At 33.9% G+C, this 144,179-nt stretch overlaps 1 protein-coding gene and 2 long non-coding RNA genes across 3 annotated transcripts in view; 2 read left to right on the forward strand and 1 right to left on the reverse strand.

Annotated features, from left to right (window-relative positions):
* Nucleotides 1-226: 226 nt before the first annotated feature.
* On the forward strand, nt 227-63,680 carry LOC114343721 (F-box only protein 21). The gene is made up of 9 exons (XM_028294560.2): nt 227-519; nt 32,464-32,592; nt 46,370-46,513; nt 50,575-50,839; nt 53,432-53,721; nt 57,352-57,573; nt 57,646-57,798; nt 59,573-59,862; nt 63,243-63,680. Exons 1-9 carry the CDS (start codon nt 368-370, stop codon nt 63,425-63,427), a joined length of 1,830 nt encoding a protein of 609 aa, XP_028150361.1. The 5' UTR covers nt 227-367; the 3' UTR covers nt 63,428-63,680.
* A 49,219-nt stretch (nt 63,681-112,899) lies between these two features.
* LOC126881001 (uncharacterized) lies at nt 112,900-115,743 on the reverse strand. The gene is made up of 2 exons (XR_007696705.1): nt 115,547-115,743; nt 112,900-115,279 (listed from the first exon to the last, which is right to left on the reverse strand). It is a non-coding gene; the product is annotated as an uncharacterized LOC126881001 (long non-coding RNA).
* Nucleotides 115,744-140,829: 25,086 nt separating this feature from the next.
* The window catches only part of LOC126880994 (uncharacterized), a 13,297-nt gene continuing 9,947 nt past the window's right edge, over nt 140,830-144,179 (forward strand). Inside the window, exon 1 of the long non-coding RNA XR_007696702.1 lies at nt 140,830-141,278. This is a non-coding gene — a long non-coding RNA (uncharacterized LOC126880994). The remainder of the gene's footprint in view (nt 141,279-144,179) is intronic.

Raw genomic sequence — 144,179 nt, forward strand, 5'->3', positions numbered from 1 at the left:
GTGAATATAGGCACGGAAGAGGAGGACAACTGTAGCAGCTTTACTATGCGTAAGAGTGAAACAGCACTAATCCAAATAAAAAAGATGGTGTCGTCACTTTGCTCTGAATGACACTCTCTCTATGCTAATATATAACTCTATGTGAAAAGCCTGAAAAGCACTATGAACCACAGAACACGAAAATAGGTAACGAAAATCCCTGTCACTGTCACGCTGTACGCTGTCGTCTGTCATATCAAGGTGTTTTCTCAAAGCAAAAGCAAACTTCGGCAACTGTCAAAGTTTATTTTATTTAACTAAAAATTTAATTCATATTGCGTTTATTTTATTATGGCAGTGTACTGAATTCTCAAAGTTCAACAAAATAATGGAGAAATTACCAGTAGAGGTTATTGAAAATATTCTCACTTTCCAGAAAATATCTATTGAAGATGTGGTACATTTTTCTCTAACTTGCCATTATTTTCATAATATTGTAACAAACAACAACAAAATCTGGAAAACTAAGCTGTTTCAGAAGTAAGTACTTATTATTATTTTATGTACATATTTTAAAACTTAAATTATTTTTGTAATATTGGCATTTTAAAAAAAACTTGCATTCAATATTGTATAATAAAGATGGCTTGATGTGAAAAAATTATCATTGGACCGGCATTTTGCAAAATAAAAATATTACCTTTTACTTGTCTTTCAAACGATCTAAATTCATCTTATTAAATAGTCTGTAGTTGTCTGGTTTTATGATTACCAGAGCACATTTTGATACATATCACTTCCAGAATGTCAATTAAGTAAGAGAGATATTTTCCTAATTATATTTAAGTACTATATTTAATAGTATATTATCCTAATCTATTTCAACTACTAATCAAAAAGTAATTTAGTTTTTGGTTATTGTTTTCCTCCTCAATGGTTTCTGGTAATTTTTTATTTTGTTTATCCAAATATGTAATTGACAATTCAAAATAGTTGACAATTTATGAATTATAGGTTCTTCTTCTTACTCTCTTTCGTGGCTTGCATACTTGTGCATCTGCCAGTACATTTGATTATATTGCAGCTCGTCTTGCTCTAAGCAATGCTGCAACACTGAAATGAAAACCTAAAAATGTTGCCTTGATTTACCAAGTAACCAGGGGAATATTGGGGGGATGTAAGTACGGGTTGAAGTATTTTAAATTCATAATTCATTTTGTTAATATTTAAATGAATAATCACTGCCTCTAGTTGTTCATGAGTAAGATGTTGCAATATATTTTGAACATTGGAATTCTTTGGTACTCCTAATTTTGTAAGTTCGGTTCTCAGATTAAACTGCTTGGATACTCTTATTGGACACTGTAGAAGAATATGATCTAGATCCTCAATTTTTCCGCGTTCACAGTAAGGATGTTCTTTTATTTTTAATCTATATAGATGTGAGCTTGTGCAACAATGACCTGTTCTCATTCTTATTATATTTGTCAAATGCCTTCTATCTATGTATGGGAATTTGTGAAACCAGGGTTTTTCTGGAAATGTTACTTGTATTTCTGAATACCATTTTCCTTTGATTTGTACTTTTGACTTCCAATAATGATTGTGTTCATTTTTTATATTATCTTTTAGAATTGGCCAAAGTTCTGTATAGTTTATTTTTATCTCCTGAGGAATCTTAAGACACCTGCCAATGTTTGCCAAATTATCCACATGTTCATTGCCCTCTATTCCTGAGTGACCTGGAATCAACCATAGTTTATAGTTTCTGCCGATACAATTGGCCTCGATAATTAATTTTTTTGTTTCTAGTGCAATATAATCATTTTTTGAATTAATACCTGTTTGACTTAATTTTTGTATAACACTTTTAGAATCACTAAAGACAATACAATCAGTAATGCCCTTATTTAAGCACACAGTTATACTCTTATTAATTGCTACTATTTCTGCTGTACATATATTCATAATTGAAGGTAACTTTATCAATGTTAGGAATATACACTCCATAACCAGTTTGTATTTGTTGATCAATTTCGCATTTTGATGCATCAAGTTGGATTTATAGTTCGACGTAGTGTAGACGTAGACATAATGTAGATGCACTGGAAAAGTTCAACACTGAACTTTGTGTACTCTTGTTTATAAATGAACGTAAGCGCATGACGGGACGTAAGAGAAACATAACTGAACGGAAGAGATGACCAACTTTCATCTTTTACAGTGCATTTCTTCCGTCTGGCCAATCATAAGGAAGAATTTTGTTCTGTCACTCAAAGTGGACCCGCCCCCTCATTCCTTTTGTAAAGTTGTTTGTCAACATATTCGAATTAATAAAAATATACCATAGTGTAGTTTCAATATTTCAGATAAATATGCTCCTAAAAACTGTTGTTTTACAAGTAAATATCAACAATTAATTATTAAAGTTTTAACAAATAAGCTGAATTAGTACAAGGAATTTGAAGATCATCTTTCTTTTTTGGAAAAACAACTTGTTTGTGTGTAAATAGCAATAACTGCAATGCAAAGTTTGTACCTTTAGTTTTTCTTTTTTAAACAAAAACTTGAAGCAATTCAGACAAATTGATAGTGATAGATAAGTAATTACCATATACCAGTGAAGTGACTTACTATCTTTATTAAAGGGTTTATTTTTGACATTTGTTGAATATTCAAATATGGGCAAATGCTTGTTATGCAAGAAAGATGCTGCAGAGGATAAGACTTCTTTCAAGTGTGATGGATATAAGAGGGCTCTACATATTAATTGTGCCAGTATAACAGCTACAGAAGTAAGATGTCTTCAATTGGCAGCAGATACTAGGAAATTAAAATATTTCTGTGAGGATTGTGAGCAAGGTTTACTGTTAGTACCAATTTTGAAGTCTATGGTTGAAGATCTAAAGATTGAGGTAGAGAAACTTAAGTGTGCCAATGAAAAATCCTTACACGAAAAGGATAATCAGATTTGTGATCTAAGGAAGACTATTGATGAACTGAAATGCAACTCCAATGCGCCAGGTTTGCCATTTGAGGAAATGTTCATAGAAATAAATGATAGAATTGTAAAATCTAACAATATTATGTTATTCAATGTTCCCGAATTGAATTCTGAGAATATTGAAGATAGGATAAAACAAGACAAAGCCCAAGTCGAGGAAATTATGAAACAAATGGGAAAAGATGAAGCGTTGGAGCATTTAGTGAAGGTTGTTCGAGTAGGAAAGAACACGGGTAGTAAGTCTCGTCCACTTAGAGCTATTTTTTCCAATAATGATGGTGTTGTTAAGGACATTTTAAGGAATAAGAAAAGACTACAGAACTCAACAATCAAAATAAATAGTGGTCAAACAAATATGCAAAGGGATATGTTCAGTAAAGCTTGGAAATAATTAAAAGACAGACAAAATAAAGGCGAAAAAGACATTGCCATAAAATACAGAAATGGTGTACCAAAAATTGAATCATTCAAGAAAGAAGGAAAAAACTAATCTCATCCCCATTACAAGTTTATTGTCAGAACGTCGGAGGACTTCGTACAAAAATTCAAGATCTGATTAGTTCTATTTTATGTTCTGATTATGACATTTTTATATTTGTTGAAAGTTGGTTACACGAGGATATTTTAGATAGTGAAATTAAAATACCTTCATATAGAACTTTTAGATGTGATCGTGATAATAGTTATAAGTCAAGAGGAGGAGGTATTTTGATTGTTGTTAAAGACTACATTAAGGTAACTGTGCTGAAACCCTTGTACAAATCTATTGAACAACTTTTTCTTTTATGCTCATTTGGTAAAGACAATTTTATAATTGGAGGTGTATATATTCCACTAAAATCCGTAGAACAAATATATGAACAACACTGTTTATCAGTCGAAGATATACCCCAAAGGTATAATCATCATAAGACATATATATTCGGAGACTTCAACCTTCCGGAAGCTTCATGGGATAACAATGAATCAGGTGTCTTGGTGAATTGTCCTCAAGGTTCACATGCATTGTACTTAGCTGAGGTTTATGGGTACTTGAATTTTTTCCAGATGATTAATATTCCAAATGAAAGAAATGTGTTTTTAGACTTAATATTTACAAATGTTTGTGATTTACAAGTAGCAAAAGCTTTAGATCCGATTTTTAAAAATAGTTATCATCACATAAGTTACACTTACAATATTAGTTTGTGTGAACATCGAGGTAAGTCATTAGAATATACTGAATTTTATCATGATTTTGTAAACGCAGACCATGAAGGTCTCGATAACTATCTTTCAATGATACCTTGGGAAGACCATTTGAATTTGTCAAATGTTGATTATGCTTTAACAGAATTTTACAGCATACTTAATATGTCACTATCATTGTTTGTACCGGTGAAAAAATTTAGAACTTCTAGTTATCCAAAATGGTTTGATGCCAACTTGCGTTATTTAGTCGTACAGAAAAAAATTGCTCATAAAAATTATTTAGCTTCCTGTAATCAAGAGGATTATGTGATTTTTTCAGAACTTAGGAGATTGTGTAAGGATCTATCAAATCAATGTTATAACACTTATCTGAATCAAGTAAATCATAATTTATGCAGTAATCCTAAGTACTTTTGGCAGTTTGTAAACAGTAAGAGAGCATCAAATGATTTACCAAACAGTATGTACTATGGTAATGCTATAGCAACAAACGGACAACAGATTGCAAACTGTTTCCGTCAATTTTTTTCAACAGTTTATTCGCCACAATCAAATATTAATAACTTGGAAGTAAAGGGAAACAACAATCTTTTTATACCTAATTTTTCAATATCAGTGAAAGATATTTTCAGCAACATTTTATCCCTACCCAATAAGTTAAGCAGTGGTCCAGATGGTATTCCCGATTACTTTCTAAAGAACTGTATATATTCACTAACTAATCCTTTATATCTTCTTTTTGAGTCATCATTAAAGACATCAGTTTTCCCAACTTTATGGAAGCACTCTTATATCTGCCCAATTTTTGAATCAGGTAATAAACAAGACATAACAAATTATCGAAGCGTTTGTAAACAGTCCTCTATACCAAAATTTTTTGATAGACTATTGCATGATCAATTAAAATTTTATTGTAAAGAGATGTCTATTAAGCCAGATCATCCATTTCATAAGTCCATATTTGGAATAGTTTCATATTTTTTTGCTAATTTTTTGCTAATTTATTACCACAAAAACAAATTTTTTGCTCCACCCCTAACCGAGAAACAATGGTTGATGTAGCTTAATTATATGTCACATCATCGATAGCCATATCTCGCGAACCTAAAGAGCTAGAAAATCGTACGACGCGGCATATTTTTTTGCTAATTTATTGCTGTCGATCTGCATATGCAACATACCACAAAACCACCCCTGCTTCCCTTACAGCTAAACAACACCCCCAAAAAACAACGAAAAATCTTGAAAAATGATTTTTGTGATATAGTTGACGGTTGATATTTAATTGCTAATTTTTTGCTGTCATTAGCCGTAAAAAACAAATTTTTTGCTCCACCCCTAACCGAGAAACAATGGTTGATGTAGCTTAATATTATGTCACATCATCGATAGCCATATCTCGCGAACCTAAAGAGCTAGAAAATCGTACGACGCGGCATATTTTTTTGCTAATTTATTGCTGTCGATCTGCATATGCAACATACCCCAAAACCACCCCTGCTTCCCTTACAGCTAAACAACACCCCAAAAAAACAACGAAAAATCTTGAAAAATGATTTTTGTGATATAGTTGACGGTTGATATTTAATTGCTAATTTTTTGCTGTCATTAGCCGTAAAAAACAAATTTTTTGCTCCACCCCTAACCGAGAAACAATGGTTGATGTAGCTTAATATTATGTCACATCATCGATAGCCATATCTCGCGAACCTAAAGAGCTAGAAAATCGTACGACGCGGCATATTTTTTTGCTAATTTATTGCGGTCGATCTGCATATGCAACATACCCCAAAACCACCCTGCTTCCCTTACAGCTAAACAACACCCCCAAAAAACAACGAAAAATCTTGAAAAATGATTTTTGTGATATAGTTGACGGTTGATATTTAATTGCTAATTTTTTGCTGTCATTAGCCGTAAAAAACAAATTTTTTGCTCCACCCCTAACCGAGAAACAATGGTTGATGTAGCTTAATATTATGTCACATCATCGATAGCCATATCTCGCGAACCTAAAGAGCTAGAAAATCATACGACGCGGCATATTTTTTTGCTAATTTATTGCTGTCGATCTGCATATGCAACATACCCCAAAACCACCCCTGCTTCCCTTACAGCTAAACAACACCCCCAAAAAACAACGAAAAATCTTGAAAAATGATTTTTGTGATATAGTTGACGGTTGATATTTAATTGCTAATTTTTTGCTGTCATTAGCCGTAAAAAACAAATTTTTTGCTCCACCCCTAACCGAGAAACAATGGTTGATGTAGCTTAATATTATGTCACATCATCGATAGCCATATCTCGCGAACCTAAAGAGCTAGAAAATCGTACGACGCGGCATATTTTTTTGCTAATTTATTGCGGTCGATCTGCATATGCAACATACCCCAAAACCACCCTGCTTCCCTTACAGCTAAACAACACCCCCAAAAAACAACGAAAAATCCTAAAAAATGATTCTCATGATATGGTTGACAGTTGATGTTCAATAACAAATTTTTTTCTATGATAAGTTCTATCGATCCAAAGCTTATTTTAAATGTTTTTTAATGATACTTTGCACGTATTATAAAAATTGAGTTATCCATCGCATTTTTTCGGTATGTCAAAAAAAAAGTGTTTCATTTTTTGTTTATTACATTTTCTGTTATATGTATCTCGAAAACTGCTCGATGGATTTTAATGATCCTCATCTCTTTTTATTTTGTTAAACGTGCAAAAATATGAATTTTTCATTTTACCATATCAATGTATATCGAACCATATCTCCGAGATTTATCGATCGATTTTTGACTATTATTAAATATAAGTCACTTCGATACCACTCCGGCTACACTCATAAAAAAAGTAGCTTAGAAAAAGCGTTCTTGAACGAAGAAAGGCTGTTTTCTAGAGCCAAGAGTAAAATAAATTACAACCAAGAATTTTTTTTCAATACATTCTTATGAAGAATAAGTTCTTGGCTATAGTTTATTTTACTCTTTGCTGTAGAAAACAGCCTTTCTTCGTTCAAGAACGCTTTTTCTAAGATCGGTAACTACTTTTTTTATGAGTGTAGCCGGAGTGGTATCGAAGTGACTTATATTTAATAATAGTCAAAAATCGATCGATAAATCTCGGAGATATGGTTTGATATACATTGATATGGTAAAATGAAAAATTCATATTTTTGCACGTTTAACAAAATAAAAAGAGATGAGGATCATTAAAATCCATCGAGCAGTTTTCGAGATATAACAGAAAATGTAATAAACAAAAAATGAAACACTTTTTTTTTGACATACCGAAAAAATACGATGGATAACTCAATTTTTATAATACGTGCATAAGTATCATTAAAAAACATTTAAAATAAGCTTTGGATCGATAGAACTTATCATAGAAAAAAATTTGTTATTGAACATCAACTGTCAACCATATCATGAGAATCATTTTTTAGGATTTTTCGTTGTTTTTTGGGGGTGTTGTTTAGCTGTAAGGGAAGCAGGGGTGGTTTTGGGGTATGTTGCATATGCAGATCGACCGCAATAAATTAGCAAAAAAATATGCCGCGTCGTACGATTTTCTAGCTCTTTAGGTTCGCGAGATATGGCTATCGATGATGTGACATAATATTAAGCTACATCAACCATTGTTTCTCGGTTAGGGGTGGAGCAAAAAATTTGTTTTTTACGGCTAATGACAGCAAAAAATTAGCAATTAAATATCAACCGTCAACTATATCACAAAAATAATTTTTCAAGATTTTTCGTTGTTTTTTGGGGGTGTTGTTTAGCTGTAAGGGAAGCAGGGGTGGTTTTGGTGTATGTTGCATATGCAGATCGACAGCAATAAATTAGCAAAAAAATATGCCGCGTCGTACGATTTTCTAGCTCTTTAGGTTCGCGAGATATGGCTATCGATGATGTGACATAATATTAAGCTACATAAACCATTGTTTCTCGGTTAGGGGTGGAGCAAAAAATTTGTTTTTTACGGCTAATGACAGCAAAAAATTAGCAATTAAATATCAACCGTCAACTATATCACAAAAATCATTTTTCAAGATTTTTCGTTGTTTTTTGGGGGGTGTTGTTTAGCTGTAAGGGAAGCAGGGGTGGTTTTGGGGTATGTTGCATATGCAGATCGACAGCAATAAATTAGCAAAAAAATATGCCGCGTCGTACCATTTTCTAGCTCTTTAGGTTCGCGAGATATGGCTATCGATGATGTGACATAATATTAAGCTACATCAACCATTGTTTCTCGGTTAGGGGTGGAGCAAAAAATTTGTTTTTGTGGTAATAAATTAGCAAAAAAGTAGCAAAAAAATATGAAACTATTCCAAATATGGACTTATGAAATGGATGATCTGGCTTAATAGACATTGTAAAGAGCGTCTAATACACAATCAACATGGATTTTCTCAGAATAAATCAACGGTAACAAATTTAGTACTCTTTGAACAAAACAATATTAAACGCGTTGGAGAATAAAAGTCAGATGGATACTATTTATACTGACTTCTCCAAGGCATTTGACAGAGTAGATCATAACATCTTATTGGGAAAATTAAATGCTTTTGGCTTCAGTCATCAATCCTTACAATGGTTCAATAGCTTTTCATTCAAATATAATTCATGTGACATCAGGAGTACCCCAAGGAGCTCACTGTTCACCTTTGTTATTTAATATATTTGTGAACGATATATCAGAATGTTTTAGAAATTGCGATTTCCTGATGTTTGCAGATGATTTGAAATTATTTAAATCCGTAGATTCAAATGTTGATGTAACATTAATTCAAGAAGATTTAGACCAGTTGAGTATTTGGTGTGAGAGTAATATTTTGCATTTAAATGTTGCTAAATGCTGTTATATAAGCTTTTTTAGAGGTAATAAAAAATATGATACTTCTTACACAATTAATGAAAATGAATTGTCTTATGTTAAAACAATAAAAGACTTAGGAGTCACATTTGATGAGCAGTTGCGTTTTGTGCAACATATAAATAGTGTAACAGTAAATGCATCAAAATCTTTGGGCTTTATCATTCGCAACTGTCTGAGACTATCTGTAGGGGCTTTAAGAACGGTATATTATGCTTTGGTTGTATCTAAAGTGGAATATGCATCTATTGTATAGTCTCCACAATACCAAGCTCATTCTACTACGTTGGAGAGATTGCAGAATAAATTTTTGAGATATTGTGGATACAAATTAAACATACGCATTACTAATCATGATTATTAGTCGAGGAAATGAAGCTGAAAAAATGGCAAAACCTCGCAATTTTTTCGTCCAGCATCGATTTGTACAAAAATTTGGGATTAGGCTCATTACACCCTCTAGTTCATTTTCTATATTGAGCCGTTGTACGCTTTTGGTTTTGTAAGGGTGAAAACTACCCCTAGTTGTAAAAAATTATAAAATAACATTTTAAACTTTAATATTGTCAACCTTTGGTTCTTATTACTCTACTCTACTATCATAATATTTCAACCCTTAAAACCACCCTTGTTGGAGCTATATATAAAAAATTTACTTATCTTAAAAGAATAACTTCGGCTTGCATCGATTTACACAAAAATTTGAGATTAGGATCCCCTGTACTTTATATTCTATATCATGCTTAAGGGCGTTGATTATTTTTAGGGGTGTAAACAACCCCTTGTTGTCAAAAATTATTAAAAATATTGTATACTTTAATATGGGTAAAATTTGGTTTTGATTGGTTAAATAATGATTGTTTTATACTTTAGGATATAATATCATAATATTTCAACCCTTAAAAACCACCCTTAATAACTTACAGTTTTTATAAGTAGATATTTTAATAGGTCTATACGGAAAAAAAAGTAGAATTAAAGAATTACAAAAACATTTATTTACACAAAAATACGAATTTACAAATATGTACAAATACAAATAGTTTTTTAGTCATCTTCCAGTATACGAACCGGTTCTGTGGTATTATACATGCATTGAAAATTATCCATAAGCGGACTATCCGAATTTTTCGAAAAAAGAAAATTCGTTTTATAAACATAGCTCCTTCATTTTTGGCGGTGAAAAGATTTTTCAAAAATGACTTTGTAGGATTTTTGAAGAGTAATAAGAATGTGTAAACTAAATTCCGTAAGATCCCTCAGTTTTTAATTAGGGTGGGTTTATAGGGCTCGAATAAGGGGGTGTTTGCTCGTAAATAGAGGTTTTAAACAGCTATATCTCGCTAACTGTTCACTGTAATGAAAATCTATGCACAAGGGAATTTTAGTTGTTAAATCATTTTTTTCGTATCCAGTATTTTCGGAGATATTTTGAAGTAAAAGGTGAAAAATGGGAAATTCCAAAAAATTAATTTTTCTTTAAACTCCAATTTTTCTAAAATTAAAATTAGGCCTTTTAAATAGGTCAAACTTCTTAAGTGCATTGATAAAACAAACATAAAAGGAATTACAGAAAGGTGAAGACCAATTTTTAATCAGGAGGGTAGTTAGGGGGTTGTTTTCACTGATTTTTTCATAGAGAAAAGCAGGTACCGAACTTTTTTTGATCATAAGTCGCTTACTTTACAGACTAGAAACTTTTTATTATTTTTTTTGAAAGACCTAACTGTATACTTGAAAAAATATTATTTAAGCTTTTCTCTAAAAATGCAAAGTTTTTCCGTTATTTTACTTTGAATATTTCAAATTATGCATTTGACGAAAAAAGCTAACTTTAACGTGCCGTATCTCGGTTTTTATTGGTCTTAGCGATATTACAGAAAAATAATTTGGTTTGTGTTACTAAAAGATACAATTTTGATATCTACTGTTTTTTTTTGATTAAATGCATATTTTTCGAGGTATTCTCAAAAAACCCTCTCAAAAAGTCGATTTTTTCATCGAAAAACTGTTACTTTCAAGCGCGATTAACTCGAAAAATATTAGTTTTACGAAGAAAATGTAAAAAACATTTTTTTCTTACAATCACTTTTTACATCGACTTACATAGTTAAAATGTAATAAAAAAATTCCCGCCCCGAGATGGGGTGGCAACCACCCCCAAGGTTTTAGCGTACAGCGGCATAATATAGAAAATGATCCTTGGACTATTCCCTACCTTCTTTGAAAATTTCAAGTAAATCCATGCTGGACGAAAAAATTGCGAGCCAAAATGCTTCATTTCCTCGACTATATACCTATATTTTAAAAACACTCAACATGAATTTATTAAAAACTCGACGAGATAACTCTGATTTGGTATTTGTGTTTAAATTAATAAATGGTTTAATTTGTTGTTCTGAACTTCTCCAATCTATTAATTTATATGTTCCCTCCAGAAGTCTCAGACATGTTGATTTGTTTTATATACCTTTTCATCGAACAAACTATGGTATGCATTCGCCCATTGAGCGAACACTAAAAATTATAAACGAGAATAACTTGCAAATGTTTGGTGTCTCCTTGGCTGCTTTTAAGAATCGGATTAAAAGAGCTTGACAGGTACTTTTTGTTTATTTGAACTGATTTGTGTAATAGATGTAATATGTGTAATGGATAACTATTAATATTTCGTTTTTGTTTAATATGTAATTAAGATTTATTTTACTCTAGTTTAGTAGATATTACAGAGATTGATTTTATACTGTATGTGTTGTAATGGGGGTAATCCCGTATATAAATAAATAAATAAATATGAGTTGTTTATTAGCCTGTTAATTCGGGGTTATCCACACATAATATACGATAATTAAATCCAATGAACATTTTAAAGACCAGGAAATGAAACAAAATAGTTGGAAATTCCACGGCACCAAGGAGCAGACCTTCGTTTATTTCCTAATCCATTGTAACACACAAAATGGATAAATATTATAATAAATAAATAGTAGAAATAAATAAACACAAAATGTTGTTTACGGTTCGTATAATTTTTAAGCTATGTTGTTGAATTAAGCCACTGTTTCTACTCATGCGCAAAAATTCCGCTGCGTTAATTTATAAATTGACAAAATATTTTCTTACGTGTGCAGTCCGTTTCCTACGTCTACGTTGCGTCTACGTCTACGCTACGTCAAACTATAAATCCAACTTCAGTGTCAACAAATGTATATTTTCCGCAAATCGCCAGGAAATTTTGACATTCCTGTCAAAATTTCTTGAAGAAAAAGTCAGGACTTCCTTACTGTAAGGAAATGTCATTTCCTTACTGTAAGGAAATGATATTTCCGTACAGTTGTTAGTGTTCTACATAAATGATAGAAAACACATTGCTATTAAAACCTTGTAAATTACCTTAATCATTAAATTTTCTTTATCTGGAGCTTCCTGGATAAATTTTTCAATTTCTTCCTTCGTTAAAATCTTAGATTTCTTTGCCCTATAACCTTGAGCTTGCCGTTTCAATAAAGAACGAAGTTTTGAGTATGTAGATATATCTACATTGTGTTTAAGTGCAAGGGTTGACTTCAGCATTGAATAATTGGCCCATAATGTTGAAGATTTCATCTTTAAACAAAGGTCTAGGAAGTATGCCATTACAACATTTTCTGAGAAAGAACTCGTATTTTTACTCATGCGATAATCCATAAAACGTCTGTATGCATTTTCGTACTTTTCTCTTGATTTCTTTGGCAATAATTCTAATGAAGCAGTATTCACTGCCTCAATCAGCTCTGGAGGAGTCCCAGGAATGGAAATTTCATCATCACTTATCATTTTACTTTCGAGAACACCAGCAATTAAATTTATAAGCGTCAAGTTTGACAATTCAACCTCAATACGTTTCCATAGTAACCCAAGTAATTTTATTAGGAATTTCAAAGCACCATTTATTTGGGAATAAAATTATCGCGTTTTTTTTAAATCAATCAATATCTGTCGAATTTTAAACGATTTGCGGAAAAATAGTATGTTTACCTCGTAGGAAAAGCCACATTCCTGGACTCTGTGTTGCTAAGTCTCGGCTTGCGCCTCGACTTGGCAATCTTCACAGTCGTCCAGGAATGTTAAGCTTTTCCTACCCGGTAAACAATGTACTATTTCTAGAAAACTTCTCAGTTACTATTTTAAATATTGTATTTTGATTACTGCCTATGTTATTAATATTTAATTGAATTGTAGGGACTCGTCCATATAAGGTGTCATAATTTTGTATGAAATCAGCTATCACATCTGTTTTATGGACTATTTTTTTATGTGGTTTTAGATAATCTAACGCTTCTACTAAATATGGACGCTCTTTCTGTCTCCAGTAACCAAAATTGTAACTACATGCCTGGTTTACTTCATGTGTTAATTCCAACAGTGGGTGATTTTGGTTGCTGTATATTTTTGACATGAATTTTGTTGCTAGCCATCTCCTCCTAAATTCCAGGGTCATCTCTCCTGTTTCTACTAACAGAGCTGTACTGGGGGTTGATATCATGCATCCTAGAATTAGCCTTAATGCTTGATATTGTATAGTGTCAAGTTTTTGTAGAGTTTGCTTGCTTGATGGCTTTAAAAATATACTACCAAAGTCAAGATGTGATCTTACCAGTCCATAATAGGCTATAAGCAATGTTGCAGGATCTCCACCCCACCAAACTCTACAGAAGGATCTCATTACATTAATTCCTTTACTAGCTTTACTTTTAATGTTTTCAATATGTGGATTCCAATTTAAATTTTCTGTGAGGGTTACACCTAAATATTCTATTTGTTGTTTCATACAAGTATGGGATAATCTGATGATTGAGAATGATATCTGGATATATACATATGCTATTAGTTTTTGCGAACCATTTTTGTTTACTGAAATTGAGAAATTGTGTGTATTAAACCAGTTTTGTATGTCAGCTAGGACTAAATTTGTAGATATTGTTCCTTGAGTATGGTTATAATGTTTACTTAGTAAGACTAGATCGTCTGCATATGATAGTAGAATACATTTGTCTGGAATTATGTCATAAATGGTACTGATGTAGATGTTGAAAAGTAAGGGACTGAGAGGTGATCCCTGAGGTAACCCTTGTGTAGTGTAGCCTGGTCCTACAAGGTTTTCTTCATTGTTTTTAACATATATTTTCCTATTGTGGAGAAGATTGAATATGATATTAATGAGCTCAAGTGGAAGGTTTAACTCTAACATTTTTTTATATAAGAGATATATATGTTGACATGGTCATAAGCAGCCTTTATGTCTAGGAAAACTCCAAGTACATATTTGTTTTCTCTTAGGGCTGCCTGAATGTAGGTTGTAAGAAAAGCAATATTATTCTGAATTCCCATTCCTTTTCTAAATCCTGATTGAAAAAAGTTAAAATGTTTTTGTGTGTTTAACTATCCACTCTAATCTATTTTTTATAATATGTTCCATTACCTTTCCTATGCATGATGAAAGGGCTATTGCTCTGTAGCTGTCTACTAGTTCTGGATTTCTGGTTGGTTTGAGAAATAGTAGTATGATTTGTGTCTTCCAGCTCTCTGGGATGGTCTTACCTTTTAGTGTATCATTATATATGTTAAGTAAGGTTTTTTGTGCTGATTCTGTAGGTACTTTATCATTGAATATGTGATTTTGTCATTACCAGGTGCTGTGTCTTTCTTGTATTTAATACAATGTTGAAATTCGCTCATCTATAGTGGGTTGAATGTATGGTTATTAATTGCTAGTTGAAATCTGGGTCTATATGACAAGCTGATAGATTTTCTAAGATGGTTTCACAAATTCGTTTATTGGGAAGCTTTTTACTGTGTGAATATTGTGGATTATAAAATCTTTTAATTGATGTCCAAACATAACTCATATCCGAGTTTCTATTCAGTGTTCCACAAAATTGTCTAAATTTATTTGTCTTTTTTTGTTTTAGATACACTTTTGTTTCTGCTATTGTTTTTTTGGCGTATATATAGTTGTCCATTGTGAACTCTGATTTTAACTTCAGTATAGCGTTTTTCTTTCCTTGATTTTTTGAGAGCATTCCTGGTCCCACCATATACACCCTATTTTGTTCTTTTTCCTACCGTTTTTAGGTGTTGCATATATTGCTACATTTTCCATTGTTTGTACTAAACCATTATAATCAAGGTATTCTATATTTGGTGTCAAGTTTATTATTTCATAATATTCCTTCCAATTAGCTTTTTTGAAGTTCCTTTCACCAATACTTTCATTAGCATTTTGTATGGAGTTTTGTATTGTTAATGTCGAGGGAAAGTGGTCGCTGGATCCTGGGTCGGGTATCACAGCCCATTTGCATTTATGAGCAATTGTATCAGAGCTTATTGTCAGATCTACTGCACTGCGCCTCTGTCCTGGACAGGTTAGCCTTGTTGGGGTTCCGTCATTATGTATGAACATATTCTTCTAATTTTTTTGTGTCAGTTTATTTGTGGGATGTGAATAAATATTAACAATATTATAATTTTGTATTTTGGTTATTATTAATCTGAGTTTATTTGTTTCAACTTTTTTCCCAAAATGTAATATTTCATATTTAATCTTTTTTTTATTCAGGGTAGCTATGCTTGTACCTTCCGTCACATCATTTCTGATGATATTATAAGATTTGATGTTACATTTGTGAATAGGTTTCAAGAATGTTTCGTTTAATAGAATAATATCTGGGTCATCCTCTCTGATAAGTGATATTAGGTTACTATAGTTTGAGTTTACACTTCGAATGTTCCATTGCAAGATTTTTAGGTTTGTGTTGTTCATTTTGTTTTATTTATTTAGTTATCAATATAGTTATTAATATAGAGAATTTGTTTTATTTAATTTATCTTGTATTATTAGATATATATTTAAATTAATTGTTGTTATATAAAACAGTTAATTATTAGGCATTGTGTAATAAAATAATCATTGTTTTATTTATTCAATACCTACAATTTTGGGTCATCCAAATCCGTCGTTGATTTGGACAACTCAAAATATGCATTTATCAAATTTCTAAATTGGCATTTTACTTCAGTTGGAGTATTTAAGAAGAGTTTATAACATTCATCAACTGTGATCTGTTTTGAGGATTTTGTGGATTGTATAATATTATCATCTTTATCTGTATTGCTACAAGAGCTTTTATGCTGATTTTGTAACTGAGGTCTATAATTTGATTGTTCCTGTCTTCCATTCGGTGCTATTAGCGATTTGTCGTGAGAGATTTTGACAAAATTTGGTTTTTTTGTTGGAGGATGTGTATTATCGGTGGCTATATTAGAGACTGTTCTTTTTGATTTCCTTAAGTTACTATTGTTGGGTATTGAGGCTCTTTGATGAATTTGTATATAATTGTCTGATTGTTGTGATTTGGTTTGGAGTGAAGGGAATTCTGTCTGAAGAAAACGATATGTTTCTTCATTATTCTCTGATGAAGAGGTTGGTAGGTATGTTTTCGGATGTAGGAGGTTGGCTTCATAATGATTTATGTTCTGATACACCATGGTTTTTTTTATATTAGATTGCCTTTCATATTCTGGACAACATTTGCTTGTTGCCTCATGATCTCCAGATTTGCAAAAGAAACATAATGTTTTACAGGCTATTTGTGCGTTTTCCTCTAAATCATGTCCACTGCCACAATTATGGCATTTTTTGTTACTCTTACATTAATTTTTTGTACGGTAGATAACAAAGTTTAATATTTCTGGGCATTATTATACCCTGAAATGTAATTAATACTGTCCCTATTGGGATATATTCAAATGTACCATCATCTTTAACTTTTTTTCTGTTAAATCTTTTAACGTCTATCGCCCATATTCTTTATGTTTTCTTCTGAAAATTGAGGGTTTATGTTCATGGCTGAAGCTTTACGTGTGACAGAATTTCGCGGTATGTATATTTTGTACTTATCTTTTAAATTATTATTCATCATCATTCTCTTTGCCTTATCCCTATGCGGGGTCGGCTTCCCTAATTGCATTTCTCCACACAGTTCTATCTTGGGTCATATCAATGTTAATCCCCTTTACCAACATGTCCTGCCTTATCGTCTCCCCCCAGGTCTTCTTTGGCCTTCCTCTCCTACTCCTTCCAGGAATCTGCACTTCAGCTATTCTTCGTATTGGGTGATTAACGTCTCGACGTTGAACATGACCAAATCATCTTAACCTAGGCTCTCTCATTTTGGCATCAATTGGTGCCACACCTAGACTTCCCCTAATATACTCATTTCTAATTTTATCCTTCTTTGTCACTTCCACTCATCTATCTAAGCATTCTCATTTCCGCCACATGCATTCGTTGTTCCTCTTTCTTTTTCACTGCCCAACATTCAGTTCCGTACATCATAGCCGGTCTTATGGCTGTTTTGTAGAATTTTCCCTTCAGCTTCATTGGAATTTTTCTGTCACACAACACACCACTCGCTTCTTTCCATTTCATCCAGCCCTAATTCTACTGCATGCATCTCCATCTATTTCTCCATTACTCTATAATACCGATCCCAGGTAATTAAAACTATTGTTTTTAACAATCAGTTCACCATCCAAAGATACCATTTTATTTCTCGTAACCAGTGGCGGCTCGTGATTTTTACAATAGGGGAGGCTATACCTAACTGTAAAATATCTAGACAAATTTGCACTAGCAAAAAAATGCGCCAAAAAATGTAATTTAAGGCTCCATCTTTTGACCATTTTTTATTTACATTTCATAATATCATCCTAATTCATAATTTCATGATATCATCATTTTAAAAATAGTTAGTCTAATAGTAAAAGTTTAATACCAAAGTTTGTGTCGTTTATTTGTTAACAATTCCATCTATTTGTAAATAGATACCTATGCATATCAAAATAAATACAGATTTGAAGTTTTGCTGTCCATACATAATGAAGCTTCAAATTTTTTAAGATACTCAACTGAATTTTTTAAATTCTAAACGCGGCCTACTGCGAATTCAAAAACACGATAAATTACCGATATTTTGCTTTGAGTTAGAGATATCGGAAAAAGTTATTTGAGCAAGTTGTTCCAAATATTATTATAACCCCACATACCAAATTTCATAACAAAATTCGCACTTTTAGATTTTTCATTATTTTTAGTCAGGACCCTAAAATTCGTTGTCCCGAGACGCACCCAACCACCCAACGGAGCTGAGAAGCTACTCTGCCTCCCTTGGTATATCTCCAAGCAGCGTGTGATGGCGCCGTAGATGCCACTGTTAGGAGACCGGGTCTCCTTAAACGCCTGCTGCGCTGCACGGAGCATTAGCAACGGAGAATGCTGGGCTTCTCGGCTCCGTTCGTGCATCTCGGGATAACCCAGGGTCCTGCCTACAATAATATGTAATAAAACTGAGACGCGATCATGCGTTCTAATGCTAATGCTCCGTACGTATGGATAATTAGTGATAATATGGAATTTACACGTTGTATAATAGTGAGAGTAATTGTTGTTTTCGCGATTCATGATAAAAAAAACAGTATAGAGTGTGTAAAAAATTTATGGGGAGGCTGAGCCTCCCTTGCCTCCTCTGATGAGCCGCCACTGGTCGTAACTCCATCTTTAAATGAACATTCTAAATACTCTGTTTTTGTCCTACTAAGTTTTAAACCTTTTTCCTCCAGAGTTTGCCTCCACTGTTCCAGTTTTTGTTCTAAGTCTCTTTCACTATTTCCTACTAACACGATATCATTAGCATACATTAAGCACCATGGAATGTTACCCTGTAGTTTCGCTGTTATCTGGTCCAAAACTAATGAGAATAAATACGGACTAAGCACAGAGCCTTGGTGCAATCGTACTTTCACATGAAATGTATCAGTCTCTCCTACACCTGTCCGAACACTAGTCGTTACTCCCTCATACATATCCCTCACAATCTTTACATATTCACCAGGGACTCCTTTCTTATTGAGTGCCCACCACAGAATCTCTCGAGGAACTCTATCATATGCTTTCTCAAGATCAATGAATACCATATGAGCGTTTGTTTCTTTACTCCTGTATTTTTCCATCAACTGCCTTATAATGAAAATTGCATCTGTTCATGATCTGCCCTGCATAAAGCCAAATTGATTCTCGGATATTTCGGTCTCTTCACGTATCCGTCTATCAATTACTCTTTCCCATATTTTCATGGTGTGGCTAAGCAGTTTTATAGCCCTGTAGTTTGTACATTGTTGTATATCTCCCTTGTTTTTGTAAACAGGTACCAGTATACTGCTTCTCCATTCGTCTGGCATTTGTCCAACTTCCATAATTCTATTAAATAGGCCTGCTAGCCACCTTGTTCCTGTCTCTCCCAATGCTCTCCATACTTCCCCGGGAATATCATCTGGTCCTACCGCTTTTCCTTTCTTTATTTTTTGAAGCGCTTGAGCCACTTCCTCGTTTGTTATTTTGGTGACCATTGCTGCTACTGTCTCCGTTGACTCTACAGGCTGTCTGTCAAATTCTTCATTTAATAAGCTGTCAAAGTACTTTCTCCATCTCTTTTTGACATCCCTTTCGTGAACTAGTATTTTATTATTTTCATCTCGATCTCGGATACATCTAATCTGATTAAAATCTTTTGCTTTCTTTGCTCTCTGTTTGGCTATTTTATATATCTTCGTTTCGCCTTCCCTGGTATCAAGTTGATCGTATAGGTTTGAATACGCTTCTGCTTTGGATTTTGCTACTGCTACTTTCGCTTCCTTTTTCGCCACCATATAGTTTTGAAGATCTGTGTCGGATCTGGTTTCTTGCCACTTTTTATATAATTTTCTCTTTTATTTTTCCTTGTACTTCGTTTGACCACCACCAAGTCTCTTTATCCTCAAACTTTTTTCCTGACGTTTTCCCAAGTATTTCAACAGCAGTCTCTTTAATACTACTGGCCATTTTTCTCCAAATTGTATTAGGGCTTCTTTTCATGTTCCAACATATTTTTTCTACTATTCTTCTCCTGAATAGACCTTCTTTCTCATCTTTTAGCATCCACCACATGATTTTTTGTGGTCCTCTCCGATATTTTTGTTTAGTTTCGCTTTTTACTTCGATGTCCAGAACAAGCAGCTTATATTGTTGGCTTACTGTCCCACTAACTATTACCTTGCAGTCCTTGCATTCACGTATGTCTTCTTTCCTTATCATGAAGTAGTCTATTTGGGATTGATGTTGTCCACTTTTGTAGGTAATAAGTTGAGTTTCTCTCTTTTTAAAGAATGTGTTTACAATCACCATATCCAATGCTGTTGCTAATTCAAGCATGCCATCTCCAGCTTCATTTCTAGTTCCAAAGCCTAATCCCCCATGTATTGCTTCGTATCCTGCCTTGGCTTGGCCCACATGTGCATTGAAATCACCTCCTAGTATAACTTTCGCCTCTGACGGAATATCACTCAGGACGTCTCCTAATTGGTCATAGAAAGCTCTTCTTTCTTTTAAATTATTATTATTGACAAAATTGTTTGCCGATTTAGCCGATTGAAAATATACACCTAATTTATTTTTCCCTTTTTCTTTAACTTCTAAAATGTCTTTTATTTGCAGTTGAAAAATATCTTTAGCTATTTTTAAATGATTATATCGCCCTACTAAATGTCCTTTTTCGATTCCCTCAATAAAAACTACAAAAGGTCCTATTGACTTGGCATTATAGATTAAATTGTCTAAAGGGTTGTTGCTTTTATTATTCTCTTTCTCTTTTTGATCTGTGTTTTAGTACCATTATTAGTGCTCATTTCAACATCATTAAATAGAATTTTTAATTTTTCAAGATCAGGCGGAGGATCTCCGCTTGATTCTTCGTTCATTTTAATCTAATTTTAAATCTTACCACTAAGTATAAAGAATAAAAATTAACCACTGAAGAATATAGATATTAAAAAACTGCAATAGGTTTTAAACAAAGATAATATAGTTCTCACCAGAAAATTAAACGTCAAACACAACAAACACCACAAAAGATATTCGCTGCGAAAAGAAGCCGAGGCTAGTCAACCCATAGGACCTCGACTTCTTATCAGCAATATCTTAAAAATTAACAAAAAGTAATAACTGTTTTCTATTTAAATGGGGTTTTATAAGGGTTTTTAGCAAAAAGTAAAACTGACTATTCGCTATTTGACAACCTCCTAACCTGAATTATAGGTTTGTTCTAGCATCAGTTTCAAACGGTTTGAAACCATCAGCGAATAGTGGACCAGCGCGAGTAGAGGGGATAGCACTGGTGACTGTATTACGTTCTCTCACTGACCAACTGTTTGCTGACGGTTTCTGACTAGTTTGACTGTTTGCTAGAACAAACCTAATATTAGTTTAAAATATTCAAAAATAATAGTTATTTTCGTAACAAGTGCAGAAAGTCAGTCTTTTCCGCACGCGACTGCAGTTTGCCGAACGACGCGAAGTGGGAGTTCGGCAAGCAGTCGAGTGCGGAAAAGACACTTTCTGCAAGAGCTAGGAACAATATTTTTTCTACGAGTCTTTAAAAAATTACCAAATCTTAATCAATTAATTTAATTAATATGAAAATACATACACAGATTAATTCTTTGACAAGGTTGTCAAAACCAAACTTTCAATATAATTAGTTAGCATGACGACGATCTTGGTTTCCATGACGATGATTCAAAACGACTGTTATTGTCTACCGATTTGACTTTCGAATATTATGTCAAAATAATTTTATTTCATCGAATTGTCGCGTTAATTTCATTAAAACAGGAATACAATAAGATATATTTGAAATAAATTAGTAAATAATATCTAAATATTAGTTTATTGCATGTATTATAATTACTTTAAGGCCATATTAACATATCTAAATTAACACGCGTGCGGAAAAGTAAAAACCGCGTGCGGAAAAGTAACACGCGTGCGGAAAAGTGAAACTTTCTAAACTAAAATGCGTGCGCGAAAGTAGACATTTTTGCACGCTCGTAGATAAAAGATATTTTAATCTTGCAATTGACAAATTAATTACAATTGCCCTCTACAGTCACTGTACTACAGTTCATCCCAAACCTTTTTTTCAGTGCGTCATAGATTATCGAATTCTCTCTAACGCATAAAAGTTGGAAGTGACAGAAAAAAATGTACCTCCGTTATTATTATATATTTAAAGAATTTGGAAAATTATGTATTTGTTGACAGGTATTTGCATATTAAAACTACCATATACTTATAGATGTACCTATAATTTGTTGGCGATTACAATACTCTAAATAGGTAACCAATTAATGATGTGAATAAAGATAATTGGACACACAAGTGAACGATTGTGACAGTACTTGCACAATATCAAGGGGTAAAATGACAATTGTAATTTCTATAGTATTTTCCAGCGATGTAAATATAAATATTTTATGGCATTGCATTGGTATATTCACAAATTGTATAATGAAATTTGATTTTATAGGTATTTATTTATTTTAGGTACATTAAAATATTTTTAATATTAATATTCTGGCAAATATTTGTATAAATATTAATGTTTATATAAAACATCTTCTTCTTCTTCTTGTGGTGCTTTCTCCTTTAGTGGAGGTTAGTGACTACACTGGCAAATCTGTCTCTGTCCAATGCGGCTCTAAACAGAGCTGTTAAATCAAGGCCGGTCCAGTCTCTGATATTTCTAAGCCTTGAAATCTGCGCCTAACGGGACCACATTTTCCTTCAATCTTACCCTGGATGATCAGTTGCGCGAGGCGGTATTTTTTGTTTCTCATTATGTGTCCCAGGTAGCTAACTTTTCTGACTTTGATGATTTTTAGCAGCTCCCTATCTGTACTTATTCTCCTCAGAATATCTTCGTTGGTGGTGTGGGTTGTCCAAGGTATTTTCAAGATTCTTCTATAAAGCCAGAGTTCAAAGGCTTCTAACTTGTTCATCAGTGTTATGTTGAGTGTCCAGGCTTCCGTTCCGTACAAAAGTATTGACCACACATAGCAATGCAGAAAACGACATCTAAGGCTAATGTTAATGCTACTGTTACAAAGTAAGCTTTTCATTTTGATAAACCCTTGTCGGGCTACCTCTATTCTCGCTCTTACTTCTTGTTTATAATCAAGTTGATTATTGAACCAGCAACCAAGATATTTGTATTGCTTTACATATTCAAGCTGTTGGTGGTTCACATATATTGCAAGGGGTGAATTTTTGTTCCTTGATATTTTCATAACTTTGGTTTTCGCAGTATTGATCTTCAACTCCATTTTTTCACAACTCTCATTAACCCTATTTAGCAGTATCTGAAGACTATGGTCCGAATCAGTCATTAATACCGTGCCATCCGCATAGCGGATGTTATTTACTCTTTGCCTGTTTATCCTGATTCCTTCGCAAATATTACCTCAGAGTAGATGTTAAACAGTATCAGTGATAGCACACAACCCTGTCTGACACCTTGTTGTTACAACCCTGTCAGTTGGCCTTGACATGTTACCATTGGTCTTTATGATTGCTTTATGATTCCAATAAATAGCTTCTATAATTTTAGAATCTCTTTTGTCGACTTCAATGTCGTTTAATCTCTCTATCAAGGTCATGTGCTGCACCCGGTCTAACGCTTTTTCAAAATCTATAAAACAGACAAAAAGGTCTACTTGTTGATCTTTGCATCTTTATGACAGAGTTTGAAGACAGAATATTGCTTCTCGTGTCCCCATACCTTTCCTGAAGCCAAATTGTTCTTGACCGGTGATCTCGTCACATCTTCTATACAGGGCGATTCATTAAGAATGTCCAGTCTCTGAATTGTAGATTCTAGACCTTAGAAATATTAAGATTTAACCCAAATCACTTATATAAAATGTGCCTCGTTCCTGAGTTACAGGGTGTTCTATTTAAAAATTTAATAACCATTTTTATCCAGTACTTTAAAACTATTTAACATATCCTTGTCATACTTTGCAGAAAGTGTTGTTGCCGTACACCCTACTAAATTATGATAAACAAACGTTTCTGGCTGCTACCAGAGGCGTACGACAGGGGACAGTGCATGGTTTACCCTTCCCAAATTCTACGCCACTGGCGAAATTGCTATTTTAGCACAATATTTCGATTTTCCAACACCTTCTATGTAAATAATATACTCTTCATTCGTAACGTTAAGGTCATTAATTTTTGAGATATTTGAAGTTGAAAATGAAACTTTACAGTTATTTTGATTAATGTATTGTGCCCCTTCATTTTTAACTTCAAATATCTCGAAAACTAATGATTTTATCAATACGAATGAAGAGTATATTATTTGCATAGAAAGTATTGGAGACTCTAAAAATTATGCTGAAATGACAATTCCATCAGTGGCGTAGAATTTGGGAAGGTTCAAGCATTTATTTTCCCGTGTACGCCTCTGGTAATAGCCAGAATCGTTTATTTAACATAAATTAGTAAGGTGTACAGTACCTACACTTTTTGGCAAGTATGATACGGCAATTTCAAATACTTTTAAAGTATTGGGTACAAATAATTTTTAAATTTTTAATTCAAACATCCCTATTACATAAATATTAACTATTTGTATCCAGTATTTTAAAAGTATTTGATATATCCTTATCATACTTAGCAGATAGTGTAGATACTGTACAACCTACTAAAATATGTTAAATAAAACTTTCTGGCTAGTACCAGAGGTGTACGACAGGGGAAAGTGAATGGTTGACCCTTCCCACATTATGGTTGACGCCAATGGCGGAATTACTATTTTATTGCAATTTTTCGATTCTCCAATACTTTCTATGCAAATAATACACTCTTCATCCGTACTGATAAAATCATTAGTTTTCGAGATATTTAAAGTTAAAAATGAAGGAGCACAATACATTAATCAAAATAGCTATGCCGTTTCATTTTCAACTTCAAATATCTCGAAAACTAATGACTTTAACGTTACGAATGAAGAGTATATTACTGACACAGGAAGTATTGGAAAATCGAAATATTGTGCTAAAATAGCAATTTCGCCAGTGGCGTAGAATTTGGGAAGGGTCAACCATTCACTTTCCCCTGTCATACGCCTCTGGTAGTGGCCAGAAAAGTTTATTTATCATAATTTAGTAGGATGTACAGTACCTATATTTTTTGCCAAGTATGACAAGGATATGTCAAATAGTTTTAAAGCCCTGGGTAAAAATAGTTATTAAATTTTTAAATAAAACACCCTGTAACTCAGTAACGAGCCACATTTAATTTACATGATTTGGGTTAAATCTTAATATTTTGAGGTCTAGAATCTACATCTCAAATATTGGACATTCTTAATGAATCACCCTGTATATTCTGTTCTGTATAATTCGTAAGAAAAGCTTCAGAATGTTATTGAGTAGACTTATAAGGCGAAAGTCCTGGCATAATTTGGCGTTCTTCTTTTTGGGCAGTGGTATGAAGACGGATTCAAGCCATCTTTTAGGGATCGTTCCTGTACTGTAAATATTATTAAATAGTCCAAGAAGAAGGTCCAAGTTTTCCTCGTTAATTAATTTCAATAGCTCAGCTGGTATTTCATTTTTTCCTACAGATTTGTGGTTTTTTAGTTGACATAGAGCATATTCCAGTTCTGACTTCAGCATTGGAGGACCTTCGTTATTTTCTTTATTTAATGTAGGAGGTTCTCTGATGTCATAGAAGAGTTCCTTTATATAATCTTCCCACATGTTTATTTGTTCTTCAGGGCTTGAAATCAGTTTGCCTTCTGCATTGATTAGATTATTTGGTCTTTGTGAGTATGTCGTGCCTGTGAATTCCTTGAGTTTCTTATGAAGATGGAAGTCATCATGTATTTTATATAAGTCTTCGATCTCTTCACATTGTTTTGTTATCCATTTTTCTTTTGCGGTTTTTATTTTTTGGTTTAATGGTTCTATTTATTGCTTTATATATTGCTTTGTGCTGTTTGCATTTTCTTCTTTCATCCATTAAGTCTAATATTTCCTCTGTCATCCATCTTTGCTTCCGTGGTCGTTGTTCTGTGATCGTTTCAGTTGTCGTTGCAAGAGCTTTTCTGATTTCCTCCCAGTTCTGTTCTATATCTTGTGTTCTCTCTTCTTTGTTGGTAATTTCTTTAAGTTTGGTGTTCAGCTGCTCTTCTGTTTTCTTTTTGGTTTGTTCATCTTTGAGTTGTTCTGATATGCGTCTAATAGTTTTCTTTTGTGGTGGTTTACATATTTTTAATCGTATTTTTATGTCCGCCACTACTGGGTTATGATCGGAACCAATGTCAGCACTAGGGAAAGTATTAATAAAAAAACGTAACTATCTTTTAAACTACCCTGTATAACGTTACAAAACGTCATATTTTAAGAAAGAAGACATCGAGGAGAATCCTAAAATGTACAAATGTACAGGGTGTCCAAAATATTTTCATTAAATAGATCACTCTTCAAAACCCCTTCATTCCAATTTTCATGATTCTGTTGCCTTTAGTTCTCGAGATATTTTTAATAGACCGTTTATCTGCCTCATCCTATATACTGTAAAAATTTCAGAAAAAAATATTAAAATGGAACAGAGTTGTAGCGAGGTAAACGCAAAAAAAACGTGATTTTATTTTTAGGGTAAAATTGCTATTTTGACAATGTTTTCCCACATAAAATTAAAAATAAACCTCATTTTCGTTTTCAGCACCATCAAAAACATAAAGTATGACTAAAATTAGCCATTCACCTCACCGTGGTCAGTAACTCGAGAAATAAGCTTTTTTTTGGGGGTGTGCCGCTCGTCTAACATACTTATTCAAGTATAAAATATAATCCTTTTTCTACTTATCACTTACGACTTATCTCTTCCTTGTGAGCCACTTTCTGGCAAATTTGCTTATTCATATTTTGATTAGCTCATTTTTCAATATATATCACGCTCCAGCGCAGTAAACAAAATAAGTTCCAACAAAAAAAAAAATGATTGTTCATCACATCGTCCTTCCCATTATTCCGACAGAAATTATGATCGTCCAGTGACTGTTTCGTGACGATTATTTCAGTAATCGGATAAATGCAAGTACTATAGTTGGACTAACCTGCGCACTAGGATCGCTTTTTACATTAAAAATAAATTGATTTTTTTTTGGCCGGCTTTTAAAAAAAATGTGTATTAACACGTTTTTTGCCGATAACGCGCTGGCGCTACATGACTTAGCCGCTACACTGGCGGCTCGTGCTTTTTACAACAGGGGAGGCTATACCTAACTGTAAAATATGTGCCAAGAAATGTAATATTTTTTGACCATTTTTAATTTACATTTCATATATCATCATAATTAAAATTTCATAATATCATATCATTTTAAAAATAGTAGTACATAGTTAGTCTAATTGTCGGAAAAAGTTGTTTAAACAAGTTGTTCTAAATATTATTCTAGCCCCACATACCAAATTTCATAACAAAATTCGCATTTTTAGTTTTTTCATTATTTGTAGTCAGGACCCTAAAATTGGTTGTCCCCAGATGCGAGTAACGGAGGCAAGAAGCCAGCCAGTGATAAATCTCCGAGCAGCGTGTGATGGCACCGTGGATGGCACTGTTAGGAGACTGGGTCCCTTTAAACGCTGCTGCGCTGCGCGGAGCATTAGCAACGGATGCTGCCCGACTGATAGCCTCCGTTCATGCATCTCTGGATAACCCAGGGTCCTGACTACAATAATAATGAAAAAACTGAGACCGCAATCATGCGTTCTAATGCTAATGCTGCGTGCGTATGGATATATTCGCGGTGTGCAAGTACTTGGAAGGGATACGCGAAACGATCGTGCGCGAATAGCGGAGCAATATTGCAACTTTCTTAAATAATTCATATTGTCAACTGAAATTGTCAAATTGACGTACATTTTATACCTATTGTCATTTAAGAAGAAAAATTATATATTGCTCCACAATATTGATATGATAAGCAATTATTATATAAAGGTAAATTTAATTAATTGTATTTTGCTTGCAATAGTGCATTTTAATACCTAATTTTATTTACTACATACAATTGCTTACGTTTGAATAAAATAACCTATATCTTATTTTTTCTTCTTATTATTTTTTTTTGGACTGTGGCCTTGACAATTATCCAGTAACCAGGAGCATATGATTGGCCAATATAATTAAAAGTGAGAATAAAAGTACAGAGCGTAGAAATAGGTGTCGCTTTTCCGAACTTGCACGGTCCCAATAGTGATAATGATGTGGAATTTACATTTTGTATAATAGTAAGAGTGCTTATTGTTTTTCGCGATTCAAAATAAAAACAGTGTAGCGTATGTAAAAATTTTGTCTCCCTTGCCTCCTCTGACGAGCCGCCACTGCTTTAGCTACACGCCAACGACGCTCTAGCGCATTCAGATAGGGCTTTTTATATCCCAAAAACAGTAAGCGGCTCTTGGTGAAAACTTACCCAGAATAGATCGGCAGTTACGGCTTAAAGGGCTATCCTAGTGTAAAAGTACGAAATTCATAAAATAAAATTTTTGGGAATTCCTAAAATAAAAAGTACTGTACCAATTTTTTGAAAATTTGCATAAGCATTTATTATTAAAAGAGGTACATGCAAAAAAAATTTTCATAAAAAAATATTGAAAATTAAACGATTTATGCGCCATCTACTGGCACCGTGAAAATAAAAACATGGCCCCACTGCTGCAGTGATTGGTACTAATAGAGATCCTGAAACATAAAATTTCAAAGTTATTATTGAAATATAAGTTATTTTCTATACCATTAACTAGGGGTTTTTTGATCGGATAAAAAATGTCAATTTGGCGGTTTTTGAGACTAAAAATGTTTTAGCTAATTTAAAAAAAAATTTCAACACTTCGTCATTTTTCCAAATTTTAATATTTTTCAAAAATCTTAGTTGATGGTATAGGAAATAACTTATATTTCAATAATCACTTTGAAATTTTATGTTTCAGGATCTCTATTAGTCCCAATCACTGCAGCAGGAAAGCTATGTTTTTATTTTCACGGTGCCAGTAGATGGCGCACAAATTGTTTAATTTTCAATATTTTTTTATTAAAATTGTTTTACATATACTTCTTTTTATAATAAATGCTCATGCAAATTTTCAAAACAATTGATACAGTACTTTTTATTTTAGAAATTCCCAAAAAAAGTATATGAATTTCATACTTTTACACTAGGATAGCCCCTTAATGTTCGATTATAAATTATTTTGGATAAAATTGTCATTGCAGCGCTAATAACTCGCATAAGGTTTGCATTGCTATGTACCGTATATTGTAAAGTTAAGTAACATGTTATTGAGTAACACATTACACAGGTCGACATGAATTTTGAGTCTGAGTTCTGTACCTCTGATTTTGATTAGTAATGGCCGGTTTCACCAACGACAAATAGTAGTTTATTCTATGAATTAAGTTATTCGATCAATAAACTGACACTTCTCCATTTTACTAACGTCAAATAAGACTTATTTTATTTATTTATCAAATAAATATTTACTCTTCGCATAAATTGGCAAGTTAATCTCGAGGTAAATATTTATAAGAAAGTAAATTCGTCAGTTTAACTTTAAATTATCAGTAGTAATTCCACGAGACAGTTTTAATTTTATGAGCCAATGAGGAGTGAAATTATGTCAAAGTGTCACGAGCGCAACAAGTCGATAATAATTTTAGAGGTCTAAATAATGAATAAAACTCTTTTTTAAATCATTTTAACTAATATTTTATTGATATCTTCGTCTGAATATTTGCTAAACCTGTTCCTGGTGTTCTCTTTGACAAGTTGTACCTAAAACATGAATTGTCATTAATGTCACTGAATGTTCATTTTACCCCCCCCCCCGTTCATGACGTTCATGACGGGATACGCGATATTAAAATTATCAGTAGTAATTGCACAAGAGCTCTAAAATTATCGAATTTTTTCCGAGTGACACTTTGACAGTTTTAATTTCACGACCCGAAGGGGAGTGAAATGATGTCAAAGTGTCACTCGGAAAAAATTCGATAATAATTTTAGAGATCGAGTGCAATTTGTTGTGATTATTTCATGAATAAAACTGTTCAAAACCAAAATTTTGTTGTAATTTATTTATGTAAGTACAATTAAACACACAGTTTTTATAAATAGGTTTGTTCTAGCATCAGTTTCAAACGGTTTGAAACCATCAGCGAATAGTGGACCAGCGCGAGTAGAGGGGATAGCACTGGTGACTGTATTATGTTTTCTCACTGACCAACTGTTTGCTGACGATTTTTGACTAGTTTGACTGTTTGCTAGAACAAACCTAATATTTGACGGTTGAAAGTAATCACTTTTATAATTTTTAAAACATTAATTGTCATTAATGTCACTGAATGTATTTTTTCCTAGCAACGAAGGGCATCTGACGTAATATACTTGACGACGGGATATTATCAAAAATTATCGGGTATAATATCACAAGAGAGTGAAAATAAATTGAAAATAATGCGACAGTTTTTCGAAAATTTGCTGTCTGGCAATAGACACGAGAGCCCGCAGGACTCGAGTGGCTATTGTCCGATGACAACAAATTTGAGTAAAAATGAAGCATTATTTTCTTATTTATTCTTACTGTCGTGTGTTATTCGTAAGATTATTTTTTAATACGTATATTATGGATATTTTCTTAAATGTGACAGTTGTCGAAACTAGTAAACTGGTTGCCATTAAACAGAAACAATCTACTTAAAAAAATTCTATCGGTAATTTTCTACAGTAGATAATTCTCAGTATAATTTTAATCTGATTGGACAGAATTAAACACGTGATCAAATATCTTACTATACGATTGGAAGTTAAAATCATTAAAAAATAATCAGTTTAATTTTTATTTCTGTACCTTTCTATTGGTCAGAATCTCCTATGAATGAAATAATCGCTGTAATTTTTATTTCTGTATCTTTTTATTAGTCAGAATCTATGAATGAAATAATGAAAATTATATTGAAACAAAATAAAAATATAAACGTCTAATATATTTTATTTGACGAATAACTATTCATTGATTTATTTGTTGTTGTTGGTGAAACCGGACCTTAGGCCCAACTAAAGAAAGAAAAAATATTTTTATCTAATAAAGTTTGCTTTTGTACTTACCAGAACAAAATTTCAAATTTTATGAAAAAGCTTTATTTTTTAATTCTTAAAAGTAAACAAGTTTTGAACTATTTGTTTTTATTCACTTTAATTATAAAAGACGGAATATGTAAAACCCATAAATACAAAAAAACATGAACAATTAAAAATTAACAGGTTTGGTATTTCTTTTGTGTAAACAAGCACTCTCTCGTAGGAGCTTCCAAACGTAGTTACCCATCATGTTGTCATTATATTATCCTTGATACCGTTGTTTGAAGTTCATTGCATCTTGGTGAAAGCATTCTCCTTGCTCGTCTTAGTATGCAACCAAGTTGTTTTTAAGCTGATCTAAGTGAGCATGTAGCATGTGTATTTTAAGAGACATCCTGCATGCCATGACTTTGAAGCTATCACGCATATTAGAAATAAGCTCTTTATAATTGTCAATCTCTCACAGTTGCGGAAAAATTGTTTTAAAAATTTAAAGGCCTCAGAATCTTGACGAAGAGTATTTACGAACTGCTTCATGACACTTAATTTTATGTGCAATGGAGGCATTAAAGCTTAAAGCATGATGGGGCTCCACATTTGCTGCTGGTAGTGAAGTACATCGGTTCTACATACTATCCCATAAGCAAAGGTAACGTGCATATTTAGTGTATCCGCCTTGCCTTCGCACCAGAAAACCAACCATTTTGAAATCCCCTATCACAGGCCAGACATACTCTTCATGTATAAAAAATTAGAAGAATGATTTTAATGCTCTCATAATTTTCTTTGGGCATTTGGGCAAGAACTGTTTTTAGCTTCTTGTAGAGCTGTCAAACCGAATATTTTGGTTCCCACTTTAATGAATTTGCCCCAAATATAGCAAAAAGAGTCTACATCATTTTTATACTTTTAAGAAGCCACTTTATGGTAGCCATTTTAAGCCTCGCGACACATGAAATACGTTATTCCATTGCAATGCTCACGCGCACACTATCATGTCAGACTGCCACTTCTCGCTTCACACCCAAACTCCACCCTCACCCCTCTCCGGCATCTTAATTTCAACGTCTCCTTAGAAACTCTGCCAAAACGCTGTGTATTAAATTTATATTTCATTATCTAAAGGTACAAAAGCAAACTTTAATTAGTATTTATGGAGTTTGTTTATGCTTAATTTTCGATGTACACTTACAAACAGAAAATATTTGCTAAGTAACAGACTCAGAAATTTTTTTTTTGTTGACCTGTTATCTGTTTATTGAATGCAAGTTTAAGTATAAAACTATTATGCACAAGAAAGTTTTAAGTGTAAGTGTAAGTTTTTACACTTAAATAATTTATTTGTTACAGATTTCCCCAGTTGAGGAGCCTCTTGGAAAGTAAACATATCATTTTCCAGCATGAGGTTAAATATATTTATGAACTGAAGAAAAGAACTCGAGCTCTACTTGAGAAAATGCCTGCTAAATTTTACAAGAGGTATATTCTGAAAAGAGTCTCTTTTTATTTTTATTTAGGTTAGGTTCGGTTCAACATGAGTGGGTGCTTAAATATCCTTCCACTTGGCCTATTGTGGCTCATCTCTAGGTTAAAGTTGTCCTTTCTGCCCAACCTTTTTAACAAAGTCGAAGTCTTTCAATAAAAAATATGTTTGGTTCACCATGCCGATACGAAAATATTTTATAATTTGAAGTACAACGTTGCCCATCATTTTTGTAACGCTTTTTTTTATATATCTTTATAGTAATGGATATATCGTACTTCAACGACTGTGCGATTTTTATTCCCCTTAAGGACGAAGGTGCAAAATTTCGGCTCCAGTGCTTTTTAAATGCATTAATTTTTTTTAGAATCCAGAGAAATCTAATAGTCCAGAAAGCCACTGCGCATCCGCTAGGAAATATATTCTAATTCAGATTTTTTGCACAATCTTACTCAAAAAGGACTCCTTTTAACAAATTTGCATGTTGCCAGGACCAAAAGGTGGTCAAAAATTTTTTAAACGTTTTTTTTTTGTTTTTTTCCTAAAATTATTATTTTTGCATGCAAAAAAGTTTTTTTAGGTTTTTTCGATCATTCCAAACAGAAAAGGTCTTTAGTTACTTTTCTCTAAAAATGATAGTTTTTGACATATAAGCGATTAAAAATTGAAAAATTGCGAAATCGGCCATTTTTAACCCTCAAAAGCTATGTGAAAAACTGAAAATTTGAATGTTGCCAAGGTAGGTAGATATTCTTTAAACATCGATTGATGAAATCCCGAAGAGTTTTTTGCAATACAATATTCAAAACTCCTTTGTTTTTTAATTGCTAATCAAGCGTGCGCGACACTATTTTCCACCGACAGTATGGTGCAAATGAAAGAAATAAATTCGTTATTTCGTAAACTGGCGACTTTAAGGAAAAATCCCGAAACAGGTCGATTTTTATTTTTAAGTTATGATATTGTGGCATATATGGTATACTAGTGACGTCATCCGTCTGGGCGTGATGACGTAATCGATGATTTTTGTAAATGAGAATAGGGGTCGTGTGGTAGCTCATTTGAAAGGTTCTTCAATTCTCTATTCAGTCATGTAAACATTTACATAATTATTTATACAGGGTGTCCTTCTACTTCTTTTTTTGTCAAATAATTTAATTTAATAAAAATGTTTTGGACACCCTGTATAAATAATTATGTAAATGTTTATATTACTGAATAGAGAATTGAAGAACCTTTCAAATGAACTAGCACATGACCCCTACTCTCATTTAAAAACATCATCGATTACGTCATCACGTCCAGATGGATGACGTCACTAGTATACCATATATGCCAAAATATCATAACTTAAAAATAAAAATCGACCTGTTTCGGGATTTTTTCTTAAAGTCGCCGGTTTACGAAATAACGAATTTATTCCTTTCATTTGCACCATACTGTCGATGTCGGTGGAAAATAGTGTCGCGCACACTTGATTAGCAATTAAAAAACAATGAGTTTTGAATATTGTATTGCAAAAAACTCTTCGGGATTTCATCAATCGATGTTTAAAGAATATCTACCTACCTTGGCAACATTCAAATTTTCAGTTTTTCACATAGTTTTTGAGGGTTAAAAATGACCGATTTCGCAATTTTTCAATTTTTAATCGCTTATATGCCAAAAACTATCATTTTTAGAGAAAAGTCACTAAAGACCTTTTCTGTTTGGAATGATCCAAAAAACCTAAAAAAACGTTTTTCCTTTAAGTTAAAAAAAAAAAACGTTTAAAAAATTTTTGACCACCTTTTGGTCCTGGCAACATGAAAATTTGTTAAAGGGAGTCCTTTTTGAGTAAGATTGTGCAAAAAATCCGAATTAGAATATTTTTCCTAGCGGATGCGCAGTGGCTTTCTGGACTATAATTAGTGGAGTCAATGAAGGTGGATATGAGTTATTACCTCAGATTTCGTTGAACCTCCATCGATTTTCATAAAAATTGGTGAGTGGTTAAAGGATACCTCAAGGAACAAAGGTGACATAGTGCCAACTTGCGCTTTTTGCATTTTAGGGGTGAAATACACCCCTTTTTTAAAAATTATTTTTTAGATTTCTGAAAGTGCAGTCACTGTAAGTTTTCACTTCCTATTTCGTTGAACCTTCATCGATTTTCATGAAAATCGGTAGGTAGTTAGAGGATACCTCAAGTAATAAAAGTTATATAGCATCAACTTGCGCTTTTGCATTTTAGGGGTGCAATACACCCCTACTTTTTAAATTATAAAAAATGCAGATTTCCGCATTATGGCGCAAGTAATCTTTAATTAAGAAAAATAAATATTTGTTTTATAATTATGTGCATGAATTACATTTTTTTTTATTTTTCAAACCTTATAGTAACCAAAAATCCGAAAATTAACAAGTCGAAAATCACGAAAACCTTATTCTTCTATATTTCTGAAAGTGTAGTCACTGAATGTTTTCACCCACGATTTCTTTGAACCTTCATCGATTTTCATGAAAATTGTTGATAGTTAGAGGATACCTCAAAAAACAAAAGTGATATGGCACCAAGTTGCGCTTTCTGCATTTTAGGGGTGAAATGCACCTTTTTTTTTTAATGATAAAAATGCAGATTTCAGCATTCTGGCTCAAGCAATCTCGTTTAATTAAGTAAAATAAATATTTTTTTACATTTATGTATATGATTTATAATTTTTATTAATTTTTCAAACCTTATAGTAACCAAAAATCAGAAAATTAGCAAATCGACAATCACGAAAAAAATTAATCTTTTATATTTCCAAAAAGGCAGTCACTGAAGCTTTTCACCCCTGATTTCGTTGAACGTCCATCAATTTTCATGAAAATTGGTAAGTAGTTAGAGGATACCTCAAGAAACAAAAATGATGTGGTACCAACTTGCGCTTTTATCCTGGGGTGGATGTTACCCCTTCTCATGGGTGAACACTATTTTATTAAAAATAACCCCATTATTAAAACTAATTTAATATAGGTAATACATAATATAAAACAACATACAATAGCTACTACGAAAAATACGCTTATCACTAAAGTATCGTCGTGCTTTCATGCTATATTCAACAAAACCAACTTGGTACGGCCTTTAATTAGATATCGCAAATCACTTTGGCTGATTTTGTCTGCATATATATTATGTTTGAAGAATCCCTTTTTTTTGTGAGACTGGATATAGGACATTTTTCAAGTATGAATTCACATTCATGGTATATCGTTGCTATACAGGGATAATAATCTGTGCAATGTTATGGTACAGGCTACGTTAAATATGAAGTAAATGTGGAAGATATACACTGGTTATTCATTTCAATTTAATTTGATTGTTTTTTAATCGTTTACAATATTTAAAATAATTAAAGACATAAAGTTAGGGATTTCAAAAATAAATTCAGTTCTCACTGGCAGGGTGGGAAATAATAAAGTGCCATACAATAGCATTTCATTATAATGCTCATTACAGGCATTACAGGCTGCTCCGTTTGAGAAAACTCATACTCTCAAACTTTGAGAAAACACTCATTCAGTTTCGACCAACCCTGTATTAGCTAAAATTAAACGTTTTGCTAGATTAATAATTTTTAACAATAATAGACTATATTAAAAATCAACATAAATTGATTTTCTGATGTCAAATCACTACAATTATACAGGGGGTGAATATTGCTATGAAATTTGAAAAAAAAAAACGTAATTATCTTTTAAACTACTTCGTATAACATCCCAAAACCTGATATTTTAAGAAATAATACATAGAGGAGAATCCAAAAATGTAAAAATATACAGGGTGTTCCATTAAACAAAAGATAATTTTGTTTCACCCTGTCAATATGGGTGGCCCTGTATATTTGGAAATGTATTTAAATTCTGATATTATCTATGCCCCAATCTCACCTAAATAAACTTTTTTCGTATCTCCTACAACAAACGACTAACTGGACTTCCCACAACCTGTATACATACAAAATCTCCGCTATAAAATTTTTTCAAAGAAAATGTTATTGGTTTTTTTAAAATAACTCAGTTAATTTTTGAAATATGAGATTTATCAAAAAACCATTACAGAGCTAAGTAAACGGTCTATAACAATGTATTAAACATAATTTTCTAAACCCTTTATTTTTTTTAAATACAAGGTGAAATGGCCCCGCTTACATGGTTCTCGCAGTAAAATTTAGGCTTTAAATGTTTCTATCTCGGTTATTTTATGCTGTAAAAAAATATTAAAAAAAGAAAAAGCTTAAATAAAGTTAAAACTAAAATTTTGTTGTTTACCATTTTTTAAGTATATCGAGTATTTTTGGAGTTATTATCAAAAGAAAATGAAATTCACGAAAATTTGAAAAATTCCAATTTTTTTAATCGTATTTTTTTTTCAAAAATATGGATTCAAAACCGGTCAAAATTGTTGAAGTTATTACTCATGTTAAAATAAATAAAGTTTTAAATGGGTTACTATAAATTTTAATTTTTGTGGAAATGACGTATGTTTCATTTTTCATTCTTCCCTAAAAAATCTGAAAGGGTCCTCTTATTTCCATCATAACTTGCTTAATTTTGATGCTATCGACTTCATATATAGCTTCTTGATAGTTACCTTTAAGTACTTTATTAAAATGTTTAGTATCTATATTTAACAAAGTGCATGGTTTTCCTGTTATTTAAGCTTGAATACTAAGATTTGAGTACTCGCGGAAAAAATAACTCACTTTGTATATGTAATAAAGGATTTTTCGAATAAGGAGCTTATTTATTTTTATATTATCTTCGATTTTGGTAATAGGGAGTTTTTGTTGCTACGTAACGTACGCATCTCCGTATACGTAAAGCAACTAACGTGTCGTAGAGGATGAATGTTAAAATAGGTAGTTTTTGTAACTACCTTAACGTAACGTAAAGCAAATCATAGTCATTTTTAAATTCCGTTGACATTAAAAAAATAAAACAATGTTCACACAATATACAATTAATATACAAATGTAAAAAAAGATAAATGAATGATGAAATTGTATGGTTTTAATTGCTTCTATTTAAATATAAAAATATTATTTTTCCTTAGGTTAAATTTTTTTTATTTTCTTTATACCTACTATTTAGTTGTAAATTATTGTATACCTACATCAGAATTCCAGTAGGTATAATGTAAATAGTGTGGTAATATTTATTTGAAAATTTTACTGAAACTAGGTCATTTGTTTATCTAGTTATTAATTGTGGTGATCACTGTATTTCTTAAATTAATACAAGATTTGTTTGTTTTGCTTTATTAATAGACAACTTAAAAACAATAAAATTTTAAATCTATTATGAAGTTCCAATTATAAACACAGAATAATTTTACTCAAATAGACTAAACCAATAACCAATATAACCTTAAAATGTTCATAAACGCCAAACGGGTAGTACGCTGATGAAATGTTCATTTGGTAGGTAATCGGGCAAGATCCTCGTGTGCATTCGGTGACTTTCGGCTCGATAGGGATGCGTATGAACCTAACGTACCAGCCCGTAACCTTAGGTAATACGTATCGCGATACGGGAGTTCAACCATTAATGCGCAAGCGTATATGTCAAAAAGATGCGTTACGTTTACGTATTTGTGTGCACAAAAACTCCCTAATAACAACTTTTTTAAAGAAACTTATGGTTTTTGAGTTATTTATGAAAAACTGCTTTAAAACATGGATTTTTTTCAGGAAAAATCAAAACTTTTGATCTTTAATAACTCAAAAACTATTGATTTATTGGAATAACTTTATATAACAAATTTTACTTATAATTTGTCCCTCTATCGATTAGTGGTATTATTTTTAATAAAATAATTTCCACCCCCGAGAAGGGGTGGCATCCCCCCCAGGGTAAAAGCGCAAGTTGGCACCATGTCACCTTTGATTATTGAGGTATCCTCTACATACTTACCAATTTTCATGAAAATCGATGGAGGTTCAACGAAATCGGAGGTGAAAACCTTCATTGACTCCACTAAATAAATACGTTTGAACAGTGTAAAGGCAGAATGAAAGATTACATTATTACCTAGGGTCGAAAGTCCCTTAGAATAAACAAAAAGTTTCTTTTGAATGAAATATTTGAAATTAAATATCACAACAAATTTTCTCTTTTTTTACCCCTGTAACTTATTAAAATAAATACTATAGAAGTTTTCAGGGACTTTCGGCCCTCAGTAATAATGTAATCTTTCATTCTGCGTTTAAATTTTTCAAAAATACTTGTTAGTATTCTCAGAATCGTAGTCACAAAGATCAAATTAGAGAAGCAAAAAATAAATATTATAGGAGTTTATAGTCCAGAAAACTGCAAACCTGAAGTCGAAAGATTCCTTTTTTATAACGAGTTTCAACAGACAGTCGACGAAACACCAGCCAATGAGATAATATATATTTTAGGAGACATGAACGCAAGAGTCAGTAACAGAATTATACCAGGAATAAAGCAACGATTCAATGAAGACATCGAAAATGAAAATGGAGAAGTACTTATAAACTTTTGCTCTCAGAATGAATTTTGAATAAACAATACGTTCTTCAGACACAAAGATCAACAAAAATATACATTCCAAAATACAAGAAGACACAGATCCGTTATTGATTATACAGTGCTAGTCAAAAGTCCGTACCCCCTCTCGTATCTTCTGAACGGTTATACTACTTATAATAGTGAAATTTGGAGGGAGGAAATAAACGGACGTAGGCTTCTTAACTAGTCATGACAGGTGACGTTATAGTGACAGATGACTTTACAGCGCCACTGGGACAGATAATTTTAAATGGGATTTTATGGCAAGTAATACCTCGTTTGAAAGATATTCAAAATACCTATTCAGTCATACTAATTTTTTTGGATATAAATTGATTTTGATTTTGGTGAATAAATGAAATCAATATAAAATTGTAGTTTCGCATTTAATTAATAAAAATTCAAATGTCTGCCTATGTTTTTTTTGTCAAAAAAGTTCACGTTTTTCAGTTCTCTTAGGCAGGCCGCATGTCCAATAACAAATATTCAGAATTCATATCCGATATTGAACAGAATAATTATACCACCCAGTAGATTGCACGAATTTATTTGTTTTTATATTCACACACGTAGATTATTAGTTTAGATCCAAATTGGTCAATTATCAACAATATAATTTGGAAATGACACGAAAGTGCTGACAAAAGTAGAATTATTTACCTTAATTAAATATACAAATCACGCGGGCATCGTGTCACCAATGACCCAATTTAAGCTTCTATAAAACCAAGATATCTGGCCTAGAGAAAGAGCATTCATCAGTCTACATCAGTCTTTAGCTAATCGCGTATCAGTAATTAGTCAGTGTTCGGAAGTAGTCCCGGGGTAGAATTACCCTAGTGTCGGTTCTATCAATAAATACCTTTATCGCTATTCGGTGTTTATATCCTTATGTTTATACACCGCACATCAAAGAAACATGAAACGTAAATTACGTTTCATGGAAATAAACCACTGCTAAACAAATATATGTCCGGCCATTTATGAAACTCTCCGAAAATAAAAATGTGTCATGAGCATGAATCACACTCGTTTCATTGGTAGGCGGACTTTGAGATTTGTTTAGCAGTGTTTTCTTTTCATGAAACATGTTTTTCGTTTCATGTTTCATGTTTTTCGTTTCATGTTTCTTTGGTGTGCGGCTTGGCTAATAGTTTTTACGTCAACGTCAACCCTTTTGACAAGTAATCATAGGCGGAGGTTTGAATTTTTATTAATTAAATGCGAAACTACAATTTTATTATAATTTTATTTATTCATCAAAATTAGCTTAAACTCAAACAAAATTAGTATGACTGAATAGGTATTTTCAATACCTTTCAAACGAGGTATCACTTGCCATAAAGTCCCATTTAAAATTATCTGTCATGGTGGCGCTGCAACGTCATATGTCACTATTACGTCACCTGTCATGACTAGTTAAGACGCCTACAACCGTTTATTTCCTCCCTCCAAATTATAAGTATAACCGTTCAAAAGATACGAGGGGGGTACGGACTTTTGACTAGCACTGTATATTGACAAACAGAAACATCCACCACTCGCAAGTACTATATATAAGATGTTTAAGTGCAGCTAATATTGGAAGCGATCACAACCTAACACTTATAAAAATCAGAATACAGCTAAAAACAAACAGGAAAGAAGACCCTATTGAATGTGAGACAAGAATAAAGGTAGAACAGCTACGAGACTTATCAACACGAGATCTATACCAGAGAAGACTGCAAAAAGTATTGAATGAAAACTACATAACATCGGATGAAGGCATAGAAGAAAGTTGGAGGAAGATTAGGGATAATATCAAAATGGCAGCAACGGAAGCACTTGGAGGACGTAAGATAAGTAATATACGAAAGAAAAGGGAAACACCATGGTTCTGCGAAGAAATAAAAATAAAATGCCAAGAAAAAAGAAAATCTACCTAGAATACAAATCCAAACGAACGAGACAGACATATGAAGAATATAAAAGAGTACGAAATGAATTAAACTCAATAGTAAGAAGGAAGAAAACAGAACATTGAGAAGCATTTTCAAAAGAGATGGAGCACGACTTCTATGGGATGCAAAAGGAAATGTGGAAAATGATAAGAGGTCAAACAGCAGAGATGAAGGAATTGATAGAAGTAAAACATATTGAGGGTTCATCTAATATGTAAAGAGGTATATACTAGGGTGGAGTGAAAAAACGACTTTCTACGATATCAATTTCTAATAGTGCAGAAAACTTGCGCATAGGCATCCTTAAAACAGGAAAAATAAAAAAAAATTTTAATATCCTAAGATCGCGCAATAGGCCTAAAGTTTGAAAAAGTTTGAAAAAAAACTGTCATTTTTAAAGTCATGGGAAAAATATTTCTAATGAATATTTTTTATTCTAATAGCTAAAAACATATTCTTTGAGGTGTATTTAGCTCGAAAAAAATATTCTTGAACATTTTTATGTATATTTTGAGATCGCGCAAAAAGCCTAAACTTTGGGGAAAATCGGCAAAATGAGGTATTTTTCGTGAAATTCTAAAGACATAAACGAAGTCTGTTCGGTTTGTAATCATACCCGATGCATTTCTACATATTAATTTATTATTTTAGATGTGTTACAAAACTTGATTCGACTTTCAGTCATGCTTGCTTATTGCTTATTAATGGCGCACTCCTCCAAGCTTACTCCCCTTGTTGTCAATCCATGGACTGTTCCGCGCTTAGTGAGAACATCGCAGCGGCTTGACTACTGTGACTAGTAGCGTAGTAGCTCGCAACAAGTACAGTTGTCTGTTTGCGTTTACTTGTGTTACAGTCAAATAGTGCGCATTTTTCACAAAATTCGTTTGTTAGTAGTGTTTTTAATTTCAACATGATGTCGTCGAATAGTGGAGTTGCTACAAGACTTGTGTTACAGTAAAATAGTGAGTATTTTTCACAAAATTAGTTTGTTAGTAGTGTTTTTAATTTCAACATGATGTCGTCGAATAGTGGAGTTGCTACAAGACAATCCCACACGAACGTTTGCCCGATTTTCGGTCCGTCTCGAGAACTAAGTGCTAATACTTTGCCAACGTACGAGGACGTACTTCTTTCTTGTTTCGAAGAGAGACAAAGATTAATGTTATTGTCAGATTCAAAGTTCAAGGTGAAATTTCCACCTATTGCAGAAAGTGTTGCCACTCAAGTTGAAAATCTTTTTAAGAATGCTTCAATTCCAACTGTTACACACACTCGTGTTGTCCAAATGGTAATTTCGTATCACGAAGAGTACTACAAGATCAGGAAATCATTTAACCGTGATAAAGACAAGGATTTTTTCAAGGAAAGACTGGAAGTTTTTATCGCTAATGCTCGGGGAAAACTATTTGATATTGCAGCATGTAAGTGTGAAATAATGCTTTCATGTGAATGCGAGAAAAAACTAAGCTGTGACTGTCCTGTGGTTCAAGTTTGCAATTGCGAGAAAGCAAAAAAGATCCCTGATATTGAATTGAAGTTTGTATACGACCAACGAACTACAAGAAAAATGTTTATTGGAAATGTGGATAAGAAAGTGTCAGTGATTCTGCATAAAAGAGAAGAGAGAAAATTACATCTCTTGCAGCAAGAAACTTGTTCCTTAGATACCAGCGCATCCAGCACATGTGATACTTATGTTCGTCAAAGTGTGGACCAAGAAAGTCATTGTGATATGAGTTTGTCACAGCCTTCAACATCGCAAATGCGTTATAAGTTGACAACTACTGCTATGATAAGTGACAGATATGGAGTTTCCGACAGGGCCACAGCAGCAATTGCATCCGGTGTGATGCATGATCTTGGATTAATATGTGATTCAGATATGTCTCAAGTAATTGACAGAAGTAAGATTAGGAGAGAGAAAGAAAAGCTGCGAAAAGAAGTAACAATTGACAATCAAGATCAGCTTAAAGAAGTAAAGGGAATCTATTTTGATGGAAGAAAAGATACCACTCAAACTCAAGAAAAATTAGGAGCCAAATTTTATCGTAGAGTAACAAAAGAAGAGCACATCAGCATTATTAGTGAGCCTGGTGGCCAGTATGTTGGTCATGTAACACCAAAAAAAGGAACTGGAAGTGAAATAGCTCAGTGCATTATTGACTTCATGAGAGAGCAAGACTATGATGTGAAGGAAGTAGAAGCCGTTGGATGCGATGGAACCGCCACCAACACTGGATGGAAAAATGGAGTGATTCGCAACATCGAAGTAATGTTCAAACGGCCCCTGCAATGGTTTGTGTGCCTATTACACTTCAATGAACTCCCTTACAGGCATCTTTTTGAACACCTAGATGGCACAACTACAGGACCAGCATCATTCAGTGGCCCGATTGGGAAAAAGCTCGTGAACTGTGCAAAAAATGATGTAGTACCATTTGAAGTCATTGTACCTGAATTTGAGATCATTATTACCAAATCTGACCTTAGTAAGGATCAGCAATACTTATTAGATATTGTTAAGTCAGTTACAACTGGACTCTGTGAACCTGACCTAGCTGCTAAAGATCCTGGTCCCCTTAGCCACTCCAGGTGGTTAACCTGTGCCAACCGAGTACTAAGACTCTACATTTCTGAAGAAAGTCCTTCATATGAGCTGAAAATATTGGCCAACTACATTGTCAAGACATATGCTCGCTGTGTGGTTCGCCATCAAAAAGCACCACACTGTAAAAGACGGACCAAAGCATGTACTTAAAGTAGTACAAACTACAAGACATTTACCAGATGACATAAAGACGATAATTGATCCAGTCATTGAAAGAAATGGATTTTTCTGTCATCCAGAGAATCTGCTTTTAACTATGATATTGGATGACCGAGAACATATCAGAGAGTTAGGATACAGAAGAATAATTAAAGCTAGAAATCAAAATCAAGAAACAGGAGAGAGCGTCAGGATATTCAAGGTACCTTCGATAAACTTTGACGCTCAAGATTATACAGAACTAATTGACTGGTCAAAGTGTGCTCTGACCTCACCACCTTTGATTGCAAGGATGACAACAGAGCACATTGAATCCCTGCTCAAAGAGAAAGCTTTACCTGAGTTTGATTGCTTAACATTTCCTTGCCACACACAAAATGTAGAAAGATGTGTGAAATTAGTTACAGAGGCCTCAGGAAAAGTGTGTGGCCATGAAAACCGTGATGGGTATATCAGGGCAACACTGAAATCAAGATCAATGATGCCAAAATTTAACACTAAATCAGAGTTCAAAGGCGGAAAGTAATTTTATCACGCCCAGAATTGGTTGGTTGGTTGGGTAGGGCGTGGGTGGGACTCGAAGTGCAGCCACCTCCACGTGGTGAGTCCTGGGTCATTTCAGTACAACAAGTACTGAAATGGGCGAGGAGCTGCACATGATGTTGAACAATTCTAAAGCAAAACACCAGTGTCTACTCTGAAGTCTTGCGTAAGTATTACAGTCTCGGTATATCCTTGAGCATTTAAGAAAAATACCTCATTTTGCCGATATTCCCCAAAGTTTAGGCTTTTTGCGCGATCTCAAAATATACATAAAAATGTTCAACAATATTTTTTCCGAGCTAAATACACCTCAAAGTAAATGTTTTAAGCTATTAGAATAAAAAATATTCTAATAGTCGAAAAATATTCGAAAAAAAATCCTTGAGAATTTAAGAAAAGTACCTCATTTTGCCGATTTTCCCCAAAGTTTAGGCCTTTTGCGCGATCTCAAAATATACATAAAAATGATCAACAATATTTTTTTCGAGCTAAATACACCTCAAAGAACAGGTTTTAAGCTATTAGAATAAAAAATATTCTAACAATCGAAAAATATTCGAAAAAAATCTTCAAGCATTTAAGAAAAATACCTCATTTTGCCGATTTTCCCCAAAGTTTAGGCCTTTTGCGCGATCTCAAAATATACATAAAAATGTTCAACAATATTTTTTTCGAGCTAAATACACCTCAAAGAAAATGTTTTAAGCTATTAGAATAAAAAATATTCATCAGAAATATTTTTCCCATGACTTTAAAAATGACCGTTTTTTTCAAATTTTTTCAAACTTTAGGCCTATTGCGCGATCTTAGGATATTAAATTTTTTTTTTTATTTTTCCTGTTTTAAGGATGCCTATGCGCAAGTTTTCCGCACTATTAGAAATTGATATCGTAGAAAGTCGTTTTTTCACTCCACCCTAGTATATACCAGGGTTCTCACCCTGGTATTTATTTGGTGGCTCAGCTACCATTTACCTTGTTCATTCTTTAACACTGATGATGATTTTGTAAAAAATCGAAAAAGTTCTGTGATGTAGCCTTAAAGAGATTTTAATACAAAATTTTATACCTTTTACAAATGCTTTTTCAATACAATTTTTACATTTTAGTATTTTAGTTCAAACAGATCTAGGCTTTGAAGAATCCCTGTTGTCCATTTGGCAGACCACATGTTCGCCTGTGCCTTCTGCAGTTGTGCAGAATTTTCATAGGCTTTGCTCATTTTGCCCATTTTACAGAAATAATATATGAATGATTTTTTAGAGTTTAAACACGGACACTGAGTTAAGTTTTCTGAAGCTCTTTAAAGTATTTTTGTATAGTGGGCAGAATATTACAATAACCTTTTTTCTTGTCTTTGGTTTGACATATTTTCCCAGTAGACTGCGTAGACTGCACGATGCAGTTTTTGTGGGACACTACAGAATGGTTCTGGTTCAATAAAAGGAATATTAGTTCTTTACTTAGCAAGACTATCAGCAGTCTCGTTACCAGTAATTTGTTCTTCTTCTTGCAGTACCGTCTCCTATCGGAGGTTGGCTACCATCACAGCAATCTTAACTTTGTTGGCTGCAGCTCTGAACAACTGTATTGAACTGCACCCATACCACTCCCTTAAATTAATTAGTAATTCCTCTATGCTCCTAATCCTAAGAAAGTTTAATATTTACCCACATGTTCCAAGTTAATACTTACCCACAGGTTGTATAATTATTCAGAGTCCTTAGTGCAGCTTGATCTCTCAAAAGCATTAAATATTTTTTAGCCAAATTGTAGTGGTTTTTTAGGTACTCTAATATTAAATTAATTACCAAGATTAAATTAATTAATTTGGTTTTCAACGTAATAAAACAAAATAGTTTTTTTTAAATTGTGTTTTAAAACACATTTTGTTTCCAAAATAAAATTATTTTACTGAGCTCTAAATATATTATAAACAAGTATTTTTTATGTTTTTTAGATATGAAATCTCAGACTCGGATCTATATGAGTGGAGCAGTATTTTACTCGAAAGAGAAGAAGTATACAAATGTCTTGTAACAGATTTAATGGAGATTGTAAATACAGATGTTTCCATCAAGAGTATAGAAGTGGTACCATTAAAGTAAGAATTTTTTATTTCCTGAGAATAAGGTTTCTATTTAGACCAGTGGTTCCCAAACTAACTAATTTGGAATTGAAAAAGACTGATATGTTTTTGTACACACTTATGATAGTCGAAAAAATAAAGCATTACACCTCTAACTTGTTTAAAGTAAGACATGTAAGCATGTAAACACAGTAAGTCATGAAAACTTTTGCATTCGATTCCGGAGAGCTTCAGAAAAATTGTTGACCACTTGCATGAGCGACAAATCAAAAATTCCAGTTTTGTAGACGGAAAATGCATTTTCCAAAGTACATCTCAAATTTTCCAAAAAATAAACATTCATAACTAGGAAAATAATTATGTAAATGATTTCAGTTTTCATACTCGGGGTTTTTTGAGGTCGCTGAACAGTCATATCGGGTCGGCGAAGCTGTAAGAGGTACCTGGTGCCCGATATCCCAATATGCACGTCGTCTCCTGGAATTTTATGGAAATTCATTATGAAAATCGTTAAAACTGGTCATCCCGGTGTTCTTGAGGTCACTGAACACGAATATTGCTTTGGCGATGCTGGACGAGGTACCTGGTGCCCGGTAGTTACGTCATTTCCTGGAGTTTTATGAAAATTTGTTATGAAAATAGTTGTAATTTATTATCTCGTGGTTTTTGAGATCTCTGAACACGAATATTGCATCGAAGATGTTGTACGAGGTACCTCTTGCCCGGTACCTACGTCATCTGGAGTTTTATGAAAATTCATTATGAAAATAGTTAAAATTTATTAACTCGGTGTTTTTGATTCGCTGAACACGAATATAGCTTCGAAGATGCTGTACGAGGTAACTGGGGCCCGGTATCTACTTCGTCTCCAGGAGTTTTATGGAAATTCGTTATAAAATTTAATAGTTAGTAGTAGCAACAAAAGTTATTTTACTTCAAAGCGTAAATTGTAAAAAAAATCGAAGTTTTTTTTAGATTTAATAATAATTTTTCAGATATAAAGATCTCAGAACCTTTAGTAGGTATGTGATTAAAACTCAGTAACCTTAAAACCCCGAAATATCAAGTTTTAACAAATTTTATTACGAATGTCCATAAAATTAACGGAGACGACGTAGATACAGCATTGCCGAAGTAATATCCGTTTCAGCAACCTCAAAAAACCTCAGGATAACCAGTTTCAACGATTTTCATAATGAATTTCCGTAATCCTCCAGGATACGACGTGCATACAGGGCACCAGGTACCTCTTACAGCTTCGCTGACCCGATATTCCTGTTCAGCGACATCAAAAACCCCCAAGTAACAATTGAAATCATTTCCATAATTATTTTCCAAGTTGTGAATTTTTATTTTTTGAATACTTTGAGATGCACTTTGTAAAATGCATTTTCCGCCTACAAAACTGCAATTTTTATTTGTCCCTCATGCTAAGTGGTCAACAATTTTCCTGAAACTCCCGAATCGAGTGCAAATGTTTCATAACGATCCGTCTTACTTTAAAAAAGTTAGGGGCTTAGGCGATTTTTTTGCTTTATTTCCTCCCCTATGACGAATGAATGGGAAAAGAAAAGTATTTTTGAAGTGAAACATATTTAATTCCTGTTGTGCGTCCCACCTTGACTTTACAGTACAGGTTCTTATGACCAAGAGTGATGCCAAATTTTATCAGAAACAGGTTTTAAGCAAACATACTGTTTTCTGTAGGATAACTATTAATAACTTAGGAATTAATAGGTTTGTTCTAGCAAGCAGTCAAACTAGTCAGAAACCGTCAGCAAACAGTTGGTCAGTGAGAAAACATAATACAGTCACCAGTGCTATCCCCTCTACTCGCGCTGGTCCACTATTAACTGATGGTTTCAAACCGTTTGAAACTGATTCGAGAACAAACCTAATATTATTGGCATTTTGTGGCTGTCAGGGGTTCTAAAACATTTTTTTTTCGAAAAATACTTTTATGTGAACAAAATATAAATAATTTTGTATAAAACATTTACATAATGATGAATTTAAGCGCATAAATATGTTAAACCTTAATAATTACGTAGGTACCTACAGAAATAAATAAAATACATTTAAACTATATGTTGTAGCTTCTTTCTCTAATCCCGTCTTCTTCACTTTCACTGCCGTAGGGTGTAAACACATTAAAATGACATTAATTTCATCTTGGAAATCAGTCATTAAGAATAACAATACACTGCAATTAGGATCCAAATTTTCCAAATAAGCAATGAGTTACTCAATACAATGTTATCAGTAATAATTTTAAGCTTATTTAATATTCTTTGTTATAATTTAATTTAGGTGAACTGACCATCAACAATTATACTTTATATTTATTCTCAACTGTAGGTTCTGGTAGGGCAATATAAAACTGTACTTAAACTTGACTGACAATCTATTTTACATTTTTCTTGACATTACTTCAGAACTGTCTATACTGTCAATATATAAATTAACAACCATAGAACAATATCCACTTTTAATGTTGAATATTCTAACATTCTTAACCAAAAGAAGTTATTACATATCGATTATAAAATTGCTGATTACTTTTCGAAAATGACTATCACTCACAAAAAAACAATGAAAAATATTGTTTTACTTGACTGTAACGGGTTAGTTTTAATTTAACATTTTTAGGGACCTACATTTTTAGGACATCGGTAATGTCCGATTGAAAATTCTTTTGAAGAAAATCGGCATCGCCGCGCTAAAAACTCCCATAAGGATTGTATTGCCGTATGTTCGTGTACTGTACAGTCAAGGTGGGACAGACATTAGCTGAGCGCTTTCGTTTCGACTTACACAGCCATCTTCAGAGCTATGCTACAATAAAATAACTTTATATAAGTATGTAACTAATACTGTTAAACGTTATAATGTTTAATTACGTTAAAAAATTATTAAGGATTATTATTAATCCTTAGCAAATTTCCTGGCACAGTTGACTTTTCAAGTTCAACAAAAAACCTAGATGTCTTTAAATATTGACATCATAAATATCCAATACTATTTGATCAGTTGTTCTTTGTACTGTAATATTAATCGAAATTTTCTTGTTTCTACAATATACTCCCTTGTGTAGTATAGTGCGTATTACTTCACTTTTAGTCGGTATAATTAGGTTTTTCCGATTTGGCAATCATTAACAAAATATTGTAAGAGGCAAGCAAGACTCAGCTGTCTTGTGTGGTTGCGGTTTAAAAGAGTTTTGCCAATGACGGTTCTTTGATAAATTTTTCTTTTAGTGTTCCAAAAAAAGATTTATCTTTTTTATCACCATGAATGTTCTTGTAGTCTGCAAGGTTTCATAGCTTCGTTTGTATTGTTATTTTAATTATGACGATTTATGTAATATTAGTAAATTGAATTCTTACTGTTTTGTTTTCTTGACTTTTTATAAGTTTTGTAGATAAAATTGTACAATTTTTCATGACAATAAAGCATATTTCTATTCTATTCTAACTTTATGGCAAATGAGGCACATTGGTAATGTATTGTTTTCAGACGACTTAATAAAGCCATATTTCAAATATTCGCTATCATATTATTGTCTACATTTTTTACTTGAGCTATTATTATCTGTAAAAAAATATCATTTTTATGGAGGAATTTTTAATTAATATTTTTGAAATTTTTTGAAATAATTCTGTAAAAAACAAAACATGATTTTACCGAAAATCTCATGGCTCATAAAATGTTTCAAAAAATGTTTCAAAATCAGCTAGTGGTACTGCCAGTAGGCAGTACTACCGTTGCCGTTCCAGACTTTGGCCTTGCAATCAACCAAATGTACGAGTGGTAGTTGCCTACCAATACCTCAGTGCAAGTGAGGAAATTTTGCCAGAACCGAGTCAACTTCCAGTACGTTCTTTAAAGGAAAATTAAGCGTTATGAGGACAATACATAAATTAATGTTTCTAAATTTTTTGCTCTTTTATTTTTTACCGCCCCTTAAACTTCTTTGCCCCCAAATGCACCTGTGGTTATCATCGCCGAAGTAACCACTAGGGGCAATGGGACCCACTTTAAGAATCACTGATTTAGACTGTGTTTTTTACTTTTAGCACACCAGGAAATAAGACGTTCCAGTATTATGCCAACAAAGTACTCAGATACATACGACAGCATCATCTTTCCAAGGTATGGAAGGAATACATATCTTTACCGCCATCTAAACAAATTCTTGAAGTAGGTGCGGTATTTGTTGCTCAGTGGTGTCAACCAAATGTTGAAGTGACAGTTGAGAATATAGGCCACAGATTAGATTTGATAGCTGAAGAGGTTAAGTCTGCACTGCGAACAGTATATCCCGAGCATCCAATATTTAAAGTAAGAAGAATTTTATATTATTAGAGATATTCATTTATTAAAAAAAATTACTTTATGACCCTTTTCAAATGAGATAAAACTTTAATGATTTTAAAAATTAATTTCTAGTTTATTTATTAATATTAAGCCCTAAAACTGCATGATTATGTTAATCAACTCTTCAATAATTATATTATTAAACAATGGTACTTATAGATATCGACTATACAGTTTGTATTCTTCTGATGATTATCGGTCTTAATTGAAAATTGTATGAATAAAAGGTGGCGGAAGAAAAAAATTGTGTCTGTTAATAACGGATCAATTTGAGCTTTTTTTATATCGAGAGTAGAACGTAAAAGTATTAATTACTTTTTTATAAGGGACTACTATAAAGCACTAAGTTTTATATATAATTTTGTACAGTGATGAGCGCGCTAATGACCGGAAAAATAACGCAAAATATGGAAAACATGGAAAGAGATGACACTAGTAGAAATGGAAATTATCGATATAAACGTATAAATTAGCATTACATTACATAGTTTCCCACCTTGAGACGTATCGGATGAGTATGACAACTGCCACTGTGGCAGGAAAATTTTATAAAATACTCCATAAAATAAATTTATTTAGAACTGTTTCCAATGCAACTGTCACTAGGTCCATAATACAGGTTAACGGCCTTGTTGCATTGACTATTATAATGGAAAAAACCAGAAATATTGATTTTTTGTCACTTGGCCCATTATATATATCCACTCTTAAATACTCCGTCCCTGACGTCTAAAGGTGGGAAACTATGTAATGTAATGTTAATTTATACGTTTATATCGATAATTTCCACCTCTACTAGCTTCATTTCTTTTTATTTCACAATGTATTATGTTTTCATTTTTTGCGTTATTATGCCGGTTATTAGCGTGCTTATCGCAGTATAACGGGCAAAATAACGCAAAAGATGGAAAACATAATAATACATTGTGAAATGAAAAGAGATGAAACTAGTAGGGGTGGAAATTATCGATATAAACGTATAAATTAACATTACATTACATCGTTTCCCACCATTAAACGTCTGTGACAGGAGCATTTTATAAAATTCTCGTGTCACAGTGACAGTTGTCATACTCCTCCGATACATCTAAAGGTGGGAAACTATGTAGTGTAATGTTAATTTATACGTTTATTTATACGATAATTTCCACCTCTACTAGTTTCATCTCTTTTTACTTCACAATGTATTATGTTTTCCATATTTTGCGTTATTTTGCCGGTTATTAGCTCGCTCATTAGACCGAAAAGCACTTTACCGAAACCTCACTAGAGCGAACAGTACGAGACCGAAAAGCAGGAGACCGAAATGCATTAGGTACATAATACAGGGTGATCAAAAAGGATTGTACTCTGAGTAAGGGTAACATCAACCTCCCTTCACCCTTTATCCATAATGGTTGTTGGCATAATAATGAAATTTAAATTAGAAGCAAATAAAATTTACTCTTAATTTCTTTTTACTTGTCGCAGTAAAAGAGATGAGAATGTAATTTAAATGTAATTACAACTAAATGTCATTTGGATGCTTATTAGAAATAGTTACATGGTGTAACGTCACTCTACCCTTAATTTATTTTTACCTTCACTAATTTGTTTAACGGATGAAAATTATTTCATAATAGACTGTACAGTACAGTACTGTACTGTACACAGCCTGTAAAATAATACAAAAAACACAATGAACAAAAAGACATATACAAAATCTTAGCATAATTTACTGCAATCTTTTTTAATTTATGTACCACTTCGGTCTAATGCTGTTCGGTCTAGTGAGGTTTCGGTAAAGTGCTTTTCGGTCTAATGAGCTCGGTCTACTGCTTTCGGTCTAATGATTTCGGTCTAATTGTCGTGTACCGCGCTCATCACTGTATTGTAATAACTTCAATATTTTCTGTGGTTATTTCAATACAAGTTTTGATTTATAAGTCAGCATTAAGATTCTCATCTATCCAACTGCCCAGGTACTTAGATTTTTAGTGGTTTTTGTTCGGTATACGTTTACGTGTGCTTGTTGATTTGTATTTTGATATGTTTTGATACCATCAATAACTTTATTTTGTCGTTATTAATTTTTAAGCCCAATAGATCTCCTTGCAATAGGTCTGCCCACTAGCCCAATAGGTCTGCAAGTATAACTGCCAATACAGATAAATGCTTTAGTATAACCTATGAAACATATAAAAATTCTTTTCGTTGGCCTCAGCACTTTGTTAAAACTGATAACGCAAACAAAGCCTCTCTAATTTCAAATAGTTCTCGAAAACCCATTTGTAGTTCACTCAGATCTTTTCAGACTAGTTCGCAAAATTTTAATAAATAAATACTATCACAAGCTTTATTGTGTTTAACGTGAAGCAAAGTATCGAAAATTTACCCTCTTTTGGAGTCTCAGTAGGCTGCGATTTAAAATTAAATTTCAGTTGAGTATTTTAAAAAATGTGAACATTTAACCTGTATGACTGTGCAAAGCTTCAAATCTGTATTTATTTTGATAGCCGAAATATAGGGCTGTCTTAATCTTAAATGCGACACACTGTATAATAACAATATCTTTAGGCGACTCAAGAGCAACTCGATTTATGGCGCAGACAAAACAAAGAGCAAAATGAATGGAAAGTAAACGAATGTCGTCAGCTAATAACCATCATGCGCGAAGTACTCTTTCAACAGATGAGATTCAGTGGAAACAACCATGCTTACTATATGCCACAAAATTCATTTATCAATGAAGTTTTGGATAAACGTCAAGGTTTACCCATAACACTAGCAATTGTATTTGAAGGTGTAGCTAGAAGATTGGGTCTAAGATGTGAGCCTATCAGCTTCCCAGCGCATTTTTTGCTTAGGTAAGTATTATTTTTTTATTAATTCCGATTTTCGTCGTCAATTAGATGTTAAAATTGATATTTTCGTGATAATAGTCTACTTTGCCTAATTGTCGTAATCGTAGAAGGAAAACATTTTTTAAGATAAAAAAATTAAGCAAGGTTCTGAAACCGTTTTCTTGTGACTTGTCTAATTTAAGTATTATGTTTATATGGGATTGAGCCACAATTATTTGTATAATGAAAATTACATTTTTAATTAACTAATGTTTGACACTTCGATTTCCACTCCGGAAATCGTTCTCAAAAAAGAAAAAAAAAAAAAGAATGTGTGTACTTTGTACGCACGTAAGAAGTTATACTTCTATTATATGATTTCAACGAAATCAATATACTTTAAACAGTTTATTTATATTTAATTTAACTATTAAACTAATTTTAATACTTACTACTTTCCAAAAATTTTTATTAAAACAATACCAAAAATGAAAAAAAATAAAAGAATAAAACACACACAAACACATTGAAAAATGCCACAAAGAAATGATTTCTGAACAATAATTGTTGCCAAAAATTTTAACTAAATACGTTTTTTCTGAAAAAATTATATAATAATATACTTACAATCATAAAATGTATAAAAAAAAATAAAAAAATAGTAACTTGCATTGGAGATCGAACCCGCTTCCCGTCGATCCCGCCGATCGAAAATCGAAGTGCTTTCCCATTGCGCCAACTTCGCGTGTCTGTCATGTGGGAATATACACCAACTGAACGTTTACACCATAAACTTTTTGACAGTAGTTGTTTATTACTTAGTTTGATTTTTGTGGAATTAAAGGAATATTTTGTGGAATAACAATATATTAGGTGAATATCGGTAGAAATTTTGATGGTAATCAAATTATGTATATCCAAGCATTACATACTATTTTGGTAGATTCATTTTAAATTTTCCAAATAGGTAGGTACCTATGTAATTTTTTATTAGGATACTGAAACATTTACAATTATTACGTACCTGTCGCTTTTAAAAAACTATTTAAAAAGTCACTAAAAATATAAACTTGCTTTTTTCTCTGCCATCACAACAATAAAAACTAATATACACAACATTTTTTTATCCATAATCTCCATATTGAACAATAGGGAACTTGCACATTTTTTTTATTACATAATAATGTTCAGTTTTGTATAAAAATGAGATTTCCAAAATTTCACGCTTCAAAACCTCATAATAACTTAGAAGTACAAATTTAAAGTCTTCGTTATTTTAAAGTAGTTCGAACGGCCCGTGACGTCACCTAGTTTTACATTAGTTATTATTATGGTTATATTTCGCTGTGTCTAGGTAAACGCTAACGTGTACGCAAATAAAAAAGTTAGGTACATACACGCGAATTAAACTTCATCAAGCCAGTGACGTCATTATTTAACGTACGCAGTGACTGTATATTTTGGTAAATACATGCTATTTTGATATGTTTAGTGTTTGTTTGATAGAATAGTTATTTTCCTAACAAGTGCAGAAAGTCATTCTTTTCCGCACGCGACTGCAGTTTGCCGAACGACGCGAAGCGGGAGTTCGGCAAGCAGCCGAGTGCGGAGAAGAGACTTTCTGCAAGAGTTAGGAACAATATTTTTTCTAAGAGTCTAAAAAATTACCAAATCTTAATTCAATTAATTTAATTAATAATGAAAATACATACACAAATTAATTCTTTGACAAGGTTGTCAAAACCAAACTTTCAATATAATTAGTTAGCATGAGGACGATCTTGGTTTCCATGACGATGATTCAAAACGACTGTTATTGTCCACCGATTTGACTTTCGAATATTATGTCAAAATAATTTTATTTCATCGAATTGTCGCGTTAATTTCATTAAAACAGGAACACAATGAGATATATTTGAAATAAATTAGTAAATAATATCTAAATATTAGTTTATTGCATGTATTATAATTACTTTAAGGCCATATTAACATATCTAAATTAACACGCGTGCGGAAAAGTAAAAACCGCGTGCGGAAAAGTAACACGCGTGCGGAAAAGTACACCCGTGCGGAAAAGTGAAACATTCTAAACTAAAATGCGTGCGCGAAAGTAGACATTTTTGCACCCTCGTAGAAAAAAATATTTGTTAAGGGAAGGGAAGCAGAACTATTCAGATGTTTGAAACTTAATTGTAATAAATCAATGTATATAATAAAAGTATATATTTAGGTTAGCAAAATAAATATATGTATTTAGTTGACATGACACGTACAAAACATTGCTAAAATAATTTTTATACGTAAGTTAATTATTATAATCAACTATTCTAAATGGGAAATGTGCCACAATTTAACTAAAAAAAGATTTTATTAACGTTTCGACGTCCAAATCGGATGTCATTGTCAAAATACAAAAATTAGTCAGATTAAATAAATTATTAGAAAAAATTTTTTACCAAGCAAGAACATTTTTGTTTAATTTAATAATATTTTGTATTTTGACAACGACGTCCGATTTAGACGTTGAAACGTTAATAACATCATTTTTTTGGTTAAATTGTGGCTTAGTTCCCATTTAGAATAGTTGATTACAAAAATGCCACAAGAAAATAGCTTCATAACAAGTTAATTATTATTGTGAAAGCTTTAGGTCTTCCTTTTATTTTAATTTTGGACGGTAATACTAAATATTGTATATACTAAATTGTAACATATTGTACTATATTGTAATACTAAATACTGTATTTCACTTATAACTAAAAAAATATATATTAATTTATAGTCTCTTAACTTTTTCATACTGTTTTAAATGTTGTTAAACTCATTAAAACAACTAAATAATTGTCCACACTGCATAGTTATTTTAAAAACAAACACTAAACAAATAAAAAATAAGAAATCTCTTTACTAATCAATATTTAAATTAAAGTATAAACACAACGCAATTAAACAAATTCCAACACTCTGACACTAACTTTTTTATTTGCGTACACGTTAGCGTGTACCTAGACACAGCGTTATATTTAGGTATATTCTTCTTTTCCTTCTTTAGTTTATTGGCCTCCACCTACTTGGGTATTTGGCCAGCTCGTCGTAGGGTAATAAAGGAAAAATATTTATATTCTAATGACATTTATCGTATGTCGTTGTAATAATATATATCAGTTTGTTGAGATTGGAGTTTGATACAGTTTTTGAAGGAGAGAAAAGAAGGTTTACTATTGAAACTAAAACCATTTTGTAAAAGTAAAAATTTTCTATGAATAGTTCAAACGAACAAAAACACTTTTAACGTCACATAACTGTATTTTTTACTGACGTTTATAATGTCTAATTAATTTTGTTTACTTTTTGGTGTAAAATGTAAATGCAAAACCATATGACGTCACGACGCGTTTTTTGCTGGCTGGAATAATTTGAATTTTTAATCGTCTTTAGGGGAAAAACGAAAGACAAACAAAACTTTTTTATCATTGATACATGTTTTAAATTATGTTCTGTTGTGATTTATAACATTTTTTTCCAATTTTAAATTTTATGCAAGTTCCCTATTATTGACAGACGATTTTAACACCCAATCAGATCCCGTATAACGTTTGATCGTTAAATTTATAGAAGTGTAGTTATTATGGTACTAATCTACCGAATTTTTAGGTTTTGTGAAAGCGTTGATCCTGAATCTGACTGGTACTATATTGACGTTTTCAATGGAGGCCAAATAGTGGGAAGAGGAGCATGTCCGCATAGTAGATTTTCAGGTTCCAGAGATCTCATTCCGGTTGCCACAGCTGTACAAGTGATAGAACGCATGGCAAACAATTTGGAAGTTTCAGCCAGACAACATGCTCATCCCAATGGCAAGATAACACGTTTAAGGTGATTTTTATCAATTCTTCAATTTGACATATATACATTTTATTTACTTATTTTTTTCATTATATTTTGTAGGTCAAGTTTGGAGTTGTTGAAATTAGTGAATCCGAGAGACATTTCAGCTTTAGTCAGCTTAGCTAGATTATATATGCTGCACAACATGGATACTAAATCTTTGGAAACTTTCTTGTTATCTCAGGAGTTTGAAGTTCCGGAACAAGCTCAAAGGTATGTATATGGAAGAATAACATTTCTGGATTCTGGATCAAAACGCCTTTAATTTTTACTATCTACTAAATAGTCGGTTATTACCGTCAAGTACATAATAGTTATTAAGGTACCAAGGGTATTTTGACGATAATAACGCTTGAGGTCAATGGTGTATATACCGAGGGCCTTTGGCCCGAGGGAGATACCTTGACCGAAAGCGTTATTATCTATAATACCCGTGGTGCCTTCAACGTTTAATGTCCGACTAAATATTCTTTACATGCAAAAAATTTGAATGAATTTTGAATTAATTAGTTTTCAAATAAGTTAATTTACCAGCAATAGTCGTAACATAATTGTGGTAACCATAATTTTATTTAGGTTGTTGTTTGTCAACTTGACAGTATTTAACTAGTTATTTAAAGGACCCCGCAGAAACCTTATGGGAAATGGCTCTCTGTCAAATGCTCTGAAACTTTGGGTTCTAGTAGTCCTTGATGTGTAGAACAAAAGACTCAATGGGCGCGTAGCTCCAAAAAATCATGGTTTTAAGATATAAGCCTCTGAAGTTATGGGTACAGTGATTACGTTTGAGTTGGAATAAATTCATTTTCTCGAGAATGGGCGAGTCTGGAGATAAATTACGAATCAGGTCGATTTTTATTTTTAAATTATAATTTTTTGGCATAATTTAAAAATAAAAAAAAATCAAAAAAATCAACCCGGTACATCACAACCTGATTCAGCTGAAAGTGAGAGTCAAGACGAAGAAAATGATGAGACGGTATCAATTAAAAGAGTAACTATCCAGGAGACTGAGGAAGCTGCCAATGTTCTACTAGAATATTTTTACCGACGAGTATCTTCAAACCTTGTGGAAATTTTGAACTTGGGCAGAAGTAAAAAAAAATCGAGACTTCAACACATGCCAACAGCTGTCGAATTTTTCTTTTCTTCAACAGTTATGTCCTTGTAAATTTTATTTTGATTATAGTAGAAATGTGCTTTTTTTCTATTATGTACCTTTTTTTGCAATTTAAAAGTTAGTTTGAACTTATGAGATTTATTCGTTTGTTATATTTTTATGGTAAGTACATATGTATGCATGTATATTATGTACATATATAAGAAATACATGTTCGGATTATCCGTACCTACTTTTCAATTATTCGTACCACGTCCGGTCCCGTGGAGAACGGATAATCGGATTTCTACTGTACTGTACTCTGTTTTTAAACTAGGAGGAGTAAACTCAAAAAACAGATTCACGCCCAATAATGTCACTAGAAAAATCACCAGATTCATCTCCTTTTTTGATTGATCATGTGAGCCTTCGACGGTAATCCATAAATATTATATTTATAAATAATACGTCGCTAAGAGTTCTAAAAGCAACTGTTTTTTTATATAAATGCTGACCGAAATTAAAAAAATTAAAGGAATAACCCAGAAAACACAAAAAATCGCTGATATAACTTAACACATTCACGGACACGCTGTCATTGTATACACGTATTCTTATGGAGTAAATGACTTCATATGCAGTCATATCCGTGCATGTGTTAATTAACCTATGAATTTTAAATGCTGATAGTGTCAAAATTTCATAAATATCGTCAAAATTTCATAATTTAGTGGAGTAAATTATGAAATAATGTAATAATAATTTAGCCTACGGTTGAACCAATTACAAACAAGCATTACGGCGTGGTAAATTTCAATTACTCCTGGTTTAAAAACGAGGTATATTACATTATGTAGATACTCTACTTTTATTCTCTTTTATTTTTAGAGTACTTCATATGCTTCGAGATTACGAAGCGCATCATTCTCGCAACGACCTGGGTCTTTTTAGTCAAGTAGAAGCAGCACAACGTACGCCAAATTTACATTATGCAGTAGGAATGGTGATGAAGCATATGACTTTAAATTACAAATGTGTTATCTATGACTGGGATCCGGTATGCTTGGCGGCTGCCGAATGGCAAGCCGAAAATAATGTGGACAAATTGCAGCTCAAAGATGAACAACCATTTTATAACGTTCTGGTGGAAGATGGGTCCCATAGATATGTGGCGCAAGGTAAAAATTGGTTATAAAATACGTATCGGTAGTTATAAATGTGACATACTCATCGTAAAACTTGGTATTATTGATTTTTATCAATCGCGTCCACCGCTGGACATTGGCTTCCCCCAGTCTCTTCCAATGCTCTCTACACTGCGCCGCTTGCGGCCGGTTTACCGGTACTCCTTTCACGTTGTCGGTCCATATAGTCGGTGGCAGTCCTAGACTTCTTTTATAGTTTCTGGGCCTCCATTCCATGATTTTTCTTATCCATCGTCCACCTTGTGTTCTCGCTAAGTGCCCTATCTAGTTCCTCTTTATCGTTGTGATTAGATGATGTCTTCCGCGCCTGATTCGTTGATTTGTTATGTCTCACTGTGGTTCCAAATGCCGAAAAGGTGGTCATGAACCTTTAAAAGCGTATATTGTTCATACACTTCGGAATTACTTTCGTGCTTAAGGGTTTTTGGCATCGCTGATTACGAATCTGACATTATTTTTTTTTGAAAAAACAAAATGACGGAACCAACATGGCGGAAGAAAATTGAAAATATCAATGAAAACGCAAAATAGTTTTAATAGCTTATCCACTTTGCTTTTATCTAGTTCTATTTCGTGTTCTCTCTGTATATCATTCACTTTTTCTTGTATTCTTGTTGTGTATTGTGGTCGTTTTTCTATTAATAATTCCTTAAAATGTTCCTACTCGGCATCAGTTATACTCTTAATAGGGAACTTGCATAAATTTTTAAATTCGAAAAAAATGTTATAAATCACAACAGAACATAATTTAAAACATGTATCAATGATAAAAAGATTTTGTAGATCTTTCGTTTGGCCCCCAAAGGTGATTAAAAATTCAAATTAAAACAGGTGGCCTAAAACACGTCGTGACGTCATTCGTTTGTACATTTACATTTTTCCAACAAAGTAAACAGAATTTTAAATTAGACGTTATAAACGTCAGTAGAAAATACATTTATTTGACGTTACAAGTGTTTTGATCGTTTGAACTATTCATAGAAAACTGTACTTTTACAAAATGGTTTTATTTTCCGTAGTAAACCTTCTTTCCTTTCCTTCAATAACTATATCAAACTCCAATGTCAACAAACTGGTATACAGGGTGTCAGAAACTCTACCGACAAACGAAGACAGGAGATTCCTCAGATAATTTTAAGACAATTTAACCCAATTCACCTAGTCCGAAAATGCTTCTTAAGGGAGCTAGAGCTCTTTAAAGATGGCGCCATGAAATTAGTTTTTCTTAAATACCTCCAGAACGCTTCTATTTAGAAAAACGAAAATTGGTATGCTTATTTACTTTTCAGAGATGAATCGATTCCATCCATTGCAAATTTCTAGTACCGGTCATAGGCGTCCGTTTTGGGTAGAGCAACGGGTATTTTATCGCATAACTTTTTTGTCCTTAACTTTTATGTATTTTTGACACCGGATTATTAAATTGTGAGGTATTCTAGTACTAAAAGGTACTCTTGCTTTAAGTCAGTAGGACACACCGTTTTCTAGAAAAATCGATTTGAAAGTTTTTCGTTTTTGGAATTTGAAAAAAAATTGAAAGAACTTTTCAACAAAAAACGAAGTATTTTACCAACATAAAGTAAGAGTAACTTTTAGTACTCGAATACCTTATAATTTAATAATCTAGTGTCAAAAATGCTCAAAAATTCAAGACAAAAAAGTTATGCTATAAAATAACTGTTGACCTACCCAAAATGGACGCCTATGACCAGTACTAGAAATTCGCAATAATTAATGAAATCGATTTATTTCTAGAATATAAATAAATGTACCAGTTTTCGTCTTTCTAAACAGTTTTTTTTTGAATTTTTTCAAATTTAAAAAGCGAAAAATTGTCAATTCGATTTTTCTAGAAAGCGGTGTGTCCTACCGATTTAAAACAAGAGTACCTTTTAGTACTAGAAAACTTCACAATTTCATAATCCAGTGTCAGAAATGCATCAAAGGTAAAGATAAAAAAGCTATGCGATAAAATAACCGTTGCCCTACCCAAAGCGGACGCCTATGATCGGTACTAGAAATTTGCAATGGATGGATTAGATTTATATCTTGTAGATAAACACGCGTACCAATAATTTTTGTTTTTCTAAATAGAAGCGTTCTGGAGGTATTTAAGAAAAACTAATTACAAGACGCCATCTTCAAAGAGCTCTAGCTCCCTTAGGAAGCATTTTCGGACTAAGTGAATTGGGTTAAATTATCTTAAAATTATCTGAAGAATCTCCTGTCTTCGTTTGTCGGTAGAGTTTCTGGACACCCTGTATATTATTACAATGACATACGATAAATGTTAATAGAATATAAATATTTTTCCTTTATTTTGCGACGAGGTATACCAAAATAGGTGGAGGCTAATAAACTAAAGAAGAAGAAGAATATACCTAATTATAACCATAAACGGAACCATATAGTTAAACTGAGTGACGTCACGGGCCGTTTGACCTATTTTAACATACCGAAGACTTTAAATTTGTACTTCTAAGTTATTATGAGTTTTTGAAGCGTCAAATTTTGGAAATCTCATTTTTATACAAAACTGAACATTATTATGTAATAAAAAAATGTGCAAGTTCCCTATTGTGTGCCCACCTTTTTGTGATGTTCTGACATTATTTATTATCTTCCATGCTTCTGAACTCCTAGTTCCTCCTAATTGTTGATCTATGTATTCACATTTTTTGATCCAGGTTGCGTTTTTTCTTTTAATCACTTCTCTTTTTACTTCTATTTAGGTCCCTGTATTGTTGTTGAATCTCAATGTTCTGATTTTGTAGACGTTGTAGGTGAAGTTGTTTTATCTTCTCTATTTTCTTCTCGATATCTTTATCCCACCATTCTGGTTTCTTTCCGTTTTCTAAGTTTCCTCGTGCTTCTTGTGCTGCTTGTTTTATGCATGTTTTTATGTGATTATATTCTTCTTCAGTTGTTCTTTGTTCTTGATTTAGTTTCGGTTCAAGTCTGTTACGGTACAGATATTGTATACTTTCATGTTGTAAGCTGTTAATATTATATTTTTCTATATCTCGATCATATGAATTCCTTTTGTGTTCTTTTTCTTCGGAGTTATTTTGTTTCTTACTTGTATTATTTCGACGCCTATAGAATAAAATATGCCTAATGGCTGTAAGTCCAGTGTACTCAGCTAAACTATTCTAAAAAGGAACGCACCTACGACTTAAATATTTCGTGTTGGTATCATGTGACGTCACGTGCTATGACGCGGATGACGTGCAACTGTATGTATCTATATTTTACGGACTGTATTTTAATAAAAATTTTATCTTAAATTCCGTGTGACATTACATATATGTATGTAGATACTGTACAAAAAATAATTAAAATTTTTTTTTTAGAAAATTTATTTCCTACATCAGATAGAGAAGAGATATATCTCAATGAAGATGTCGGCAGGCATTTTTCTCACTACTTCGAGACTCACTACGTTCCGAATGCTGAGAAAGAGAAAGAGTACCCAGCTGATAAAAAGATACGTCACTGGTTTCATCACCAAAAGAAGCTTGAAAGTATTAATCTTTAATAATTGTAAATGTGTTATTTTAATGTTTTAGACTAGTTGTTAAGTCTGTGTTGGCTAATTGTCCAATATGTATTATGTATTCTGATTCCAATATCTATGTTTTATTCTTTTAAGACGTGCCAAGTTGAATGATTTGAACATTCGACATTGTGCGTGTGTAGATGTCGGCATAAAGATTCTTTTCTTTTCTGTTAAGCTATAGAGTTTTATATTTTATTTGTTAAATAAAATACATGTTTTATCCCAAAAATAATGTGATATATTGTTATAGTCCAAAAACATTACCTGATAAGTTCAAGCCCATATAGGGCTTGAATTTTTCAAATTTAAAATCCACTAGATATGCCTTTAAAACAAACAAAACAATTATTAAAACACAGTGGAACGCAACAGAGAACCTAATGCTCATAAAAGGTTTAAATTATGCTGTAACACGCCCAACAGTTTCTAAACTAGACAGTGCAGTTAAAAAAGTCTGTCAAGTACTAGCAGCACATGAAAAGGAAGAATATAGAGTCCTATGCAAAAAGGAACTGGAAAACAAGAAAATCAAATGCAAATTCTAGTAAAGAGGAACTCAAAGTTGTAAAAACTCTAAAAGAAGATTATTCCATAATAGTATGTATTACCAGCTGACCAGAGCAACCGACCAATTATAGACAAACGTCAACATGACGAGAACATTAAACGATTGGTCACAAATGGACCTTACATGAAAATAAAAAAGGACCCATCCAAATACTGAAAAACAAAATATATGAAACACTGCACAGATTTAAGGAATACCTGACACTACCAGAGAAGAACATTAACACCACAATACAGCAGGACTAATAAAAATACATTGCATAAAGACAAAATCAGAAAAATTTAAAAGGATAGGAAACTAGTACCCCATCACAATATCATTCAAAACAACCAACACATTGAGATATATTCTGTCCAAAACCAAACTCAACAACGGGCCAATCCATGCCAAGTGATCCAATATAAATTAAGATGGTTGCTTGACTATTTTTAATATTTTTTATTTTTCTACCTTTTAAACTTCACTCTATAGAGACTACATAATTACATTTATTTTATTTTAAAAAAATTTAGTTTGCCGATGACGGCCATTTTTGTTAAAGCGTATCGATCATTTTCACGGAAAAGATGGCTTCGCTCTTAAGCCAATATTTTTACTGAGGTTTGTCCTAGAACAATAAGAACCAAACTTTTTAGAAAAGTATGCTCTAAAAAAACGGCCTATAGCATTATTTAATTTCAAACTACCCTTAAGGCCTTAAATGAACCTCGAAAGTTTGAAAAGGTAAACTCTTCAGCATTTTTTTAACAGCATAAGGCAAGCCGATAATGGTTTGTAATTTTTTTCTGCAAAAGACATCTCAAAAATGTAATTTTTTGAAAATTCTCTAAGTTTGACCCCTTATATCTCTGATGGGCACCGATGAAAACATTTGAAATTGAATGTTAGCCCCTAGCAAGTAGAATAAGTAGTAAAAATGTGGAGTTACAGACTTACCTCATGGTCGAAACTCCTCATGGGCTTGAAAAAATAGTCGAAAATCAAAATGGTCAAAATTTGAGCGTTTGCGGACAGGGTAATTAAAATAAACTGTCTAATGAAATAAAAATTAATCTATTTTCACCAGATTTCACAATGAATACAAATTTATACAGGGTGGGCCAAAGAAAACAGTTCACCTTGATATTTGGCAGTTATTGGATTTTAAGGGAATGCCGAAACAGGTCGATTTTTATTTTTAAATTACAATTTTTTTAGAATTTCATACGTCTCCATGACGTCATCAATCTGGACGTGATGACGTAATCGATGATTTTTTTAATGGGAATAGGGGTCGTATGTTATCTCATTTGAAAGTGTTCAATTCTCTGTTCAGTAGTATAAACAATAATATAATTTAATTATTATATATAATATATATTTAATAATAAATGGTATAATTATTTATACAGGGTGGCCAAAAGATAATTTTTGAATTAAATTAATTGACACAAAAAGAAGAATGTATGTAATTTATTTAACTCAAAATACATTTTATGCTGTCATAAAATAGAAAAAAATTATTATTTGGCAAATAAACATTGCTTTTCGTTTAAATTAAATGTTCAAACTGTCAAGAGGTAGGTGGGAGACTGTTTGTGATTTAATTTAAGCGAAAAGAAATGTTTATTTGTGAAATAAACATTTTTTTCTATTTTCTGACAGCAGTAAAATGTATTTTTAGTTGCCACAAGACCCCTATTCCCATTTAAAAAATCATCGATTACGTCATCACGCTCTGATGGATGACGTCACATAGTATGAAATATCTCCCAAAAAGTTGCAATATAATAACAATAAAAATGGACCTATTTCGGCATTTCCTTAAAATTTAATATTTAACTATTGCCAAATATCGAGGTGGACTCTTTTCTTTGGCCCACCCTGTATAAATTTGTATTCATTGTGAAATCTGGTGAAAATACATTAATTTTTATTTCATTAGACAGTTTATTTGAATTTTAATTACCCTGCCCGCAAACGCTCAAATTTTGACCATTTTGATTTTTGACCGTATTTTCAGGCCTGTATCTCCTATATGACGTAAGTCCGCAACTCCAAATTTTTACTTCTTATTCTATTTGCTAGGGGCTAACATTCAGCCAAATTTCAAATTTTTTCATCCGTGCCCATCAGGGATATAAGGTGTCAAACTTTGAGATTTTTCAAAAAATTACATTTTTGAGATTTTTTTTTTGAAAAAATTTACTCAAGTCTCAAAGCTCAAACTTTTTTTAGTTAAAGTATGTACGTATGTCTTTTTCAGAAAAAAATTACAAACCATTATCGGCTTAATAAGCCATGCTGTTAAAAAAATGCTGAAAATGGAATTTTATCAGTTTAACTTTTCAAACTTTGAGGTTCATTTAAGGCCTTAAGGGTAGTTTGAAATTAAATAATGCGACAAGAAATTTTTTTAGGGCATACTTTTCTTAAAAGTTTGGTTTTTGATTTATTGTCCTAGGACAAACCTCAGTAAAAATATTGGCTAAAGAGCGAAGCCATGTTTTCAGTGAAAATAATCGACACGCTTTAACAAAAATGGCCGTCATCGGCAAACTAGATTTTTTAAAAATAAAATGAATGCAATTTTGTACTCTCTATAGATTGAAGTTTAAAAGGTAGAAAAATAAAAAATATTAAAAATAGTCAAGCAACCACCTTTGGACCACTTGGCTTGGATTGACCCCAACACACAAGAAAGATAAAAAACTGCATCTATAAAATATCCTGTGAATGCAACAATTTCTACATCGGAGGAACTGCAAGACCATTAAGTGTCGGGGTAAACGAGCATGAAACATACATCAGAACATGATTTCACAAACAAATTAACAAAAAAAACCGTCAGCGTTTGATGCCCCTAGGCCCTAGGGTAATAACATAACCTTCAAACAATTTTTTTCAACCACACTTGCTGTGGACTCTAGATCTAGGCCGAATATGAAAATACATACATCAAATCTAGGTTATACAATCTTCCCAGAATTTTTAGAACATTCTTTTTTGAGAACGCTTTCCGGAGTGGAAATCGAAACGTCAAACATGAGTTAATTAAAAATGTAATTTTCATTACACCAATAATAATTATTGCTCAAACCCATATAAACATAATATACAGGGTGTCCCAGGCTAATTTATCCAGGCTATATCTCTTAAACGAATAGAGATTTTCGAATGGGACAAAAACTGATCAATTTTATTTGTAATACACTTTAATATGGCGTAGAAAAAATCATCCCCTAATTATTCATCCCTTAGTTACAACCCCTAAGTTTAATATTTTTAATAGCACCCTGTACATTTTTTTATGGTTTTGGATGTGGTCTTCTATCGTCTATTCAACAAAAATTTTTTTAAAATAAAATGGTTTCGTTTTACAATCTATAAAAAAAATGTACAGGGTGATATTAAAAAAAAATAAAGTTAGGGGTTGTAACTAAGGGATGAATATTTAGGGGATATTTTTTTTCTACGCCATATTAAAGTGTATTACAAATGTAATAGATCAGTTTTTGTCCCATTCGAAAATCTCTATTCGTTTATGAAATATAGCCTTGATAAATTAGTCTGGGACACAATATAATTGACAAAAATAAACTGATATTTTCTTGATTATTTACGAACGGATTTATTTTTAAAAAATATGTTGAATAGACGATAGAAGACCACATCCAAAACTATAAAAAAAGTACAGAGTGCTATTAAAAAAATTAAAGTTAGGGGTTGTAACTAGGGGATGATTTTTTCTACGCCATATTAAAGTGTATAACAGATGGAATAGATCAGCTTTTGTCCCATTTGAAAATCTCTATCCGTTTAAGAGATATAGTCTGGACAAATTGGTCTGGGTATACTTAAGGGGGTAGGCGCAAAATCTTGGTCCAATACTATTTAAATACATTCATTTTTTTCGAATCCTGAGAAAACTAATTAATAGTTTTGAAAAATTTAAATGCAGAATGAAAGATAACATTATTACCGAGGGCCGAAAGTCCCTTAGAATAAACAAAAAGTTTCTTTTGAATGAAATATTTGAAATTAAAAATTACACTAAAATTTCTCTTTTTTATTCACCTCCGTAACTTACTAAAATAAACTTTATAGAAGTTTTCAGAGCCTTTCGGCCCTCGGTAATAATTTAATCTTTCATTCTGCGTTTAAATTTTTCAAAAATACTTAGGCAGTAGTTTTCTCAGGATTCGAAAAAAAAATTGAATGCATTTAAATAGCATTGGACCAAGATTTTGCGCCTACCCCCTTAAATAATCAAAGTAATTCTAAAGAAAGTCAAAATTTTTATGTTACACCTTTATTTCATACTAAAACAAAATAATGAATTGTTTCAAACCAGAAAAAGAAAGTCGGAATGATTAATAGTGAAGAGAACAAGGCAGAAAAAGAAAAACAAAGAGAACATCAAAGGATTTTGGAGAAAAAAAGCAAAACATATGCAAAAACAGTACTATAGACATTGCAACCTAGAATGTTACAACCATAAATGGAAAAGAAATGTAACTTTTAGAGAAAATGAATAAATTTGGCATACGACTCTTGGGACTGAGTGAAACAAAGAGGTCTGGACAAGAAATAATCTAATATTGGGACCGTGCAAGTTCGGAAAAGCGACACCTGGTTTCATAGCTCAGCAACATTTTTCGCACTTTTAATTATATTGGCCAATTATATTAGTCCTGGTTGCTGAATAATTGTCAAAGTCATGCCAAAAAAAATTATAAGAAGAAAAAGTAAGATGAGGTTATGTTATTAAAAGATAAACAATTGTATGTAGTAAATAAAATTAGTTATTAAAATGCAGTAGTGCAAGTAAAATACAATTACTTTTATATAATAATTGAATATAATATCAATATTGTGGAGCAACATAATTTTTCTTCTTCAATGACAGTAGGTATGAAATATACGTCAATTTGACAATTTCAATTGACAATATCAATTATTTAAGAAAGCTTCAAGATTTCTCCGCTATTCGCGCACGATCGTTTCTCGTATCCCCTCTAAGTACTTGCACACTGCGAATAGATGGACAATATTTTATGTACTATTCTAGAGTTAGTGACAATGACAGGAAGAAAGGAGTTGGGTTAATACCAAGAGAGGATTTGTATCGTAGAATGACTATAAATTAAACAATACCACGAAGAATACTACGCTTAAGAATAGAGCTAGAAAATATACAGTTGGATATAATATAGATATACTACCTGTAGAGGCAACAGAAGAAAGAAAAGTAGAAGAGTTCTACAATCTACTACAAAATAGAAGCAACAAGATAATATAAACAAACTACTCTTAATGATATTGGGGGATTGAAATTTAAGACTAGGAGGATAATATAAACAGAGGTGCTGGCTGTATGGGACGACACGGAGAGGATATAGTGAACAGAAATTGAGAAAGAATGATAGAATTCTGTACGATAAACGATACGAAGATCGGAGATACTGTCTGGAAACAATTAAAATAGACAAATATGTGGCAGAAGGAGGGGGTGCTAAAAGTATTATATCGTTCACATGGAAAAAATAGGACTAATGAAGAATATACAAACGGACGAATACACAGAAATGGACACAACTGATAGCTAAGTGAAAGCAGACACAATACTAGACATTGGAAAGAATGAGCAAACAAAACGGTACGAAAGATTACGTATTACATTAAATGAAATAAGTACTCATAAAATTATACCAAGCTAAGGCGGAACAAGAGTTAATAAAATTGCAAGAATCCAAAAAAGGAATGGAACCTAGAAGACAAATAGACGGAATTCAAAAAAGTATTATGTGAATCGGCAAAAGTATACCGAATGACTATATTCAGAAATAGGAGAAAGGGGACAAGACGGTGGAACAAGAATATAAAAGCAGAATTTAAAAAGAAGTACGGAAAAAATATATGAATACAAAAAACGAACAGGACAAAAAAAATTACCATGATCTCAGAAAAAAAAGTTAAAAAAAGAATGTGTGTGTACTTTGTACGCACGTAAGAAGTTATACTTCTATTACATATTGAGATTTTAACGAAATTGATATAATGTAATTTAAACAGTTTATTTATATTTTATTTAAATATTAAACTAATTTTAATACTTACTTTCCAAAAATTTTTATTAAGACTGTACCAAAAATTTAAAAAAATAAAAGAATAAAACGCACACAAACACATTGAAAAATGCCACAAAGAAAAAATGATTTCTGAACGATAATAATTGTTGGCAAAAATTTTAAATACGCATTTTCTGAAAAAAAAATTATATAACAAATATACTTACAATCATAAAATGCATAAAAAATAAAAACTTGCATCGGGATTCGAACCCGCGAATTTGGGGACGCTTTGATTCGTAATCGAAGCCTAGACTCACTCATCCAATTACACATTATTTGTCATGTGGAAAAATAGGGCAACTGAACGTTTTACTGTTTGACAGTTATTCTGAATTTAATCAAATTATGTAGTTTGATTTTTGTGGAAGAAAATATTAAAATATAACAAAACAGTAAGAAAACAATATATTAGATGAAGATTGGTAGAACTTTTGTTGGTAATCAAATTAAGCATGTAAATCAAAGCATTACATACCTACTAGATAAATAAATCTACGCCAAAAAATCATAATTTAAAAATAAAAATCGGACCTAATTTCGGATTTCTCTCTAAAATCCCCATTCTTGAGAAAATAAATTTATTCCAACCTAATCCAAATGTAGAATTACAATATGATTATAATAAAAACTACTTACCAAATTAGAATGAGTTTTCCTTGTCCAAAATAGTCCAAAAATATATATGAAAACTATTTAAAAAGGCAGTATAACTATTAACTAACTTTTGTTTGTTGTTTCTTTTCCCACAAATTTCAAAACGCAACAACCATAAATAATCAAACCACAGCTGTGCCACAGCCAACATATTGAATAATTTTGACATGTCATTTGAACATCCAATCAGAACAAAGTTAAAATGCGACTGCGCCCAGATTGAAGATTTTAATCATATTAAAATTCACCCTCATATCACGCCTAAAGAAGTATAACTTCAAAAATTTATAAGGGATGCAAGAAATTGATAAGGAAGGAAAGTTGGAGACAATTTGGAGAAGAATTAAACTCGGATTACAGGGAAAATATCATTCTGGAACAAAATCAAATAGCCATAAGAGATAAGAAAAGAACAAAACGTTAGAGGGCTACAAGACGACTCTAGTTAGCTTCAAACAAAAACAAACGATTTACTAAAAATTTGCATAAACATTATATGCAAAAATTTGAACTAAATGAGGAATACAAAAATTGAATTATAAATTAAATTAATTATTTATATGAATTAAATACATAGTTTTTGGTTAACCAACAACCAATTGACAGGGTAAACAGCTGCACGTACCTTGGTGGTATCAACGAAATAAAACGACGTTCGTAAAGATAGTCTCTTCACAAATCACGATTTACCATTTAGTACCAAAATCTCTATCATCAGATGCTATGTATTTTCTACATTATTATACCTACGTAGTAGAGGCCTGGACACTTTCTATTAGAATATATTGGCCAGGTTATGAGAAATTAACAGAGGTATGGCCAGAGGCAGATCAAAGGGGGGTGTCACGGGGGTCATGATCCCCCCAACCAGACGAAAATAAATATCAATTCAATAATCCCAAAAAAAGAAAAACCGAGAGACGTCAAACAAAAAAAAAATAGGCACATCCAAAAAATAATTAAAAACCCATTTAACCTAGGAGTAAGACTAAGTGACCTTGCATCAGAGAAAAGTAATTACATCACCCTAAGATGCATGACCCCCCCCCAAATGGGGGTCTGGATCCTCCATTGGGTATGGCTTGTTGCAAATCATTTTTCAGGGCAAGGCATTTAAAAAGAGAGTACCAGGGAGAAGAAGAATATATTGGCTTTATATCCTGAGAAAGTAGTCCAATACGTCTAACAATTGGACTATTCCGAATAGCTGCAAGAGTTAACATCCGGGACGGATAAGCACCGTAAGAAGAAGAAGTGTTATACTATGATATAGTTAGACACAAACCCGGATATCCAAAGTAAAAGTCATCCTCCAACACCAAATTGTTCTACATGGTCCACATAGAGTTCAGTAAAAAGTTACACTATTTCGAGCGTCGGGTTTGGGGGGAGTGGTGGGAGAAGTCGGTAAATTAGTAATTTTTTACATTTTTCGCAAATATTTCGAAAACTTTGCGGTTTATCGTAAAGAGGGTTCTATACAAAAATGTTCTACGTCAAATTTTAAACAAGAAGGGTCATAATTATTCTAAAATCAACGGTTTTGGAGTTACGGAGGGTGTAAAATGGAGGTTTTCATATATTTTTGGCGAATTATAATATTCAAATAATGAATGGGTTGCATGTGTGAGTCCATACTAAGGTAGTAATGAAATAAAAGACGTTCTCACAATCAATTTATTTACATCGGACGACCGGTTTCGCTGTCTATAATTTACACAACATCCTCAGGTCCCGGTTAAGTAAATTACATGCTACAAATAATAAAAAAATAAAAAAAATAAATATACTAATTTACTAATATACAGTGCGTCCATAAAGTAACGCATAAATTCATTATTTCGTAAATCGGCGACTTTAAAGAAAAATCCCATAATAGGTCGATTTTTATTTTTAATTTCCGACTTTTTGTCATATATACCACACTAGTGACGTCATCCATCTTGGCGTGATGACGTAATCGATTATTTTTTTTAAATGAGAATAGGGTTCATGTGATAGCTCATTTGAAAGGATATTCAATTCTCTATTCACTAATGTAAACATTAACATAATTATTTATACAAGGTGTTCAAAAAAACATTTTTTAAATTAAAATAATTGAGACAAAAAGAAGAATGTATGTAATTTATATAATTCAAAATGCGTGTTACTACTGTCAGAAAACAGAAAAAAAATATTTGACAAATAAACATTGATTTTCGCTTGAACGAAATGTTTTAACTGGCCAGAGGCAGGTGGGTGGCAGCTTTAACATTGAATTTAAGCGAAAACAATATTTATTTGTCAAATAAACTTTTTTTCCTGTTTTGTGACAACATTAAAACGTATTTTGAATTAGATAAATTACATACATTCAATTATTTTAATTAAAAAAATGTTTTTTTGAACACCTTGTATAAATAATTGTTAATGTTAATGTTAATGTTTATATTAGGGAATAGAGAATTGAATACCCTTTCAAATGAGCTATCAGATAACCCCTATTCTCATTTTAAAAAAAATCATCGATTACGTCATCACGCCCAGATGGATGACGTCAGTAGTATGATATATATGCTAAAAAATCGGAAATTAAAAATAAAAATCGACCTGTTTCGGGATTTTTCTTTAAAGTCGCCGGTTTACGAAATAATGAATTTATGCGTTACTTTATGGACGCACTGTATAGGGCAGTCAATGAGGTTATTTGGCTCCGAATTCCATCCTACTACATCAATTTACTTGATATTTTCACAATAAGTAGAGAATAGCTCAAGAAAAAAGTCTACCCTATGTCGATGTGCGTTTTTATCTTGGGGGTGTTTCCCACCCCTTCTCGGGGGTGTAAAATTTTTTGGTTAAAATAACCACGGAGGCTAGAGAACCTAATTCTAAGCAAAAACTGTTCAATAATTTTTTTTTGAAAACTCAATAATTTTTGAGTTATTCGTGGTTGAAAATTGGCCGTTTTCATTGAAAAATGACACCTTTTCCGGCGGTTTTTTGCGAATACCTTAAAATCTATGCATCTAACGAAAAAAACTATACAAAACGTTTAGATTCATAAAAAAACAAAGATATTCTTTTCTTCATATGTGTTCTAGTTATCATACAAAAAGAGATATGGTAGGTGAAAAAAGTTTGTTTTTTTGGTGCATGCTGAAATCGGTGTATTCAACTTGAAATAAAAGAGAAACGGTCGATTTTAGTTGTATAATGCTACCAATACCCTTTGTAGTGATTGAAAAGACCTATAGAATGAGCAACATTAAATGTCGATTACATTCAAAGCAAGCGAGATATGCTGCAAAAAAATTGATGACTAATGGAATTTAAAAAAAATGTGAAGTACATTTAACCCCTCATCCATCAGAATTTAAATGCATCGTTTTCCTTCTACAATGCTTGTTATTATAGTGTTATTTCTATGTTCACGGGTCTAAAATGAATAGTTTTTGAAAAAAATAAGATCAAATTATAGAGCGCATTTTTAAATTTTTTTCAGAATCTTCCCTTTTCTCCATGTAACTCGAAAATGATAAGAGACACGAAAAAAAGGTACCACTCAAAAATGTAGGATTTTGTTGAATAAAAATTTTGTTTTGTGTTTCATTATTATATCTCTTATCATTTTCAAGTGTAGAAAAAAAATTTAAGGAAATCTAAAAATGCGCTCTATAAATTGATCTTTTTTTTCAAAAACCATTAAAATTTTGAAAACCCATCCAACTTTTTGAACCCGTCCATAATACTATAATAAAAGGTATTGTAGAAGTAAAATGATGCATTAAAATTCTGGAGGATGGGAGGTTAAATATACTTCTCATTTCTTCTTACAATACATTAATCATCAATTTTTTTGCAGCATATCTCGCTTAGTTTGAATGCAATATAACTTTAATATTGCTCATTTTAAAGATCTTTTTAAGCACTACAAAAGGTGTTGGTAACATTATACGCCTAAAATCGACCGTTTGTCTGTTATTTCAAGTTGACTACAACGATTCGAGCATGCACCAAAAAAACAAACTATTTTCACCTACCATATCTCTTTTATATTATAACTAAAAGATTTATGAAGGAACTAGTCTCTTTGGTTTTTTATAAGCTACAAAAATATTTTATATAGTTTTTTAGTTAGATGCATAGTTTTTAAGATAAACTGCATAGAAATCGGCCCACCTAAAGATTTGGTCATTTTTGAAGTCGCGTATTTCCTAAGCCTGTTGGCCGATTTAAGTGATTATCTTAATATGTTATAGCCTTATTCTTCGACAATATCGGTGTAATAATATTACTGTTAAACAGGTAAGCGTTATTTTGTACCGGGTGTAACAATGATAGTGTGTTTTTTCCTCAAAGTTCGGAACACCCTGTGGAATATTCTAGCATATATAAAATATTGAAATTAAAACTCAACTGTAGCCTTAGGCTTTCTCAACATTTTGCTTTTTAATTTATTCGCTTATGTTGGATAATAAAAAAGTTCGGTATTTTAACAACTAGCAACGTTCTTCATCAATACAGGGTGTTTCTAAATAAGTGCGACAAACTTTAAGGGATAATTCTGCATGAAAAAATAATGACCGTTATGTTTATAATCATATGTTTGCATATGTTTTTTTCAGAAATACGGGATGTTGAATTTGTTCGTACAATCTGACGATTTATTTATTGCTCTAAAACCGCATGAGATATACAAATGAAATTGGGTAGGTTTTAAGAGGTAATTATTGCGCATTTTTTGGCATACAGTTAAGAATTTTATATTCACCATTGGCGTGCATACGGGTAATATGATCGGGTAATATGACCCGTATGCACGCCAATGGTGAATATAAAATTATTAATTGTATGTCAAATATGCGCAATAACTACCTCTTAAAACCCACCAAATTTCATTTGCATATCTCAACCGATTTTAGAGCAGTAAATAAATCGTCAGTTTGTAAAAAAAATTCAACATTCCGTATCTCGAAAACGAAGCATTTGCGGACATATGTTTATAAATGAAACGGTCATTATTTCTCATGCAGAATTTCCCCTTCAAGTTTGTCGCACTTATTTTGAAACACCCTGTATTGATGAAGAACGTTGCTAGTTGTTAAAATACCTAACTTTTTATTATCCAACATAAGCGAATGAATCAAAACGCAAAATGTTAAGAAAGCCTAAGGCTACAGTTGAGTTTTAATTTCAATATTTTATATACGCTAGAATATTCCACAGGGTGTTCCGAACTTTGAGGAAAAAACACACTATCATTGTTACACCCGGTATAAAATAACACTTACCTGTTTAGCAATAATATTATTACAGCGATATTGTTGAAGAATAAGGCTATAACATATTAAAAAAATTACTTAAATCGGCCAACAAGTTTAGGAAATACAAGACTTCAAAAATGACCAAATTTTTCTATGCACGTAAGTTTATTTAAAAAAAACCGTTCGAAAAGGTGTTGTTTCAATGAAAATGGCCAATTTTCAACCACGAATAACTAAAAAAATATTGAGTTTTCAAAAAAAAATTATAGAACAGTTTTTGCTTACAATTAATTTCTCTAGCCAATTCCCTCCCAAGATAAAAGCACACATCTGCATAGGGTAGACTTTGAATTAGGAGATAAGTAGAGGCTAATCCCAAAATTTCATTAAAATCTATGCAGTAGGATAGAATTCGGAGGTAATATAACTATTTTTGCTCCCATTGACTGGGATAATAGTAATTTTGGTTTTTATTATTTGTAGCATGTCATTTACTTAACCGGGACCCGAGGATGCTGTGTAAAGTATAAACAGCGAAACCGGCTGTCCGATGTAAATAAATTGATTGTGAGAACGTCTTTTATTTCATTACTAACTTATAATATTATTACTGAGGAAACTAATTTTTTTAACAGGATTGTGTTTTCTAAATATAATTTGCTATTTCAGTGACCGGTGGTATATCACTGATAAGCCCTTAAAGGAACGTAAACCTCACCACCTTCAAGAGGCTTCCACTGGCCTAGGCCATATAAATCTGAGGTACAGAGAAACCCACCCCGAACTATCTATGGACAATGTTAATGTTGCATGAATACTTTTCTAACAGTAAATTCCAACAAAATAATTTTAAACACACAAAATATTTCTTGCATAATAATGATGATTATAATGCAATAAGTTTCAAGTAAACTTATTCATCAGTTTCAGTCCTCTTCAAATACAACATCCTCCTCTTCTACATCTTCGTCTATGATGGTTGTGTCCCTATTATTAAATCCTAGACCTGAGCAATTGCTGCATATGCTTGACCAGTTTAGACCACTCCTTCTACACTCATAGTTACGGATGCATTCGTCTTTGCAAGTACACACGATGAGGGAACCTCGGGAGCTGCAGCACGTACTGATGTAATCGGTGTCAGGTGTTCGTTATTCTTCTTCCAACCCACTCGAGCTCATTTTTCTTGGTGGTAGGATCTGAACGAATGCTTGCTGGAAGCTCATACTGAAGTGAGGGGTAGTGCAGCTAACTTAAGCAAAGAATGTACATATAGGCTGCTTTGCAATAGCATTCAAGTAAGACTGGTAGCGAAAACAATCTAGATCTTCCATGTTCCTGGTATCAAACATCGCAAAAAAGAAATGCTTTCCGGTGTCAGCTACTGCACTGGGGTCAGCTTTGGGGTCGTTTAAGACTAGAAGTTTTCTATGATGAGCGTCGTTAGCTTGCGCTTTCCTATACGGTGTAATTTTCTCCTTGCAGATAGCTGATACCGTGTCACATCCTGTAAAACCGTATATTGCAAGGAGTACATCCTTCATATTTCATATTCCCAATGCCTCGTTGAATGTCAGCAATAGTGTAGACTTTTCCGGTTGAATTCACAAGAGCAACAAAAAACGTCCTTCTTAGCTTCATCAATAGCTGTTAAAACTATTAATCAGTCATCAGCGTCACCCGATGCTTGATGTACTGTGTAACCACATCTTTCCAAGTGCCACATTCAAATAGAAAATTCCTAACTATAAACAAACGCACGTGTTACTATTCGCCGTCTCATTCGTCAAGAAGCTGTTAAATGTAATTTATTGCCATAAATGAGGCGGATTCTCATTTTACAGGTCCAAACTGGTCAGTCTGCAAATTCAAATTGTAGGTAGCGTGTTGGTTTTTAAGATACACTTCAGGACGACCCTGTTTAGCTTCCATGCGCGTTTGTTTACAGTTGGGAATCTGTAAAATGAATGGACTTTAGAACATGCCCTGCGTATACTCCGTCTAATATACCGTTGCACGTCACCCACGTCATAGCCCGTGACGTCATATTATACCAACACGAAATATTTAGGCGGTAGGTGTGTTCTTTTTTAGAGTCATTTTGTCGAGTACACTGGAATTACAGCCACTAGACATATTTTATTATACATATACATATACATATACGCGTAGAAATAATATTGGAATATTTCTATTAATGTACATTTAAAGACACATACCCTAACTTGTTTCATTTAATTTGTATACGTGGAATATAAAGCGTTTTTATAAAGCACACTTGTTCGGATTCAGAGGCATGTCAAGAATAGACTTGGCTAGGGATATGCCACTCAATGCATCGGGGTGTAACGTCGACATAGGATTGAGTGGTCTAGCCATCTTTGTCAGTCACATGCGCGGGATCGTTTGATTAAAAGAGATAGATAGACCACCAATCGACTGTTTCCATGCTGTTTCCGCGTTACACTTTTTGGTGAGTACTTATGCTTCTTTTCATGAGCATTTTTCAGTGCGTCACAAATGATAGAAAAAAAGGTAAGTCCGTGATAATATACATTCTAGTGACATGACATTTTAGTTAAATCTGACAGTAGTCACATTTTATTTGCAATTTGGCAAAAAAACAAATCAGTTGTGTTTATTGCATTTATAAAATGGTATTTTATTCGATTTGTATAGTCTTATAAATTGTTTAGATTATATTCGTAGATATATTATATAATTCGCAAATTATTTTATTTTCATTATGGCGCCATCTATTGACAGCTAGAATAAATGTTATAAATGTCGCCAACGAAATGTAATCACCGACGTGCGTTTTTTTCTGTCACATACAATTTAGGTCAAACCGGCAAACAGGTGTATGTTCTCAAAGAAATTGAAAGTGTGTAGAAAAATTTTAATAATCAGCTAAGTACATTCAACACATAACGTGCCATCATCAGAGCTTCCTAAAAGGACATTTAAGAGTTTAAATTTCAAACTAAAATAGAATTTAGATGTGATAAACTTTTAATTTTAAGGGTTTTATACCCGATAGCTGTGGCTTTTGCCCAATATCCATGATTTATCATGTGATGTTTTAACAATTGCTCTTCTATGAAGGATTTATAAGAGGACGTAAGTTTTTTTTCAACCTTTTGTTTATAAAAAAATCTCTTATCTTAAATGTCCTTTTAGGAAGCTCTGATGATGGCACGTTATGTGTTGAAACTACTTAGCTGATTATTAAAATTTTTTTACACATTTTCTATTTCTCTGAGAACATACACCTGTTTGCCGGTTTGACCTATTTAGAAGTGTGTACAAGTCATACAGTCTATTTAAATACATACAATTTAATGCGTTAGAAAGAAATCGAAAAACTGTGACGCACTGAAAGATTCTCATGAGAAAAAGCATATGCCGAGTCTAGGCTTAATATGTCAAGGTTCGGATTACACTATAACTGCGAGCGAACAAAGGTGACATTTTGACATTTCATATTTGTTTTTATTCTTTAGTATACGCTGTGAGCTCGTACGTAGAGGGGATATTTATAAACTCGCGAGCGCCAGTAGTGACAAGTCTGTAAACGTTTACCGGAAATTTGACATAAATGTCAAAGTGATTAATCTAAAATTAAAAACATTAATTATAAAAAATATTAGTTGATTAAAGCTGTGGTATATATTTTTACCTTAAATATACTTACGTTTTAAATACTGAATTTACGTTTTTTTAATGTTCTGTAATATCCCTAATAACACAAAACATTCCATGAATGTTCCTAGAATGTACACACAGGACATTGAAAACATTCCTGGAATGTCCCCAAATGCACACGAATGTCCCTGGAAAGTCCCAGGAAAGTGCTGTGTCAGCATTTTAAATATTCTTAGAATGTTCTGTTGGAACATTCCATGAATGTCTACGAATGTTCTTTGGACATTCACAGTACATTTTTTAGACTGAATGTCTTGTTGGAACATTCCATGAATGTTCTTTGGACATTCACAGTATATTTTTAGACTGAATGTCTTGTTGGAACATTCCATGAATGTCTACGAACATTCTTTGAACATTCACAGTATATTTTTTAGACATTCACTGAAATATATCGTCAGTAATGTGACAATACCTATGTTTTTTCATGAGGTTTGCAGGAGACGAAAAACATTTTTTAAGGTCACTTTCTGTTTTCGTATGTATTCTGACTTTTTTTGTAGTAAATAGATAGTTAAATTTACTGCAAAACAAGTCAAAAAATATATAGGAGGTATTGTCACATCACTGACGATATGTGGCCATACCAAATAATACATCCTTGATAAATATAAACATTTTTATTGCAAAAAATCTTTACATACATTTTTTAATGTAATTTACCGACATTCCTAAATATTATAAAAAAATGTGTCACATTTGCTTTGTAAACCTTTCTTTTGCTTTTCGTAGCCACATATTCCGTTTCCTTTCTGGTTTTTTGTAGACCACTTCTCTCAGCTGATTCTAAAAGAAAATAAAATAAAAGGTAATTTTTCTATCCTTTACAATTAACAATTAGAAGAAATATTATTTACAGGTAATAATACGCATAAATAATAATAATAAAAAAATAAATATTAAATAATATTTAAATAAATAATAAATAATATTTAATAAATAAAATAATAATAATGAACATTTTGTATTTTGACAACGACATCCGATGTGGAAGTAGAAACCTTAATAAAATTATTTTTTCAAGTAAATTGTGGCTTATTTCCCCATTAGAATAGTTAATTACAAAAAAGCCACAAAGAAATAGATTTTTCACAAACAAATAAGTATTTAGTATTCATTATATTTATTGTTTTTATTATTTACTTTAATGTCCTACTGGTACATTATTTGACAAATAATGACATTTCGAAGTCTGTTAAGTACGATATAACGCCCTTGGGCATTAAATTTAAATAACGACTTAGATACTGTCAAGTTGACAAATATCAACCTAAGTAAAACTATGGTTACCACAATTACGTTACTACTGTTACTGGTAAATGTACTTATTTAAAAACTAATCAATTCAAAATTCATTCAAATTTTTTGCATATAAAGAATAATTTAGTCGGACATTAAAAGTTGAAGGCACCACAGGCAAACATTGAATATTATTCTATCAGGTTCTATGGTTTTAGATCATTTTAGTTGTTGTACAAAGATTAATTTAACATTTTCTCTGGAAGTATTAATTTAGAAAGATAATATGCCTCATTGGTGTTGTGTTTTGAAGTGTGAAATGCAAAGTAATCGTGATAAAGTTAGCTTTTACCACTTACCATCAGTGCTACATTCTAAGCACAAAACTGAACCAATTTAACTAAATAAGTTATAGTTATCATCTGAGAGACAACAACAATGGTAAAATGCAATAAAATATAAAGATTTTACTAGCAAAATGGAAATTCCCCTGTAATCATCTTATATCTGGTAAGTTACAACATTTGAACATTAACGATTTTTGAAGATGTTAACAGTCTAATCTTGTAGGAAAACCAGCCGACTTAACTGATAATAACAATCCAGATTGGGTTGCTTCAATAAATATGGGGTATATAAACACAATGAAATGAGTTCCCCAAAATCTAAAATGGGAATTAAGGTACCAAAGGAGAATTAAAAGAAAAGGGTACCTACAAGAAAAAATTGCTTTTTTATTCCTCTTGAAATGATTTATAAGACACTGGACTATATTCACTGGTCTTATATTCTACAAATACTAGGTAGGCCTATGATTTTACACATTTTTCATTAATGATACATTACTGTTACTTTAGATTTAGAAACAGTGGATAGTTAGTGGTAGATAGCAGTTATTTGGTATAAAAGCTAGTTTAGTAGAAGACAAGATTTTGCCAAATAGTCCAACATATATTACAATGGAAAATTTAACAAATACATTTTATGTCATTAACATTAACACAGGATTTTAAATATCAGCTTAAGAAATTAGCTTTATCTTGTGAAAGTATAGAAAATGATGATGCCAAAACTAAAAATTATACTGGTTTAGCAAATTACAATGTTTTTAAAATAGCTTTAAAGTATATTACACCATTTATCAAATACCATCAAAATACTGTTTTGTCACCAAGTGATCAAGTATTGCTTACTTTAGCTAAACTAAGCTTAAACTTAGATTATAAAGATTTGGGATATAGGTTTAGTATTTCACCCTACCCGGTATCAACTTATTTCAAAAATACTTTGCATATAATGTGTCTTAGGTTTAAAAAAATTTGTGTTCTGGCCTGATAGAGATATTTTAAAGAAAACTATGCAAAATTCACTTAAAGAATCTTTTCATGGAAGTACTACAGGTATAATTGACTTTGGACGAATGTTGGCATGAAACGAATTATTTATTGTTCTGAAGCTAGTTATTTGAGGCATTTTTGTAATTAACTATTCTAATTGGGAAATAAGCCACAATTTAACTTAAAAAATAATTTTATTAATCTTTCGACTTCCAAATCAGACGTCATTGTCAAAATACAAAATATTATTATTTATGCATATTATTACCTGTAAATATTTATTCTGATTGTTAATTGTAAAGGATAGAAAAATTACCATTTATTTTATTTTTTTTAGAATCAGCTGAGAGAAGTGGTCTACAAAAACCCAGGAAGGAAATGGAATATGTGGCTACGAAAGGCAAAAGAAAGGTTTACAAAGCAAATGTGACACATTTTTTTGAAATATTTAGGAATATCAGTAAATTGCATTAAAAAAATGTATGAAAAGATTTTGTTCAATAAAAATGTTTATATTTATCAAGGATGTATTAATTGGTATGGCCACATATTGTCAGTGATGTAATAATACATCCTATCTGTTTTCTCATGAGTTTCGTGAGACTAAAAACTTGTCTTAGGGTCACCTCCTGTTTTCATATGATATTTTTTGACTTGTTTTGTAGTAAATTAAACTATCTATGAACTACAAAACAAGTCAAAACTTACATATGAACACAGGAGGTGACCTTAAAACATGTTTTTCCATCTCTCCTACAAAACTCATGAAAAAACAGATAGGAGGTATTGTCACATCAGCAAGGATGTACAGTGATGAGTGCCCTAATAACCGGCAAAATAGCACAAAAGACGGGCAACATATTTAGTTGTGAGATAAAAAGAAATGAAACTAGTCGAGCTGGGAAATTTAGCGAAATTAACCTTTAAATTTTATTTTATATTGATTGTTTCCCACCTTTACACATATCAGAGGAGTAGATCAACTAAAACTGTCACTGTGACAGTGGTAGTTTCCAAACTCGTCTGATACGTCTGAAGGTGGTACACAATCAATACAATCTAAATGTATAAGTTAATATCGCTAAATTTCCCAGCTCGACTAGTTTCATTTCTTTTTATCTCACTACTTAATATGTTTTCCATCTTTTGTGCTATTTTGCAGGTTATTAGAGCGCTCATCACTGTATTTCTGGTATATCCAGGGAATGTCTACAAAATATATTTTGAATGTCCAAAGAACATTCGTGGACATTCATGGAATGTTCCAATAAGACATTCAGGTAATGTTTAAAATTCTGACACAGGATTTTCCTGGGATGTTCAGGGAACGTGTTTTCAGGGATATTCCAGGAATTTTTCAATGTCTGTGTACCTTCTATGGACATATATGGAATATTTTGGTGTTATTAGCACCACACTCCACTTGCGATTTGTAATCAGGAAGATTGAACACATTGTTTCAAATACAAGTCAATCCATTTGTAACTAAATAATCATGGATTGACTTCTATTTGAAAGAATGTGTTCAATCTTCACGACTACAAATCGCAAGTCGAGTCCGGCTCTTAGAGCTACTTCCTCTTCGGTATTATGTATTATACTACAGAAATTAGGAACTTTCCTTCTAAATATATGTATGCATCTTGGCCATCAAACATTTTTTAAGGGGTTACATAGAACTTATGGGTAAAAAAAGTGACTTTTTAAAAAAATTATATCTCGAAAACTAAAATTTATTTTTATTTATAATTGGAACATGTAAAAGTATAGTACTTAAGGTAGTCTCAAAAAAAGTTTCAGCCAAAAATATTCATTTTTGTAGAGTAAGTTTTTTTGCGGTGGGCAGCATAACTAAGTCCAGTCTCATTTGAAATCAAAAAGTTTCTTGTAGTTTATACCTCTGGCTAGTAAACGAAGGAATTAAAAAAAATGAAATTTGAAGATTTTACATAAGTTTAAACACATTTTTGACCCCAATTTTTCTCATTTTTAAAGTAGTTTTTTTTTGATAAAACAAAAATGACCTCATCTAATAAAAAAATCTTTGTTCATTCACTAACCAGAGGTATAAACTACAAGAAATTTCAGATGAGACTGGACTTGTTATGCTGCTCACCGCAAAAAAGGGCTGTTGTCGAAAAACTGCAGTCAACTCTACAAAAATGAATATATTTGGCTGAAATTTTTTTGAGTGTACTATACTTTTACATGTTCCAATTATAAATAAAAATAATTTTTAGTTTCCAAGATATAATTTTTTTAAAAAGTCACTTTTTTTACCCGCAAGACCTATGTAACCCCTTAATAACTGCCTTTCCATGCTGTAGCAAACTTAACAAATTGTTGATTTCAAATTGTAACAGTTAAGTTTTGCAAAGTATGCTGCCCTCTTGTATCTTCTGTGTTATCTTCATCATACAATTACTTCATCTAAAAACTTTCTGCGATATATTCATTTTGTTGCTAAAATTATTTCCTGATCCATGGGTTGAATAAGCGATGTATTTTTTGGCAAAAACATACAACTAAAGTTGCCATGTTTTGATCATAGAATATTTTCAGAGGGATGAGCAGGAGCGTTGTCTAAAATCAAAAAACATTTCACCTCTTCCGGCAGATTCTCAGTTTCTTCTCTTGAAATTTTTTCACTGCAGGTACAGTCGGAGAAATGAAAGAGTACCCATGAACGATCACATATTATTAACATAATTAATCTATCTCAATCGTTTGTTATTTATAGAAAAAGAACAGCAAATACAAAATATGTGATTGTACCTGTTTGACGTGACCGTTCATGGGTATTCTTTCATTTTTCCGACTGTACAAATTCTTTAAAAGGTCAATTTTTTAAGATATCTGGGGTGAACCACTATGATGAAATTATTTATTTTTATAGCTCCACAATTATATACAAATCCTACCTCAAAATATTTGTAAGAATTTAAACTCTTGAATGCCTTCATTTGTTGACCTGTGTAAAAACTATTACTAAGCTCCAAATACAAAAAAAACTATGTCCATGTAAGTAACTATATTTGTCCATGTTGTCACCCTTGAAAAACTTTTTCTACTGTAGGTTAACTCATACCCCTTGAGGGAAAATGGATCTATATACCAAAAGCTTTTGAAAATATTTACTTATGTTTATTTATTCACTGCTTACAACTAAATACAGTCGTTAAAGTACTTCTACAGCTGGAAGCTACAGAAGTCAACAGCAAAATGTTCGGAAAATACAACTATAAAAAACTATTATACAACGATTAAACTATTATATAAAAACAATTATATAAACCACTATTTTATAACAACAATAACTATTTTATAAAAAAACTATTAAACGTAAAAAACTTAAGAAACTCAATGCGGTACAAATATAAATACAGTAGGAAAAATGAAAGAATACCCATGAAGCAACATATAAAACACGCTGTATTTTCCTGTCACCGTGTCACACAAAAAATTGGCCAGCGCAAGTACATGTAATAATTATTGCTACAGTAGGAAAAATGAAAGAATACCCATGAACGAACATATAAAACACGCTGTATTTTCCTGTCATCGTGTCACACAAAAAACTGGCCAGCGCAAGTACATGTAATAATTATTGTTACATGTACTTGCACTCGACAATTTTCTTTGTGACACGGTGACAGGAAAATACAGCGTGTTTTATATGTTCGTTCATGGGTATTCTTTCATTTTTCCGACTGTACATGTACTTGCACTGGACAATTTTCTTTGTGACACGGTGACAGGAAAATACAGCGTGTTTTATATGTTCGTTCATGGGTATTCTTTCATTTTTCCGACTGTAATTTCAATGTTTGCCTTCCAGCTTTCAATTAGTGTCATAAACGTCAAAGTCTTGAAATGGCCTATATCGTTTCTGATATGTCAAAAAAATGCATAGTGTCATATAATACACAGATACAAGAAACGATATAGAAACGATACAAGAATTTGTGTCAGGCATAGATTATTGTACAAGAACTGCGCCAATTTCTGCGCAAAGAGCAAAAACGTAAAACCTACTGGTAAAACATCTAAAATGTCATAATTACTTACTCATAATGGCGGCTGAAATGAAAATTGGATCATGTATTGATGAATTTATTTGTGTTTTTGTAGGTATTATTTATAAATCTTATATTGATACTTATAATATACCGTTTGGTATGGACTACTGTTCCACTAATAACCATATATTTAGCTCCTAGTAAAGTTCAAACTATAAATTTGGGTTTCATGGTGCATAATTTTTTACAAAATACAATAGCTCCTAATTTGGATCAAACTGAAGATAATTGTAATACAAATATTTTAGCAAAAATATATCAAAACAAAATAAAAACACAAATAATCAACCTCAGTCAACCTAAAATTCTGGTTAACATTAAAATGTTAATTATATAAAAGTTTATAAATTTTATAAAATATTTAAAATCAGCTGTGTCTGTAGATGTGTAGATGCAGCACTACCATAACGTGACACAGGGTGACAAACAAAATTTCGACCAATCACGTGCCGAATTTCATACAATTTTCGATACAAGAACTTGCATAATGTCATACAGGGCACAAATGTACGTACAAGAAATGATACAAGAAAATGTATACAAGAAACGATATCAGAAACGATATTAGAAATGATACAAGAAAATGCATAGTGTCATACAGCCTTAACAATCTAAAAATTAAAGGAATAACCACCTTACAGAAAACACAAAAATCGCCGATATAACTTAATTAACCTATGAAATGTCAGTAGTGTCAAAATTTGATAAATGTCATTAGTGTCAAAATTTTATAACAGTGGAGTAAACATAGATATAACAGAATAGGGCCTTTCATTCACAGTCATTTGTTTCGAGCGTCTGTCATATCTCGTATAATCCGTGTATATTAATATCATACACAGATTATACAGCATATGACAGAAGCTCGAAACAAATGACAATAGATGAAAAGCCCTATAGATCAGGCTAGTCATATGCCACTCAATAGGGCTTTTCATCGATTGTCATTTGTTTCGAGCTTCTGTCATGTGTCACATAATATTAATATATCTACGTCATACGTCTTTGGTTTGTATCATTGGATATACCAATAACGTATGACGTAGATATATTAATATTTAGTGACACATGACAGAAGCTCGAAACAAATGACTGTGAATGAAAAGCCCTATGCACTACTACTACATTGGGTGCGTTCGGACGACCATAGCGGCTGGCTGTCAGCAGAAATCGGCTGAGTGGTTGTATCCAGCCGTGATAGGGAAAGCTTAGTAAATCTCTCAGCGGCTGGCTTCCAGCGGTGACGTCTGACAGCTACTGCTGGCTCAGCTGTCCAGCCGCTGTGGTCGTCCGAACGCACCCATTGTTTGATTTGCTTGTCTGGATAATGATCAGAAGAAATGCGTTCAATGTGCTTCCCCGTTTAGGATTTTGTCCTCTTCAGGGTTTGTGGTGAATGTTTAGAGTTGGCAGCAAAAGCAAACAGTCCGAAAAACACACTGGGGCAAGCGCCGTGTCCTGGTGTTCTTGGATCCTTGGTTATGCCGGACGGTGGTGTCCAGAAGGCTAAGAAGTCAACAGAGAAGAAAGTTTGATGGATTGTTGTTGGTTCCATAGACATTTACGTGTACTGTCCGTGCTTTGCTCTCGACCAGTCTCCCTAGAAACCATTGTACAACGACAGGCGAACCTGCGTCCCTCGTCGGCGGTCAGGAGGTGGCTTTGAGCGCAGCGTGGACAGTGAGCGTTCGAGTGGAGAAAATAGTTGCGGCTATTTTCTTGGGACGAACAGGTATAATTGTGCAATGAAGTTGGGAAACCGCAAAAAACCAACTTCTCCCTGTTCGGGGTAGGGAAGAGGAAATGTTAGAGGTGGGTACGGTAGGCTAACGGGGTAGCCTCAAGGATGTTTTCGTACTCCACCGGGAGTTCGTCAATGCATGTTTGCATTAGAGCGGACGGTACATGAATCTTTTTGCGTTTGGGCTTTCGGTGGAGTACGTGGCCGGAAGATGAACAGGAACATTTGAGAGATTCTTGGGTGTCGGAAGGGGGGCCGTTGATTACTTTGATTGTGAAGTTCCTGTTCAGAGAGTTTATTCTCTCGGTGATTTTGGGGATGTTCGAGATGTTATGGATTTCGTTTGAGGGATATCGCCAGTGCTCATAGTTACATCTACGCAAGACTCTGCGCTCTGTCCTCAACAACCTCTCTTGTTTTTGTCTTGAGCAAAGAGAGTAGATACATGATTTGTACTCCATGACGGGTCGAATAAAGGTCCTGTAAGTGTGAATGAGAGTCTTCTTGTGTGTCTTGCCAATTTTTCCCGAGAGAGCGTTGAGAAGTCTGGCCCTGTTCCTTACCCTATCTAAAGTTGCCTTTAGATCTGCGTCCCAGTTGAGAGTCCTGGTAAACAGTACTCCCAAGTAGTTCACAGTCGGGCTAACAACAAGCCTTTCTCCCAACAGACTCAGAGGATATTGGTCGTCTTCATTGCGAATGATTCTATTTGACACAGAAGGGGCGCGAAACACAATTGTTGTTGTTTTGTTCGCGTTGAGCGTGACTCTCCACTTACAACACCATTCGCCGACGCCGTCCAACAGAGCCTGGGCTCTTCTGAAGAGGAGTCTTGGGTTGTATCGAGAGGTAGTTGAGAGCAGAGTCGTGTCGTCTGCATAGAGAAACAGCCGAGTACCTGGGATATTTTGGTTAGTGATGTCGCTGTTGTAGATGATGTACAACAGCGGCGCTAGGACTGAACCCTGGGGAACTCCAGCTTGTGGAGTGAAGGCGGTGGACTTTTGATCGCCTATTTTAACTCTGACAGTACGGTTATGGAGGTAGGAGTGTACAATTTTGGTAAATTGCAATGGTAGCCCGATGTCCAGAAGTTTCCGAACAAGCCCGTCGTGCCAGACCTGGTCGAAAGCCTTCTGCACATCCAGAAATGTGGCTATGGCGAATGAACCATCGTTGATGGTTTGAGTAACTTTGGTGGTGAAATCTATTAATGCATGTTTTGTAGATTTACCTGACTGGAATCCATATTGGAATTTTGGAATGATATTGTGATTTTCGAGAAAGTCATTGAGCCTCTCTTTTAGGATTAGCTCAAGGACTTTACCCAGAGTATTGATTAGTGAGATTGGTCTATAGGATTCCACGTCGGTTGGGGGTTTGCCTTTTTTTAAAAGCATGATGGTGTTGGCCACTTTCCAAGGAGTAGGAAAGTGGCTGTTTTTGAGACATGCATTGAATATTTTAGTTAGAAGAGGAATGATACTCTCTGGAAGTTTTTTGAGGCACCTTCGGTTGATGCCATCAGGTCCGGGAGCGCTGTTTTTGCCGATTTGGCAAAAGCTCTCCGTTTCCCTGTCGGTGAGGGGGTCCATGATAGGATCATAGACTGGAATGTAGTGGTTGAGAGTAACATTTACTATGTATTCTGTGTTGAATTTAAATATGCGATCAAAGTTCGGGTTATCTGGCGTTTGAAAATTGTTTTGAAGCGAATTTCTGAATGCTTCGGCTTTCCCTTCTGGGGAATTGACTATGTGATTGTTGACCAACAGATGAGATGGTTGAGATAATTTTTGTTTTGTTAGGACTTTGAATTTTTGCCAGAATTTACCTCCGTCTCTGTAGTCCAGTTTTGAGGTAGCATCTTCCCATCGGCGAGCCGTTAGGACAGATATCTCCCTCTTTATCCTGGCACAGATCCGGTTGTACTCTGTTTTGATTAGTGGGTTTCTGTTGGCCTTGTATTGACGTAGAAGACGTCGTTTTTGTTGAATTTTGGCAATGATGTATTGTGGAAGTGCCGGTGATGTATAAGTTATTTGTTTGAGTGGAATTGCGTGCGTGATCGCCTCAGTGATGAGGTTCTCGATATCGGTTGCACTTGTGTCGATACTATCGTTAGTATCGAGTTCGCCTAACATTGGGAGATTTTGTGTGATGAAGTTTTGGAATTCAGTCCAGTTAGCGTGACGATAGTCTCTTATAGATCTTGGAGGGTTTGGTTGTTTTGGAATGAGTATGTCGGTGTCGACAAGAAGAGGTAAGTGGTCTGACGTAATCGAATCGCCTATGTGGCATCTATCCCCGAACCGATCCAGAATGTTACTAGTAACTAGGATGTGGTCGACAATAGAAGCCCCATTGGCGTTCAAAAACGTGAATTCAGTGTTGGTGATTCTTGAAATAGGAAGGTCTAGTAGATAATCCGTGAGGCGGATGCCTTCTGGGTTTTGACGATGATCACCAAACTGTGTGTGTCTACAATTTAGATCGCCCATCAACACAGCCTTGCCGAGCCTCGAAAAGTACTCTAGCAAATGCCTGTTGAGTGGTTGATCCGGGTGTTTGTAGTAAGAGACTATCGTGAGGGTTTCGTTATTGGGGATGTGCACGTCAATTGCCAGGAAGTCCACATCAGGTGGACGAAAATTTTGTGGGAATGTGTGTGTGTTGTGCGGTATTCCGTGTTTCACGAGAATACCATTCCCACGTGAAACCTGACAACGGCTTCGATGGATGATCGAATATCCTGCGAAGTGTGGATCGTTTTTCGACAGAGTATCTGTGAGTGCGAGGATCTGGATGTTATGCTTCGACAGGATATTCTTGATGAGGGGTCTCTTTTTGGAGAGACCCTGACAGTTGACTGTGCCTAGGGTGAAATCCATAAAGGGAGGGTGTTTAGTGGTTGGGGCGGAATGTCACCGTGACATTGCTCCCGTACCCGTGGACCACTGTGGAGTGGTCGTAGACTTGGCTAATCAGATTAGCCGTGATTGCAGCGATATGCTCGCGAAGTTCGGGCAACAAGTTGAGCAACAGAGCAGTCTGAATAGACAAGATGTTTTTTGTTTCTGTAGGGAGTTCGAAAGGGGGGAATGATCTTTCGATCGTAAGTGGCTGTATTTCGTGTTGGGCGGAGGGGATGGTGTGTCTTTGTGGACACTTGTTGGAGTATGCGGGGTGGTCACCGCCGCAATTCGGGCATTTGGGTTCCTGCTGTTTGGTGCAGGCGCTGGACTTGTGGTTACCGCCGCAGTGGGGGCAGACGAATGCTTTTTGAGGGCATTCGTCGATGGAGTGTCCGTTTATGCAACATTTGCTGCAATATTTTGGAGTGGGGATTGTAGGGTCGGAGCCATGAGGAAGTTCGGCATTGTAGATTTCGCCATCTAGAGTTATGCCTCGGCTCAGTGCTGACGTAAATCTCTCCAAGGATTTGGTCACCACCTTGATCACTTTAGAGTCCTTGCCTGTTTTATAAGCTTTGACTCTCCACAGTCTTTCGACCGGGAATTGCTGTTCTGTGAGCAAGTCGGTGACCTCCTGCTCGGAGTAATCTACGTCGATTCCGGTAATGCAGAGGAGGTAGGTGGGCTCTTTAGCGGAAGTGTTAGCATTTCTGCTACGGCTATGGACCGTAACCATGGTTTGGCCAGTTGCTGAGTGGATAGCTTTCTCGATATCTTCTGCATTTATAGGATTGAAAAGTCGAAGATGTGCGATTCCATGTGAGAGAACTTTGCAAGAATGAATTTTGTTGGACAAAAGAGTGGTGGCATTTATTTGCCGAAAGAAGGTACGTTTGTTACAAAGATCTTTTGGGAGATCTTTGATGAGATACTCGGACAGTGTGGGATCGTTTATGGCGTTGATGACGTTTTGATTTCTGGCTTGGGTTTTGGGGCGTGGATTGGCTGCGGCATTGGCGTAAGACATTTGTCTTATTTGTCTTCTTTGGAAGACGAAATCGTTGGGTTCAGGATTGTTTGCAGTGCTGATGGTTGCTTGTTGTTGAGAAGAGGGTTGCTGTTGAGATGGTTGTTGTTGCGAAAGTTTGGGTGCTTGTTTTGACGTTTGGGTTGGGACTTTTGGTATGGCACCATGTATATTCCGAGCGCTCTGTCGCTGAGGACCAGCCTGTGCTGGTGTTCTTAGAGGCGGAAAATCGTTAGCATATCGCTGCAGTAGGGGGTTGGAGGCGTCGTCCTGCTCGATGCGAAGGTAGGCCTCGCGATACTTGTTGCGGACGATTTCCATCTCCGCGCTAAGCGTCTCGAGGTCTAGCTCCGCCGTGAGCCGGTTGTAACCTCTGGATGGGGGTACAGTGCCTTCCTGATGTAAGGAAGAGAACTGGTTGGCAGTAGTGGTGGCTGTAGTGGTGGTGGTGGTGGTGGCAACGCTTGTCGAGGTCGTCGTCCGAGGACGAAGCGACCGGGTGGAGCTGACTGACCTTACAGATGAAGGCATGACAAATGGGGGAGGATGCAAGTCTAGCGATCGGAGGGCACCTCAGCCTCAAGGTGTTCTGGGGGGTAAACCCCAGGGATAAAGGTGGCTTGTCCACCCCTCCGTGCTTTTCCGGCGTTAGACAGTGACTATACTACCTGATGGGTGCAGTTTACCCTGCTGCTGGTGGGTCCCTCGTTGAAAGCCTTTTTCGCAGTTAATTTGGCCCCCTTACTCGCACTTGTTCTTGTAACCGTGTGTGAACACTAGGTAGAGTTCGGGGCGAGCGAACTCGCTCGAGCCCAGGGCCAGAGTATTCCTCTGAAACCCCGCAATCCGTCTACCTTTTTGGTTTACACGGCCAAGCGTCGTTGGTTTTTCACTCTGGTTCCAAACTAATAGCTTAGGGCTAACCGTGCGCCGCTTCTTCAGCACTTGGTGCTCTCAGGCTTCTCGCTGTTCGTCGGTAAGAGTGGGGTGTGCTAGCAGTGACCTTACTCTTCGACGTCCGGGACGAGAATGAGCCCTATGCATCGGGGTGTAACCTTATATCAAGTACGGTGGTCTAGCTATCTTTGTCTGTCGTGCGCGTGTGAGCGTATCTACCAAGAGGTGGGAATAACGAAACGACAGTGACACACAGGCGGCGGCCATCATATGCTAGAGAGAGAAAGCTAAGCGCCAGTAGAGAGAGATAGATAGACCACCGACCCGAACTGTTCCGAGTTACGCTATTTTTCGAACTGGCCTAATCTATTCTGTTATTCGCCCCGAGCGTTAACAAAGTGTCAAAGCAAAATCGACCGACCTGCTCATGGTGGCGGTTTTTTGAAATTTTATAAGGACGCTTTGTGTATCTTTAAATGAGACATTTAAAAAAAATGCCGTGTCACGCTAGTGATATTATGTATTAATATAAACAGAAAATAAAAACGCACTTAATCTGATATAAATTCTTCACTTTCCAATATTGATTATCAGTTCGATTTTATATACATAACCTCACTATCGCAGTTTATGTCAATAAATCTTTATTAACGCAAAAGAAAATATTTTTGTTGCACTATAAATTACAGTATAAATTAATAACTAATGAATTCTAACAATTTTTTTCGGGTATTATCACTACAAAATAAAATATTCAAGTTTAACAAAATAATCCCATAAGACTCAATGTTAAAACGTCCTTACAAAATCTGACAGCATGTCACGTGACTGTAAGTAGAGGGGAGACGCACGGAGCCAATATCTATGGGAGTAAACTTGCCTGCGGTTGGACCAATTACAAACAAGCAATAGAGCGCGGTAAATTTGAATCACTCCTCTTGGTTAAAAAACAAGCCATAGCACAACGTGAAACGCCGGTTCTTAGTCTATTTAGCGCTTTCCAAGTAGAAGACTTTAGTTCAGTTTTGTCAAAGCGAAGATTTAATAATAACTAATACATTCTTTAAATTACCCCCAAGACGACTGTATACGTGGACGTCACCTCAACACACACAAGAAAAAGTAATCAGAAACCAAATAGATTACATAATGGTGACAAAAAGATACCGTAATGCCGTGAAATCTACTAAAACTTACCCTGGAACTGATATCGGTTCGGATCATAATCCAGTAGTATCTGTGTTAGAAGCTAGACCAAAGAAAATGAGAAAAACCATCATCCCAGCGTTAGACTTAAGCCAGCTTAAAAGTGAACACCGACCACAAACAGTGCGAGAAGAAATCAACACCAGCCTCAGTGTAGCAGAAAACCAAATCCGCAGAACAGACAACATAGATCTAATGGATGAAAGACGCAAATTGAAGAATAATTCAGAAAAATACAGAGAGGTTGATAAGAACATAAAGCAAATAATAAGGAAGGCCAAAGAATCATGGATTAAAGAACAATGTGTAGAAGTGGAAGACTATGAAAGAAAGTATGACACATTCAATATACATAAAAAAGTAAAAGAACTTAAAGGAACCCAAAGAAAACATCAAATAAGTTTGCTTAATGACAAAGACGGAAATATTATTATAGACTTAACAGAAAAAATTAATAGACGGAGTGAATACATAAGAGAATTGTTTGAGGACAACAGAAATAACATTGTCCAGGTAAATGGTGAAACGGGACCTGAAATCCTAAAATGTGAAGTAGAAATGGCACTTAGAAATTCCAAAACTGGAAAGGCAAATGGACCCGATGAGGTTCCTACTGAATTACTAAAGCTCTTGAATGATGAATCAATGGGTATAATATTGCACTTATTTAACACAGTATACAATACTGGTATTATACCTCAAGAGTGGCGGCTGTCTACATTCGTTACACTGCCAAAGAAATCCAATGCAAAAGAATGTTCAGAACATCGAACAATATCTTTAATGAGCCATCTACTAAAGATATTTCTAAAAATTATCCACAACCGAGTTTATCAAAAGTTGGAGTCAGATATTAGTAATACGCAGATGGGGTTCAGAAAAGGACTAGGTACTCGAGAAGCTCTCTTCGGTTTGAATGTTCTTACACAAAGATGTCTAGACGTTAATCAAGAAGTACATGCATGTTTTATCGATTTTGAAAAAGCGTTTGACAGAGTACGCCACGATAGGCTAAGAGATATTCTTGAAAGAAAAGACATAGATAATAAAGATCTGCGAATAATTCTCAACTTATATTGGAATCAAAAAGCTAACATCAAAATAGAAAATGAGATATCAAATGCAATAGAAATACGTAAAGGAGTAAGACAGGGATGCATTTTGTCACCACTGCTATTTAATGTATATAGTGAAAGCATCTGTCAGGAAGCCCTTTTGCAAGCAAATGAAGGAATCGTAATCAATGGAGAGGTTGTAAATAATATTCGATACGCAGACGACACTGTACTGGTTGCAAGAACAGTAGAAGAATTACAACGATTACTTACAAACATAAATATTGCTTGCAACAATTATGGCATAAACATTAATATCAAAAAAACCAAGTATATGGTTTTCAGTAAAATCATGACACAACCAGCACATATGGAATACACTGTATGGAATATATATAATATATATGAATACACAAATACACATAATATGGAATCCATTATTTCTGAAGCTATGTCTGAATTCCTCCTTCAAGAAAATGTCATCCCTCACTAGCAGCATGGTTTTATCAAGGGTCGTTCAACGATCACAAACTTACTTCATTGTATAAGTGACTGGTCTTCATCTTTAAACAATCGACATCCTGTTGATGCAGTCTATTTAGATTTCTCCAAAGCTTTCGATCGTGTTCCCAAACGTCGATTACTAGCTAAATTGGATCACTATGGTGTCCAACGTGTGTAAACGTGCAAATTCCAAACTGTTTCTAATCCGCAAATGTTTTACACGAATATCTCTAACCTCAATGAGTAAACTTTACTCTATATACGTCAGACCTATTCTTGAGTTTGCAGGACCAGTGTGGAGTCCAGATCTTAACCGTGATAAAGTCTTACTTGAAAATGTTCAACGTAAAGCCACAAGACTGGCATTTGGCCGTGTAAGACCTAATTATGAAGACAGACTATCCTTGGCTCATCTAACAACATTTGAACATCGACGTCTTCGAGGTGACCTAATTATATCCTTCCGTATTTTAAAATATAATTTTGGAAACCTTAACACAACAGTGCGAGAAGAAATCAACACCAGCCTCAGTGTAGCAGAAAACCAAATCCGCAGAACAGACAACATAGATCTAATGGATGAAAGACGCAAATTGAAGAATAATTCAGAAAAATACAGAGAGGTTGATAAGAACATAAAGCAAATAATAAGGAAGGCCAAAGAATCATGGATTAAAGAACAATGTGTAGAAGTGGAAGACTATGAAAGAAAGTATGACACATTCAATATACATAAAAAAGTAAAAGAACTTAAAGGAACCCAAAGAAAACATCAAATAAGTTTGCTTAATGACAAAGACGGAAATATTATTATAGACTTAACAGAAAAAATTAATAGATGGAGTGAATACATAAGAGAATTGTTTGAGGACAACAGAAATAACATTGTCCAGGTAAATGGTGAAACGGGACCTGAAATCCTAAAATGTGAAGTAGAAATGGCACTTAGAAATTCCAAAACTGGAAAGGCAAATGGACCCGATGAGGTTCCTACTGAATTACTAAAGCTCTTGAATGATGAATCAATGGGTATAATATTGCACTTATTTAACACAGTATACAATACTGGTATTATACCTCAAGAGTGGCGGCTGTCTACATTCGTTACACTGCCAAAGAAATCCAATGCAAAAGAATGTTCAGAACATCGAACAATATCTTTAATGAGCCATCTACTAAAGATATTTCTAAAAATTATCCACAACCGAGTTTATCAAAAGTTGGAGTCAGATATTAGTAATACGCAGATGGGGTTCAGAAAAGGACTAGGTACTCGAGAAGCTCTCTTCGGTTTGAATGTTCTTACACAAAGATGTCTAGACGTTAATCAAGAAGTACATGCATGTTTTATCGATTTTGAAAAAGCGTTTGACAGAGTACGCCACGATAGGCTAAGAGATATTCTTGAAAGAAAAGACATAGATAATAAAGATCTGCGAATAATTCTCAACTTATATTGGAATCAAAAAGCTAACATCAAAATAGAAAATGAGATATCAAATGCAATAGAAATACGTAAAGGAGTAAGACAGAAATGCATTTTGTCACCACTGCTATTTAATGTATATAGTGAAAGCATCTGTCAGGAAGCCCTTTTGCAAGCAAATGAAGGAATCGTAATCAATGGAGAGGTTGTAAATAATATTCGATACGCAGACGACACTGTACTGGTTGCAAGAACAGTAGAAGAATTACAACGATTACTTACAAACATAAATATTGCTTGCAACAATTATGGCATAAACATTAATATCAAAAAAACCAAGTATATGGTTTTCAGTAAAATCATGACACAACCAGCACATATGGAATACACTGTATGGAATATATATAATATATATGAATACACAAATACACATAATATGGAATCCATTATTTCTGAAGCTATGTCTGAATTCCTCCTTCAAGAAAATGTCATCCCTCACCAGCAGCATGGTTTTATCAAGGGTCGTTCAACGATCACAAACTTACTTCATTGTATAAGTGACTGGTCTTCATCTTTAAACAATCGACATCCTGTTGATGCAGTCTATTTAGATTTCTCCAAAGCTTTCGATCGTGTTCCCAAACGTCGATTACTAGCTAAATTGGATCACTATGGTGTCCAACGTGTGTAAACGTGCAAATTCCAAACTGTTTCTAATCCGCAAATGTTTTACACGAATATCTCTAACCTCAATGAGTAAACTTTACTCTATATACGTCAGACCTATTCTTGAGTTTGCAGGACCAGTGTGGAGTCCAGATCTTAACCGTGATAAAGTCTTACTTGAAAATGTTCAACGTAAAGCCACAAGACTGGCATTTGGCCGTGTAAGACCTAATTATGAAGACAGACTATCCTTGGCTCATCTAACAACATTTGAACATCGACGTCTTCGAGGTGACCTAATTATATCCTTCCGTATTTTAAAATATAATTTTGGAAACCTTAACACAATATTTACGCTAAATCTAGACGAACGATTAAGAGGTCATCGTTATAAATTAAAGAGAGAACAGACGACAACAAGATCCAGAATGAACTTTTTACCAAACAGAATATTTAACATCTGGAATAACTTAGATGAAGACACCATATCGGCAACTAGTGTTAACATTTTTAAAAATAGACTTGATAATTCTTTATTTTCTTTGCAAGACTGAATAATTTTAGGACGGCATTATTTATTGTTTCAAAATTTTGTTTGAAATTGTAATCTTTAAAATTTTTATTAGTTTTATAACGATATTTTTCTTTGTTTTGAACATTATGGGAGCTTTACAGGATTGAATTGTTTTAGGGCGACATTGTTTTATTGTTTCAATATTTTTATTTGATGTTTGTTAATTTTTAACTTTATTCTTAATTTGTATTAGTTGTAAAATGATATTTCTCTTTGTTTTTGGGCATAATAGGAGCTCGCTCCTCTGCCCTTATTTGATTTATAATAATAATAATAATAATAATAATAATAATAACCTGTGGGAGTTTTTTGTCAGTTCTTCTATCAGGCGCGGCCCCCTGCGAATGGGGGATACTTTCTGGGTATTCGTAGCGCCAGTACCCAGAGAGTAGCAGGGATACTTGCCGTGGAACAAAAACTGACACCTGGCAGTAGGTATAAAATGCACACCCATTGATATGGAGAATTATGGTTTATGTTTAGGATCGCTGCCTGGGGATCGCCAGGGCACGTCTGGAGCCGGCGCTGGACGTGACAGCATGCGGGACGTCGGTGGCAGGGTGTTGAGGAGGCGGGCCCCTGTCACACAAACAGCTACAGCCCAACAACAAGAACAACAACCACAAGCGAGCCAAACAACAGCAAGAGCTCCACTCGCTGAAGGTGCTGCGCTGGAACATCAGCCGGCGCTCACTCAAGCGGGACGACCGAGGCAGCGCATGAAATGGACTGTGTCCATCAACGAAAGCATTTTGCGCTTCTATTATAAGGTGACCAACCTCGGTCAAGAAACGATCGGCTACAGACAACAGCTGTATGCCGAATTTTGCAGGGAGTACCCAGATATTCAAGTATCGGAGCAAAGAGTATCAGATCAATACCGGGTAATCATAAGAAACAACCTTATCCCAGAGACTAGACGCAATACGATCAAAAGCGAAGTCGAACGGGAGATTAATAATCAAGAGCTAGTTTTAGATCAAGTCCCTAATGAAATCCTTGATGAGCAGATTCCTGAGATTCCCATACCAGAAACTCAACCTGACAATACACAGCAGGAAAACAACGAGTTGCGCGATAGTCTAGAAAGCGAAATGGCTCGTGCCGTACAAGAGTTTAATGGAACAAATCCACTTAGCAGACCACCGCTACCACGAATAAACTCTTGTAAGAAACTAGGTGCGCTGTCACAAATTGTGAATACTGAAGTCCTACCAAATTATGTCGTAGAAGCCCACACATTGGAATATCTGCATATGCTAATCTACTGTGCAGCAACAGCAATTGCCAATGTAATGGGCGTTAAGATCAGAACACGACGGGGTACTAATAACGGAAGGACTGGTAACAGAATTGCACCCTGGGAAAAAAGACTTCTCGGAAAAATTGAATTACTGCGTAGGGATATTGGTCAAGTCACAGAATATATAAGAGGTGTAACAAGTAGAAAAGTCATTAAGAGAGCTGAAGAAATAATGCGGAGCACTGCAAGACACTCGAGATACGATCCAGAAAATAACACAGCTCAACAATGTTTGGATACATTAAAACAAAAACTCTCCGTCTATTCAGGACGATTAAGAAGGTATAAAGTTAGTAACAACCGAAAATGTGACAATGCACTTTTTGAGAACTCTGAGAAGGCGTTTTACCGAAAACTCAATTCAACCGTAGAAAGTGTCGACAAGTCTTACCCAAGCCAAGAAGAAATTCATGAGTTTTGGGGAAATCAACTTTCCACACCAGCTGCTCTTAACAACAATGCTGGCTGGATAGAAGATACGACGCACAACTGTCACCACTACGTCACTGCTAACTACGAACCATTCACGACTGAAGAAGTCTCAAATGTCATCAAAGAGCTTCATAACTGGAAATCTCCTGGACCAGACGGAGTTCAGAACTTTTGGCTTAAAAAGTTTTGGAGTATTCATGAGTGCTTATCAACATTAATTAATCATGTTATTTCTAATCCGCAGGAATTACCATCATTTCTAACTCAGGGAACTACTTATTTAATACCCAAGGATCAAAATAACACCCAAGATCCATCCAAGTACCGCCCAATTACTTGTCTTCCAACTTTGTATAAATTGGTCACATCCTGTGTAACCCGGCGTATCTACCAACACTGTGCTCTAAACAATATCATAGAGCCTCAACAGAAAGGATGCGCTAAGGGTTCCATGGGTTGCAAAGAACAGCTTATCATCGACTCAGTCATTTCTAACCAGGCATTCACTAAAAAAAGGAACCTTTTTACTGCTTTTATTGACTATAAAAAGGCCTTTGATTCAGTACCGCATGAATGGCTAATAGATATATTGAAAATATACAAAGTCGATGATAACATAGTGACCTTTTTAAGGCATATAATGAGAGATTGGAAGACTAAAATTCACCTCCATATACCTGGTGAAAACAATATCGAAACCGAAAATATCGCAATCAACCGGGGCCTGTTTCAAGGAGACTCGTTGAGTCCACTGTGGTTCTGTTTAGCTTTGAACCCCCTTTCCCAACTATTAAACTCCACTGACTCAGGTTTTAGCATTAAAAGCAATAATACTGTAGTAGCGAAGCTCAATCATTTGTTGTATATGGATGATTTGAAATTAATGGCTTCCACTCGAGAACACCTAGAAGAGATGCTAAAAACTGTAGAAACATTCTCTAATGATATTAGTATGCAGTTCGGTCTAGACAAGTGCCGTGTTTTGAATATAGTCAGAGGAAAGGTACAGCCCGGTGGATTCGATATGCAAGATGGCCAGAACATCGAGGCCATGGGCGATAACGATATGTACAAATATCTTGGAGTAAAGCAGGCGCGGAAAATTGACCATAAGCAAATGAAAACTGAGATAACAACTGAGTTTATAAGAAGGATAAAACAATTGCTTCGTTCACAGCTTAACAGTAAAAATTTGTTTAAGGCACTGAACACCTACGCTTGTTCCGCGCTTAGCTATTCATTTGGTATTGTTAAGTGGACAAAAACGGATATAGAAAATCTTCAGCGAAAAGTACGAACACACCTCACAAAGGCACAAAAACACCACCCTAAAAGTGCAGTAGAACGAACGACATTACCCCGGTATTTAGGAGGAAGAGGACTTATGGATATAGGTGAGCAATTAGATAAACAGATTGCTAATTTAAGAACTTATTTTCAGATGCAGGCTGAGACATCTACTCTACACCGCGCAATCTGCGCAGTAGATGACACAACACCGATCAAACTGAGGGAACCAGAAATGCGCATAAACCACCTTACTAAGGACGAGAAACTGCGCACCTGGATGGGTAAACCTCTGCACGGGCGACATCCCAATGAGGTTAGCCAAGACTATGTCGACAATACAGCGTCGAACTATTGGTTGACATCAGGAAAGATGTTCCCTGAAACGGAGGGTTCATTACTGGCCATCCAGGATCAGGTTATACCAACCAGAAATTACCTGAAATATATCGTCAAAGACCCTCAGGTTCAAAACGACAGATGCCGATATGGATGTCAAGCCCAAGAAACCATCCAACATATTACAGGGGGCTGCCAGGCATTTGCTGCAACTGAATACAAGGAACGGCATGACGCAGTGGGAAAAATCCTTCATCAAGAGATAGCTAATAAGCTGGGACTTCTCCAAACGGACTATCTCCCATATTATCAATACGTTCCTGAGAGTATGCTTGAGGATGGCAACTACAAGCTATACTGGGACCGCAGTGTGCTCACAGACCAAACAGTGGCACATAATAGACCAGATCTCGTAGTAGTTAATAAATTAACAAGACAAACAACACTAATTGATGTGGCGATACCTAACAACAATAATCTACGTAGTAAATTTACTGAAAAGATCGCCAAGTATAGAGATCTGGAAATTCAAATACGGAGACAATGGAGAATGCAAAGTACCCAGACGATACCTATTGTTATGTCTACTACTGGAGTCATTCCGAAGACCCTCCTCGAAAGCATAAAAAAGCTGGGTCTCAATGAACATATTTATAAGACCATGCAGAAAGCTGTACTACTTGCGACGGCCAGAAGTGTAAGAAAATTTTTGGGAGATACACCTGCATTCCAAGTCACCTAGGGCTCGATAACACGGAAAGAGTCCCACCAGAGCTCAATCCTTTTGATACCGTAGGTATCTGGGATGAGTCAATTTTCCCCTCAGAGGGAGTGTGAGCCGTATGGCTAAATCTGGATAATAATAATAGTATAAACGGCATTCAAATTGAAAAAGTATCAAGTTACAAATACTTGGGAACTTTAATAAATGAAACTGGAGACCAAAACAATGAAATAAAAAGACGTATCGAAATTGCCAGGCCATAAAGATGAGAAAATTCTTCTGCAACAGAGATATAAGCATCCCTCTACGATTAAGAATGCTAAGAGGATACGTATTTAACACGCTATTATACGGTGTAGAGGCCTGGACTCCCAAACAGAACAACATAAAAAATATTGAAAGTTTCGAGATGTGGTGCTACCGTCGAATGCCGAAGATAAGTTGGGTTGAAAGAATCACAAATCTTGAAGTAATACGAAGGATAGGAAGAGACCCAGAAATTTTGTTAACGATAAAGCGAAGAAAACTCGAGTATTTGGGTCACCTGATGAGAGGTCATAAATAGGCATTACTTCAAAATATAATGCAAGGAAAAATAGAAGGAAAACGGAATCCAGGCTGTAGAAGAATGTCATGGTTGCGGAATTTGAGAGAGTGGTTTGGTTGCACCACTAATGAACTGTTTAGGTCAGCTGTAAACAAAATCAGGGTAGCCTTGATGATTTCCAATCTCCGATAGGAGTGGCACAAGAAGAAGAAGAAGTCGAATACGGTAAATTGTATCCAGCAGCCATTTCATCTGAGGGAGGAAAATGTGTCACGGTAGCTGACGCTTGCCATAGGTGTATTCGGCGCGTCTCTGGCGCTTCGGGGATGGATCTTGATGTTTTCAGGAAGCTTTTCCGAGATCCTAGTCTACTTGACTGAGTTAGGTGGTCATATAAGGGGTGTCGTCGGCCAGTCTCCTGCTTTTTTTGGTTTTCCCTCTGACGTAACCTTCCTCCTGATAGGTGGTGGAGCAATCCCAGCTATGGGGTATACGTATACCTCTTCGATAGGTGTCGGTTTCAGGAAACCCGATATTATACGAACCGTTTCATTTAGAGGCACGTCGACGTTCTTTGTGTGAGCAGAGTTTGCCCATACTGGCGCTCTAAACTCCGCGGCTGAAAAACATAATGCTAAGGCAGAAGTGCGGAGAGTGTGTGGTTGTGCTCCCCATTTTGTATTAGTTAGCTTGCGGATGATATTATTTCTAGCACTTACTTTCTTCTTGACATCTTGACAGTGGTATCGGTAAGACAGAGTTCTATTCAGACGGACGCCAAGGCATTTTGGCGTTTCGTTGTGTTCCAGCTTCTGACCACGCCATTCCACCTCCAGCGGCCTTCGGGCATGCTTGTTTCTAAGGTGGAAAGCACATACCTGGGTTTTTATGGGATTGGGTTTCAGATGGTTTTTATCGTAGTATAGAGCTAATTCTCCCAGCGTATCATCATGTTTGTTGGGTATGGGTTGGTCGTTGGTGTATATGTTGTATAGAATCGGCGCGAGGACACTTCCCTGTGGTAGCCCATTTTTTTGTCCCTCCACCGACTGTTCTTGGAATGGAGCGTTACGTAGAAGCGTTTATTCTGGAGGAGACATTTCACTAACCTTGTTAGTCGGAAATCCTTTGTAGTTTCGAAGAGTTTTGCGAGTAGCCGTTGATGGTTAACTCTGTCATATGCGGCAGTTAGGTCTATGAACGCTACTCCTGTTATTTCTTTCCGCTTAAAACCATCTTTAATATGTTGGGTGAGATTAAGAATTTGACTGCATCTGCACTTTCCGGGTCTGAATCCTGCTTGTTCTGGAATAATTTTAGTCTCCACATATTCAGCGACCCGGTTGAGTATCATTCTTTCAAATGCCTTGAAAAGGTGGCACAAAAGAGAGACAGGTCTAAAACTCTTTGTATCCGCCGAATCCTTCCCTAGTTTTAAGAACCACTCTAGCTTTCCTCCAGATTTTGGGGATTTGGGGATGCAGCAATTCATCATTTTTACGAGCCACTCTACGGTTTTTAGTGCAAAGTTCTTTATTTGTTCTGTTCGTATGTCGTCCAGGACAGCCGCTTGATTATCTTTCATTTGGTGGATCGCGCCTCTCATCTCCTCTAGACAAAAAGAGGCACCTAGAACATCTCTGTCTTCGTCGATATTCCGTTGAGCTCTCACCTTGTTCTTTCTTGATGTCGTCTTACAGTTCATTAGAAGACGATGGGCTATCTTATCGGGTGTGACTTCTGTCATGTTGACTGGCGCACTAGCGGGATCGTTGCCAAGATTCTGAATCAGGTTCCAGGCACGACTGCTGTTTTGTTTCATGCCCAGACTCGTGACCAGCTTGCACCACCTTTCCGTTCTGTTGGCGGATATCGTATGTAACATTTCCTCCCCAGCCTGTATTGTTGTCCCCTCCCCAACCTCTAGGGATGAATTTCCGTGATACTTGCTTTACGATTTCTACAAATTTATCGTATGAAGCAGGGCAAGGTTCTAGCTGGGAAAATTCTTGATCCAATGCTTCAGAGAATTTTTTTCCATTTTGCTTTAGTAAAGTTGAACCTTCTCTTGAAAGGAACAATTTCGTATCTGATTGCCGCGCTGGAAAGACAAATTATTGGTCTGTGCTGTGTCTTTGGGAGAGCGCTTCCAACGATTTTTGCCACCTGGTCTCCAATTCTGTCGCTGACAAATATATTGTCTGGGTTGTAACCTTTGCGCCATCTTCCGCTGTTGAATGACGCAGGCTGCTTTGGATCGTGAATAAGTTTTAGGTTCATGCTGTCAGCCCATTTTTCTAGTTCTTCGCCATTGGAATCTGTTTCATTATAACCCCACGCGACACTGTGACAGTTGAAGTCACCCAGTACGAATTTGATTTGCTGTGATTGAAAGTTACTCGGTTCCTCAAAAGCAAAGTCAGCGTTTGGTGGTTTGTAGATTGACGTTACTATACAGGAGTTTATCTCCACTGTGAGGATCTCGATGTCATTTTGATCTGTTAGAGATGTGGAAGCTACGTAGATATCTGGTCTGACGAAGACTGCGCTATTATATTGGTCGTGTGGTCTCTCCAGTATAAGCTGAAGCTCCAGATAATGACGTGCAACGGTAAGTATATTAGACGAACTGTAGGTGTTTTTCATCTTTTGTATTTCCTTGCTGGTATCCATCAAATACAATAGACGCTGTTCCGTAATGAGTAATTACGCAATCTCTGTATTGCTCGCAAATCTGTTTGAAGGTAGCTAGGCGTCGCCAGACAACACGATAAAGGAGGTGACCTACATCAATAATGTATTACATTTTCCCAGAATCTGGAGTATATGATGATTCTTTTGTGTCTGGAACCAAAACAGTGGCCATTGAAGATTTGGTTCCTTTTTTAATCAAGCCAAATTGATCGAACAAAGATGGAGGATACATACACAAAGTTCATATTAAAATATTTCCTCAAATCTCTCATCACCCCTTACTGTGCACACCATCCGATGTAATACAGTGTTTGGGTTTAAACATACCGTGGTGGTGGTGTTAATTGTCACCGAATTGTTATTTTGGTTTATTTCTATAAATATTTGTTTACTAATAATAAAAATGTTGCCTATTACTTCCATTTACCGCGGCTATGAGTATATTGTCACAATTATTGATCTTAGATAATGTCAAATATCGCTATTGTTGCCAAAGTTTTGCAGGACTTTCGAATAAGGGTATAATACTATCTCCCGAAGTTAGGTATATTGATGACGCGCTACTGTTGCCTCTTAAATTAAATACCAATCAAATCAAGGAAAACACGAAATTAATAACACCAACCATTTTATCAGCACTTATTGATACGAATAATATTTTTATATTGACCTTTTATGGATTTATTTCAAAATACATTAATGATTTGGCCTGATTTGATATCAGCGTCATATCAAAATAAACAAGACATCATGTCTGATGATATGATGATATTATGGTATCTATACAAATATTCCGCACATAATATGCATATTAACTGTTAATAATTTCGTCAATTTATATATGATTATTTGGAAAAATACTTTATGGCATAAGTATGGGCGCAGACAAAACAACGACAAAAACAACAGTATTAGTAATATATCAACTAGTAGTAGACCTATACTAAAATCACAATAAAGATGCACTAAGAAATAAACAAACCAAGACACGTTGAATGTTACGAGAAGCACTCGCGATTTACAAAGTATACATAAACTTTGTAAATCTTGATTTGGGATTTACAATGTTATATACCTACATTCTATATTGTATATAGGTACATTGTAAATTATGATTTGGGATACTCTTCGTAACATTCAACGTGTCTTGGTTTGTTTATTTCTAGTGCATCTTTACTCTGACTTTAGTATAGGAAGCAGAGTAAGAGTTGCTAGAGCAAAAATGACAAAAAAGAGAATATAATTTCTTCTATTTTTCGTCCTTAATATAAAAATTGTTTTATTATACAGACATTGTTTTGATTATATAGGGTGAGGCAGATAACAGGCCTATTAGAAATATTTAGAGAACTAAAGGCAACAGAATCATAAAAATTGGAATGAAGGGGTTTTGAAGGGTGATCTATTTAATGAAAATATTTTCATCAATTTGCCACTTCCGGTTATACCGGAAGTTGCTTAAAACTTCGTTTTTTTAAATGGGACACCCTGTATATTTTTACATTTTTAGATTCTACTCGATGTCTTCTTTCTTAAAATATGCGGTTTTGTAATGTTATACAGGGTAGTTTAAAAGCTAATTACGTTTTTTTATTATTTTCGTAGCAACTTTCACACCCTGTAGAATTGTAGTAGTTCGATATCAAAAACTATGTTTATGTTAAAATGATTTTTAATATAGTCTACTATTATTAAAAATTATTTGTATAGCTAAATGTTAAATTTTAGTATACAGGGTTGGTCGAAACTCGGAATGAGGATTTTCTGAATTTTCTTAAATGGAACACCCTGTATTTTAGTATTGCAATGAAAAGCCATTTTATGGTACTTTTTTATTTCTTAAGCATTCCCTATACCTAAATGCTTTAATTTGTGCTTAATTGTTAATCGCGCCAAAAATGTTAACTACGTAGGTATTTTGACAGCTCAACCATTATTGGCCATTTTAAAGATCAGTCTAGATTAATATGTATTTATTTCCGAAAAATTATTTGTGATTGAATATTTTCACGGCCAACCTAATAAAATTTCATGTATTTTTTGTTGAAGTTAATGGTTGGATTGAATCACCAATAACTCACAAATTAAAGTAGTTAGGTATAGGGAATGCTTAAGAAATAAAAAAGTAGCATAAAATATCATTTCATTACAATAATAAAATATAGGGTGTTCCATTTAAGAAAACTCAGAAAATACTCTTTCCGAGTTTGGACCAACCCTGTATAGTGCAATTCAACATTTAGCTATACTAATAATTTTTAACAATAGTAGACTATATTAAAAATCATTTGAACATAAATAGAGTTTTTGATGTCGAACTACTACAATTCTACAGGGTGTGAATGTTGCTAGGAAATTAAGAAAAAAAACGTAATTATCTTTTAAACTACCCTGTATAACATTACAAAACCTCATATTTTAAGAAAGCAGACATCCAAGAGAATCTAAAAATGTAAAAATATACAGGATGTTCCATTTAAAAAAACGAAGTTATAAACCACTTCCGGTATAACCGGAAGTAGCAAATCGATGAAAATATTTTCATTAAGGTGATACAGTAGCGATCAACAGGTAGCAAAAACGCGTTCCAAGATTGCGGTTGTAATTTTGAATATTTTTTCGAGATATTTGGCACACGTATTCGTAATATAATAAAGAATGGCGGTACAGAGCCCAATTTTAAAAATATATTAATATGTGGAAATTACTCTGTAATTAAATACAATATTAAAAAAACAAGCCTGTACCGCCATTAAGAAGAACAAAAAAATACACTTTCTTCAAATAAACTTTTTTATCCGATGCCTAGATTTTGTGTCATTTTGGAACTACTAAAAATTTTTATTTCATTAGTAGTTCCAAAATGACACAAAATCTAGGCATCGGATAAAAAAGTTTATTTGAAGAAAGTGTATTTTTTTGTTCTTCTTAATGGCGGTACAGGCTCGTTTTTTTAATATTGTATTTAATTACAGAATAATTTCCACATATTAATATATTTTTCAAATTGGGCTCTGTACCGCCATTCTTTATTATATTACGAAGACGTGTGCCAAATATCTCGAAAAAATATTCAAAATTACAGCCGCAAACTTGGAAAGCGTTTTCGCTACCTGTTGATCGCTACTGTTTCCTCTTAAGGAGATCAGTCTTCAAAACCCCTTCATTCAAATTTTCATGATTCTGTTTCCTTTAGTTCTCGAGATATTTCTAATAGGACTCTTATCTGCCTCACCCTGTATATAAAATAGAAATACATATGTACAAAAAAGTGATATTACTTTTATGATTCAATTTTGGTTCTAAAAATGTTCTAAAAAGCATATGTGTTATTAGCTTACATTGTCAATAATTATTTCCTTGTCGTCCTTAAATCACATATATGTTGTCTTTGTCATAAAATAAATAATCGTATTTAGTTAACTTTTGTATACAGGGTGAGTCATGAGGAACTGTACATACTCCTACCTCGTATAGAGGTCCCTATGGGGAATAACAAATGACCATTAAAAAGTGTCTGCTCGCATTGTTTAATAATATACAGGGCGAGTTTCGCATTTTGACAGAAATTTATATTCGTCATAATTTTTGAACGGTCAGATCGATGTGTCTCTTATTTTGGTAAATCGTTACACTATTATTCTCCTTTTCATGAACATTTTTCAGTGCGTCACAAATTATAGAAAAAAAGGTAAGTCCGTGATAATACACATTTATGACATTTATTCTAACGTGACATTTTAGTTAAATCTGACAGTTGTCAAATTTTATTTTCAATTTGGAATAAAACCAAATCAATTGTGTCTATTGCATTTATAAAATGGTATTTTCTTTCATTTGTATAGTCTTATAAATTGTACAGATTATATTGATAATAGTATTATTTTATTTAATAAATAATTCTTTTTTGATTATGGCGCCATCTATCGACAACTAGAATAATCACCAAACTAGAATAATTACCAAAGTATTCACAGACGTGCCTTTTTCTGTCACATACAATTTAATGCGTTAGAGAGAAATCGAAAAACTGTGACGCACTGAAAGATGATCATGAGAAAAAGAATACCACCTAATAAACTGATTTATTCAAACTAGAAAAAACCAGGTCCGGCTTTAAAAAATTAGTTCGTTTGGGTCTTAGAAAAAATTTCACCCTGTATACGCTTTTTGAAAACTCTAATATTAATTTTGCAAATTAGACAAATAGGCAATTAAAATGACGTATTTATTTTTTCCCCACACAATTACTTAATTTTTTATAAAAAAATCAAATTTGACTATGAATTAAAAATTTGATAAAGTAAACCATAGATTTAAAAAAAATAACTTTTTTTACAAAAATTAATTTTTTTAAACAAATATTTGATTTATGCTACCACCCAATCAACTGATTTATTCAAACTAGAAAAAACCAGGTCCGGCTTTAAAAAATTAGTTCGTTTGGGTCTTAGAAAAAATTTCACCCTGTATACGCTTTTTTAAAACTCAAATATGAATTTTACAAATAAGACAAAGAGGCAATTAAAATGGCATATTTATTTTTATCCCCACACGATTACTTAATTTTTTATTAAAAAATCAAATTTGTCAAAATCGCAATTTTACCATAAAAATAAAAGAAATTAAACAACGTTTTTCTTAAAATTAAAAGTTTCACCATTTTTTTTTCTATAACACGTATAGATCTAAAACTCCCAATAACACTTCTCTTTTTACTCTACAGTTTAACATAGACGTGATCAAATAGATAAATTTTAAATTTTTTCACTTAATTTTTGCGATTTAATTTTGCAATTCACGAATCTGCACCTTTTATTTTTAAAAATTGATAACTTTTACGAGAGAAGACTGAAAGTCTACAAAAATTGTCATAGTCTTCACAATAATAAGAGATATGTGCTGTAAAAATTTCAAAAAAAAAAAATTTAAAATGGAACGTTGTAGCGAGTTAAACCGTGATTTCATCTTTTTTTTTTTCATTTTTAGGTTAAAATTCCGATTTTAACAAACTTGATTTTTTAATAAAAAATTAACTAATCGTGTGGGGAAAAAAACAAATATGCCATTTTAATTGCCTATTTGTCTAATTTGTAAAATTCATACTAGAGTTTTCAAAAAGCGTATACAGGGTGAAATTTTTTCTAAGACCAAAACGAAATAATTTTTTAAATCCGGACCTGATTTTTGGCTAGTTTGAAAAAATCAGTTGATTGGGTGGTAACATAAATTAAATATTTGTTAAAAAAATAATTTTTGTAATAAAAGTAAATTTTTTTAAATCTATGGTTCACTTCACCAAACTTTTAATTACTTATTATTATTCATAGTCAAATTTGATTTTTTTTATAAAAAATTAAGTAATCACGTGGGGAAAAAAATAAATATGCCATTTTAATTGCCTATTTGTCTAATTTGTAAAATTCATATTAGAGTTTTTAAAAAGCGTATACCTACAGGGTGAAATTTTTTCTAAGACCCAAACGAACTAATTTTTTAAAGCCGGATCTGATTTTTTTTCTAATTTGAATAAATCAGTTGATTGGGTTGCAAGATAAATCAAATATTTGTTAAAAAAAATTAATTTTTGTAATAAAAGTTAATTTTTTTAAACCTATGGTTTACTTTACCAAACTTTTAATTCATAGTCAAATTTGATTTTTTTATAAAAAATTAAGTAATCCTCTGGGGCAAAAATAAATATGCCATTTTAATTGCCTATTCATCTAATTTGTAAAATTAATATTAGAGTTTTCAAAAAGCTTATACAGGGTGAAATTTTTTCTAAGACCCAAACGAACTAATTTTTTAAAGCCGGACCTGATTTTTTTCTAGTTTGAATAAATCAGTTGATTAGGTGGTAATAGTGTAACGATTGACCAAAATAAGAGACACATCGATCTGACCGTTCAAAAATTATGACAAATATAAATTTCTGTCAAAATGCGAAACTCGCCCTGTATATTATTAAACAATGGGAGCAGACACTTTTTAATGGTCATTTGTTATTCCCTATAGGAGCCTCTATACGAGGTAGGAGATGTACAGTTCCTCATGCTCATGACTCACCCTGTAAGTTCACTCTTTTGAAAGACTGTGTTAAAAAAACAATCGCCATGTCGAGTGCTAGTGCTACTTTATAAAAGACAAGTAATCCCGTCATAATTTCTCCAAAAAACTTAGCTACAGGCCACAGAGTTTAACCTTCATACTTGAGGCAAGATTCACGTTTCCCATAATACAAGTTTCCAAAGTAATCGGTTATGTAACAGCCATGCAAGAGAAATTTTCTAATAATGAATCATTTAAAATAATTCATGTTGCTGACACAACTCTAGGTGATATTTCAATGGGATTTTTTCTGGTTATTTTACTAAAGCTGGCCATATACGTTCAATATTATTGCGCAATATGTCGGTTTGTGTCCAGATAAAATTGAAAGATTATGTAAAATATGTTGTAAAAAAATAATTTTTTTTGAGATGACGACAACTTACAACAACATTTTTAAAATTCTACTTCTTTAGACACGATTGGGAAAAACGTTAAGAGTAAATTTTTATAAAAACGAAAAAAAAGAATAAAAAGCAATCTTAATATTATTTGTACAATATGTCAATAATAATTCATTTTTGTATCAATTTTATTCCATTGTTACCTAGCTACGACCATAGCACACTGACTACACCGGTTGTCGCCAGATAACCGTAGTCAAGCAGTGTCGAGCGCTGTTATACGTTGGATGGGTCACCGCTTGGGAACACCTCTTGTTGTTGTTGCCTTGCCTTACTTTTTTTTTTAATTATCAACGAAAACATTTCGTTTATAAATTAGCAAAAGTGTGTGTGTTATTGCGTTGCCGCTCCTGCAATATACAGATCAGATTTATCGATGGATTCTTATGTAGTTTTTTCTTCTGAATCCAAATCTGAAAACGGCATTTCGATATTTCTAACCGTTTTCGAGATAATCGACCTCAAAGTCTAAAATGTGACGTCACAATCGTTTTATTTTCTTCCGACACACTAAACGTCCAGCTGAAATCGTTGCTATTAAGTAGGCAATTTTTTTAATTTCGATTTGTTAACAATGCATAGGTTATTTACATTTGAGTTTGACACTTCGTGAATGTCAAACTAAATTTTAAATTAGGTATTAATAAAACATCAATGACATTTGATAGTGAATTTAATTATTATATAAAATAAATAAGATGTTCGAAAATACAATTTGAGTATATTTTAAAAGAAATAATTTATTAACGGCTTTAAAAAGGTTTATACGAGTATACGGCCTCCCCTTTATGATAAATGGACTGCTCCGTTTGCTATGAAATTAAAATATAGTCGGTTCGCTAAACTCGACACAACTGGCTAGTGATTTTAGTAGGTAATTTTTTAGTTTTTTGCGAATTTTGACAAAAATTGCCAAAATTACTTATTACTTAGTAATTATTAACTAATTACTAATATTTTTTTTGCCAAATTGGCAAAATTATTGACTAAAATCACTAGCCAGTTGTGTCTGATTTTAGCGAACCGACAGTATACGAAATAATATTGTTTGGTACAAAAAATTATGGTCCGATATGTGCAATTACATCCTTCTAACGGAAAAAAAATTTGAAGATTTTTCTCATATTATGGATACCAACAACATTTTCATTTATAACTCTTTTATTTTTAATTTGACGAAGAAAAGCTATTCTTCATAAAAAGCTCTTCATGTTCTAAGATTTATGATGCAACCATCATATATAAAATTTTATTAATTTTATAGGAGGTATATAAAAAATATGAATTTCAATCAAGAGTAAACTACCTTTATAGTTCATAACATTTAAATTAGAATGATACAGTACGTAAATCATTCAGCTGGACATAGGAACATACATTGTATATACTTAGATACATAAATACATACATTGTATTATATTGAGATCATTGTGGCAACTGAGCTCTCTCGATGACAATATGGTTGTTAGTATTAAGGGGAATTAACCTTAAAATTGACAACTCATGTCGACTGATACAAATAAACGTCAAAATATGACAATGTAGTAGCTAAATATTTTTGGCCTAAGGGAATGGGAAAACTGTTAGTTTTGAAATTAATGTTTAAATAAAAAAAATTTTAACAATTAGTTAAAGTAAACTTTGTTTTTGATTTATTTATGGACAGCCTTGCTTCAAAACCAACACATTCTATTCGTTCTAACAGCTCTATCGCACCAAAAACTCATAATCGAACAGAAGCTTCAACTAACACAGGTTAGCGCAGTTGCCACAATTCTCTCAATGTATATTCCCTATGTCCAGCTGAACGATTTACGTACTGTATAATTGCACATTAAAACATAATTATTAATTCTAAACTAGGTACTTTTCATAATAGCAATTTTCCATATTATGAATTAAAATACGTAAATAAACAAAGTTTTCGTTATGATAATGCTCGCATTTTCAGCTTGTTGTTATTATTTTAAGGAATTTTTTTGGAAAGTATTAAAATTAGTTTAATATTTAAAGTAAATATTAATAAACTGTATTTCGTTAAAATCATAGAAGTATTACTTCTTCCGTGCGTTCAAAGTACACACACTCTTTTTTTCATCTGATGGCAGTACTGTGCAATATCCCGTAAGTCGGTATAACAAATAGTATCCAAAGAACGCGGATTGTGATCATTATGGCGGATTAGAAATTGTATAAGAACTTATTTTTAGGATTTATTGAAATTGGCCATGGACCTCCGCTTCTGTGTGATATAAAGACTTAGGGCCGGTTGTTCGAATACTAATCAACAATGATCACTATCAAATATTTAATTACTGTCACCAACTGTCAATGTCAACTTTGATTGGATTGTTGAAAACAGAATTGTTTATAATTATGAGATTAGTTAATCAATTAACATAACAATTATTAACATACTTGATTAACTAATTTCATAATTGTAATCAATAATTATGCTTTCAGCAACCCAATATAAGTTGACATTGACAGTTGGTGACAATAGGGCTTTTCATTCACAGTCATTTGTTTCGAGCTTCTGTCATGTGTCACATAATATTAATATATCCACGTCATACGTTATAAGTACCAATGATACAAACCAAAGACGTATGACTTAGATATATTAATATTATGTGACACATGACAGAAGCTCGAAACAAATGACAATCGATGAAAAGTCCTATGGTTAAATATTTGATAATGATCATTCTTGATTAGCGTTCGAACACCCGGCCCTATATCTAATAAAAGTGTAATAAATAAAAATGATGTTGTTGAGAAAAATTTTGATTTTTTTTTCAATTAGAAAAATATCTTCTTCTTAAAGTACCTATCCGTTCCGGATGTTGGCGATCATCATGGCTATCTTGACTTTGTTTACCGCAGCGCGGAACAGTTCAGTGGTAGTCGTATTATACCACTTTCGCAAATTTTGAAGCCAGGAAATGCGTCTTCTTCTCGGTCCGCTTTTACCATTTACCTCCTCTTGGAGAATCAGTTGGAGGAGGCCGTAACGTTCTTGATTTCTCCTGTTCCTAGAAAAATATAACTACATATTAAAACATAGTTTTTAACTCCAAACAACTTTTTATAATAATAATTTTAGATATTTTGAAATATAAAGGTTGTTGAGCGAAATTCAACTCTTATCACATACTTCGATAAAATTTGATATGATGGTTGCATCTTGGATTTTAGACTATGCAGAACTTTTTATGAAGTATAAAGTTTTTTCGTAGAATTAATAATAAAAATGTTTCCCATATGTGGCCAACTTAATTAGACACGCTGTATACATATACCTGAATATACCCATATAAAAATTATTAAATCAATAATACTGTTCTTCATTTAGATGATTCATTGAATTCATCCGGTTAGCAATATTCGCACAATACTATCCGCTTGTTTGGAATTTATCAGTAGGTAGATAACTGATTGTCCTATTTACCTAAATAAACGATGGCATTAAGATACAACGTATGTTTTTAGAAATCAAAGGATATAAGCAAAATCTTGAAAATAATTACGCAAAAATTTGAATAAAGTAAGAGCGATTTTTTATTTATTAACTAATTCTATAATTCTTTTAAACCAGTAGGTAGGTAGTATACTTACGTGCAGTGGAACCCCGATAAGTCGGCCTCTGATAACCCGGAATTCCGGCTAACCCGGACCTATTTTCATCAGACAAAACAAACATTTTTCACTTTGACTGAGTTTTTTTACCAAGAAATAAACAATACTGTATACAACTGTACGTAATTTAGATGTATTGTGCATACCTATGTATTTAATGTTTTTGCAATTATAATGTTTATTTGTTTATTATTTATATCTATTTTATTAATTTTTACCATTATCTGACTAACCGGATTTTCGACAACCCGGATCGACCTCGGCCCCGATTAATCCGACTTATCGGGGTTCCACTGTATTTGCTTTTTTAACAAATATTTTAGTTTTTCCTTTTGTATTTTTTGTATGTCAGTTCAAAATAGCATAAAACATACTCAATACGTAAACATAAACTCAATGAAATTTGTTACATGGATACGACTACGACTTTTAACATTTTTTAATGTCAGAAACTACAAAATACTTTGGTCAAGAGCTAGCCATGGCCCATGGGTCATGGGAATGCCAAAAAGCATCGTCCTCACTAACATCTGCATAAAATGGGACTGTTTCATGGAGGCTTATGCAGATGACCTCAAACAATCAACCATATCTTGTATGACTGCGAGTCATTAGGTATATGGCAGGGACAAATACTTTTTGGAGACTGTCAAGTGACTCCAAAAACCAATGGTACTGATTCTCTAGACCTATATAAACTTGTTCAGAGTTGCAAAATCCTGGAATGGGTAAGGCCCCAAGATTTCCCCATCTTTTTATATGAATGAGATAAAGCAAGAATGCAAAAAGCAAGGAATATAACCAGGTTTTTCGGTTCTACGGTTTTGAGCGCCCCGGGCAAAACAAAATTTGGCGCCCTTTTATACGAAATATTATATACTGCAAATATAAAAAAATAGTAACAAAATGCAAAAAATCAAAATTTCATTATAAAGAACTGTGTAACAATATATTTAATAAAAAAATAGTACAATAGTCAGTTATTATTTATAGCTAGTGCATCATATGGCGTAGCATAACGAGCGCATTTGAAATTCAAGCAACGAAGGAGCGAGACAAAAGATAAATGCACATTGCCAACAAACAAAAAAAAAATTGTATAACGTTTTACTTTTACAATATGTATAACGTTGTACATTTACAATACCAAAAAAAGATGTTAATTGTACGCACTGCAAGCGCACAATCTGCATCCAATGACTAAATTGAGGGAGTGGGATCCACATAGCATAAAAATAAGGAGGATATTCTTTGCAAACACGAGCTTGCACACCTTTATTTCTTCCCTTCATGCCATGTTAGAACCGTTGTCATATACTTGGCCCCTACAAGCATCTAAATTGAATTGAAACTCATTCATTGTTTTATTATATAATGAGTAGGCCTATGCCTCGATTTTTATTTAGCGTATGGACTTTCTCAGTACGATAAATACACAAATATAATATTATTCAAACACTAAAACATAATGAATGAATCTAAATATTAATGTCCAATTTACATAGCCATTCAATTGCATCTGGGGAGCATTCCACAAAGTCCTGGAGGTTTCCACGGTAGGCACGATTTAGGCAATCTGAAACACAATGACTTATGGTCTGTCTAGGCGATCCACAATCGCACCGAGGACTCTATGCACGACCCCATTTGAACAGAGAATCAGCACATTTACCATGTCCGGTACGTATGCGATTAAGCCTCGCCCAGGTGGGCCGGGGCAGACCCGATCCGATGAAACCCTGGGTTGGGGTGGATATCTGAATATAGTCTGCTGCTATTGTTGGCATCCATCTTGTGGACCATTGCCTTTGTATATCATAGGAATCACCAATTGTTCGGGCAGTTCTGATTGGAGGATTTCTAGACCTCAGTCGCTGGTGCTCTTTTGAGATGTCTGGTATGTCTTGATGGATTGGTAATTGTATGTTGGCTACAATTTTCTGATACTCTCTCACTAATGCTGCTGTACGGCGTAGATCTGGTGGAGCAATATTGCTCAAAGTAGGCAGCCATCTCACTGGGGTTGATTTTATTGTTCCAGTGATTATTCTCATGGTTTGATTAAGTTGGACATCGATTTTGTTTGTATGTGCACTATTTAACCATACTGGTGCACAATATTCTGCCACTGAAAAAACCAAAGCTAGAGCAGAGGTCCGAAGAGTATCTGCAGAAGCACCCCAAGTTGTTCCAGCAAGTTTTGTTATTATATTGTTTCTTGTTCTCAGTTTACCGGCTGCGTTTGTAAGATGGCTTTTGAAGGTGAGTGTTCTATCAAGTGTGACGCCTAGATATTTGGGGTTGTTGTTATGTTTGATAGCTGCATCATTTAGAGTTACATTGAGGGTATCGCCCGCAAGTTGATTCGACAGGTGAAAGAGACAGGTTTCAGTTTTGCTTGTGTTAGGACGTAAGCGCCAGTTCTTAAAGTAGTTACTAAGTGTAGTTAGGTCCTCGTTTAGAGCTCGTTCTCCAGCTTCCTTACTATTATCTGGGAGGCCAATGGCCAGGTCGTCTGCATAAGCGAATTTTCTCGATTTTGTTTCAGGTATATCCGCCGTATAAAGGTTAAATAATAAAGGAGCTAGCACTGAGCCTTGAGGTAAACCGTTGTTAAGTTTTCTAACGCTACTTCGTGCATCATTTATATATACCTGAAACAGTCTGTTAGTTAGTAGATTGTTTATCAGCTGACAAGTTTTGAGACAGGGTATGATTTTCATCAACTTATAAATAAGGCCCTCTCTCCACACAGTGTCATAGGCAGCCGTAAGGTCTATAAATGTTATGGCAGATTTTTCACGTCTTTCAAAGCCAGCTTCGATGAATGTAGTTAAGGACAGCACTTGGTCACAACAGCTTCGTCCTTTTCTAAATCCAGCTTGCTCAATTGGTACAGCGTCCTCAATGGTGTTACATATTCTATTATATAAGAGTCGTTCTAGTAATTTATAACAGCAACTGAGTAAGGCGATAGGCCGGTAACTTTCAGGCAGCTTGTTGTCTTTGCCAGGCTTCTGGATTGCGATAATTTTTGTTCTTTTGAATTCTGGGGGTAGCATAGCTGTAGTCACAATGTCGCTAAAGAATTCTTTGAGCCATTGTCTTGTTTTTGTACCAGTGTGGACTATAAACTCAGGATATATTCCATCGAAACCAGCTGCTTTTCTCGTTTTGGTTTGGTTAAGCGCTTCGTTTATTTCATCCAATGAGAAGGCACGTGAGTATTCTGATGTTGCGGGGGTATTTGCTTTAAGTTGTTTAAGAGCGTTTAATGCGTTTTTACCATCGATGTATGAGTTTTCTCAGATGGAGCTCGAGAGTTCTCAATTATTCTATTGGCTATTTTATTTGGCTCAATTGTTGATTTGTTTAAGTGTTGTGCTCTGCTTGCTTCGCCCAGTTTGCGGATCAGTCCCCATGCCTTCCGACTGGAACGGGAGAAATCAATATGTTCTACGGTAGATTTCCATTTATTAAGTCTAGTTGAATCCAGTGACTTGAGTAAGTTGTCACCGATTTCGGGATCTTCTGATTTCAAAAATTCTTCATATAGTTTTTGGCTTTCTTCCATCCAGCCTGGGATGTACTCCTTTCGAAAACCTCGGGGGATATGTTTTTTGGCGATAGAGATAACCATTCCTAAAAAACGGTGGTAATTGTTGGCCTTCGGGTCAATGAAGCGAATGCAGGTGTCCAGCTCTTTGGTGTATTCAGGCCAATTTGCTTTGTTAAAATTCCAACGGGGTCTCGGCGTGGATTCAACGATAGAAATTTGTATGCCTATTTCGATTATGACAGGTCGATGTTGGCTGCGAGGGAAACTAGGCAGTACAGTTCGGGAGCTTGGGAGTGGTTGCAGCTGTGAGTTACTCGATACCTAGAACTAAGGCTATGGGAAACAATGGAAGGACTCGAAGTTCCATGAATATTAATAAAAGCAGTATAAGCACTATACAAGAAGAACAAAGTAGCTATCAAAACGGCAATATAATATGCAGTCCATTTAAGACGAAAAATGGACTGCTACAGGGCTGTTCCGTATGCCCTATCCTATTTTAAATATTCCTGAAAAAAAACCCTGAAACCATGGAGAAGAAAGTGCGAAGGAATGGGTATACCAGTAACAAAAGAATAGGCTGGAAATAGACGAAGGTAAACAAATCAAAGGAACAGACAAGTACAAGTATTTAGGTTTCATAATATCAAACAAAGGAACAACTGAAGAAGATAATATAAAACATAGACTAGGATAAACAAGAGACTGCATATGAAAATTTTGAAAATGAATCCAGTATTGTTGGACAAATACAGAATATATCACACCATGACAAAAAGTATCCTGACTTATAGGTGTGAAAATTGTATAATAAATAAGAAAACCAAAAACAAAATAAGAGCAACACAGATGGAATTCCTAAGAAAAAGCTGGGAGTAGCAGCTAAAGCTAAGAGCAACAAACAGAGATAGAATAAATAACAAAGAGATTAAGAAAAGAATGGAAATGGATATAATAGACTACATAGAACAGAAGGAATTAACCTGGTACGGACAAGAAGAAAAGCAGGCAAAAACGTTGGATCAACAGAATAACACAGTGGAGTCCGAGAGGAAGAAGAAAGAAAGGCAGACCCAAAGATCTTTCAGAGGTGAAGTGGACGAAGCAATGAAAAGAAGAAATCTGCAGGAAGGGGACTGGCAAAACAGAAAGAACTGGAGAGAACGGTTGAGTGAAGCAATACACTAAAAACTGTGGAAATTAGAAAGGACACAGGGTGTTTCTAAATAATTGCGAAAAACTTTGAGGGATAATTCTACATGAAAAAATGATGACAGTTTGTTCTATAGACGGATGTCCGCAAATGTTTTGTTTCCGAGAAACGAAGTGTTGTAACTTTTCTAACAAACTGACAATTTAATGATGTTTCAAATAAAAAATCATTTTGGAATTCCTCGTTCAATTTGTGACAAAAAATTTACCCTTTTTTCATACGACGCGCCGTTTTTATGCAAAAAATAAAACATCTTAACGCTTACAAGGCGTTCAAAATAGGTTTCTATTATATGTACATTCATAATATGAAGAAGAACTTGTCGTTCCTAATTCATACATACATACAATGAAAGAATAGGTCAATTTAATTATTAAGACCGACGAGAATAATAATTTTAAAAAATCCCTTCAAATGTTCAAAATTCTCGTCGTTTACCTCATGACCTCATGTACAATAAGTTGATATTATGATTTCCTACCATAAATTTAATTATTCATTTATTTTTTTTATTACGTGGATAGCTATAGCTACTTACATGTAACGGAAAAATAATAAAAATTTATTAATTCCACAACCAATATTTTACTAAACTTTTTTTATTCTACTTTAAAGCACACGCGCCAGTGTTAATGCAAATTTACAGAAAGACAAAATTATATTTAACCAAAGAGTTTTACGACATAAGCGCCAGTAGGTATAGGTATTCGCTCCGAGCGTTAACAAAGTGTCAAAGCAAAATCGACCGACCTGCTCATGGTGGCGGTTTTTTGAAATTTTATAAGGACGCTTTGTGTATGTTTAAATGAGACATTTAAAAAAATGTCGTGTCACGCTAGTGATATTATGTATTAATATAAATAGAAAATAAAAACGCACTATAAATTCTTCACTTTCCAATATTGATTATCAGTTTGATTTTGTATGCATAACCTCACTATCGCAGTTTATGTCAATAAATATTTATTAACGAAAAAGAAAATATTTTGTTGCACTATAAATTACAGTATAAATTAATAACTAATGAATTCTAACAATTGTATTCGGTTATTATCACTACAAAATAAAATATTCAAGTTTAACAAAATAATCCCATAAGACTCAATGTTAAAACGTCCTTACAAAATCTGACAGCGTATCACGTGACTGTACGTAGAGGGGAGACGCACGGAGCCAATAGTATAGTAGCACTGACTATTCATAATTTTGTTGATAATTTAAAATTTGATCTTCGTCCATTTTTAAAGTAGATTGTTGACATACGTGATACCTACGTGACAAATGACCCAAAAAAATGAACAATTCTTTTAGATCGTAAAAAGAATAATTTGTCTGCATTAATTTTGTATGAGTGATAAAAACCATAACATTTCTTAGGTTGCATTATATTATTTATTAGCGAGCTTTGGTTTTAGTCTTTTAATTTTCTTTTTAGTTATGAATTCTGACTATAGGTAGAAATAGTTTTCTTATAAATAATATTAGAATTATTCAAACAATGTCATAGGAAAAATGTTCAAAGTTAATATGTAAAATTAAAAAAAATAATGAATGAAAAAAATGTATTTTATATCGGCGTCCTTCAAAATTTGGCGCCCCTCAACATTTGGCGCCCCGGGCGGTCGCGCTCGCCCGCCCCTTTATCCGGCGCTGAATATAACGATACTGTTAAAACTAACAATCCTTTCTGAATGCTTTATTACTTTTTAAAGAACTTGGCATATTTATAATTTCACGTTTAGAAGGTCTGTATATTACTCTGTCAGCTTTTAAAACTTCAGGTGTACGGTTATCTACGTTCTTACGATCTATTAGTAGTTTATGGAAATATCATGGTTCGTAACATACCAAGAGGCATTGCAGCTCTGGCGCAATACTTTTGATTGAAATCGTTCAAGTTTTTGAATGTTGGTGTTAGTACTTGATGTTCCCCGGATTTGTGCTGCATAATTATAGCAATATCGGTTTTAAAATACATTTATATATCAGAAGTTTGTTCTCCAGGCTTAGATTTTATTTTCGATTCATGTAGGTACATTTTCCTGTAGGTTAAGCTGAGTTGAAGGCGTTTCTTCCAGATGTGGGTGCCCAATAAAGTTTACTATCCAAATGAATTCCAAATGAATTGTAACAGTAATCTTCAGAAAAAATAAACGAGAAATATACGATCTGAAGATAAAAGACATAGTGACAAACAATTCACAAAATGATTCTAAAATGATTCTAGATGAAAATAATGGGTGCGTTCGGACGACCACAGCGGCTGGACAGCTGAGCCAGCAGTAGCTGTCAGACGTCACCGCTGGAAGTCAGCCGCTGAGAGATTTACTAAGCTTTCCCTATCACGGCTGGATGCAACCACTCAGCCGATTTCTGCTGCCCGGTGACGTCTGACAGCTACTGCTCAGCTGTCCAGCCGCTGTGGTCGTCCGAACGCACCCATTATTTTCATCTAGAATCATTTTAGAATCCTTTTGTGAATTGTTTGTCACTATGTCTTTTATCTTCAGATCGTATATTTCTCGTTTATTTTTTCTGAAGATTACTGTTACAATTCATTTGGAATTCATTTGGATAGTAAACTTAATTGGGCACCCACATCTGGAAGAAACGCCTTCAACTCAGCTTAACCTACAGGAAAATGTACCTACATGAATCGAAAATAAAATCTAAGCCTGGAGAACAAACTTCTGATATATAAATGTATTTTAAAACCGATATTGCTATAATTATGCAGCACAAATCCGGGGAACATCAAGTACTAACACCAACATTCAAAAACTTGAACGATTTCAATCAAAAGTATTGCGCCAGAGCTGCAATGCCTCTTGGTATGTTACGAACCATGATACTATAAATAACGTTATAGTATCATGTTAACGAACCACAGATTAGGTACACCACGATCTACAGTTACCTACCAACTGTTATCGAAGCAATATCTGCTGTAAACTCTACATACAAGACCAGACTATCTTGCCATCCAAATCCGCTAGCCACGGGCCTGCTCAACATTTCACATGAAACAATATTAAAAAAACCTGCCTTAGGACCTCTGGCATATCTGGAGAAACAGAGTATAGTGTCAAAGTGCGGTGATGGTGCAATTTTAGATTCAGTGATTTTTTAAACTTTTTTTCGTATTTTTATTTTTAAGACTTTTAATAGGTACTCATTTTCATTATCTGAACTGTCTATCTGTACTAAATTTTATCTACTATGTTCAACGTAGATAATTGTTATGTAATATTTTAAAATTATTATTATTATCTATGTCTTACTGGGTGCTCGCTACTGGGCGGCTTCCCACTATTAGGGCAGTCAATGAGGGTATTTGGCTCCGAATTCCATCCTAATACATCGATTTACTTGATATTTTCACAGTAAGTAAATAGCTTATGAAACAAAGTCTACCATATGCCGATGTGCGCTTTTATCTTGGGGGTGGTTCCCACCCCTTCTCGGGGGTGAAAAATGTTTTGGTTAAAATAGCCACGGAAGAGGCTACAGAACCTAATTTAACTGTTCTATAATTATTTTTTGAAAACTCAATACTTTTTGAGTTATTCGAGGTTGAAAATTGGCCATTTTCGTTGAAAAATGACACCTTTTCGGACGGATTTTTGCGAATACCTTAAAAACTGTTCATATAACAAAAAAACTATATAAAATATTTCTGTAGGTTATAAAAAAAACAAAGATATTCGTCTAACAATAAAACACGAAAACGTTTGTTTTCTATACTTCCACAAAATTTATTATAACTAAGTGACTACAGCTGTTTCGGCGGAGTGCCTTTCTCAAGTGATATAGTTCACAATGTGTTTGCCTTTTTTTAAGTCTTCAACTGAAGAGGTTGAGGAGTGGGGAGCTGTTTGTCTCGAGTTGGTCATTCAGAATTATATCTGTATTTTTCAGTTTATTAATTTCCATAGATTCTAAAAAAGATAGCTTAAGGCCTTTATTTTGAATATGTAGAATTTGAAACTCTTCATTGAAAGAATGATTATGATCTAGAAGGTGAAGTGCGTATGTAGAAGTGTCTGTTTTCCTATTGTTGAATGCCCTTTTGTGTTCTGCTATCCGTTTGTCAAAAGTTCTGCCAGTTTGACCGATGTACGTTTTCGGACAGTCACCACAAGTTAGTTTGTACACACCACTCTGTAGTTGCTTTCTCTTTCGACTTTTATTGTTCTTAATATATTTGCTTAAGTTGTTGTTAGTTCTGAAAGCTGGTGTTATTCCTTTCTTTTTTATGTATCTGGCTATTTTTGTTGTTGTCTTGCCAGTATATGTGAGAGAGCAGAAGGTACTGGGTTCTTTCTGTGGTGGTGGATACACTAATTTCAGGGCTTTCTTATGGAGTTTTTGGTTTAAAATTTTGTTAACTGTTTGTTCGTTATAGCCGTTGTTTACTGCTATTTGTTTAATGATGTTTAGTTCTATCTCGAAGTTATTTTTTGTCATGGGAATTTCTGTCAGTCTATGTATCATGCTATGGTAGGCTGCTAATTTGTGTTGTGTAGGATGGGATGATGAATTGTGTATAGTTGTGTCAGTATGGGTAGGTTTATGATATACGGAGAACTCATGTTTGTTGTGTAGTCTGGAAATCGTTACATCTAGAAAGTTTATGGAGTTATTCTGTTCTGTTTCTATTGTAAACTCAATATTATTATGAAGTGAATTAATATATGATAGGAATTGGTCAAGTTGTCTGTTAGTTCCTGTAAAGCATACTAGTATATCATCCACGTATCTCCACCAATATAAGAACTGTTTAAATACGGGATGTTTAGAAATTGTTGTTTCAAGTTGGTTCATAAATATATCTGATAGCAATGGGCTTAGAGGATTACCCATAATAAGTCCTGCACTGTTGTTTGTGTATATTTGATTATTGAATTCAAAATAGTCTTGATTTATGCAAATTTCAAGAAGGTGTAAAATTTCAGATGCAATGATCGGATTTGTACTATTATGGTCTAAAAGATTCTTAACTAAAACAAAAGTTTCTGTAGGAGGAACACTAGGAAAAAGATTTTTTACGTCAAATGAAATTAGTCTGGAGTTGTTGGGCAATTGAAAATGTTGTATTTTATTATTCGTTCCTTCATAAATCTTCTAGTTAAAATACAAAGAGTGATATGGTAGGTACGAAGAGTTTGTTTTTTGCTGCATGCTCAAATCGGTGTAATCAACTTGAAATAACAGAGAAACTGTCGATTTTAGGTGTATTATGATACTAATAACTTTTGTAGTGCTTGAAAATACCTTTAAAATGAGCAATAGGTACTAAATGTCGATTACATTCAAACTAAGCGAGATATTCTGCAAAAAAGTTGATGACTAATTTATTTTAAGAAGAAATGAAAGCATATTTAACCCCTCATCCATCAGAATTTAAATACATCGTTTTCCTTCTACAATACTTTTTATTATAGTGTTATTTCTATCAAAAATGAATAACCATTCTCAATTTCGTTGCAAAACGAAAATACAGCCGAACAATATCCTAGTCCAATCAGAGAGTGCTGCAAAGCACCTCTACCGGTTTCGAAACTTATTAGTCTCTCATCAGGAGGCACATATGCTGCTCTCCCTGATCCAACCAAAACAAACCCCAGCGTGCAATCCCGAATTGCAACGAACGAAATGGCTTAGATGCCCTAGCGGAAACTGCTAGCAAAAAGACTAAGTTTTCACTCTAATGGCATATAGAATATCCCACTAGAATGAAAACAATGGGAACCTTCTCTGGTTACACATCCAAGGCTTCTACAATTTGCAAGCCATACGGATGCTGAGACTAAGGAAGATGAGGGAATTCTACAATTTACAATTCACGTCCCATCTGATCAGCGCGGTAAAGTTCCAACGAGAATGGTTCCCTTCATACTCCACACAGAATAAATGTAAATAAAAAATGAATGAATAACCATTCTCAATTTCGTTGCAAAACGAAAATACAGCCGAACTATATCCTAGTCCAATCAGAGAGTGCTGCAAGCACCTCTACCGGTTTCGAAACTTATTAGTCTCTCATCAGGAGGCACATATGCTGCTCTCCCTGATCCAACCAAAACAAACCCCAGCGTGCAGTCCCGAAGTGCAACGAACGAAATGGCATAGATGCCCTAGCGGCAACTGCTAGCAAAAAGACTAAGTTTTCACTCTAATGGCATATAGAATATCCCACCAGAATGAAAACAATGGGAACCTTCTCTGGTTACACCTACGAGGCCTCTACAATTTGCAAGCCATACGGATGCTGAGACTAAGGAAGATGAGGGAATTCTACAATTTACAATTCACGTTCCATCTGCTCAGTGCGGTAAAGTTCAGCATTCAGTATGGCTTGCAAATTGTAGAAGCCTCGTAGGTGTAACCAGAGAAGGTTCCCATTGTTTTCATTCTGGTGGGATATTCTATATGCTATTAGAGTGAAAACTTAGTCTTTTGCTAGCAGTTGCCGCTAGGGCATCTATGCCATTTCGTTCGTTGCAATTCGGGACTGCACGCTGGGGTTTGTTATGGTTGAATCAGTGAGAGCAGCATATGTGCCTCCTGATGAGAGACTAATAAGTTTCGAAACCGGTAGAGGTGCTTGCAGCACTCTCTGATTGGACTAGGATATGGTTCGGCTATATTTTCGTTTTGAAACGAAATTGAGAATGGTTATTCATTCATTTTTGATTTACATTTACTCTGTGTGGACTATGAAGGGAACCATTCCGCGCTGAGCAGATGGGACGTGAATTGTAAATTGTAGAATTCCCTCATCTTCCTTATTCTCAGCATCCGTATGGCTTGCAAATTGTAGAAGCCTCGGAGGTGCAACCAGAGAAGGTTCCCATTGCTTTCATTCTGGTGGGATATTCTATATGCCATTAGAGTGAAAACTTATTCTTTTTGTTATTTCTATGTTCAAAAAGTTGGACTGGATTAAGATGAATGTGTTTTGAAAAAAATAAGATCAAATTATAAAGCGCATTTTTAAATTTTTTTTTAAAAATCTCCCTTTTTGAGAAAAAAAGGAAGATTTTTAAGAAAATTTAAAAATGCGCTGTATAATTTGATCTTTTTTTTCAAAAACCATTCATTTTAAACCCGTCCAAGTTTTGAACATAGAAATAACACTATAATAAAAGGTATTGTGGAAGGAAAATGATGCATTTACATTTTGTTGGATGGGGGTTACAATTACTTCCCATTTTTTCTTAAAATACATTAGTTATCAAATTTGTTTGCAGCATATCTCGCTTAGTTTTACCGTAATGGGCATTTAATATAGCTCATTTTAAAGGTCTTTTCAAGCACTACAAAAGGTATTAGTAGCATTATACAAATAAAATCGACCATTTCTCTGTTATTTCAAGTTGAATACACCAATTTGAGAATGTACCAAAAACAAACTATTTTCACCTACCATATCTCTTTTTTTATTATAACTAGAAGATTTATGAAGGCAAGTGTCTCTTTGTTTTTTTATAGCCTACAATAATGTTTAATATAATTTTTTTTGTTAGATGTATAGTTTTTAAGGTATTCGCAAAAAACCGTTCGAAAAGGTACTATTATGTTTAAATGAAAATGGCCAATTTTCAACCACGAATATCTCAAAAAGTATTGAGTTTTCAAAAAAAATATAGAACAGTTTTGGCTTAGAATTCAGTGGTAATTTTAACCAAAAAATTTTCCACCCGTAAGAAGGGGTGGGAACCACCCCCAAGATAAAAGCACACATCGGCATAGGGTAGACTTTGAATTAGGAGATAAGTAGAGGCTAGGTACAAAATTTCATTAAAATCCATGCAGTAGGATAGAATTCGGAGGTAATATCCTATTCTTGCTCCCATTGACTGGCGTATATTTTATTGTACACTTATTATACACATTGCTTATTGTTTGTCATGGGACATGTTGCAATAGACATTGGACGTTATTAAAAAAAATTGTTACCATTCTTGTTTTATTGGCGTTTTTTGTTTTTATTGTATTTTTCACCGTTATCTCTTGTTCCATGCTAGAAGCATTTTATTCTTGCTTCTACCTTCCACCCTATGATGATCAATCTACATACTGCGTAGAACCACTCGGCGTTGTGTTATTTCTCCTGTTCCCCTATTACCTATTCCTCTGGTTTTGGTATAGTATACAGTTTATGATATGTTGCGATCTCTGTTCCAGCTCTATATTTTCATCTCTATTTAGTTATTATTATGTTACAAATTTATATATTATTTGAAGTGCTTCTATTCTTAGTTTATTCATATTTCATTTCGTAGGTTTCTGTCGCACAGGTTTTCAAATATTGCTTATTATTTGTGTTACATGTAAAATGATCAAAAAGTGAAATTAGTCGAAATTTATTCTTCACTTAAGTATACAGTGCGTCCATAAAGTAACGCATAAATTTATTATTTCGTAAACCGGCGTCATTAAGGAAAAATCCCGAAACAGGTCGATTTTTATTTTTAAATTCCGATTTTTTGGCAAATATATCATACTAGTGACGTCATCCATCTGGGCATGATGACGTAATCGATGATTTTTTTAAATGAGAATAGGGTCATGTGACAGCTCATTTGAAAGGGTATTCAATTCTCTATTCACTAATATAAACATTAACATATTTATTTATACAGGGTGTTCAAAAAAACATTTTTTTAATTAAAATAATTGAGACAAAAAGAAGAATGTATGTAATTTATTTAATTCAAAATACGTTTTACTGTTGTCAGAAAACAGGAAAAACATGTTTATTTGACAAATAAATATTGTTTTTCGCTTAAATTCAATGTTAAAGCTGCCACCCACCTGTCTCTTGGCAGTTTGAACATTTCGTTTAAACGAAAATCAAATGTTTATTTGTAAAATAAAATTTTTTTCTCTTTACTGACAGTAGTAAAATGCATTTTGATTTAAATAAATTACATATATTCTTCTTTTTGTCTCACTTATTTTAATTAAAAAAATGTTTTTTGAACACCCTGTATAAATAATGATGTTAATGTTTATATTATTGGATAGAGAATTAAATACCCTTTCAAATGAGCTATCACATGACCCCTATTCCCATTTAAAAAAATCATCGATTACGTCATCACGCCCAGATGCATGACGTCACGAGGATAATATATATGCCAAAAAATCGTAATTTAAAAATAAAAATCGACCTGTTTCGGGATTTTTCCTTAAAGTTGCCGGTTTACGAAATAACGAATTTATGCGTTACTTTATGGACGCACTGTATACGTCTTGAATGAAGGGGGGATCTTTTTGATGTTAATACATCGACGCTGTCAAGCCAAAACGGCATAAACGACATTAACTTGATTTTTCAGGAAACACAAAAACTGATTATTTTTATTTTTACCAATTCTGCTTATCTGCAAACTGACTCAAAAAAATTGGTGATTTTTTTTCAAATTTTAATATTTTGTAAACATTAATGTGGCTGAAAATACTATGTGAAATAAATTAAAAACTAGAAAATGGCGCTTATGTCCAATCAATATATAACATTGGTGAATATGCCAAACTTACCTCTGGCGTTTGCGTCGATCGCATTGTTGTAAGGTTAACCAAAATGGCGCTTAAAAGGGATATATGCCATTAATGAAAAAAAAACGAAAATTAAAAATGGTCGTTTATGCCAACAAGAAAAATTATGAAATTACGAAGATTTTTGATTGGTTTTATTTTTTATTAATCAAAAATACATTCTAAGTTAAAAACAAAACTCTAAATTCTTTAAACATGTTTTTGGTGCTAGGACGATATACTTAAAAGTAAATAATACTCAAATAGAAGAGCTATACAAAAATTGGTATAAAAATAAAACTCAAAAAACACTTTCAAAGAACAACAACTTAAAATCTAAGAAAACACAAAAATCAGAGGTACATAAAAATAGTTATTTTTTAATTTCTAAAACAAATAAGAAAATAATTATTCACAAAAATAACATAAGATTTACTTATTTTATATAGTTCAAAATAAAAGTTAGTAAAAAAAACAGAAAAATAACAGAAAAATATTTAACAACTTTTAACTTTTAAGCAATTTAAAAAATAAATTCTCTCCGTTTCATCTTATACATCTGTTTCATCCAGTTGATCTGGAACTATGTTGTTCATTTTTAGAGATAAAAATATTCTGCATGATACTCTGGTTTAATAATTCTGTTGCTAAGTTGAAACATGATGTGAGATCGTGACTAAATATTTATTCTTCTGCTGCAACGTCTGGTGGTTCCTCAAAGATGATAATGTCATTGCTAAAAGCTTCTGCAATGTTGGCATTATAAATGTCATAAACCTCTAAGGGGAATATAGGGGAATTATTGCCAGTCTGTATATCATTTTGTGCTACTTTGGTATATGATTTATTTTCATTTAGTAAGACCATTATTTTTTACTTCTGCTAAAATATTATGGCATAAACGCCAAAAATCGATCGCCATTTTTAGCTATATAAAATTGATTTGAACTATATGCTGCAGTACAAAAAGAATTGTTCATCACACTAGTACAAAGTTATAATAAAACATTTTAAAATAAACTTTTTATTTGCGCAATTTTTAAAAAAGAAACCTGCATAAGAATACCATTGAGGAATGGCGCTTGTGTCAACCACGATGTAAATATTTGGTTTTGGCATAAACGCCTCATAGTTTTTAAAGAAATTCAGGGTGTTTACGCTTCAAAAATCAATACAAATTGAAAATATTGCAGAGGTAAGTAATATCATGTTACTTATCCATAAAAATCGTAAAAATACATACCTTTACTATTATTACTGGACCGAACTGTACACAATGATAATCTTATGGGCACTGGCGGTTGTGTCAATCGGTGTTCACGTCGACCTTCACGTGCGTGACTAGACTGGCGTTTATAAAAACTTTAAACCAATATTACACCTATTTCACTTTGTTTTCGGTTATGCCGCGGTGACTGTCTGGTGCGGAAATTAAAATCCTATTTTTTCGTGCATCTACCTCAAAACTGGTCATTTTGGCGTTTATGCCGTTTTGCCTTGGCAGCGTCGACATATGATCAATATGATTACTGAAATTTCCCAAATACAGCTGTGATGTACCTATGATTAACAATTACGGATGGCTTATCAACAAAACAACTTATCTGGTTCGGACATAAATATATACAAAGAATGGATAAACAACGAATATCAAAGGAAATACTAAAATGGTAACCACAAGGAAAGAGAAAATGAGCTAGACCGAGAAAAAGTTTAAGCGAAAGAATAGACAAAGTGCTGAGAGAAAGAAACATACAAGGGGACCTATGGAACAAACGGACGAAGTAGCGATTGAAAGTCGGAAGGCGGCGGAGAACGTTATAAATCAACATTAATTTATTATAACAAAACTAAAGCATCTTTGGCATTTAGTAATGCGTTAGTTCGGTGGCTCTACTCGAGTTACTTGAAGAAAATTGCTCCACGGGAAGCAGAGAAAATACATTTTTTAACGTATACCGATTTTGAACTTCGAGATTCTATTTTCTTCAACCTAGTTTTCGATTGGGATTTTGGTATTTTTGGTATTTTTCACTCATAATACTAAAACTTTTTATTATTATAATATACGTTATGAGTCACTTGGAGACGTGAAAATTTGTATGTAGACAGAGTACCGAAATAAAAGATAATGGTTTGACAATAACCATCCTATTGTTTATAACTTCGTCGCAAATGACGGTCAACTTTGACTGGTTGCATCTCAGGAACCTATATTATCAATTAAACTTTTTTCCTTTTAAAATGTAATGTCCAATATTATGCGACATTAAAAGATACCTTCAAAATATTGATGTAACTTTTGTTTGGGTAAAAGGACATATAGGGATAATGGGTAATGAAAAAGCTGATCAATTGGCTAAACTTGCAATTACAGAGGGAGAATTCTGTAATATAATTACTGAAAGAGATAACAAAAATATTATACAATTTAACATCCAGTCGCAATGGGAAAATCAATATATTAATCTAGCAAATTCATCATTCAACCCATACTTTAGTATTCATCCAAAATTGCCAGGTTCTTCTTATTTTAAATTAATGCACACACACTCTAAATTATTTTCCGCCTGCTTATTTCGTATTAAAACAAACCATGGCAAATTTCCTGCTCACTTATCCAAATTAGGTATAACACAAAATGCATTATGTAGCTGTGGGTCTTTCGCAGACTTAAATCATAAATTTTTTAATTGCAATAAATAACTTAAATACAAAAATTCTAATACAATCACTTATTCAAAAGAATTATTTACCACCTTACCATATCCATAATGTTGTCTGTACCACTGATATGAACATATTAAATCTGCTAGTTAGTTTTCTCAAAAGTAATAATATATATTTATAAATGTTTATAATATGAATTTATTCTATTATCGTACATAATTATCTTGATAATTATGACATAAAAAAAATCTGTGGCAAATGGACTTGCATCCAAGCCAAAAATAAGCACACACACACACACACACACACACACACACACACACACACACACACACACACACACACACACACACACACACACACACACACACACACACACACACACACACACACACACACACACACACACACACACACACACACACACACACACACACACACACACACACACACACACACACACACACACACACACACACACACACACACACACACACACACACACACACACACACACACACACACACACACACACACACACACACACACACACACACACACACACACACACACACACACACACACACACACACACACACACACACACACACACACACACACACACACACACACACACACACACACACACACACACACACACACACACACACACACACACACACACACACACACACACACACACACACACACACACACACACACACACACACACACACACACACACACACACACACACACACACACACACACACACACACACACACACACACACACACACACACACACACACACACACACACACACACACACACACACACACACACACACACACACACACACACACACACACACACACACACACACACACACACACACACACACACACACACACACACACACACACACACACACACACACACACACACACACACACACACACACACACACACACACACACACACACACACACACACACACACACACACACACACACACACACACACACACACACACACACACACACACACACACACACACACACACACACACACACACACACACACACACACACACACACACACACACACACACACACACACACACACACACACACACACACACACACACACACACACACACACACACACACACACACACACACACACACACACACACACACACACACACACACACACACACACACACACACACACACACACACACACACACACACACACACACACACACACACACACACACACACACACACACACACACACACACACACACACACACACACACACACACACACACACACACACACACACACACACACACACACACACACACACACACACACACACACACACACACACACACACACACACACACACACACACACACACACACACACACACACACACACACACACACACACACACACACACACACACACACACACACACACACACACACACACACACACACACACACACACACACACACACACACACACACACACACACACACACACACACACACACACACACACACACACACACACACACACACACACACACACACACACACACACACACACACACACACACACACACACACACACACACACACACACACACACACACACACACACACACACACACACACACACACACACACACACACACACACACACACACACACACACACACACACACACACACACACACACACACACACACACACACACACACACACACACACACACACACACACACACACACACACACACACACACACACACACACACACACACACACACACACACACACACACACACACACACACACACACACACACACACACACACACACACACACACACACACACACACACACACACACACACACACACACACACACACACACACACACACACACACACACACACACACACACACACACACACACACACACACACACACACACACACACACACACACACACACACACACACACACACACACACACACACACACACACACACACACACACACACACACACACACACACACACACACACACACACACACACACACACACACACACACACACACACACACACACACACACACACACACACACACACACACACACACACACACACACACACACACACACACACACACACACACACACACACACACACACACACACACACACACACACACACACACACACACACACACACACACACACACACACACACACACACACACACACACACACACACACACACACACACACACACACACACACACACACACACACACACACACACTCCTTTTAAAATAAGCCTCCCGTCGCATCCTTTCTAATACAATTTTGTTCTATTATATATTCTATTTGTTTATAAGCCAAACAATTGTTTAACATTCCTGAGGCCGCTCAAATAGTCCAATTTCAATTCTGTAAAGTACGTTGGATAGACAAAATTGCCTTTTTATATGAAAATCATAGCTATTCTAATGTATCATAATTATTATGGTTATTATTGCGACCGTAAATTGTTAATTAACAATTTAATTGTTGCTAAACTATTTGTTAGATTGTCACCGGCATCCGAAAATATAATATACTACAAAAAGCTTTTATGCCACCAAGCTATTTAATTATTTATAAATAATTACTTCCCTAAATTTTTGTTGAAAATTAAAGATTTTGTTGTGAAAAAACCGGATTTTCCGAGGAAAATTTTCGTCGAAGAAAAAAATATCTCTGTACAATTAAACTACGGTGAATTTTTATTAGGGTGTTTTTGGTTTAAAGTAAAAATCTTCGGAGTAGTAACTGAATATTGAACAGACCAATAATTGAAAAAAAACACGATTTCGGAGTGCTAATTTGTTTATAAAACAATAGAACACGATCTGTGGACTTTGCATATCTATATTATTAAATATAAAATCATAAGATTCGATTCCAGCAATAAAATTGCTGGTAAATAACTTTTCCTTGCTTTTTCCGAATTTGCTCAGAGTAGGTATATTTCTTACACTTTCGCATATTTTCCTGTTGCTCCACTTTCATAATTCTATTAAACCTGTCAACTTGCTCTTCTCTTCTAACGCTGTCCGCATATATTCTCCGCTCTCCATTAATTACCTGGTCCAATAGCTTTAACTATATTTTTTGTGGTGTTTGAGCAATTTCATCGTTTATTAGTTTGGACACATTGTTGTTACTGTCTTCGTTCTAAATGGTTTCTGTTTAATAAAACGCGAAATTATTTTTACATCACATTTTGACAATAATTTATTACACTAAAGTTTTTTTATTTTTGTCTCACATATTCTCGCACAATCTGAATAAAATATCTTGCTTTCACTGTTCAATATGTCATCATCAACAGCTATTCCATCCATCTTAAGCCTCTTTTAGGTGTGTCCATTCATTTCTGTTCGACGTTTTTTGCATCCATTCGTGACCAACCGTTCGCTTAATGTCTTCAGTCTATCTGGTTTGAGGTCTGTCACTGATTCTCTAATTTGCTCTTGGTCGCCATTCAACAATTCGCTTTGTCTAACGGTTGTGTTTTATTCTCCCGATGTGTCTGCACAGTTCCATTTTAACATAGTAATCTTTTGGATTACATCTCTGTTATCGTACTTTTGATCGTCTTATTATTTCTTCATTAGAAATGCGATCGCTGAGCTTACTGTTGAGCATTTGAGGATTTGAGTCACTTCAAGTTTGTGGACTATATTGCTTTTAAAGGCATAATATGTTTCAGTGTCATATGTCAGAACGTTTAATACATACTATAAGTCAATAGTGATAGTTATTAAGGTACCAAGGGTATTATAAGGATTATTTTTTTCACCTGTCAAATTCTGACGTTTTTGCTTTTTCAGCCAATCACCACGCGTCGTTCTAGCCAATAATTGAGTGTAATACTGATAAAACAGCCTATCCTTGATAAAACAGTCTCTTCCTGATAAAACTTATAGTCGGAGAGATAGAAGCGGATTTTGTGCGTGATAAGTAATATGGAAAAACTATACGAGAATGTGTTGAATTAGTTGTGTACATGACTTTCACCAACGGCCGGAAACTAGAGTTGGGGCCGAGGGTAGTTATAAGGGGTCAAAATCGCGGATTTTATTATTTTTTTTATGACGCTCATGATCGAGTGCACCAACATTTGGGAATAAGTAGGTCATGACGTAACTAAGTAAAATCTCTAGAGACGGAACGCTGCGTGGCCGACAAAGGGGTGGGGGTAGGGGTGAATATAAAAAATATAAAGGGTTTTTTGCGACGTTCGTGATTGAGATAGTGGACCAAAATTTGGGAATAAGTAGATCATGACACTACTAAGTAAAATCCCCAGAGCCGGAAACCAGAGTTGGGGATGAGGGTAGTTATAAGGGGTCAAATTCGCCGTTTTTATTATTTTTTTCTGTGACGCTTATGATCGAGAGAGTGCACCAAAATTTGGGAATAAGTAGGCCATGACGTAACTAAGTAAAATCTCCAGGGGTGGCGCGCTGCGTGGCCGACAAAGGGGTGGGGCAGGGGTGAATTCAAAAAATATAAGGGTTTTTTTGCGACGTTCGTGATTGAGAGAGTGCACCAAAATTTGGGAATAAGTAGACCATGACATAACTAAGTAAAATCCTCAGAGCCGGAAACCAGAGTTGGGCATGAGAGTAGTTATAAGGGGCAAAATCGCCGTTTTTATTATTTTTTTTGTGAAGCTCATGATCGAGATAGTGCACCAAAATTTGGGAATAAGTAGGTCATGAGGTAACTAAGTACAATCTCCAGGGGTGGAACGCTGCGTGGCCGATAAAGGGATGGGGGTAGGTGTGAATATAAAAAATATAAGGGTTTTTTTGCGACGTGCTAGATGGAGATAGTGCACCAAAATTTGGGAATAAGTAGACCACGACTTAGCTAAGTAAAATCCCCAGAGCCGGAAACCAGAGTTGGGGATGAGGGTAGTTTTAAGGGGTCAAAGTCGCAGTGTGTATTATTTTTTTTGTGACGCGGCACAACATTTGTCCCCCACGCAGCGTTCTGCCCCTGGAGATTTTACTTAGTAATGTCATGATCTACTTATTCCCAAATTTTGGTGCACTATCTGGATCAGGAACGGCAAAAAAACCCCCATATATTTTTATACTCACCCCTGCCTACCACCCCTTTGTACCCCAAGCAGCGTTCCGCCCCTGAAGATTTTACTTAGTTACGTCATAACCTACTTACTTCCAAATTTTGGTGCACTATCTCCATCATGAGTGCCACAAAAAAAATAATAAAAACCGCGACTTTTACCCCTTATAACTACCCTCATCCGCCACTCTGGTTTCCGCCTCTGGGGATATTACTTAGTTATGTTATGGTCTACTTATTCCCAAATTTTGGTGCACTATCTCAATCACGAACGTCGCAAAAAACCCCTTACATTTTTTTATATTCACCCCTGCCCCACCCCTTTGTAGGCCACGCAGAGTTCCACTCCTGGAGATTTTACTTGCTTACGTCATGACTTACTTATTCACAAATTTTGGCGCGCTATCTCAATCATGAGCGTCACAAAAAAAATAATAAAAAAAGGAACTTTGACCCCTTACAACTACCTTCCTTCCCCACTCTGGTTTCCGGCTCTGGGGATTTTAATTATTTATGTCATGGTCTACTTATACCCAAATTTTGGTGCACTATCTCAATCACGAACATCGCAAAAAACCCCTTATATTTTTTATATTCACCCCTACCTCCACCCTCTTGTCGGCCACGCAGCGTTGAGCCCCTAGAGATTTTACTTAGGTACGTCATGACCTGCTTACTCCCAAATTTTAAAGTCATGTACACAACTAATTCAACATATCCCCGTATAGTTTTTCCATATTACTTATCACGCACAAAATCCGCTTCTAGCTCTTAGACTATTAAGGTACCCTAAATTTCACATAATACGTTACGAACGACATTGGAAAATCTCATATTAGTTAATAAAAAATGGGGTTTTTTATAATTGTTCATTTTAGATTTAAACAGTTTTTTATGTATTAACAATATAATAAATAAATTGGTTCATTTTTAAATCATAAAATAATTTATCTATAACCTACTTAAGACATTGATCCTAGTTGTCTTAAAAATATTTCACAGATGCCCGTATTTACTAATAATACATATTGGTTCACAAAATAATCTTTTCAAATACCACTCGTCCTCTAAATTTTGCTTGATAAATTTTTTCGTTTTCATACTTAAACTTCTTTATTTAGGGTAAAATAACTCAAACAAACCGAAATGGATAAAATCACTCGTCCTTCGGACTCGTGATTTTATCATTCGGTTTGTTTTCGTAATTTTACCAAATAAAGAAGTTTTCGTGAAAACAAAAAAATTTATCGATAAAATTTAGAGGACTCGTGGTATTACCTTTGATAATAATGCTTGAGGTCAATGGTGTATACAGTGATGAGCGAGCTAATAACCGGCAAAATAACGCAAAAGATGGAAAACACAATACATTGCTAAACAAAAAGAGATGAAACTAGTGGAGGTGGAAATTATCGTTATAAACGTATAAATTAACATTATATTATACAGTTTCCCACCTTTAGACGTATTAAAGGACAAAGGAGTATGACAATTGTCACTGTGACAGTGGAATTTTATAAAATACTCCTGTCACAGACGTCTAAAGGTGGGAAATTATGTGATTTAATGTTAATTTATAGATTTATAATGATCGTTTCCACCTCCACTAGATCCATCTCTTTTTGTTTCGCAATGTAGTATGTTTTCCATCTTTTGCGTTATTTTGCCGGTTATTAGCACGCTCATCACTGTACATATACCGAGGGACTATGGCCTGATGTATATACGTTGACCGAAAGCGTTATTATCTATAATACCCGTGGTGCCTTCAACGTTTAATGTTCTTCTTTATATGCAAAAAATTTGAATGAATTTTGAATTAATTAGTTTTTAAATAAGTACATTTACCAGCAATAGTAGTAAAATAATTATTGTGGTAACCATAGTTTTACTTAGGTTTTTATTTGTCAACTTGACAGTATTTAACTAGTTATTTAAATTTAATGCCCAAGGGCATTAGTTTTCAAAATAACGCCCTAGGGCATTAGGTATATCATATTTAACTGACTTCGAAATCATGTCATTATTTGTCAAATAATATACCAGTCGGACATTAATATACATTATAGTCAAAAGTTTTGCCATTAATGTATTTCAGAAGTTTGAGTTAAAGACTGTTTGTAGTCTTCCAAATGCTGCAAATGGTAAGGAATATCTATTTAAATCGACCTTTGAGTTGAACTCTGAGAGTTCGATTTTTTTAACGAAGTCTACATTCGACTCGACCTTTTCTACATTAGTATTTTCCAAAGTTATATCCTCCTTTATATCTACAGATTCGTTTGTTAGATATTTCGTTTTTGTTAGATTTATTTTTAATCCTATTTCCTTTGATTTTAAAAATTTAGGTCTAATGCTAATATCATTTCCTGCAAATCTTCCCTGTCTTTTGCTGTTAATGCATCATTATCGGCATGATCTCGGGTGGTTCAGTTTTGCTCGATTGTATATTGGTTGATCTCAATTTTATTTTTTGTACTTTTCAGAAGGCTACCACTACAACTATATACACTTGTAGTAGTAGCCAATAGTAATTGAAACGTTGCCTAACAATTCTGAATAAAATTAATATATTTATCTCTTAGCCATTGCTGTACTGAATCTAAAGACAAAATAGCCTTTACAATGAATAATAAATAAAAAGCAAAATTATTATGGACTTCCTGTAAAAATTCAAATATCTTATCTTATTATAGGTTCGTCATAAATATATATGAAAATCTGTCTTACAAGGATGCATAACTACAAATCCAATAAAAAAGTAGTAACATCTTAGTTATCGAGAAAACCACTAATAAAATTACCAATCAATTATAATGTTAAAGCACTTCTACAATAACAGTAACTTTTTTATTTTCGTGGTTTTTGGAATTACGAAAAATTAGTCAGAAACTTCATCTGATTCATCAATACTTTCTATTATCACCTTTTGATTAGTATATACCACTCCAAACCTGTTTTGTAAAGTATATTAGTCAACGAGATACAAAGATTAATCCTTCAACCAACTCGAGTATTTCTGTGTTCAATACCAACTACATTTTAGATAAAATAGAGAAACCATAAATCTAAAAAATCACCAATATCAAGATTAGACAGTATGCATTATAAACTGCTTGTTGTGATTTTTATTTTAAATATAGTGATGGGGTGTAAAAGTGATACTAACTCGAGAATATGGAATCCTGATGAACTTGAGGAGTTGTTAAGTAAGTACTGGATTAATTCTAATAAGGTTAAAGTAATAAATATATGAATTAAATTAGCATGTTTAATAAAGTGTTAAATGTTTGCAGTATAATGACATGACGTCAATAATCCATAATTAAGTGTAAAATATAAACGTTATTTAAAAAAAAATATCTTTTATTCGGATACTACGTTCTATATCATAGATCATAGACATTTTTCTTTTGACAATTTCAGATAATTTCATTTGATACAAAAACATTACTACCGTAAAGTGAGGCTACTTTGTGACACTTTTTTAGGTTTTGTGATGATATAGTACATACACTTTCGGTTTATTATAATTTTAAAAAGTATCACCTGAAAGCTCAATCTTTCCTCTATGTTCAGTGACAACTAAAATGCGCTATATGTTATAGAAATTAAGAAACTGTCCAAAAAAGTTGTCACAAAGTCGCCCCATGGGTGGGGGTTTCTTTGTGACACGTAAGTTTTTCTGCGATATTTATATGGAATTCTAACTGTGGCACAAAGAAACATCCGTACATTTTTTACAAACAACATATTAATCTTAAATGGAGGTAACATATTGTGTTACAATATAAATTTACTTTGGTAGAAATATCTTCTAAAAATTATTCTTCAAAAGTCAAAGTTCTCACGCCAACCTAAAATCACCTGTTTTGACGATGATCAAATCAGCTGTGGCATGACGAGCGAAGTTGCACTAGGAACTTTAGTTATTGGTCCCTGAATAGTGCACATAGTGTACTATTGAAATAAAATATTTTAATTATTCCAGCATTTCTAATGGCTCAGTCAAGTTAATAAGTTTAACTTTAGAGACCACTGTCACAAAGTAGCCTCACTTTACGGTACCGATTTTCTAATCCTAAGGATTGAACAGTGGTGTTGTCATGTTCTTCTTTCAATCCTTGTTATTGACTTTAAGTTGTTTTAGGTGAGATTCTACGCCATTTAGATATTCATCTGTTGCTCTTCCTCATTTTCTCTTTCCCGTTATAGTTTTGCTTAGCTGTTTTTGCACTATATTCTGTGTTAGTCTTTATACGTATCCCAACCAACGTAGTTTCTACGTTTTTGCATTTTGTCTTTTTTGGGGAAATTAACATGCACAATTTTCTGAGAGTTAAATTAAATTGATGCCGCATACATTATAAATCATCTTCGCTTTGAGATATTAGTATTGCATCGTCTGCATAGCAGATTATTTTAAGTTGTTTTTCTCCCATTTTGAATCCTTTTTCAGTTCTTACTTTTTTATTATTTAATCCATGATCAAGTTAAACAATAAATGAATCAAGGAATTCCTTTGTCTTATTTTATTGCCAGTGCCAGCTTCAATTATTAGTTCAGTTAGTTCTTCTTCTATTTTTACTTTTATTGTATTGTTCTGGTAGATATTTTAGATCGCTTTAAATATTGCTTGTTGTATCTTTCTTCCATACAAAAAATGGATGACGTCTTTTAATTTGACCAGTCAAGTGCCTTCTAAAGGTCCACGAAATATACTGATCAAAATGAAAAAAGAGCTACTCAGGGTCGGATTTAAGGGGGGGGCGGCAGCTGCCCGGGGCCCCCACATTTCGGGGGCCCCCACAAAGCCCCAAACATAAGAGGTTCATTTAAACAGATATTGGCAGGAGATACAGGAACTCGACATCGACAATGTACCTATGTCAAGTATAAAATGAAGGAGCGTAGGAGTGATATTATAATACATTGTTCATGGTTATGTTTTTAACCTTCCACCGGGTGAGTGTATTGCTTCGTTTGTAAATTCTTATCTAGTGTCCACAGAGGAATGATTGGAAACATGCAGATAGTAGGCTTATGCATTACGAAATGTCTAAAGCACACGAAAGAATTGGGCGTATTGATACTGAAATAACAAAACAGGCCGAAGCAATAAAGAATTATTGGAAAATACTCAAAGACTAATTTTAGTGTTATAAAGACTATTTGTGAACGAGATTTAGCATTTCGCAGCGAAAATGAGTTGTCGAGTTCATCACAAAATGAAAATTATTTGGGAATACTCCAGTTATTAGCTGAATATGATCAATTTTTGAAGCACCATATTAATAAATATTCAAATCCTGGAAGCGGACATGTCAACTATCGTTCATCAACCACATGTGAGGAAATTGTACATACAATGGGTCAAAACGTATTAAATGAAATAGTTTCAAGGATTAAGAAGTCAAAATATTATTCAGTTCATACCAATCGATTAACTGTGATATTTCGTTACATAGAAGATTTCACTCCTGTTGAAAGGTTTACCATATTTTTGCCAAATCGCGGTCATAAAGCAGAATATTTAATTCTCTAATGACATTTTTGCAAGAAAATGATATCGATTTGAAAAACTGCGGGAGACCGTCCTACGTTAATGCGTCAGTTATCAGTGGAAAATACAATGGTGTTCAGACTGAAATTATAGAGCAAAAAGGTACGTATCCATACGTGGGTGCTCCGTGCTCGGTGTAGCTGCTCAAATGGATACGACATGCGCTCCCCTACATATAACCCGCAAACCGGTTGAATCAAAGAGGGTGAGCGCCGTGGGGTAAGCACCAACGTATCCACTATGTGGAGCTGCTACACCGAGCACGGAACACCCACGTATGGATACGTACCTTAATATCTTGGAGTTGTGGATTCCTTGTGTCGCCCACTCTCTAAATTTAGTTTCAAAAGCTGAAACTGCATTTTAGAAGAACTAACTATAGGTATGTATTTTTCACTTCCTCTACATATATATACACAACTTTTTAACAGAATGTTTAAACGCTGCGTCTTTAAGCGACAGCAACGCAGACCGTGGCAAAAATATTATTGTTCCTAAAAGAGTAAATACTACTAGATGATCATGGAGGTGATGCCGCAAAAGAACT

This window comes from Diabrotica virgifera, chromosome 1, assembly GCF_917563875.1.
Source record: "Diabrotica virgifera virgifera chromosome 1, PGI_DIABVI_V3a".
In the NCBI taxonomy this organism is placed as follows: domain Eukaryota; kingdom Metazoa; phylum Arthropoda; class Insecta; order Coleoptera; family Chrysomelidae; genus Diabrotica; species Diabrotica virgifera.

Coding starts and splice junctions, on each gene's coding strand:
- LOC114343721 (XM_028294560.2), top strand. CDS start 368: ATGGAGAAATTACCAGTAGAGGTTATTGAAAATATTCTCACTTTCCAG. Junction 32,593..46,369: donor CCTGCTAAATTTTACAAGAG/GTATATTCTGAA, acceptor TATGTTTTTTAG/ATATGAAATCTCAGACTCGG. Junction 59,863..63,242: donor CCATAGATATGTGGCGCAAG/GTAAAAATTGGT, acceptor TTTTTTTTTTAG/AAAATTTATTTCCTACATCA.